Raw genomic sequence first — 144,179 nt, forward strand, 5'->3', positions numbered from 1 at the left:
ACTGATTAAAATTTATGGATGACCAAGAATGGTGAATAATAAAGATATAGCAGTTCTGGAACGTGACTGAGGTTACTTAGTAAGTTGAGCACATTTAAATATTTCAGAGCATAAAATTGCAAATTACACTTAAGAGTAAGAAATATAAACCACTCTGGAACAGTCTGGCAAGCAGTAGTGCTAGACATATTGAGAGATCCCAATAGACAGGTAACTTGACAATATTTTCCAGCATAATGCTGCAGAACAGCTAATTTTGTCTTTGAATGTTGACAGAAGACACTATTTAAAGAGGAAGGATGTGATTATACCAAAGTGGTATTAGAGAGAATAGTGTAGACGCACAGCTCTGGTATCTACAGCTCAATCAAGCCATTGAAAATTCAGAGACAAGGCACGGAAGTGATCTGAGAAATAGAGCATATGCCTTACTGCAGAGGGCATGATATAATCCAGTGTTTATTACCTTCGCATATAGAAAATTACAGCAAGAACCAATGATGATAGGTTGCCTTCTCCCTGGACCTGACAGTTACACATTCCAATGGCTGAGATTTACCAGGAGGCTTCAGCTGACAGAGAGGGGGCCATCAGAAATGGGATGAAGATTTGAAGGCAGTGAACCAGACACTGTAGTTAACAATAACTGCCTGTAGCTATAATGTAGGTTTCAGTAATATAATATTTCAATAAAAATGAATGCTAAAAATTTAGAAATATATTACTTTTCTTTAAAAATATCTTTAAATACTCAGCAGCCATTTATTATAAACTCACTGAGAAAAACAAATGGAGTCTCTTAATCTACCAATATAATTATAGTATCAATCATTATTAATATTTTCTGGCAAGCTATGCTGTAGTGCAATGTAAACCTCCTTGTTTAGTAGGTCATAGCAGCAGCCAAAACCAGATGATTACTTTGCAATCCTAAGAATTTATTATACTTTTCAAGTTTCCATGCGTTTTTGACACAAGGCCCAAGAAATTAATTCATTGCTTCCATAGGACTTAATTATTGCCACATCCTAAGGTACAGTACAAGCTGTTATTTCCAACAGACGACCCTTACTTAAATTAAACTGGACTTTCAAGAAGATTAAGTTGTGGAAAGTGTTGCTCCCCCACTTATTCTCCTGTCTTACCACTTTCAAGAGTTAAATCTGTCTCCTTGCTAAAAAGGATAAAGGAGAAGAGATTCTGTAAGGTTCTGTTGTGCCTTGTAAAGAGCCAAAACCTATTATCCAGATCTTGCTTTCATTTTTTTCCATTGCACAAAACCCTCTTAGTTTTCAGAACTACACATATTCTATAGTCACTTTCACTAAGTATGGAAAAAAAACCCCTAGTCATTTAATAAAGGCCTAAACCCTCAAAAATATAATTGCCTAACTCAGTTCCTGATATGCATAAAAGATGCCTATTAATGAGACAGGTCATTTACTAGCCAGCATCATCTTCAATACTGAATGCAAGGTTCTGCATTTGAAAAGGTGGTAATAAAATAAGGGTCTACTTGAGTCCTGCAGCAAAACAAGCTGGTAGTTTTCTAGTGTGAGTTCCCATGTTAAGAGTGGCCCAATTGACACAGCTTTTCAGGAAATAATAAATCTATAAATCACAGCTTGCATTAATTCTCCAGGGATTTGTAAAAGAGGATCAAAAGCACATTGTACACTTCAAGACGTACATAAAATAACAAAAAAAAAAAAAAGAATTAGCAATGGGTATTAGAAAAAAACCAAGCACATCACCTGAAAAGATGGCCTAAGGAATATGTTAAAATTACATTTTCAAAACCTCTTGAAGGTTGCAACTTTGTAAGTAGTCTGTCAAGCTTTTAGTGCTCTGATGAAGCTCTCCAATAGCTGAGGACACATGAAGCTTTTACAAATTCCTTTACTAGAGCATTTAAGCAATCGGCTGACAGTTGTACACAATTTTGCAATTGTGCACAGGCATCAGACAGGAGGCTGAGAAATAGTGAATAGGATCATGTACACAGGGAAGATCTGAAGCACTGAAAGCTCCTTGTGTTTTTAGGCTACGGGTTCAGTAAAATAAAGCTAAGGATAGCTGCAGCTGCAGGATGAGTGGAAGTTGGCAAAGCAAAAGAGTATAATGGCCATCTTTGAAATCTGCTTAGAGGTCACTTCCACCATGGAGAGTTCAGGCTGGTTGTGCATATGGACTCACAAGTCTTAAGTACCAGACTCTACTGAAAACTGAACACCACAGGGATTTCAGCTTCCATTCACCTGCCACGGTCAAGTGTTTTTACTTCTTTTTAGAGGGAAGGGGAACTGGAAGAACACCAGATTTCAACAGGGATACAGACAGAGAAGTAAAATCTTCTACAAAACACATGCAGAAGAGGAATCTGATCCACTCCCACATCTCAAGTAACATTTGAATCACTCTGAATGTCATTAACACCTTGGGGTTTTGTTAGAAGCAGGCTCTCATCTGCACTTTCACAGGAAGCCCTGTTTTGGGTATTACACTAGACTACACATGAAGCAGCATGAAGATTCAGGTGGTCTTAAACTCTGTAAGCATCTCTAAAGGACTTAAAGGGTAGATGAAGTGGTATTTTAAGTCTGAAAAGCAGCTGACATTGAAATACAAAGTGCAAGACCTTTATAAGGGTTTAAGCCCTTCTTAAATACTTCCAATTATTTCCTGTGCAACAGACAAATATTTAGAGTAGACTCAACAGTATTAGTCTCTATTACTAGTACAACTCAAGTAGCGTATTTTGAGACTCTAGTTTGAAAAAGCTGCAGCTTAACTTGAAAATGCACCCGGCCCAGAAGTTGCCACTACACCAAGTAGCTATGTATCCCAAGTCCTTCGATACACAAACCAGCAGAATTTACAAGATGTGCTCCATTTCTTACTGCTGTCTCTGTAAGTAGTTCAACAGATGGAACTGTTTTAAGACTATACTAACAGAAAAAATGCTTCTTCATTGAAGAGATGAACAGAGTAAGACGCTGTATCCTACATGGCTTTTATCACAACATTGTATTAAAAAAGCATATGAAAGGTATAATACACTCATCAAACCAAACCACATTTATTTCATCAGTCACAAGTGCAAATATAGCAACAAGTCAGTTCAGCAAATTACAACACATAGAGAAGAATGTAATGTAAATGCTAAGTACACTGACAGACCAACTTCAGAAGAGCAGCAGAAAACCAGTTTCTTCAAACAAAAACTTCTATTCTTTTTACTTAGAATCTAAAATAACATAGTAAATCTAGATCAGGAATGTCTCTGCTAATTCATGTTTAGCCATATATTCTGTTATTAACAGGTTGCATTATCCAGTGTGCAAAAGGCCTGTCCAAGCTTCCTATTAACAGACATTTTGGTTTTAAGCAACTTTTACCCAATATATAAATAATACAATGCTGATACTAGTTAATATGTTTTGCTATTTGATATTACAAATTTAAGAATATATATTTAAAAAACTAAGTCCAATTTCAGTGTTCCTATACAATTCTACTTGATCCAAAGTGGGCAACATTAAAGATAAAATTGAAATTTTATTTTTTTAAAAAAAAAAATAAAAATAAAAAAAAAAAAAAAAAAAAAAAAAGGATAGACACAAGTCTTCTCAGATTTTTGCATCATCTTTAAATCTGTAGTTAAAATATATGCAGTACTTACGTATAAAATAGAAAGCATTCCCATTAGGAAGATACTGCAGTGTAACTAGCTGTTTTTCCCTACCACTTAGTATCCAAGGAACAAGATTTATGCTTAACACCCAATCACTATTTTGCTTTACAGAAAAGCAAAAGTTGACTACCAGTATTAGCATCAGAATTTTTACACTGGAAATTTAGTTAACCTTCTTCTTTGTTATGAGTTGTTGCTTCTTCTCTTTTTCTTTATAGGCAATGAACTGAGAGTCTGTACCAAAGATTCTGTCCCACCACGTGAAGGTTGAAGCGTAATTGCCGATGAAGTTCATGTGATGGAAGTCATGAAAACGGGCCCCAGCATAGAAAGGTATCAAATGAAGAGGGTTCAGTGGAACATCGTAGCCACTACAGTGGAGAAAAAAGCAAATGTAGTAAGGATCTTTTCCAGACATAAACCACAAAATATAGACACTAACTTGTAATTTTTATGAAATAAAAAAACCTCTGGTATTGTAAGGCCTTGAGGTATTCACTGAAATACTGCCTTAATATGAAACCAAAATCCCTCCTATCCTAGCCAAATGCTTCTGTCAACTATCCCAAAGTGGTTTTGGCACTTGTTGACCTTTTCAGCTCAGTTTACTAGGCAGTACAAAAAGCAAGTCACCTAAAATAAGCAACTAACTAAAAATCACAGCTTTAACTGACTCAGTTGAGTGATGTCAGGGATGAGGAACAAGAAATTACACAATCTTTTAGTAACAAGCTATGAACATCAGCTCAGGTGCTCATGAAACAGTATCTCAAACCAACTACAGTTGTAGTATTTCTACTCTTATTTTCAGCTTACTGCAAGTTCTTCAAATGTTTAACATTCAAAATATGTGATTAAAATAATATTAAAATCAGAACAGTTTGCTTTAAAGGGATTTCAGCTCTTTAGCTTAATAGTACTGGAAAGCATCTTACCACCACCTAGTGGGAAAAGCACAAAGCAGTTTGTTATAAATATCTCGTGGACCACAAACTAAAATAGTAATTATCAAAGGAGATTCATATTTTGCATCAATTACTTTATGATATGTCACAACATATACTTCTCAGTCTGCAAGCAACATGTAACTAAGCCAGCAATGATTTGTACAATGATTTTGTTCCACTAGAACACTTAGCAGTCAGCTTACAATAAGACACTATATGCTTATAATACATAAATTTACAGATACAAGGTCAAGTATAATACTAGCATTTCAAAAATTAACTCTTATAGTCTTCATCCTCTTGAGCGTAGGAAGGAAAATCTCATTCATTTGCAGGTGAACTCAACTGAGCCTACTGAGATTTGCACTAGCATTTTGGATCCAAATTTGAAGGAAGTCAGTTTTACAACAGAAGAGTCTTGCCCTTTGTATCTTCAATAAAAGCAATTTATATATTTATTTTAGGCACAGTCAGTGGTTGTACAGTCTGAGCTCTCTTCTCTGGGAAAAATGTCTGACAAAGCATTAAACGGAAAGAACTCTTGACTGGAATATCACTTTTTGCAATTGATTTTCAGTGTTCTAATACATGCAAGATCACTTGTACACCAAATATCAAGAGCCAGACATCCTAAAGCACCTAGCTTCTGAAACCTTCCTTGAAGTGCTCTAGCTGATAGTCTACACTTTCTTAATTAGCAAGACTTATTACTAATACTACCTCAAAACATAAACCAGTGGTAACTGTGCAGTTTATGTCATTCTCTGTAAGATGCATAAAAGCACTTCAGTGCGAAATAAATAGCAAGTGTCAGTGAAACAGATAGGTAAGTTTGAGACAGACTCAGGGAGAGAGAAAAAGCAATTATTGGCAAGAAATGAGGATTTCACCTGTGTACGTCAATGGTTTCCATCAAGCGACAGATTACCCATGCCCACAGAAGAATCACATGGTTACAGAAAACAACAATTCCAATAAAAAAGCCAGCTCCAAGGATAAGTGTTTCTAGAGGATGTGCGTATTCTGCTTGCATTCCAAATGGAGACTAGAAAGAGATAACAGACAGGGAAACAGTCACCATTTTCAATCTTATATACCTCCAAATCAGAATTACCATTCTGTGGTACTCTCCCCTTCCCATTACCCCACGAGACTACAATAGAACAAACGGAATGATGTTATGGGCAAAGGAAATGGTATGGATTGAGCAAGGGCCCTAACACAGGTGTTAAGCTCTCTGTTGGGAAAACAGAAAACAGTATTCCAAGGTCATGAGATTTATCATTCCATTAGCAATTCCAAACACTTCACTACTAATTGAAAAGTTTAAAATTTTTATTTACTCTTACCACTACCCCAGGCCAAAGCATTATTTCAGGAATATGAAAGTGTTTGGCAAGCTCCTATCAGCCTTGCTATGCATCCCGTCTCAGAAGTAGAAGAAGGAAGCCAAAACACTCTCAGAATCAGGATTCACTTGGAAATTTATTTTAAAAATAAAAACTCAAAAAAAACTCATCTTTGATGATATTTTAAAATACTGTTCAAATGCTATTTTGAGATTGAAATAACATATTCTTTCCTACACACACACCAGTCATTCCTACATTTAGTTTACCAAAAATGACATTCCATAGAGAGTTTTCAAAAGTAGTATAAAAAGAACAGCTTAAAAAAATTTAACCTAATGCTAAAGATTCTAAGTTTGATTATTAGGAAATTATTTCTGTTATATAGAAAAAATATTTGGCATAAGGGTAATTTTAAAATCATCACTTTTTACTACCAGGTAAAGTCTTTAGTGAAACAGCCATTAGACTAGAGATCACTTATGTGTGAACTGCTAAGCACTCTCAAGAATAATGGATAGAAGCTGTTCCTGCTGGAGACCTGTCTGGCTGCCAAAAGCAAGAGGAAAACAGCAGCTGCTGCTGCAGGTGTACACAGATCTGCATGCATTAGTCAATACCAAGCTTCTCTATTATTTGCTGCCCATATAAATCACCCCCGACCCAGTAGCTTGCAGTTCTCCTTAGGCACACTATAGGTTATACACTGAAACACAGCAGTGCACATAGTAGCAATGACTTCTGTTACCCAGAGACAGTGCCATCTAAACACAGCTATACCAACTGTAAGTAAGTAAGTAAGCTATACCAATCGCGAGGTGTAAGCACTGCTGCACCCTGCCTGGCTCAGAACAGTGCCATCACCAGCCAAGCATGGCTTATTATCTTGCGCTCAATGCAGAACTACCCCAAGTCTCTCTGTACTGCACTGTGCTCTCAATGCATAACGACGCAATTGGCTGTACTGCTTACAGAAGCCCACATCCAAAGCTATAATCCTTCCCTGAATCAAGTATGCTGCATATATGATGCACACAGAGGCCACGCAGGAGCCGCCTGGCTGGGTTGTGTTCTGGGGATTAGTATGCTCTGGATAACATAATAGGTGGTGGAAAACTGACAAACAATTGAAACCAGAAACCTACCACTTCCCCTCCCCCAGGAATGAGACATATAAATACACTTTTAAAAGCCTGGCCCAACAGACAGGAACAAACTTTAGCAAGAACGCAATCTTTCCCATTAAATGAAATATAATCACAAGAGGTGTTTCAGAAACAGGGTGATCAGGCACTGGAACAGGCTTCCCAACAAAGTGGTGGAATCACCATCCCTGAAGTGTTCAGAAATCGTGCATACAAGGCCCAGTGACATGGTTTTGTGGTGGACTTGGCAGTCCTGGGGGAAACTTGATGATCTTAAAGGCCTTATCCAACCTAGATGATTCCATGATTCTATGAAAAAAGACTTTCAAATAAGTTGTATGAAACTGCATATACTAAAAACTATTTAAAAAAAACTAAAATCAAGGAATACATACAACAAACTCATGGTGAACCTTATGGATATACTTGTATATTCTCTTGTGATGCAGCAATCTATGCAGGAAATAGTGCCAGGCATCCTCAATCACCGCACATCCAAAACACTGGCCAACCAGGACATACCTTTAAAAAGAAGAAAAGCTATTAGTTATAGAATACACTAGCAAATGCATAATCTTGAAAGAGAAAATAATTTATATGCTAGTAAGGGTGGGAAATGTTTATGGCTATTACTGACTGACATTGACATTACCTTTTTAACATACTGAAAGAATTAATTACTATATACAAGAGCTTTTGTGCTTATCAGCTCATCTGTTTATATGCAAAGTGAGTTAGCATGCAGTACAACAAGCTGTCATTCCAACGTTACACAGACGATCTATAGAGAACACCCACAGAATGTAAGACCTAAATATAAAAATATAGAGCTGCATCAGCTATCAAACCAGATAGAAAATAGCTTTCCAAGAAAGATGACCTTCTGCTGTAAAGAACTGCTATTGTCAGAACACTGACATACTTTAAAACAAAGCTGAATTAGTTCTAAGTGCACCTCCTCCCCCTCTAAGTCAGTTTAGTACAAAAAGTAGAAGAATGTGAACAAGGTAGTACCTTCTCTCTTTCGACAAACACCTTGCTGCTATGGTATAAAATAAGGCGGAAGGAAGAAACAGGAAAAATAAAAAGCCTCTGGATAACACCCCCCGCAATGTCCAATATATAACCCATGCCATCATGAATCTTGTGTCGCTCCCATAAATTCCTTCTAATATCCCTTCTTCAGAGTATCAGAACAATTTGGGCTATTAAAAAGATAGGTCTAGAAAACTCTAATAGCAGTTAAGCATCAACAGAAGCAAGATCAACAAATGTAGTTTACATCATCAAATATCATTGTGTATTAGATTTGATGACACTACCTGTTAAATATTCTGCCCCCAACTGCATGCAACTCAGTATCAACACATGAGAAAAATGTACCTACCATCTAGGCATCTCTTCCCACCCATATGGAATGTTAAAATACTCTGTGAAGTAATAGGTGCCACAAATCAGAGGAAGTTGAATGAAAAAGTGATTGAAGAGGAGTGTTTTGAAGCACTTCCACTGTTTTTCCCATGTTTCTGGTTTATCCTAAGAAGCAGCAGAAAGAAACAGTTATGTTACATATTTCTATGGCAGGTAACTGAAGTGCTGCAAAAATTACTTTAGAAGCAGTTTCATTTCTCCTTGGACGACAGACAGCAGCTCCTTCAATAATACAAATCAACTCAGGCAATACAAATTACACAGTATTAGATTCAGTTTCATCAAAACCTCATTTTTCTAAGCTAGCTTTCCATAAAACTTAAAGCCTCTCTTAACAGAGATTGGCTGTCTTTGCCTGCTGCCCCAAATTATTCTTGCTATTCCACCGTTTGCAATTAGCAGGAACATTTCACGTTCAACAGTTTAACACAAATCAAAGTTTTTGTTCTTCACACCACAGAATGTATTTCCCATAGCTAAAATAACAAGCTGAAGACAGAAGCTTGTGAAGAAATAAGTTGTCTTGAAAACACCCAGTTTTTGCAGAGAGACATTTTATCAATCTCTCTAATAATACCAGCTTCTGAAATTACTAGTTTCCAATTCATATTACAATGAACTGGGGAAAAACCAATCATCTTTAGATACTGGATGTGCCTACAGGTACTTTGAAAGAAACACTTGCTAGTAAGTAAGCACACCATGTTCTTCTTTTATAATACTAAAACAGACCTCTACCACCAGATGCTATGATTTTATTACACCTTCCTGTAAAAACCTTTGCTGTAAGACTGACATACCCTTTTCTTCATATACCACCATGATGGTAAGAATATACTCCCTCAAAAAAACCCCACAAACCTCGTTTCCTTCCCCAAAATCCACTTCTCTTTCTCCTCATACATATAGCAGTTCTTCTCTGCCACTTCCAGGATGTCCGTGTGACAGAGAATATGGGGTCATATAAACTGGAAACTATGAAACTGCAGTTATATTTTCTACTTTACACGTTCAAAAAAAGATATCAGGAAATGTGTATTTCACAACTTTCTCTTACCTGCTGAATTTTGTACTTTTGCATATATGGTATGAACTGAAAGACAAACCCAGGTACACAGAGCAAGAAGTATGAAACTTCATGAACTAGCAGCGATCCCCAAGTTGCAATCTGGAACTTTGTGTAGTTATCCAGCATGTAATTCCAGGCATTTTTAAATGGCTGCTGCAGGGGATTGTCAGGCAAGAAAGAGTCTATATATTCCACTGCCAGATAAGCAGAGTTCAAAATGTTAACGCTGTCGTTCATTGCCATCGTTCAAACATCAAGCATCACAATTACAGTTCTTCTGCAGTTGTCTGTAAGTAACCTGAAAATTTTAAGAAAAAATTGAATAAGCATCAGTTAATTTTCAGTAAAACAAAACAGAACATTACCTACCTTAGTTGTTACCTAGTTTTAAAGTAAAAACAGGAAAGGGAAAGGAAGGGAACCAGCTCCCAAGTTTTGGCATTACATCAAGGGAGCAAAAGGATAAACAAATGTTAATTATTAACCAATTTTATTCCAAGTTTTCTGCAGGAAAATTCTATTCTTCACAAAAGGGTTCAAAACAGATTTAGACATTAAATTAACTGTGGTGTCTTGATTACTCAGCCTAATTCTTCTTGTAGCTGTGAGCCAGAACCCATGGAAAATACATCAACCCAGCGGACTACCTTTAAACAGCAGTAGGATTGAGATAATCTGCCTTTTGTAACTAATGGGAGATTTCATCACAGCTCCCAAAAGCATAGAGGCAGCACTCCTGAAGGTGCTCTGAACTTTTGCCACTTCCTCAGAGTAGGCTTCTTCTTGGTCTGGGTTGAAAGGGAGCTTTAAGGACGATCTAGTTCGAACCCTATGCCATGGGACATCTCCCTCTAGATCAGGTTGCTCCAAGCCCTGTACAACCTAGCCTTGAACACTGTGGCAGTCACAGCTTCTCTGGACACCATGTTCCAGTGCCTCACCACCCAACACAGTGAAGAATTTCTTCGTAAGAACTAATCTAGATCTACCCTTTTCTAGTTCAAAACAACTACCCCTTGTCTTGTCATTACAGGCCTTAGCAAAAAGTCTTTCTCCACCTTTCTTACAAGTCCTTTATATACTGAGCCTTCTTTTCTTCGTCCCAACCCTCTCTGCCTCTCTCTGTGGGCAATGTGCCCTCTGCTCATTTTCATGGGCCTCCTTTGCACCCCCCTAACACACCCATCTTCCAGTCTAGAACATGTGTGTAATTCATAGGCCAGAGGATGCCAATTAGCCCTCAGTTGATATGTTCAGACTAGGTCCAACATGAAGAGTGCACCAAGCTTGGTATTCAACAACAGTAGTTACCATTTTTCTTTCTTAGCAACAGCATGAAGATGCTACTGTTTCCTAAAAGTAGATCACAGAATAGTTTGGGTTGGAAAGGGCCTTAAGATAATCTAGTTCCAACCCTCATACCATGGGCAGGGACACCTTCCACCAGATCAGGTTGGTCAAAGCCCTGTCCAACCTGGCCTTGAACACTGCTAGGGATGGGGCAGCCACAGCTTCTCTGGGCAACCTGTGCCAGCCCCTCACCACCCTCACAGAAAATAATTTCTTCCTTATATCCACCCTAAATTTCATTATCACTTAACCTAATCTTAGGTATCATTTTATTAACTGTAAACGTATCATAGCAGATGCTAGGGAGGCTTACCACCAGAGCTCCCAACCCGATAGGCACGCCGGACTACTCACCCTCCCGAGAACTGGCTAGCTGAGATGCCAGAGGCCAGCCTGTGCCTGGGTCGGGCTCCTCCACCCCGCCTAGCCAACAAGTGCCCCGCGAGGAAGCGGAGACCGTGGTACACGCACGCCGCCGGCGGGCAGTTGGCACAAACCGCTCACCGCGGGACGGCGACTGGGGGCAATGCCCAGGGGAGGCGGCCAGCCGCGGCACCCGCGCACTGCCGGCCCTTCACCCAGCGCGGCCCTGCGCAACGCAGTTACCAGGATGTGCCCGACCGACCAAACGGGGGCCTGCTCCCCGGCACCCCGGTCAGATCGGGCCGGGTCTCTCCCGCCCTCCCCCTCGTCGAGGCCCGCACGTCCCCTCACCTCAGTTGGGCAGCAGCGGCAGCGTCCGTCGCAGGAATAACAACAGCCGGAGCCGCCGGCTCTTCAAGTAAGCCCTCCTATTGGCCGCGCAGGCACGCCCGGCGCGGCGCCCATTGGCTGGCTGGAAGCAGTGGCGGAGAGTCAGGCGTGAGGAAGGCCGGACGAGGCTGCGGCTCCCGCGTTCCGATTGGCTGAAGGGGTGGAGTGAGGATAGTGAGACCTCGGCGAGTAGCCAATGATGCGGGAGGGAGGCCGGGTGACGTAAAAGACGTGACGAGGAGGAGAGCTGTGTCTCAGGTGGGCAGAGGTGGGCGGGGAGGGCGCGGTCCGACCCTTGACCCTGGGTCTGGTACCGCTCTGTGCACGTCCGAGCCGGGCGTGGCCGGCTGCGGGAGCTGCCTAGAAACACAGTGGCAGGAGAAGGGGAGTCGGGGCTTAGACGACGGGGCGGAGGCGGCCGGGGCGTTGGAAGCGTCGGTTCCCGAGGGGAGACCGCGCAGCTCGTTACCTGCACCCGCGCTGCCGTTAGAGCGGTGCCTGCGGGGACGGGCGGCGGCCTGATGCCTATACACGAGCTGGCCTGATGGAAGTCGGTAAAAGGGCTGAAATACAAGGGTACAGCGTGAGAGCAATGAACCATAACTCCATTCATTGAGTGTGCTATGATGCAGGTAAAATAACACAAGTACAAATGTGCAATGCTTTGCAGTGCTTTATAGTGCAACCCAGTACCTCGACCCACAATACGTCATACAATATCCCCAGCAAAACATAAGCATCCATTTAATTCAAGTGTCTGCCCCCCTCCCCCCAAAATGTTATTCTCAGCTATCACACAAATGTCACAGCTCTTAAGTTCCAGTGAAACTATCTGAGGTGGACGTTACCTTAAACTAATTGAAAACCAAAGATTTCAGAAAGACCTGCAGCAAAACAGTGATAATTACATAACCAGTTCCTAAACCTTAATAGCTCTTTTCAATTGGCTGACATTGGTTCCTTAGAACATCAGCTTGCCCCTCTCTCTCTCTCCCCCCTTCCTCCCCACCCCCCCCCCCAAAGCATAAATCTCCCTTCACTTCTATCAAGATTTTTTGGTTTGAGACTTGTATTGAGAAACACAAGTTTTAAGCAACCTGTTGGCATTAGGAAACCAATATACAAACTTTTATTTGAAGAAAATCTCAAATATGACAATAACTTTGGTCATGTTAAAAGGAGGCCATCCAAGAACGAATAAAAATGAGCTGCTTTATAAGCATGGCCACATACAGTATATTGAGATATTAGCTAATAGAAGCTAAGGTTACACGCATAAATAGGCCTTAGTACCATGCAAGTTCGACGCAATTTCATACATTCATTATAAATTTTCAGTTATTTTCATGCCAAATCACCTTTTGGATAAAAAGGTACGAAAGAAGTAACACCTAAATGTGACCAAAATTGAACAGAAAAAAAGAAATCAAAAGTACAGACAACATTTTTATTAAAAAGATCTCAAAATTACACCTGTTCAATGTTAATACCATCTCTGATCTCTTTCAGTGGGAATTAGTAGTAGTTAAGCATTGTTACATATCAAAAAATACAACTCTGTTTTACAACATAGTACCGACATATTCAAAGTACTGTGCCAAATTATAAATAGTAAAATCAGGTTTCGAAGAATTCCAATAGAAAGCAAGTTATGCTCACATAAACATATGCACATAGTATAGTTATGTAACAAAAGTCTTATAAAAGGAAACAAATTTACCCCATGCCAGCTTGAATTACTGAGGTGGGATCCAATACTTACTATGAAGACTGACAGTTCATTTCTTTAAATATATTTATTAGTCTCTGGAAAAAATAAGACAAAAATTTACTTTCACCAGAATACACACCATTCTTCACTGACAATCTGTTTCTCAGTCGTGACTGACGTAAGTCCGCCCTTATGAAAGTGGCCTTTTTTGTTTCTTTTTGAAGACCTTGCAGTAAAAAAAATTGTCCACCAGACTTCAAAAATTCAATCAGCTTCTGCACAACTGCAGAATGATCCAACACACTGCTTCTACCTAGAGTAATCTTCATCTGTCATCTGTAATGTAGATAGTCACATCTTCCTCTGTGACTCAAGGTGCAGCTACAAGTAGAGAAGTGCTTAGATACTCAGTCACTTCAAATACACTTGTTGAAGACTGCTTCTAGTGCATAATCAAGTTGAAAATCTCTTTACTGATCATAATGGTTTGTCAATAACTGTAACACCTGGAGTGAAGAGAAAAAAAAAAGGCAGAAATCTTTAGGTAGTATTTTACAAAAATTCAAGAATATGAAAAGAAAGTTTTAATATAATACCTTGCAAGTAGCATAAACTGCAGTAGCATCAATGTTGATATTTTCCCTAATTTCTCTGACAGAATGTTGTCTGAATCAGCGCAAAGTTCTGAAAGTTTTTGTGACTTGAAAAAAATTTGCCATTACTCAAATTTAATTTTATCTGTGAAATACATCATTTACATCCACTTAATTCATTTGAGAAACTGCAATTATTGAGGGAAAAGGTTCACAAATCAGTTCTTGTTTTCTAAATATCAAATCCCAAAGAACTTCAGAATTGGACCTTTGTAGATTGCAACACAAATATCTTGTTAAAAAAAGGACTGGTCATACCAGAATTGTCTTTCTGACTCAGCACTTATGTGCTAAATCCCTATTGAGTACAATTTAATACCATCTTTTAGCTTGTAGTGAATAATTGTTTGAAGTCATCATTCAAAACGTACCCATCAGTTTCTTCACATCTATTCTGGTATCTTAGGGTTTACCTTAGACAGGACTTGGTTTTGATGCTTTGTCAAATTTCTTATCCTAGCAGTTATACTGCAAGAAGTCAGTTAAAAATATATCTACACACATTACCTGCATAGCTCCTTCCTGTACTCATACAAGATGACACAACTGTCCATTTATCAGTTGTTGGATTATAATATTCCACTGTTGATAAATTACAGGAACCGTCATCTCCTCCAACCACATACAAGAGACCATTTACAGCACAAACACCTAAAAAAGACAGGAAACCAATCTGAAAATTAGAAATTGGCTTGTTCACCCCATAAAAGCATGATTTCTATTCTGCAACTTCACAAAAGCAGCAGAAATCCAGGAATGTGCCATTCACACCAAATGGTATTACTACCATTTTAAGGTACTTGTTGTGTATACCTGCATTCCTTCTGCACATGTTCATGTCTGCAACCTGCTTCCACGTACTGGCGACAGGGTCAAACACTTCAACACTTTTTCTTACCAAAGGACCATCATGACCACCTACCGCATACAATAAATTGTTTAACACACCAACACCTGTGAACATAGGAAAATACTCAAAATTAACCAGAGAACAGTTTGACTGATACAAAGCAAAACCAACAAATACTACATCTACTAACATAAATCTTTCATCTGGTCAATGTTAGGAACTAATTCAAAGAACATTTGGGTCAGGATGCACTAAAGCAGAGAGATGGTAGCTACAGCAGGAAGCTGATAAAATGTCTCGCATGCCCATCTACCGCAATGCAGCATACAAAGACCAGAGCTGTTCTGCAACAGAAGATTTAGAAAATCTGGGATGAAACATGATGTGCAGGAAAATGAGGACTGTTGAAATCTAGGACTAATTAGAAGTGACAGTAAATGAGACAGAGTGCTCAGCCAGCATAACAGAAATCTGACAAGACAACAAAGTGTAAGTAAATTTTTAGAAAGTAAAAACTGTTCGGTATGGAGGATAAAAGCTGATGGATAGACATTATACAACAGGGATGTTTCCACTAAAGTATTGGAATGCCGTGTAAACATATATATGAAACAAAACTAAACACCTTCCCTTCTCCAGGATTTGGAGGAGAATCATAGAATAGTTAGGGTTGGAAAGCACCTTAAGATCATCTGGTTCCAAACCCCCTGTCATGGGCAGGGACGCCTCACACTAAACCATGTCACCCAAGGCTCTGTCCAACCTGGCCTTGGACACCACCAAGGATGGAGCATTCACAACTTCCTTGGGCAACCCATTCCAGTGCCTTACCACCCTCACAGTAAAGAAGTTGTCCTTATATTGAACCTGAACTTCATGTTTAAGTTTAAACCCATTACCCCTTGTCCTATCACTACAGTCCCTAATGAAGAGTCCATCCCCAGCATCCTTGTAGGCCCCTTCAGATACTGGAAGGCTGCTATGAGGTCTCCACGCAGCCTTCTCTTCTCCAGGCTGAACAGTCCCAACTTTCTCAGCCTATCTTCATACGGGAGGTGCTCCAGTCCCCTGATCATCCTCGTGGCCCTCCTCTAGACTTGCTCCAGCAGCTCCATGTCCTTCTTATGTTGAGGACACCAGAACTGTACACAGTACTGCAAGTGGGGTCTCAAGAGAGAAGAGGGGCAGGATCACCTCCTTCGACCTGCTGGTCACGCTCCTTTTGATGCAGCCCAGGATACGGTTGGCTTTCTGGGCTGCGAGCGCACACGGAAGCCGGCTCATGTTCATTTTCTCATTGACCAACACCCCCAAGTCCTTCTCTGCAGGGCTGCTCTGAATCTCTTCTCTGCCCAACCTGTAGCTGTGCCTGGGATTGCCTGACCCAGGTGCAGGACCTTGCACTTTGCATTGCTGAACTTCATGAGGTTGGCATTGGCCACCTCTCAAATGTGTCAAGGTCCCTCTGGATGGCATCCCTTCCCTCCAGCATGTCAACTGAACCACATAACCAAACACCAAGCTTCAGTTATCAAAATATCCAGAAGGATATTATAGGGTTTCCTTTACTTTACAAAAAGTTTATCAATCTATAAGCTTTGGATGAAGGAATAAGTAAAGCTAGTCTATATCTAGTTGCTAATTGGGCTGCACATATTGAAAGGATGGTAATAAGGAAAGCAGAAAGGAAGGCCTGTTGTTCATTCTTCACTTTATAATGCAGTATTAGAACCCAACATACCAGATTTCAGAAACGTAGGTGCTTTTTGCATTAAAACTTGTGAGTGATGGACCATAAATACAACTGAAAAACACCTCTATGTAAGTACATTGGGAAATCTAGTATATGTCACATTTAAGATTATGAAACTCAAAGCTAAGATACAGATTTGTGTGTGAATATAGTCTTTAAATGACTCCATGGGAAGAGCACAGCTTACAATCGTTATTAAAGGGAAACAGCAAATATGAATGCAAAAGATTAGTTAAGTCCTTCAGAGTGAGAAAAACCCCAATCAAACTGAGTTAAAAAAGAGAACCCTGAGACCTTGACAGCCAGCTGAAATATCTTTGACAACATATCAGTTATTTGTATGTAAGAGCCATTCTTATAGAAGGTGAGAGACAACTCCTGCTGAAATAACTACACTGGCTTATTAAAAAGGCAGATTTTGATAATGAAAGGAAGAGGGGATGGAAACATGGAAGAGTTAATTGGTACTGCAGATCTGAAAAATAGCTTCTTAATAGGACACTGTTTTATAAATCATGCTATCTAATGCTTTATCAGTGATATTCACTACTAACATTTCCCCATATCCTTTCCAGTTAATTTAATTCCTCTTTTGTTACTATTAATTCTAGCTATCATATCACAGTATAGTGTGACAGCTTTTCTTTCTCCCACTCTGATCACACTTTATTAGACAGGATAATATAATATTCATCTTTTGTAGAATTAAACATTATAGAGCTAGAAGGAGGGCTAAGATTTTTAATTTAAAAATGTGATGTGATATTCATCCTCCACCCAGGTTTTCTGTATAGTTACCAACCTTCCTATTCAGTGCGTAGGTTTCCCCTCTGCCATATTGCCATTTTTTCTTTAGCTCTTTATTTTTAATACTATCCTCAGTTCCTCCTTGGTGCTTCCTTTTCCCTTAATCCCACACTCAGTTTCCAAGTCCTACCTTATTTTTTGCTCTTTCCATCTGTATCCTCTTGTTGCCATCTTCTGAGTTCTCCTTTCTTTGTTATTTTTGTTTCCTGCCCATTTTTCAGGACCCTGTCTTATATCTCTTATCCCCCCCAAATGGCATATATCGGGATCTGAAGTTCCTCATCCCAATATATTGCTGGAAACAGATCTGTCCCCGTATTGATCAACCAAGAAGCAATTGGTACTAAAGAAAAGTAACTGAGAGTAAACCTCTGAAGATGCTTTTGAATGAAGCTGATGCAGTAGGAACAGAAGAGAGGGGCTAAAGTTCTTTGGTATGACCAGAGATCCAAAGGTTTAATACAGGAACAAAATTCTGTTTAGTTAACATCCGTAACACCACTACCAGGACTGATGGCCAGTTGAAACAATTCTGGTGGTTTTGGACATTTGGCCAGTACAGCCAAGATCAATTAATAGTTGTGATTTCCACATTACCAGCCACTCCTCCCCCACTCACAAATATAATTTTCTATGTTTTTAACAGAATGGCACAGAAGAATGTTGATTATTTTACTCAATTATATGAATCTGAAATAACTGACTACATTTACTGTTTCTTTTTGTTGTTGTTGTTGTAGTCGGAGGACAAGGTAAAAGGCAGCAGAGAGCTCAGTAAACAAACACAAGTCCTGAACTCTGTGACAAGGGGAGGGAGAGGAAGGGCAGAAAGATCCCAGTAGTTAGCGTACCTAAAAGCACTAAATATCAAAGTTGCAGAAGTAATTCAACTTTCTTTAAGAATCTGAAAATACCTAGTGTATAAATAAGCTACAGGCACAAAGACTAAAAACAGACTACTAAAAAAATGCTGAGATAAAATGGATGTGGGGGCAGATTGCAAAATTAAGCTTTGTCACAACCCATCAACACTATTTGTCTTTATAATACTCGTAATATGCCCATTTTTATAAATATTTTTCTCAAAACTTGCCAATATTAGACGGGAGTATTTAACAGTACCCTTTCTGCAACTCTGGACAGTTTTTAATCCAGAGTTTACTTTAAAGATGCACAGGCTCAGTAACTAGAAGTTTCACAAGACAACCATGTTTTCTTGAGATACCATGTATCATGTTTCTTTCATGAGCATCAAAGTTTTAGTTTAGAAACACAATCAAAATGTTACTTTTAGCATTAAGAGACGTATCAACTTGCTGATTTTTCTAAGCGTATAATGAAAGTATCAGAAACTAAGTATCTTTATTGAAATAATTTGGACATAATTTAAACATCATTTAAACAGATTAAAAACTGTTCAGAGTTTGTAAGGAACAATGGAAGGCAAGATGAAAAGTTGGGATAACTATTAAGCATCTACTAAGCATACTAGAAGTCCATCCAGTTGTATTTGTAAGAACATCTCTTCTAGTTATGAAGCACATTAATGCGATTACCAGTAGATATTTCAAGGGTGTTGCTAAAAAGCACCATTGAGTACTTGGCAAAAAAGTGACTTAAACAACTAAAAAAATAAAAGTAGAAAACTAGTATAATGTAATTTTACTTGAAAAAGTCCATGGCAATGCATCTAGAGAAATAAAACAACTTCTGTGAGTTGAAAAAACCTGAAATACCAAAAGACAAATACAGGACAGCGAACAGTAAATGAAATTTCAGTCCATAATATAAATAGATAATGAAAATGCTAAAGTCAGTTTGAAGCTGTGGAAGTATTTCATTAAATAAAAGCCAAATATCACAGGCACTTTTGATATCTTTAAAGAGAAATATATATACTCAAAATCGCAAGAAGGAAAAAAAATCCATAGGGAAAATAAAGAACGGACTTTTAGGATTATAAATGGATGTACCTTGGCTAAATGATAAGGAAGGATAACATATAGTAGCTTATACATATGCAAAAGATGTAAACACCAGGCAATGAGAAGAATTAATGAAGATGACAAAGGGTACATAAATGGAAGATGGAAGTAACAGGACAAAACCAGTAATACAACTTAAGAATGAGCAAGGATAATATTTCCTGCAGTGAACCAGAATGCAGAACAAGTCCTTCCAAAGTGGAGGAAATCTAGTCACAGTTCACATGTGTAGGCAACCTGAAAATCAGCCGTAAACTGGTAAAGAGACATCTTTGAAGAAATGACATTTTTTCATCCTGACCATGTAGATTTTGATACTTCAGTATTTAGGTGACATTAAATTGATTGTCACTATCCATGCATATTAGTGTGTATGTTAAAAACATCAGAAGTTATGGGAAAAGGAGGAATACGAAAAGTATGAAAAAGGAAGGAAAGATATTTACTATTAACAGACTGAATCTTATGCTATAGGACAGTTTTGTGTTTATAACGTGCAATATATCAGCCATTCATGACTAACATGTTCCATTAAACTCAAACTTTACCTTACCTTAGATATTTTTAGATACATTTGAAAACCACAAATTTGTTTCATTTTTACAAGGATAGTTGACTCTTGTCCACTCACCTGCACCACTCCGTCTAGTGCTCATTTCTGCAACATAGGTCCACTCATTTGTATTAGCATCATAGCATTCTACTGAACTAAGGCACTGACGTGACGCCCCATCGTAGCCACCAACAGCATACAGTTTACCTAGAAGGGTAAACAACAGAAACACACTCCTGATCCACCCATACTGTGTTGGTACAGAGGCTGAAGGGAAGTCACCATTCTCAGAACTAGCTACTAATCAGTCCCTTTTGTCAATCAGTTATTGAGTTTCTATTTCTTATATAGTTCAAGATAGTACACTATAGTTCTTGTCACTTGTCCTGGTTTAGCAGTAGCAGTCAGTTTTTCTCCTTCTTAGTAGCTGGTGCAGCACTGTGGTTTTGACTTTCGGCCTGGGAATAATACTGATAAAGCCGATGTTTTCAGTTGCTGGTCAGAATGTTTACCCTGACCAAGGACTTTGTGAGTCTCATGCTCTGCCAGGGAGGAGGAGAAGCCGGGAGCAAGCAGGGACCTGACCCAAACTAGCCAAAGAGGTATTCCATACCACAGCACGTCATGCCCAGGATGTAGAACTGAGAGTCCCCTGGAAGGGCTGGATGACTGCGGGGTGGGGGCAAGGTACCGGTCGGTGCGCGGTTGTATCCTCTTCCCTTGTTATTTCCTTTATCACTATTATTGGTGGTAGCAGTAGTGGTTTGTGTTATACCTTAGTTATTAAACTGTTCTTATCTCAACCTGTGGGAGTTGCATTCTTTCGATTCTCCTCCCTGTCCCTCCAGGAGCAGAGGGAAGAAAGGGCGGGGGGGGGGAAGTAGACTGCATGGTTCTAATTTATGGCCTGGGCTTAAGCCACGACATCACTATAAGGATGTAAAAGGTATCTAACAGTATAAATCAGTATCTAACAAGAAAAATGTGGGTCAGTTTAAATTGCCTAGCTAAAATACAAAAGTACTTTACCCTGGGTTTAATAAAGAACTGTTCAAAAGCCAGCTAATTTAAGTATGTCCAATGCTGGAAGCTCACAAATAGACTTCCTAGAAATGTCAAAATTTCAGATGAAAATTACTTGTACAGCCTGTATTTTCAGATCAGAAACAGCAGTGGTTCCTATGCAGTTAAAACACACAACTAATACTGTTTTAAGACCCAGGAACTGGTCCACATCTGCATTGTGCAAGTGACATCCAAGCTATGCACCACCAAGCTGACTCAAAAGCCAGCAGTTTTTCTCGAGAGTCCTCGAGATCATTGCCAGCATGCAACCAGCAAGGTCAGCCATAGCTAACAGAGTTGTCAGTTGCAGTGCTACATCACTAGAGACCAATTTATAAGGTCATCCCTTCAGTAATCAGGCTCTCTAGCTTTGCTGACATGCGTAACTTAAGAGTATGCATGCTTAGCCAGCTTTTCTTCAGCTGGCCTCAGGCACAGCTAAAGCTCTGAAAACAATGTAAAACATCTACGCTAAAAGCCAGTCAAAACCAAGTAGAACAATTATGTATTGTTCATACCATTTGAATTACAACGTTCAGCAAAAACATAAATCGGAAGTATGTTTTCAAAAGTGAGTAAAGTCATTAGGGTAAGTTATTACATTCCCCTCCCCCCCTTTTTTTTTATATAATTTGTCAACTCACCTCCAACAACACCTACACCAACACTACTTCTTCTCGTGTTCATTGGAGCTACATGAAACCACTCATTAGTCTTTAAGTTGTAAACTTCAACTGATGATAAACCTATGAAGATAATATAACATTATTTTTTCTATAAATCTAGATGCAGACTGTCTAAGTTCCAGAGAATTCTTCATATCTGAAAATTCAGATTATTTCATTTTAAGGACTATTAGTGTGCAAAAAGCATAACCTTTAGATAACCAATTACAGTCAACCCATTCTTGGTGTCTGAAAATGAGCAAATTAATAAAAGCTTTTATGGAACTTGGAGAAATTCTTCCCAGGATTTTTTTTTGTTTGTTTGTTTCCTTTTTAATTAAGTCCCAATGTTCTGTCCTATATGTGCTTCTGTAATAGTTATTAAGGAACAGGATCATCTCTGCACAAATGCTTTAATGGATCTGTGAAGAGAATAAAAAGTGCATGTCCAAAGACTTCCCACAGGTCAGAAAAGGCTGTTTATAATCCTACTTACACTACCTGAAAATGCAGAAATAAACTTCATATGCAAAGAGCACAAAGGAGTTGTAATTTTTATGCTCACATCTTCCACGAGTTAAGGACTCTGACTATAAAAGGAATACTGAAAGGCAACTTGTCAAAGATTCACTAGTCATTAAGCCTAAAATCCTAGACGGGAGCAAACAGTCCACTGTTCAGGTAGAAAGATGTGACCACTAAAGCACATTCCACACTTCAAGATGCCAAGCTACCTTCATGCTTGGTTTCATCATCGCTACCAGAAAAGAGACGTTCAAATTTGATACAATTAATGTCAAAAGTAGTCAAAGCTAATCAACAGTGTATAAAGGCAAATATACCTGTACTCCCATCAAATCCTCCCACAGCATAAAGAAGGCCATTTAATACAGCTGCTCCCAGCGTGCTTCTCCTGTCTTGCATGTTAGCAACACTTGTCCACTGGTCCTTCACTGGATCATAGGAGTCTACTGTGCGAACTCTCAGAGAACCATTGAAACCACCAACAGCATAAACCATGCCTCCCATGTACACCATTCCTAGAGCAGGGAAACAGGGAGGAAAGATGAGCATTTTAGACTCTTTGTCAACTTATTTTATTGTGTAGTCTCCTAAGTATGCAGATACTTGATAAAATTTACAGTACTCGCTACAGTATCAGGCTTTTGACAGTGTCCTAGAGCCACACTTCGTTCAGATTAAACACCAGCAGTTCTTACACTTTTTGTTACTAGTAAACTCACACTTCTGAATATCATGCCTGCTGAATTTCTTCTTGCTCAGATATCTCAGCTGCTTTAAGATCACATTTTCACATTTTTAGTGGCTGTCACTTCTTCACGTTTTTAATCTCACTTAATCTTCATTTAATCTTCACATTCTTCATCTCAACATATTTTAATAGTAAAATTATTCATAATGTAATGCAATAAAATTTAAATTTCATTATCTTTTGTATTTATAGGAGATAATAAAGCAGTCTATTCTAGAGATTACAAACTGAAGCACAAATTAAGATCAAGTATCAAATTTATATTGTTTCAGATTAGCAAATAATTCAAAAGTTAAGAATGAACACTGAAGTCAAGGCTTAGGTCTTGTCAAATAAACATCTGAAGTACTGTTCCAAAGAACATACAATGCTTTATACAGACACCTACATTCCGCAGCATTTCCAACTGCAATGAAAAATTAGGCATCATTTACCTGCTCTGCATCTTCTGGAAGGCAATTCAGCCACCTGATGCCAGCGTTCTTCTTTAAAATCATAGCATTCAACACTGCGAATTGCCTTTGGTGCCTGTCCTCCAACTACCATCATCAACTAAAAGAGAGAGAATACTATTTTTTAGTTATTTGCATATATAAAAGCACCTGAAAGATCAAAAAATGTGAAAAAATAAAGCAAGCTTCTCTACAACAAGTAATTAAAGGGCTCCTAAATAAGAAATTGGTAGTCTTCCAAACCAGGCAAAACATGTGCAATACGCATGCAATTTGTAATTATTGTGTTCAGAATAAATACCTGAGGTAGAAAAGAAGGAAGCAATTAGAATCTAGGTAAAGTTCCCATGAATGAGTCAGATCCTGCTGTGTCTTCACATCCTACTCTGACGTCAGGTATGGGAATTCAGTGTGTGTGATATTCGATGGAATTGTGACTATCCATCACAGAACAGCCTTATCTGGTTCCCTTGGGAGAAATGTGCTAAATCTCCTGAACAGAATCTCCTATTCCATTGTTGCAGTTGCTATAATAGTACTATGAGAAAACTTCTTTACTCCATTGGAAACAAGATAATATCTAATGTTTGGTTTGTTTTCTTCTAAAATGAATGAAAGTCAATGTTTAGGTAAAAATTGAGTAAAATGTTGCAACTCGGAAGCTTTAGTCTTTGTTTTGTTGTGATGGTTTTTTTAAAAACAGACTTATTTCCCCACAACTGTATATTTCTCTGATGCTGGAACACATATTAAAAAATATATATTGGGAGGGAAGTTATTGGCGGTGCTGTGTGTAGGCGGGAGACTAAAATATCTGCATCATAAGAGCATAAAGCTAATCACTTGTTACATTTTTGTGATAAATATTTTTGTGATAAATGACTCTGGTATAAAATTTTTTACTGGAATACCCCAGGTGACAGTAATGCTCTCATCTGTTGAAATGGAGTTAGAAGAAACAAGTATATTAGAAAACTAAGGGTCTTACTTTTGGAAGGCTAGCGGGTGTTCTCAATTTTGTTCGAGTGCTTTTCATCAATGCTCGTTGCTCAGTTGGCAGCAAGTGATACTTCATAGCTTCAATGAGGTAATCTTTACAAGCACTGCTGTTCTTAACCAGTATTTCTTCTTCAACTCTCTATTAACAGAAGTTTAACAAGGTCTGAGCATGTTAAGGAAGTAAAACACAAATCACAATCTGAAGTGTAATAAAGCACTTGTTATATCACACAAATGCAGATTAATCCTATTTTTTAGATTATCATTCAACCAGTTAAACACAAATTTATGTGATGACAATATGCAGTCCCTAAAAAGAAAAAAAGAAATAGAAAGATGTTGATTCTCAATTAGTAAAGGGACGAAACCGTGTTAGGCAAGGTAAATCACTTCTCTTACAATCAGGCACATTTCTCGACTTTTCAAATACAGAGAGTACAGAACCCTTTAAGGGGGAGATCTTTGGAGACTAATTTAACAAACTAGTAAAGCCACCCCTCAACAATAAAAATAAATAAATAAATAAAATCAACCCCACACAACAAAACCCGAAACAGAAAAAAATGCCAAAAAAAACCCCACTAAGTAGAGGAAATTTGTATAATAAACCAGAATTTAAAAAATATATATCTACCAACCTATTACTACACCTACTATCCAATGTTAAGTGAACTCACATTTTCAACCTTAAATACTTAAATACACAAAAATATTCAAAATGAGCTTATAAAATTTCAAAAGATGTATTATATCTGAGCCAGGTAAAGGAATGTTTCCTTTGTCATTAGTTCCTAACCAAATTATACAGTAGATACAATTCAGAAATTGAAAATTCACTTACAGAAACAAATCTTGCGTCAAAGATCATATTACAAATGAAAGGTAACCTGATTTTAGTGAATGAAATAATTTGAATTACTAGTGTGGTATAATAAGTAGTCAACCAAACAGATAAATTACTTATATATGTCATCTTCTATGTGGCAATCCCTCATTTGGTTCTGTGTGTCTGTGTGCGCATGCATATGAGGTAGTGGTTGTTTTTTTTTTTTACTATCAGTAACATACTACATTCCATTATTTAAATTCCAAATTATCACTCTGGCATTAAAAAAAAAAAACTTCAAACAAACAAATTTTCACATGCAGAAGAATTAGTATTACTTTTTGCTTACCTGAACTAAATATTCCCGGGACAGCAAAGGCAGCCGAACATGCTCCATCAGGCGTGCCATTAGCTCCTGCCTTACATCTTTGTCATGGTTTACCCATGCTATCACTGCTTCAAATACCTTCCAGAAAACAAACAAATGCAAGTCCCTTGACTTACAAGTTCATAAGAATGAATATATCAGCATGCCTCCAAAAAGAGCTTTTGCGTATGCTAAAATTCCTAACGTAAGAAAAGATGACAGCAGTTACAGCTCCTATTATTTCCTTATTTATCCACTATAAAATTCTGAAGATGCATTAGCCAGTCTCTTTTTATATCATTCCTCTACTGGTGTTTCAAGGCTAGCTGTGCTACATTGACAAAATGCACACTGTAATTTCATTGATACTGAAAATCCAATCAAACTAGGTAAACAAACAACACAGCAGCAATGATACTACAATCCTCATACTTTTCTTCTTTTCTTGGAGAATTGACCTGCCACATGATCATTCAAATGACTTATCATCACTGGGTCCTACTAGGAGAAGCGATCCCAAGCCTAGTTTCTCCTCTGTTGCACAGCAGCTGATCATACATCTAGAGATTAAAACCTTAATTGTACTCCACAGAAGCAGCATCACATGTATCAAAGTGATAGATCCTGACCTTCAGGGTATTATGGGGACAGCAACGTGACTTTGCTAGTTGCAGTTTAAACAGATAGTTCCTAGATTCAAAGTTCCAAAAAGGTCTTAATACGAAACACTACCTAGCCATGAAAATCAGTATTCAAACATGATTTTGAATACAATTTAGCTTCATTTGAACAGAGGTGTTAGTATAACTATATACTCCTTGGGAAAAAAGAAAACCAAGATATTTTAAATTGATCACAACTGAATTCAAAAGGTCAAAAACCATCTACATCTACAATTTGAAAACCGTTAGAGATTCAAACACTGGGCTCACCGAGACCACAGAGTTTCAAAAATCGCTTTAAAAGAACAAGTTCTTGCTAAAGATAAGCCAACACATATTTAAACTGAAGTTTGGTTATACTATGCTACCTAGGCATCTCCTTTGCAACCCACATTTGTTCAGATAGGCTAAACAGCCCACATGTACATACAGAGTTTTAATACATTTGTGGGACTGCTGCTGTTAAACTTAGTAGATGGCATACACTTGCTCTTCAAACTACTAGTTTGGAGTTATTTATCCATTGGTAAACCAAACTGCTATGTATGCAATTCAGAGCATGTATTCTGTTTGTCTTGCTTAAAAAGGAGAAGATATAGCCATGTAATTTAGTTTCCATTTTTTCAAAGAACAAAATGTTAAGTAATTGAATACATTTTTAGGATTTTTAAGAGTTCAGATTAATTTTTAGCATCAGACTGACAAAATTTTGGGGGAAAATCCTTAACACTTTCAGGAAAAAATGCTTTAAACAAGAGCAGAATACATGCTTCATTTCACTGAGGAAACAAAGAACACATTCAAACAAGTGTACTAGAGCAGTAAGAACAAACTCACTCTCTCACTCAAAAGAATAAAACCAATACTGGGATACAGATGTTCTTACCTTCTCTTCTGAGGCAATTGTGAGTTTGTCACTGGATATAAGACTGCACACTTGCTCTACACCAAGATTGAGGTATTCTTCGCTAAGAACGACATCAGAAAAGTGCTGTTCTGTTTGGATAAACAGAAATACTCTAACATACAGTGCAAAGTGTATCCCACAACAAGCATTAAAGCAGCTGAAGAAAAACAGAGGAAAATGATTCAATATGCAAGCTATTTTGTCATATCTAGAAACAATACGTTAACTTAAAATATTTGATATAAAGACTGGTCTCACAAATTGCTTTTATATTTAAAAATTCTTGAAAATAGTGGAAATATTAAACCACATTATACTAAAAGTAACAATCAACAATTTAACATTTTCAATATTGCTTCATCTTAGTACTTGCCTTTGACAATTACTTAAATTTTGCTGCCTTTGTACACACAAATACAGAAAAAAAAGATTCCAGAAAAGAACATGCTCTGTATGTGGTTGACAAATGTTTTAAACGTGTAGTTCAACACGAACAATGGCTGATTCATTAGACCTAACCACCAGTGTCAAACAAACAAGTCCAGATACTGTTCGTGTCTCTCAGAGCTTCTCCAAGGTCAGAAAAACATTCCATATCACTATGTAGATTTTTTTAAAATGCCTCAACTTGAAATAAACTGATGAAATTTAATGTTTTAGTTGTAGAATCAGACATTTTATTTTAATATAGAGCATGTATCTTTATCAAGTTGTTCAGTTGTCCTCTCCCTTCCTAAAACTGCTTTTTAGGCTCTATCCAGTTGACTGTTATTTTTCCCCTCTTCAGCTATTCTTAACAGAAGTTAGCAGGGACAACTGTTACGTGGGAATTTAAGAATTCACTCAAAATTAGAACAAGTAGAAAAAGGTCACCAAACATATTCAAACTAAAGAACTTTTTAAAACCTTTTTTATCCCTCCACTAGTGCTACTATAGTTAAGACTCCATGCTTGACAAACTGTCTTAAGCTGCTAAAAAAGGCTAAAGAATGCTGAATGCTTCCAGCTCAAGAAGTCTGAATTTTTCAGGTCAACTTTTCAGGGTTAAACAGCTTTTTTGCACTGTACTGAAGACTAGAAAGCATAAAAAGTTGAATCTAACACAATATAATTCTGGTCCTTCATGTAGTTCAGCGTCCTGTTCCTTGAAACAGGCAGCATAAATTCCTCCAGACAAAAGTCCAAGACTTTATATGAAAAGTATGAGAATAAAACCTCCTCACAATAAAGGTCTCACTATAACCATGAAAGTTTAGAGATTGCTAGCCAGAAGAATAATATTTTACCATAGCCGCATTTTACTAAACAATGTTTAGTAAGATATAGTTCAGTCCCCTTGAATCCTGTTAAATTCTTGACTTTAATACCTTCCTATAGTAACAATCCCACAGGCTTATTGAACAAAAAGCTCCACATCTAAATTTAACACCCAGTTTACCATTAATCAGTTTTCAATTAGTATCCCCATGTTCTAACGCTGAATACGATGACAGGCAAAACTGTAACCTGTCTACTTAAAATCATTCATCATTCTATATTCCTTTTTAGCCTTCATCTCTAAGGACAGTCCTTGCCTTTTCAGTCCCTCATCCTACCAGCCTTTTTAGATCATGCAATCATCATCACTGAAGTTCCTCCAATTCCGCAGCATTCTCTTAGACGAGAGGGTTGTATTTTCTGCAGTATTTCAGGCAATAGGAGAGAAAGGATGAAGAAAAATAGCATTGATTTTTATAACACCACCATTACTTTTCTATTCTTTACAAATCTTTATGTTTGTTTGCTTTTCAGACTACAAATACAGAGTTTCTTAAGCTGAAGTAAAATTTTCTCAGGTGCATTTACTGAAAGAAGTATCTGATGAATTTTACTATTTGTATATGGCAAATAGATGTTGAGAAAAGTAATTTGCATATATTAGTTTTATGATAAACTCCAAATTTCAAGTGACAGCACCACAAAACAGCATGCCCGACTGTACTCAGAAGCCAAGTTAGGAAGCAAGCAGAAAGGGGATCTCAAACGCATCTGAGGTTCAGAAGCCTTGTTCATCTTCCCTGAGAAAACCTATGCAACAGTGGATCACATCCAACAGGATACTCTTCGTAAACTAGAAAACCCTGGTTGATTTTATAGATTCATATGTAAAGTCTTGCTTTTTAAGTTGATTTAGATTTATGACATGCTCTAAATAGGAAGAACACAGCCTCTAAGCCAGAAAAAAGTTGAGAATTTTCAAAGTAATACAACGAAAGTGAGGCTGTCTCCTGTTTTCATGCTATAAATAGAACTGTGAAAGGAAATAAAAATAAAATAGACAGTACTTTAACAAAGCATAAGACTTATTTCACTGGATGTCAGCCTCTGTGCTTAAAGTATAAAAAAAGGCACATGGCCAGCAGAAGAAAGAAGAGTGACAAAAAGGAGAAATTAAAACAAACTACTCAGTCAATAGCTACAGGCTCAGGTTCTCCAGCAATACCTGGAAAGAAATTCTCAGCTGAATGAATTACAATAAAAAGAGAAGTAGGAGAGTAGATTGATATATAAATTTTAGTCTCTGAAGAACCACGTCTCTTGTTGTCAAGGAGACCATCTTAACTGATTGATAGATAACCTTTTCACAGAAACCAATGGAAATTACCATTAAATGGATTATTCAAAATAATTAGAAACTGAAAAAGAACAAGGAAATGCAAAACCACCAATTAAATCTGCCGACAGCAATTTACCAAAAGCTGATCAAGTGCTGAAGGCAGAAGGCACTATTTTATTATATATTAAAATAATGCTTATGAAATTCAAACTTTTTGCCTCCTTATCTTTATCTTTGCCATTATCTTTAAAATAATATTACCCAGTACTGAGTGTTCCAAAAATCTCAGAGCCTCTCTTTCCAAATAATATTGAGGAGGGGTATGCGGTTTTTTGCTGTCTGGGTTAGTGTTTGTATTATCCCATATAATTGCTTACATCCTGAAAGCTTTGATAATCTGGAGATACTAACATCAAACATCACAAAACTTAGGACATGATTAAAGAAACTCATAACATGATTAAATATTTCATGCATCTGTCCCCTGCAAAATCTCACATTAGCTTGGTTTTCATTTGTTGCATTAGGTAACATACTTCTGTCTTCATGAACATCTCCAAACAGATAGAACTATCTGGATGGATTTTTTTCACAAGAGCATAAAGGGTTTTTTTTTCCTCCAAACCACTGAGTGTGCAACTTTGACAAATTTGTATTGGAATCCTGCCCCACTTCTTGCCACTTTACCCAGACATTGAAGCCAGCTGGCTCCAGATTCAAGCAGCCTGGAACGAGCCGGCTTCAGAGCTGCCGAGGCTTGGCTCACAAATTCCCACTTCCTAAGCAAGTAGAATCCTACTTCTTTATTATCAAAACCAAAATCTGCCTTAAAAAAAAAAATCCCTTCCATTTTAGGGCATTTCTAAAATATCTGTTCCAATTGCATATGTAAAACAGATTTTCACAACTGATAGAGACAGTTTCTATCTGGATAGCTAAAAGATCTGTCCTTGTCTGCCCTATACCAGTAGGACAGGACTTCAGCTTTAGCGACAAACTAAAAAGACAAAAAGGAAGTTCTTAACAACATGAAAGGAGCTAGTAACAAAATGATTGTAAGTACAATAAACAATGCCAAAAGACAGCACAGCACAACAATAGGAGTTGCAAAAGTACCACTTTTTTGGTATGTTTCATTATGAGTCTGGAGACCTGTATTATACAAACACAGTGGCATTAAGCACTTGACCTATCTCTTCTATCTAAAGGGCACATAGTCTTGCTGGCCAGAAGGATACTGACACTAATTTTTTCAATTACATATTAAGGAAAACTAATCTGAAGTCTCCACAGGACATTTTTGCTATAAACTTTTGTGGATGGATTCACAAACCCTATGCCTACAATCAGACCTGTTCTGGCCTAACTGTCTTTACTAAATGGAATAAACAAGTATATAAGCAAAGGTCTGCTGAAGTTCCCTCAGGCTGAAAATTTTTCAGAGAATCACAGTGGACAAAACTAAAAGCCTGTAACTCCTCTTTGTTTCAGGACAGTGGTGGCTGTTGTCTGTGTTGGCCTCTGTGTATGGCATTGTTGAAGACTGCCTAAATTTCTGTTCCATCACTAATTGGCTTTACTCATTTTTTAACATTTTCCTGAGGTGTTCCAGCAGCTCATGACGCTTAATACTAATTTCTAGAAATCTTTTTAACATTTTGTGCACTTTCAGAAATCTTCTCCTAATGATCCTACCAAAACCACAGTAACACGTATGAAAAACATGGCCAGAGCTTATCAGTGCCAGAGGCTGCAGCTGGAAAAAAGAAAAAACCCCTTCATATTCCCTAGATCTTCTAATTACAGTAATCCAGTGTATATTAGTGTGTGGGAAAAAAACATCACAATCAAATATATCAAGTCTCCTAAGTGTCTTTCATCTGGTTTAGGCCAACTATTTCTATTCCACAAAACAGACAATGATACTTTTTACAAAATGGAGTGAGTACCTGCATCTTTCTGATGTGACAATGGTACAAAACCAGCTGGAACCTTCCAGAAATGAAATGGTAACCTCTTGTTTTACAGCAATGCAGCGAATGGGAGCGTGGAGAGATCTAAGCTTTACGTTCACTTAAGCGAACAATGACAATTTCTCAAACAGAGGAAACAAATATATTAGCACCTTAGCAAAATTTAGTTTTTTAAACTATTCCTTCAATTCGCCATGTCAGACTGCGATTTTTTTCTTTTTTTTCTTTTTGCTTGGGACAAAAGGTCTTTGCTAGTGACCTAATATAAGGCATTGGTGAAGCAGGAACCCCAGCCTTACTATGGAGAGATAGACACAAGCTCTGCCAGTTGGAGAACCAGCAGAAGCTAAACACTGCAGAATCTTCTTTTTTTTTTCCCCCCTTTCTTTTTTAAATCTGATTTACTTGTCAATTTTATGCTTAAATAACTGCTTTTGAGAACACCATGAAATTCATAGCAGCCAAGGTAACAGCAGCATAGCAACAGACGTTGCTACTCAGAATAGAATCGTAAGAACAATTCTGCTAACTACATCCTTCCAATCTCACACATACAAATGTACACAAGAATAGCCTAAGACATGCATGCTTCCAAGTCTAGTTGGGGCTCAAAGTTTTAGAGCACCACAATCAAGAACGCTGTATCCCACAGTGAACTACAACGCAGCATGCTACGATTCCCTAACAAAACTTTCTTCAGCATCTCCTCAGCCTGATGCTAAAAGCCAAGAAGGTTTGCTGTGTAAAGCTGGTCCTCAAAAGACACTTCCACAGGTAATCCAATGTTTCCAAACCCCATATCTGCCTATGCTGTGAGTGGAAGTACACTATTATTCATTGGTTATAACTAAGAAACACGTCAGGGCCTAAGCACAGAGCAAAGCACCGAGCAAGCATCTCTCTGGTCCAAACGGCATACCCCTCTTCATTAAAAGGCATCTATCTTCAGGTTGCACATAACGTTACAACTATAAAATACACCACATTCTCAGGAAAAACTTATTTTGTGAGCATCCTCTAAGACTAAGTAAGACGCATATCAGACTAAAACTGAGGACAGACTAGCAGCACTCATGCCAGAATCTCTTTGCAGGAATCCTCACACAAGAAGGATGAGAGGCCTCAGCTGAATGCAGTCCCTGACTGTGCAAGTGCGACAAGTCCCAGAGCAGGACTGCTTTCTAGAACATCATGAGAACAAGTCACATCTCAAAGTTTAATTGCAACAGAAGCTCATTCCAAGTTATCTGTATCAACTGTCCACTAATTTCAGATGTCCCTACAGGCAACACAGATACATACAAATGTATTCCCTAAATTATAGAAATCTCACAGTCTGCTACAGGATAACCAACTCCACCATGGGACTATGAAGTTCTAATTTTAATGAAAGTTGGGGTTTTACTCCCACTAGAAGTTCCAGAGTTTCACTTTTCCAATAACTTCTGGTCTATACTGGCATCAATTTATTTTTATGCTGTCATTGTTTATTAGCAGAAGTATCTCCCTGACTCTTTTTCCTACATATTAAATAGCAAGTGTAATAAAATAAAGACTGGAAGAAGTTAAACATCCAAATGCCTTTCATTTTCTCTAGCAGGGAAAAATTTCCACTGCCTTTTCAACCTAATAATCCTCTTCTGTACTCACTCTAGTTTGTGTAGCCTTAATCCCGAAATGTCTGATCCTGGGAGTTCAGCTGTCTGTGATACAAGGCCTAATTCTGAAATAGCAAAGCCATGACTTTTGATAAAATGTTTTCAGTTGTAAGAAAGAGCCTTGACAAAGTACAAAGAGCCATTCGAGATAAGAAAGGGAGGTTGGGGGGAAAGAAGCTATGATGGCTCTGATACAGCAATAAGCAGCTTGAAAATTCAAGAGCAAAAGCATTGACCTGAATGGGTATGAAATAGTACAGAACAAAACCATGGAGTCTGACAGAAACCCAACAAGGCTGATGGTCAGCCTATTCCAAGGAGAAATGGAGGCCAATCTTTCCTCCCTGCTTTTACCAGAAGTACTGAGCATGCCAGTGCTCTGCTTAATAGGTTGCAAGTCCCAGCTAGGACCAACAAATAGCTTCCTGGCACAGCAAAGGATGCCTTATCAAAATGACCCAGAGAGGGAGGGGCTACAAGTTGGACACAGTTCTTGTGCTCTTAAACACATTTAATCAATATTGCACGTAAGGTCTTGACAGGGTCTTAGATCTTATATTTCTAGAAAGTAATCTATACACATATTAGCTTCAACTACTAAATAAAACAAAGGATGTTTAGAAATCACTGAAGTAGTTTAGAAGTAATTAAGGCACAGTCAGAACAGAAGGTGGAAAAAAATCCTAAAATTCAAAATTAAGCAACAGCTACATCAAAATGTGTTCCCTAAAACATTAAATATCTGAACATTAAGTCTAGTTAATAAATGTATGCCTTGCTTCCTACTGCATAAAAGGTCAAAAATATAACAGCTTTTTGGATTTGATATTATATTACACAAAGGCAAATTGATTTAATTAAAACTTTTTGCATAATAGTCTAAATGCAGTTATCACAAAGTCATTCAGTCACATACACATTAAAACATCTTGAGTAAGGTATGCATTACAAAAGCTAGTACTTTCAAAACAACCTGAATAGCTTTTGAAATTGTTTTTAGTTGATACATGATTTGAATACAATTTCACTGGACTAAAAACTTCGGAGTATGCCTGATTTGTATACTGTTTCACACTTAAGGCAGCAACCAAGGGTTCTGTTGACAGACATCTAATCATATAAGTTTACTGCACCTCTTTTTTTTCCTGAAACATTTAGTCTTGATAGAAAATACTATAATCTCCTGGAAGTGGGGTAAAAAACCCCAAAAACCTAAAAACTCTATACCGGAATAAAGATTTTCTAGGGACTTAGTCCACTTAAAGCATTCATCAAAACCCTGCTTTTAATGAGGTCTAAAATTACTCAAGGCAATAAAGAGCCTGTTACTTGGACCTAGACATATGAATTGGAGCACTTAGTGCTCCATTTCAGGAAAATGTTCAGTTTTAACTCTGTACTAATTGTTAATGATGTTAATGGGTCACTGTATATTTTAGAATCGTTATGAAAAGCAATACAATCACATGATTATTTTTTTTCAGCCTTTTCAGGATATTTATTTTTAAATTTTCCTCTCTGTATTGCTCTTGTATGACAGAGTGCTAAGGATTAAGGAAAGCAGCACAGAGTCTGCAATGCAATGAAGTAGCTCACACCCTGACTATGCACAGCATATTTATATCAAGAGTAAGAACAGAGTGTGCATTGCTTTAAAATTCAGCACACAGATATAGCAAAAACATAGTAGGAGTTGAGCTGGCGGCTTGTGGTACGGGCCATCAGGACTCCAATAATATGAAGACAGAAAGGGAAGCACAGATGAGGAAAAGTGCTTTCTGGAGGAATCTGACAAAATTGGAAAGTGGCTGATTACAGTGGAAAGAGAACATTACTTCCAAGCACAAAAGCAATAGAGAGATGTGAAAGAAAAAAGATTCAAGTAATTCTGCTGAACTGGAAAAGCCAAGGATGAGAGGCTAGAATTTGATCTAGGGGGAAAAGGAGTATCACAAAAGTAGTAAAACAACCTTAGCAAACAGAGAAGTTATAGCAGAGAGAGATTTACATTGCAGTAAAAGTGAAACATGATGTAGAGCAGATTTGGTAAGGAAGTTAAAAACAAAATAGAGGAACACGCAACTAAGCAGTAGAGAGAAAATGGCAGAGGAGAGTTAAAGTTGTCAAGTTTACAAACCTGAATGACTGGGAGAACACTGAAGTCACCAGGGACAGAGGAAGACAGGTAGAAGGGAAAGATGTTTAGATGGAAAGCACTTCAGTTTTGCTGAACCTGAAGTAGAAATGAAACATCCAAGAGACACTGAAAAGACAGGAAAAGATCTGTGACTGGGCAGCTAGTGCAAGCTGCATGTAAGAAGGCATACCTGAGAGTCACTCTCAACCTCTGACAACCCATGACTTCCGTATTTCCAAATGAATTCATCCTACTCTCTGACTATTCACTGCCAAAGCTCAATCGAAATATACTACTACAGTGGCGAGTAAGTAAATCTTGTAAAAGAGTGGTTTTGTTCATTACAAAAAGCTTCCATTCAAAAGTAATTCCTCAGTGTAACATCTTCAGTCTCGACTCAAACATCAAGACCCCAGGGCACTGTACACACAAAAGAGCAGTAAAATCACGGCTACTTGAACAAATGAAAGGCCTTAGTTTCGATTACAGTGTTATGTTACAAACCTACAAGCTTCTACAATGTTTTGTTTACATTTTAGTAAGCTATATTTTGCAACCTTTCATGGTATCAAGGGCAGTCAAATAAGGTTTTAATCCAGTGTGTTAAAAATTACCATTTTAGTAATACACTATCTGAAAACTACATGTATAAGAGTTTCCAACAGCAGAAAATGTATTAGGAATACAAAGAAGAAAAAGAAGAAGAAAAACCCAAATATTTTAACCTTCATAGAACTGTAGAAACATAAGCTAGAAAGAACTTCAAATCATCTAATTTTGCACACAAACATGATTTAGATCAACCTAAATGAGAAGTTACTCTAACTGGGTATTTTACAGCTGCCTAACAGTAGAGAGTCCGTAACTTCCACAGACAGCTTGCCTGATCTGTGCTACTTTTAGTTAGATTTTTTGCTTAATAACTGAAACGACTTTAAAAATACCTCACAAGCTTGCTCATTCTCAGTCATTTTTATGCACAGGAAGATTTGCATTCCCCCTCATCCTCCTTGACATTTAGTTCTTGACTGAAAAGACTATATTCTCTCACAGTCTTTGTCACAGGTCAGTCAGTTTTCTTAATATGTTCATGTTAAACTTCGCTGGATTCACTTTAGCCTGTGTACATTTATCTTAAAGTTCAGTTCATCATTTTTCCACCAGCATCAAGAAAAAGGGAATAATTGTTCTTCCTTGACCCCCCATACAACACTACTGTTACTTCACCACCAAATGAGAATTGCCTTTGATTCACAACAGCAAGCAAAATGAGAACGTTATTTTCAAAAATGTCAAGACTTGATATGAGACAGTCCTCTTACAGATATGAATAACACCTTCTAAGATGACCATGACAATGTACTTTTAGTAAGACAATTAAGAATTCCATGAACCTTTAGAAGCAAAGTAGAATTTTGTTGGTTGAGCTATACAGTTAGTTAGAAGATGCACCTCCATCTACTTAGTGTCAAGGCAGAAGAATGAGACTACAGGTGACCTTTATAGTAGTCTTGAGCAAGATGAGTAAGATTTTTCAGAAGACAAGTTGGTAACACAATATTCATGGTACGTTCCTCGCTTCTTAGCCAATGCAGTAGAGGGACTACAGAGAGCCCACCCTTCCATGCCCTTGTCTTCTTTCCTCCCCCATGTACTTCCTACAGACTTTGGCTTGTGGCAGCTGACAAAATTTTAATTCTTCTTTCCTGATACCTTCCCCTAAATCACAGTCAAATTTTAAACAGCAAACTAGCTTCTTTCTAGGTTACTAGTTGCTTGAACCGTGTATGGCCCTGATAGGCCATGAAGATGCTGCTTATTATAACTATGTTACAGCCAGAAGATTATTTCTTTTAGAGAAATGATATCTCTTCATCAGAAGATACATCTGCAATACCCTGCATAAAATTCAATTCCATCTGGGTGGGGTTAGACGGGCATGGAACCTCTGTGTGTGTGTGTGTACCTACACACACAAGGATACCAAGCTATATGCTATACTAATGATAACTTGCCTGCATACGTGTTGGCCTTGTTCAAGAGATCTGTGCACGCATGCATGTCAGCAAAAGCACGAATCCCCAAGCAGTTGATAGGGTGAAGCTGGGATTCCAAAAATTCACAGCAAGTCCTTTTCACATCCTGCAGTTGCAAGAGACCAGCTGCTGGGAGCAATACCTGTAAGAAGCAACAGGTGGTTACTATCCCCATTCAATTCTGAGATTATACAAGAGTATTCTCAATACTAATAAAGAAAACAAAATAACCCATTAAAAAACTAGGACTAAAACAGGGAGGAAAGTTGCAGCCCTATGTGACTGAAGAACTTAAAATTCAATATTAACATGATTTTGCAAATACCATTTAAGGTTTAAAATAAGGAGCAACTTCTTTACCACCATGTTCACTGTAAAATCATCCCATAGATTATAATTCTCACACTTCATGTTAACTTTTCCCAATATTCATTCACAAGTTCCCTTCTTACTGTTCCAAACAGTCCATAATTAATCTCATTTCCAAATCTTCAGTTTAGATATTTCTTAAAATCAAAGTTTTCTAGACCATGACAGAATATGTAAGTCTTATTTGCATGCAAGTACTGGATATTCCACAATTTTTCAGCATCAATAATAAGCATCTTTATGGGACCTTCTTGGATGAATGGCATTTAAAAGCCTGCACATATAAAACATTCTGTAACTCATTAAAAATCTGTATTAATAAGGAATTAGTGTAAATTACATATCTGTCCTTTAACTTCCACAAAGCAAGTAAAAACTAAAGAATAATTTAAAAAATCCTATAACATATACTTTATTTACCCACTAAAACTTTATGGGATTTAGGTGAACTATAATTGTGCCTTTGAGCAAAATCCCATGCCGCTATCCACAATTTCTTCTTCGTAATATTTTTATTTCTGTGCCTTTAACAGTTACTTTAATGAGACTTTTATTTTAGAACATTCAGGTGTGAAACTGATGTTAGACTGCATCTTTAGTGGATGACAACAGGCAAGATTTTAACATGGAAATCTTGCAACTGCTCACTTAAATATAGAAAAAACATATAGGGCTGCATCAATAATAAGCAAGAAATAAAAAACACACCAAAGACACCACCAAATGGGTGTATTACTCTTATTAATATTTGCTTTTCATTTAAGCAATTACTTGGCAAGAATTAAAGAGAGTCAAACAAGAAAACTGGAAGAATAACAAGGTCTGGAAGAGCGGAGTAAAACAATTTAGAAACCTATGTGACACTAAATGAAAGCAGCAGAATATACTTCTTTATTACTCTTTGGAAGAAGTTTTAGTAACTATGTAGAATCAAATATTTGCTATTGTCTTTGTAAGCATCTATCTACTCTGTATCTAAAGAGCTAATATTATTGTTTACTCTTTAGACTTTCTTCTTGAAATAAAACTAAAAATTATGACCCAAACTAAAACAAAAAGGACTTCAGGTGAAATAATACCTTGTAATGAACCCTTGTAAAGCTAATGTCTGCTTTACACTTCACTTTTGGTCCTGTTTCTATGACTTACGGCTGTTCTCCCTTGAGCTTGCCATATCTGTTCAACATATTAATCCCTAATTTGAAGCAATAATCCACTATAGTGTATATTTTACATATTTGGCTATCAATGTGGATAGCAAAAAGGAAAGATCATACATTTAACAAGAGTTTGCTTTGAGTATCAAATGCTAATGAAAGAGAAATGAAGGAAACACACAAATGTGATTGCACTGACATACAGACTGCTCCTAAGCAAAATAACTGAAAATTAGTTTAAATCTTAGATAATCCTTGAAAATATCAAATCAGTCTAACAAAATAAATGGAGAAGATTTGTAAGTCATAAGCATAAATGACACATAAAGACACACAATTCAAAACAAAATTAGTAAGCTTAAAGGTTGCTAATGACAAGGTTAAAACAGTACAGTGAAGTAATTTTATTCTAGCATATGTTTATGAAAATGTGAAGATAATATCGGTAAAACAATTTCTATTATTACAACTAAAGCATCAATAGTTATAACAGTGAGTAGTAGATAATTCCTTTTGTAGTGAATTCTAGGATAAGATAGGATCATAAATTACATACCAAAAATCAAGGCTAGAAATCTAACACAAGTATTTATTTATACAACCAGTTCCAGTTTGCTTACAAATCAGGTAACTAATTGAAGAACAGTCCTAGGTAATTTTAGGCATTTTATCAGTATAGTTTAGCAAATAATTCTGAGAACAATCCTTGACTGCTTAAATGGATTCAGTAATGTATCCGTTACAAAAATATGTAAAATCATGATCAAATCAGTAAGCAAAATGGAAAGGTGAAATATGAGAATGGTATGCAGAAGGATTTAAGATTTGTATGCACAGTCACACTGAGACACTTGCTCGCTCATACAAACAGTGAAGCAGTGTTACAAGGACTAGAAGACCACTCTTCATTATGGGAAACTTAAATCATTGTAACTGACTTTGTACAGCTTCAGATTTCAACACATTTTAATTATCACACAATAAGACATTTAAATCTAAATATATTCATGTGTATATCATTACTAAAAAAGAAAAGAGAGGCAAAGTGCATGAAATTTATCCCACTGAAATTATACATTGGGCTTTGGTTACTAGGCAACAAGAGCTAGAATAACATCGAGCTATCTTCATTTGTACCTATAGGACTGTTCGCCTGGAAGCTGCAACAACCTGCATTTAAAAATACAGTTTCATCACAGGCAGATTCACTCTACTGAAGCCAGAGGCTGAACTACATAGGAGAAAAAAAGACCAGAACAACCCAAACTCCTCTCAAACACATTATAAAAAGCTATATTAAAACTGCAGTGCAGATTAAGTTTAGCTGCTGCTGACTCTAAACTGGTAGGCTATAGCTCAGATTTATTTCTAGAAATAGCCAGTAGAGGGTATCCTAACTTTCCTTTTAGGATCAAAAAGACTAGTATCCATACCGCTTTGTACTGCAAGGAATGCAGGGGGGAGCAGTGCTGGTGGAAATAATCTCCAATTGCTTATTCTATGAAAATGGATCCTCATCACAGAGGTTGTTGTTTTTATAATCAAAGAAACTGAACAGATTATAATTACAGATGGCAAGTAAGAACTCTTGTGTATGGCAAAATTGTGATGATGAATTGTGGAATGACTGCTAGATTTCCTAGAACAGATCATTTAACCCTTACAAGTCTTTGAAGGCAATTCCCTGGTTATCTCCTCCTGGTTCTCCTTCCTGCAGTGATACTCCTATTCCCAAAGCTGTGTACACCTGCCATGCCAAATACACCTTTCCAACCCCACTGAAACAAAAAGGACTGTGACCAGGTACAATTATTTGTTTTAAAATCCACCTGCAGTGTCACCTGCATAGTCAGGAGGGATCCAGTTAAGGCCCCAACTGTGTCTGGTTTTTTTTTTCATTGGGTGTCTGTTTTCACTGGAGTAGATTCAAGCCCTTCAAAATGACTCAGCTAGATCATCGACCTGTATCTGAGGCTGCTGTCCTCTCTTGTGGGTCCTTCAGGTACATGCCAGGAGTATGTTGAGGGCTGAGGGTACTAATGTTGCCTGCAGCTTTTTTCCCCTCTTTTTATCCAGACAGCATCATGACCTTGTTTACTCTTGTGCAGCCGGACACATTTACTTTATGTGATCAAAGCATATATGCATTGAGCTCCAAGACAAGGAGCAGCCAGTACAGGCAGGCACCTCTCCTGTCAGTTCATAAAGAACAGATTCACAACAGTCTTGGGGAGATACGGCTTGTGTGATCAACAAACCCCTACAATGGAAGAAGGCTCAGAGGAGATGGGCAAAGGTGATGACCTCAGGGAAGAATGTAATGAATGAGCACCGAGTGGTGTAAAGAAAGCTCAACTTATCTCAATACAAGAGGACTGGAGGGTAATCTTTGTTTTAGATATATGGCTGTACCAGCGAGTCAATCAGGTTGTGTAAACAGCCTTCTCCAGGATCATCAGTACAGTGTAAAGTTTTCCCCAGCTAGCCAAACCAGTGAGAGGGAGAGGTATACATGCAGATCAGCCCAACATAAACTATTAAATCTGATCAACCAACAGAAGGAGCTCTGAAGAGAACAAGGGGCTTGAGCTGGCTTTAGCCCAGTGAATTGGGGATGCCCAACATCCTGACAGTGGTCAGACAGAGACCAGTAATGGGAATCACTTTTGCATGGCAATTCGAATGTATATTGCAATAGTTATATTGTGCTTGTGTTGTGATTTCAGTAAATTGCTCTATCTCTCTAAATCAAAGCATAACACTATGCAGCACCAGGTCTCTTCAAATCAGTAATTTTACATCAAACATTAAACCCTCCTTGTGGACTATCTAGAAGAAGCTGGTCAGAGAAGCTACCCTGGAGTGCCTCCACACCAGACAAGGAAGTTCCTCCTACCCAAAGGCTGCTAGTTGACCTAATGCGCATCCCCTGACAGTATATTTGCTTCACAAAGTTCATTGCTGCAGTTGTCTTCACACAACTCCCACAAATTGGTACCACACATAAGCTTTCAGTAACCATCTTGCTAGTTGAGAATGGAGGAACAAGTCCAGTGAAAATAGCCACCAAGATGATCAGAGGGCAGGAGCATGTGATATTACAAGGAGAGGCTAAAAAACCTGAATTTGTTCAGCCATAAAAGAAGACAAAGGGGACGTTTTACTACCATCCACAACTATCTAATAGGAGGGTAAAGAAGAGTGAGCTGGACTGTCCTTGAAGATGCAGTGGGACAAGACACAAGTAGGAAAACAGGAAAATCTGACAGGAAAAAAAGAAGGAAGGTTGTTTTTTGTTATCTTGTGTTGGTTTGACATTTTATTTTGTGTATTTTTTTTTTATACCATGAGGGTGGTTAAGCCCGGGAAGAGATTTCCCCAAGAATTTGCAGAATCTCCACACTTGGAGATACTCAAAATTCAGTGGACAGGCCCCTCAACTTGCTCTAACTGGACCTGATTTTGAAAAGTTCAAAGTAAAATTTAAACTGATTAAAGCTTTCTGTCTGCTGATTTAAGTCAATTTGTTTCAGTAATTTTATATCAATAATGCTATCATCTTTCCACTCCTCTTTGTAATGATCTATTCTCCTAATATAAATATATTGTGCTACCTGCACTATTTTTTAAATTCCCTGGATTCTTTAAGATTTCAGCCATGAATTCTTGTACAAAATTCAAATTGATACCCACCAAAAACACATTACTATCAGTATAATGCCCATTTGAAAATAATGAGGAATATATTGCAGGCTTTAGGAATAAAACATCCCACAGCATAAACAAACCCAAAATTTCTCAGAACATGAAAGTACTTGGCAAGCAAATAAGCCAATAAAAATCAAAGTGGTGTATGCCTAGAGAACTGAATAATGTGCTGTCTAAAAGCAAAAAATTTCATTATCACATGGAGGGAAAACTAATCTGTAACATTAGGAAAGAGACTAACCTAGGAAAATAGATGTATGCAAATCCTAACACAGAACAATGCAATGCAGAAGCACACAGGAAAGCAAGTTACATCCTTGCTAACTGCAAATATTCTGTATTTTCAGTTACAACATTAAAATGAAATAAATTTCAGAAAGCAGCAGTTATGTCAATGCCTATCATAAAACAGATCTTGAGGAAATATGGAGTTTAACCTCTATTTCTGAGGTTTAAATAACCATTTAATCAAACTGAACTTCTTCACTTGCTGTTTACACTACCATGGCGTAAGGAAGAAGGAAATTAAAATAATGGTCAAAGATAATCCAAATTTTCTTTTTTTTTTTTTTTTTGACTATCATCTGCATGCATCTGTGCTGTAATTAAAACTGTAGTTTGTAACTGAAGTGTAGTCTAAGTTCTAGTGAAATCATTCAGCACTGTATAGAAATTATGCTATTTGGGAGTATGCATACAAACCCACTAAAATAGATACAAATATTTTAACACTTGCATCTGTGGAATAAAATGTAGACATTCCAATTTTGGGAAATTCAGTCTTGTTAGCATTTCTATATGAACCACATTTGCAAGTTAATTGCCCTGCTCCAGTGTTAAAATACATAAGTAAGATACTGTGCTGAATTCAAAGATGTGCATGAGCTGCAAGCTTAGAACATGATACCATGTATCTCATAAAACATACCTTCTGGGTATCTTAACATCCTTGACTTTATATGCTATTGCACAGTGAAGATGTGAATATATAAATTTGTCCTTTAGCTTAAGGAGCCCCATCCAATTAAAAATCAGCTGCAGGTGGCAGTTTTATAGTATAAAAGGAAAGAATCTGACTGCTGAACACAACACAGTCCTATTCCTTCACATCCCCTTAGTACTAGACACAAATTGGTAGAGAATCGTTTCAGCTGGAAAGAATGAAATAATTGTGAAAATGCAATATTTTGAATGACTGACACATTCTGCAAAAAACTAAGTGGCTCCCAAATTGGAAAGCAGTGTGACATTAAAATGGAGTGTAAGGAAGAAGCAACTGGGTTACATACCTGCTTTTTAACCAGCATCATAATCTGTACTTAAGTGTCTATTTCAGTTAGTGAGATGCAATTTATGGGAAGTAACTGATTTGCTCAAAAATTGGCTTTGAAGAGACACCACTATATAAGATTATTGTGAATGAACCTCTAATTTTAATTAAAACGTTTGGGGTGGAGATGGGTTTTTGTTGTTGTTTTCTTGGGTTTTTTTGAAGGAGCTAGATGTGGAAGTTTTGAGAGGTTTCGGGATGCAGTTAGAGGTTCCTGAAGTGCAGAAATAAGATTAATGAAGCAAACAAAGTAACAGAAGGGTCACTTTAATCACATAATACACTACAATTAATGGTATCCATCTGTTCTACAAGAGAGAACCATGCTTGAACCACCCTTGTTTGGCTTGAAGATTCTCCTACATCTTCTCTACCAGAACAGTGTCTTAACCAGCATGTAACAGTGCATTTTGGCTTAAGCCTCCACACAAGAGAGACAGGTTGATTTTCTATTCTGATGGTTATTTTTTTTAACAGTCATGAGCTGAGCCTTCCATATCCTCTGCTGCGTTAAAAGATACTGAAAATAGAAATGAAACATTGTCTCATTTGGAGCGGAACGTTCTTGAACCTAAAATAATTTTCTTTAAAATTTTAGATTTTTCTTTCATTGAAAGAATGGCAGACAGTTTGATTTGTTAGAAACAGAGGTTTTGATATGAAGTGGTCACTGAATTTAAGTACATGCACAGTAAATCATCTAAAATAAAAGCTCAAAATCCTTCATCATACTGTAATTCAGTGCTTAAAAGATTATACAGCTGCATAAAAATACCTTATATTTTCTTAGGGCTGGAATAATTTAAACAAGACTAACTAGTTTGAACAAAGCCACTTGCTGCTGATACTCTGTCACTGAGAAACTGGACAATTTAGTCTTTAACTATGGGAGCTGAAGTGCTACCCAGTCAAATACTACACAAAGCTCCTCTGCAGAAGGATTAAAAGAAGCTGGAAACATTAAGTAGGCAGGATAACATAACTCACTCTATATGGTTTTCGATCGTTCTGTAAAGGCTGACCCACATAAAGAATTGCTGCATCAGCTGATGCTTTTATCTAATGTGCTTCAGCTATAAGACTTACCCATAACATCTCACACCTTCAGTACCAAGACCACCCTCGATCTCAAACCTCACTGACAGATACACTTTGGTTACACCAAAGATGACTGTGATAGAAATATTTTAAAAATAGTCCCTAAAAATAAAGAAGTAAAAGACCAACAAAGGATCAAAATGTTCATGTTCTATGTTTCCTAAAGTACAAAATACAACTCTGGGGGGGATTGAGGGGAAGGGCATTGAGGAACAAATTGTTTTCTGAGGTTTTTTTCTATATTACAAACTGCTTTGTAACAAACAAGCATTTTTCTCATAGTATAACTGCAAGTTTTCTGGCAATCTTAAAGAGAAGGATTTAAACACCATTTGCAAAGCCTTAAATCCTGTGCTGGAAATAGTGGCATAACTGGGATAGTAGATTATGAACCTCTGTTTTCTCTGTTATCCCGTTCTCTGCATCCATACTACTGAGTTTTATAGTAATACAAACCTGAGAACTGAGTGCAATAGAAAAAGTATGAAATAGAAATACTTTGTGTGCTTACCTTCAATACAAAAATTTTGTCAAGATTAACATCTAATGTGCAATAAATGGCCCTTCAGTAAACTCAGACATTCGATTACTCCAGGCATTTAGTGTTACAGTTATGTTTTTATATTTTATTGAGATAATGTCTGTGGAGACGTTCAAAACCTGCCTGGACACATTCCTGTGTAACCTCCTCTAGGTGGCCCTGCCTTGGCAGGGGAGGTTGGACTAGATGGTCTCCAGAAGTCCCTTCCAACCCTAATGATTCTGTAATCTTTTACTTACTCAGGTTGCTAGAGCAGACCATAATTATGTTCTCCTAGAAATGTCAGAGGAATACCTCCTCCTCAATAAAAAAAAAAAAAAAAAAAGGAGGGGGAGGGAAAAGGGGGCATTAGGCTTAATGACAGATTTCATAATCACTTTGATCTAGATACTGTGCTTATAAAATTCAGATACATAGGAACAGAATTCCCAACACAAATGCATCTCTAGCCTCCCATTTGATTATTTTTTCTTTCAGATGAAGGTTTAATACCTATGTTTCATGATTTAAAGCATGACCAATATCCAGAAAACACAAACATTTTCAAGAAAGCCTTTATTCAGCTTCCAGAAGTTTCATCTTATGTGGCAACATACTGCTGAAACTAGTTGCAAGTAAGAGACATCAAACAAAGAGTCTCTTCTTTAAGTGGCTTAATTTACTTACAATAAGCACCTTGAATTTTACAGGGAGGTAGGCAGGCACACACACTTTTATTTTAGTAAATGACCTCTGCACTTTAAGTTGGCAAGGGCTGTCTTTCAGGTTTTGCCACAGGTACCCTTTTAGTCATACACATAGATACATGGATGCCTATGGTAAAGGTCATAGCTGAGACAAAAGTAGCTGCTTTCATCTGACTTGACAGAGCAGAGTCTCTAACACAGCCTAGCAGCATGATGATTTTAAAGATCATAGACTCAGAAAAGTTGCACAAGCTGCTCAGTCTAAGAAGGCAGTTTACATACAAAAGTTCTTATTCATTAATGTCTAGTAAAGGGCAACCACATCCTTGCAAGGCAAGATGAAGGCACCAGGTTTTAGAATCAGAAAACTTGTGATCTTGGTCCTGATTACTTTTGACTCACCTGTTGGTCATCGTATCTCAGTTTCATTTTTTTCTTTCCTTTTTCTTTTAAATAGTCTGTTCAAGACTGTAAACTCTTTTGGGCCACACCATCCTTATAGCATGTTGCTGTAATACCTCTCACAATGGAGTCCCAATCCCAGGTGGCCCATAAAACAAAGGGTTAAAAATATTTTCCAGGCTAGCCTAGAACTTCACAGTTTTTCAGCTAAATATATATTCAAATAAATGGGTAAATTCCCTGTCTTCTAACAAGAGAAAACAATGCACGCCTTCCTAGTTAACAGCATGAAAGACAAACAATCTCCAAATTTCCTTCTACAGGCTTTTCCGTTTGCATGTTAAAACCAAACTTCACTTGAGAAAAATTGGCACTGTCCAGTGCTTTGGAGCTAAATAAACGTAAGGGCTGCAACAGGACAAGAGCCTGGTCTTTCAGATTTGAAAGGGAACAGTAAAAGATGGCGGTGGAGGTTACGGTTCTGGTTGGTAGGTCAGGGATGCAGGCTTCTTTTGGGAGTAGAAAGGTAGAAGATAGAAATGAAGAAATTGCAAAAGTTTTGCCCTTAGAACTATTTTGTTTAGCTCTGCTGCAACCAGCCAGGGATCCCTTCCATGCTCTCAGCCATGCTGGAAGCAAGTTTGGCATCCAGCTTGAGACAGAATCTGTTACATCATCCTCCCTTCCCCAGTATGTGGTCAAACCTAGTATTCACTGAAATAAAGCCTTGCAGCATGGCTATGCTTCTATCAGCACTGCTCCTTCCTCTGTCTTTCCTCCGTTCAAAAGAAAAGAGAAGGGGAAGAGGAAACCTAGGATGGAAGAAAGCAGAACAGATGAACCCAACCCAGACCTGGACCTCATATGCTCTCACTTAATTAGGGAGGTAAATCTTACAGGGTGAAAACACCTGCTTTGAAACACAGTCTACCTAATAGTAACCTAGGGTTCTCACGTAGTCATTTCCAAATTAACCAGCATGGCTGGAAAAAGCACACTGCTCACCTTCTGCATCCTATACAGCTCCTCTCACGCATTTTCCAGCAACGTACTCTATTCATTAGGCATACACTCTAAGCGTAATAACAACAATAATACATATGTACATGTATGGCTTTGTGCACTCCTCTCTAGGTATCTTAAAAAAAAACTTACTATCTTAGGCATAAGTACATAACTCTTTTACCCTTAAAAGGGTATGTGGAGTCTTTGTAACAAATAGATTTTGGAAGAAAAATAGACTCCTTGTTTAGTCATCTCAGAGTCAAGCCAAAAAAGGCCTTAATCTTCTTCCTCTTAAATGATAGCTTTTCCATGCCTTTAACAGCTTTAAGCCTTTCCTCAAAGTGTGCTATTCACGTCATATTTTAGATCATCCAGCAGAGTGTTACAGGTGAGAACACAGATTTCTACAATGACATACAGATGCTGCTGTGCCATTTTTCACACTCCTTTTTAAAGCCACTATTTCACAATGAGCAGAAGTTTTCCTAAGGTGACTACAGTATGTTATTCTATTCTAGGAAAAGCTGTTAATGTAAAACATAGCAATATGTAGGAGTAATTCAGATTTTTCTTTTCATGCATTGCTTTACACTTTCCAACATTAAATTTGGTCTGCTAGCCCGACATCTAGCTTAGCTAGAAAGCAGGAAGATTTTCTATTTTTATCTGGTATTGAAAAAAGTCCCTAAACCAGTTTATCACCTACATCTTTTGCTACCTACTTTTCAAAACTAAAGAAAATCTGTTCTTTGGAAGCCTGTGACAGATTACAACCATTCAGATACAGTGAAAGCCAACTATTTATTCCTATTTGTTTCTGTGTTCCCTAGGGATTTTTGATCTATTTATTGCTCATCATGTGACAATTTAGGAGGGACTATAACTAACTTGACTTTCAAAAGCCTTTGATATGGTTATTTCTGGAGCACTCAAAGAATTACAGGAGGTTTTTAGGAGCTATACACAATTCAAATAGAATTCTAAAACATATGGAAAGTTTGAGCTTCCCTTATGTTACCTGACACTAACAACAAAAAAAATCCTTTATAGTATCTCTGATGCTCAGGATCACCAAATAACATTGTACTGATTTACTAAAATATGGTTTGAAACTGCAGGGAATAGCCATCTAGAGAATTTAACCTTTTTTTACAGTCTCAGCCACCTCACTTTAAGTTTCTTCTCCATAGGTATGCAAGAATTATTTTTAGATATATGTCTATAAAATCCTATTTCCCTAGTGATGAATTATTCGTATTCATTTGCTTCAGTGCCTCATCTTTGGACCCTTTCTCTAATCGTATCTTTGATCTGTAAGAAGATGTACTTTGGACAGTCTATCGGCATAACTGCGACTTTCTACCTTACTTAGTTTTTGGCACCTTGCTCATGCATGGCTTTGGCAGCCTACACGCTCTCCTAAATCACTCATTAAAGAAACAATATGCAGGAAACTAACAGCTGTTATATTTAGAGCTGCAGTGCTGAGTAAAAGTGTTTTATTCTTTTTATCATTTAAATTAAACGTGCCTGTTTAAATCCCTCAGTGACTTCCCATTCACCTCCCACAGCAATCAGAATCACATGCTTCTGAAGTGCAGGATTACAGATCAGTATCTCTTCTATAATGTACTCCTGTCTCAACCTCACTTCTGTCTCACCCCATCACCTCCTCCATGAGCTTCTGATTCATTCCTTGGCTCCTGCTTAAACCATGCTGACACAGCCAAGCTACAAGACTCTTTACTGCCTTTGCCCAGAAGTGTCTCTTCTAAATATACAGAATTGAGTGGGTTTTACACCCCTTCAAAATATCTTCTTAAGGAACAAAGATTCTGAAATAGGGTAAATCTGTGATTCAGTCCATAAGACCTCAGCCTCCCTCCAGAAGAGATTCAAGACTCTCTACCTCCCACACACACTGGTGTTTGATAGTCCAAGACAGTCTTTTACAGCCTCACCACAATTTTCATTCATTCCTCATACCTTTCGATCCACATTTTAGACATACTTTATCTCTTGTGCTCATTCTCAGTTTTGAAGAGAACTTCAGCACCTAGAAGCCAGTGTACAACAGCTCAAATTTTCATTCAGGTATCTTTTTATTTTTACAAGGCTTAGAGCCTTCTGCCTACCCAATTTTCTCTAGGAACAAAGTTCTGGGATTGCCCATTCAGAAAGACCATAGCAAAAGAAAAAAACAAAAAGATGTTATAACAAGACTCATTGCCTGGAGAACTGGAAAATGCCAGCAAAATGCAAATAAAGCATCACTTGGAAGATGGAGAGAAAGCAGCAAGGTATCTTTGGGGAAGAGGAAAAGGAAGAAAAAAGGCAGGAATCTAAAAATGTGAATACCTCAGGAAGGAATAGTTGCCTTATCTGTGCAATCTGTGCTTTTCCTCATTCTGATGGTCCTACCACCATTTTTGCATTTAAAAACTGACAGAGAGGAAAATATTAGTTTCCCCATAACGTTTTTTGCTTAGTATTTTGGTCAGCAGCTCTTGTATGTGAAGCTTACTCATTTAAAGTGCAAATTAATGAAGCTTGCATTGGTAATAAAATACACCTGTAGAAAGATCACACTCTTCTATTCCCTTTCCTCCTATACTCGCTCTCATGACAGGCAGGCATGCATAAGCAAATGAAGATTGCATAGTAGGGTTATTTCACTGGAAAAATTAAATCATTTACTGTTGCCTGACGTGTCTTACAATGCATATTAGTTCAAGAAGTGTGCCACTGTCTCTCCTCCAGCTAAGCCATATTAGTTTTGCCTTCACATTATTAAAATCCTCAAAGCTGTTGTCACAAATACGAAAAAACGGGTCAAAAGAGGTAACCAGATGGTTGCTTGAGGCCTAATGTATAAAATACATACAATAGCTAAACAATGGTACTTCACTGGTACTCTTTCAGCACACAATCAAACGAATTGAACTAAATAGGCTGTTTAGTCCACCATTAAATTCTTGACTAGTAAACCTTAAACATGTTTTTATGAATAGGGTTTATAATAAAACTGATATCAGCCTGGATTTAAGTACCTCTCTGCAGTGTCAGCAAGCCCCTAATAGTATTAGAGCTGTGCTGGCATAGAAGAATAAGAGCGAAAGTTTGGTTTACCATATAGGAAGTGGTTTAAATGCACACCAAGATTAACTGATTTATTTTTTTTTTTAATTCGGTTTTAATCATTAAATCATTAGGAAGAGGCAGTTTTATAAAACATTTCAAGCTGAATGACTCTTAATACAATTTCAGAATTTGCAAACAGTTCCAGAATTTAGTAGCTATGCCACTACAGCCATGATGGAGTTGAGCAGAAAGACCAAAGGCCTGTTTATTTTTAAACCTGTATAAGACAATCCAGTAAAGAACTCCATTTCCTCCTACAGCCTTAATCTGTGTCAAGGAAATAAGATCACTGACCACCAATAGCGTCTGACACTCAACATCTGTATTACATAAAACATTTTGTAAAGGAAAATGCTTTCAAGAATTAGTGCAGTTACCTGAAACCTATTAGCAGAGAAAAAAAATGATAGGAGGTTTTAGGTCTCCATGAAGGCCATGTACAAAGTGATGGTAAAGGTGAAATATGATTGTGGAAACAGAGTGGTTTCCAAGATCAAGCTGAGTCCAGCAAAGACCCATCGGTGTAAGATGGAAGATGAGGGAACCGAAGATCACAACAAATATTTTAATTCCCTCAGAAACAAGCAGGCTTGTAACCTGTCACGTCAAGGTTCAATAATTAGCATCTTACTCATCATATATTAAAAGGGGGGGAAGGGCCTTGTTAAAAGGACACTGAAACCATCACATCAATTAGAAAGTTTAAAGCATCAGTTGAGATACCCTTTATGTCCTTAAAATCTCTACATATACACCTGTCTCTCTTCATAAAATGTTCTCACAAGGGCATAATCCATAAACCACAGTGAAGAGAATCACCAGCAAAGCTGCATGGCTCTGCATGCTGGGACACACCACGCAGTCTTCAAATGCCTCAATGCACTTAAGACAGAGCATTTTGCATTGGTGTTCCTGAATCTTAACTCTTATTCTAAATGCCTAGTCCAATATTTAAAGCAAGTTACAGACAACAGTGTTAATTACTTGGGTTTTGACAACTGGTATTTCATCTAAAAATTAATGCAGCTGACAATTTAGTTTGTCACTACGGAACTGCTTTTGCCTGATGAAAAATGATGTACCTGTAGCTCATTTGTAAAAGTCATATCTTGACAAATTATCCCCTACCTACAGAAGCTAAAAAAAAAGAGCGCAGGTATATGGTTTAACACTTGGTCCTTCAGCTAAAAAAAATCTGGAACACATGTACTAGCTGCAGCGGCAGGTATGACAAGTTGTTGTGGCATGCAAGATGATTATTAAGTCTTAACAGGTAAAAACATCAAAACAAGACTCCATGTGTAGCTATTTGAGGCATCAGAACACAGCAAAGAGACCATTTTTGGTTTTTTCAATAGTGCTGACAAATTATGCAGTACGACAATTCAACATTTCATGTTATTTAACATTATGTGAAAAGAAAAAACATTTTTGAGCAGCTGTATCAATTGCTGTCAGCCAAATCTGTCCAAAATGTTAAGCTTACAGGAGATTATTTGGGCATCAGAGTGAGTATCAGCTCAGAAAAAAAATACATGAACAGCTTGAAAGACAGCTATACAGTTTTAGTGAAGATTTGGCCTAACAATCTGTCTAAAAAAAGCTGTGTACTGCACCAGGATACTTTGCTGAGTTTCTGGCAAGTTAAATTTAAGTCACAGGAAATACAAATTCACAGATTTCAGCTCTAAAGATGCCATCAATGATATTTATAAACTTTAGCATAAAGTCAGAGCTATTTTAATTAAAACAAAACAAAACAAAACAAAAAACACCGCAGCTACTGACAGGGAAATCACTGCAATATTGCTCTTTTTACTTAGGGACAGTAAGAGAACTTAAACTCATTCAACCTCATTCACTCCAAAAAATGATCTCTAGGAGTGCTGTTGTCTGACCTAACTTCATTCTTCTTTAGGAATATGCAGAGTTTAACAAGAAACCAGCCTGGAAGGTACTCATATGGCTTAATGCTCGGTCTCCAGCCCCAAACATGCAAGCAGCCATGTGTTGCAGGAAAGATTTTGGAAGTGGCTGTGCAGGTACCATGGAGACGCAAGATGACTGATGTAAAAAGGACTGGGGGGGAAAACCCCACTGGCTTAAAACATACACCTAGAAATTCAAAATTTTATTCCATTAGTAACTAATATAGTGAAGACTTGGGTGGAAACATAGGTATTCTCTGAAGAATGTTTTTTAATTGCTGTCATCAGGCAATTGTGGTCAGTAAATAAAGACAAATACAAGTGAATAAAAGGCCTTTATCAACAAGCCTGGAAACTTAAGGGATGTCAAATTTAACTCGCGGTATACAGCAGTAATAGTTTCATTAAGTTACCTGCATCTAGCTAGAAGATTGTGACTGCTTCCACCCAGAAAAATTGCTATCATTACCTATATTATCGTCACCAAACTGCACTGTCTATGTATAATACTCTGTTTGAAAGACATTCAGTAACCACAGTTAATTCAGGGTAAACTCGTCTTAAGGAGCCCCACATTTCTATAGAGTGCACAACTGGGGAGGTACTGGACTTCTCTTAATTATCTGTTGGTCTCCAAGTGATATGCAAGGTGTTAATCATGACCAGTAGGGCTATCATTGCCTAGATCCAGCCTTCCCAGCACACCCTCTTCTCAAGATTCGCTTTCACTTAAGCTGTTTCATTTTCCCTGATTATCAAAAAGTCCTTAAAGAAGAGGTGCCCAGAGAGGTACATCTGTAAATGCATCAAGATCAAACTTGTTCCCTTCCTGCCCTTATTAGGTTCCTAAATCAAGTGCAGCATTTTTTTTCCAGACATGTCTTTCATAGGCTCTCCTAAGGAGAACAGCCAAGTTCCCATGGAAGCAATTTCAGCATTACTTTGTCTCAGAGCATTTTTTATATATATATATATATATAATATACATACAATGTTATATTTAAAACAGGACCTACTGTATCACAGGATTTAGTGAAAGCTTCACAGCATTTAGTTCAGTTGAATAAATATTTCTTTTATCTCTCCCACCCACTTACACAGCAGCAGGCATACTTCCAGGACACAGAACGCACGTCTGTTCAAGTACTGAAATGAACTCTCTCCTCTTACGATGTCCAATCATACATCTGTAAAGGACAGTCAGTCTTCAGTTCTAAAAAGGAAAAGTCCTTTAAAACACCCCCTTGAAAACAGAAAATTTCCTATGTTCATAAAGAAAACTGAATATAACCTTTGAAAGGTGAGGGACATCTTTTCATCCAATAAGGGAAAAAAGAGACACTCTTTAGTTTTCAAAGGAATAATTGACTGGTAGGCTTAGAAACTCTTGAAACACATTCTAAGGTATCTAAAATGAAACCAGTTTTTTAAAAAAACATGCTTTATGCTCTTTGCACATCACAATATTTGTTGCTAACTCATATAAAGACTTTTAGTTTAGTCACCAGTTCATATACACAGTATATTTCTTTTGAGGATAAAGCTTGGCAAGCATCAAAATTTTGACTCTCAGCTCAGATACAAAGACAGTATGGCTCTGAAGATTACTGGAATTTAAGCTATAGTAATTTGATCGTATAAGTGCTTAAAGACTGTAGCAAATACTAAGTGATGAGTCTTACAAACTGATTTATACCAAGTCATTTTACATTTTCTTCAAGCTAAAAGCCCACACAAACAGCTGCTGTTGTTCAGGTGATGCACAACAATAAGTTGGTAAACTGGGAATTCCATCGTGATCCTGAACTCACTTTTTAATTAAGCTCCTGTACACTGGTGTACTTAGTAGAAGAGGTACTGAAGAAGGGAACAGACATGAGTTTAAAGAGGAAAAAAAAATACCAACAACCCACTGTTCTCAGACTAAAGTTGAAAACACAGCACTGCACCAGCTACTAAGAAAAACAACTGTTACAGCTGAACCCAGGACACAAACAAACAAAAAACCAACACAGCTTTGTTACCAAATCTGATATTCCAGTATTACAAGTTTCATACAAAGCTGGTGGCACCTAAATAGCGGTCATTTCACATATCGCACCCCTATAAAACTGCTTATGATGCATCTTAAGCAGACCACTTCTAAATATAACAATTTATTCTGAATATTTTGATCTAAGTTTATCCTAGTGTTCAGCAGAGGAACAAATAAGGAATGTTGCATGTTGTGAAGAATTTTATTTTTGCCTTTAAATTTGTACCCAATAAAGATTAGGCATGGTAAACTCTGACCTTAGGTTTACATGGGCTTCATGGTACTGATAGCACATATTTTTACTATGCTTTACTGGAACTAATATCTACCCCTTGGTGGTTTGTTGGTTTTTTTCTGTCCTCCTCAACAGAAACAAGCCTGGATTATTCATTATTCTGCATTCTATTCTGTGTAATAGTCTCCTCAAAAGATACTCCAAGCATTTTTAAAATTACTTCCACATGTCTTTCTTCTCCTTCCCTCCTCTCCCACTTCCAAAACAGATGTAAGTTTACAGGAGTTTCAGTAGGCCATTCTTTTCTGGTTTTGTCAAGTTTTAAAAGGTAATTGAACATTTCTCCAAAATTAAAGTAGTTAATTTCTTTCACTTTTTATTGAAACCAGTTTTAATATGTGGCTGTACTCTGAAAACAGACTTGCAAATTGGCACCTTCTCCTAACAGACAGTTCCTGGTGTAAAAACGAAGTCTCACCCTCTAAACTTATTAAAAGACACTACTACTATAAACCAGATAACGACTTTTGCTGGCTCCAATTTTAGTTTATTAAAAGTATTATGCTAAGAAGGATAGGTATTTACAACACTCAAATTGGCATTTACCAAAATTAAGAGGTACCACAAATTCCTTCTCCCAGTGCATGACGATCATATTCACATTCTCATTCTTTCTCTCTCTACCAGCATAAAGACAGAGTGAAGCTAGAAACAATGTCATGTTATTGGAAAAGAGAGCCCACTCAATGATATGAAGAAACAACCTCTATAATTTACTCACAGGAAAATAATTTCACTCTAGTCTGCATTAACAAGGCCTCAGTGGATTACTGGGTCCAATTTTATATGTTAAGCATTATATGTTATTTTATATTATATTATATTATTTACATTATATTATAGGTCCATTATATGTTAAGCATGTAGACAATAGGTGAAATGGAAAGAGTCTAGAAAAGCAAGAGGAATGCTAAAAGATTTAGAAAGCATTACCTCCAAAAAACAAATCTATGATGTTCAGTCTAAAGAGAAAAATTAAATTATATGAATGTCTTTCAATATTTAAGACTGTTACAGCAAAAGTAGCAACCAATTGCTTTACAAGACATCAGAAGGTCTAGTAGAGACCAAGGAAACTAGGGAAGCTACTAAAGCAACTGGAACAAACTACATGAGGATTGTTACAAAGTTTTCACTGTTAGATTAAATATGCTCTGCCAAGACTAGATACATTCAGTCACTGTTTCACTTTACAGAGTTCAATAGCAATTATCTTTTATGGTATTCCCTACAACCTCCCACTCTTCCTTCTTTTTGCTCCCTTAACATACCCTCAATCCTGTTGGTCCAACTCTTTGTGGGTCATGCCACAAACAAAATTCAGAAGCTGGACAACTTGAAAAGCACCCATCTGTTTCCATAAGCTTTAGGATTTCTTTGGGGTTTGGTGTGAGGTGCCTGTTCATTTTCAAGCTAGAGGACTTTTCAGGATTCAACAACCATGCAAAGTTTTTGAGCCAGAAGAGATTCACCACAAATAGTCAAAGCCCATGTTACCAAATACTAGGTAAGTAGTAAGTAGTAAGGCAGTAGAATGACTGCCTCAGTAAAAAGTTTGGACAACATAAGCATCCTCTTTTTTGCAGATGTCTTAGAGAAATCAGCTGCTTTTTCAGATCTTGTTTTGTCAGCACCTCAAATCAAATGTTCTGTGAACTCTTAAGCCCTCACCCCATGACAGCATGCAAATAAAAGCATGTCTGTTATACTTCAGATGGCAATCTGCATGAACAGCATGAGTTACAAAGGAAAGATGCATATTGTGCACTTGTGTGTTTATAATATGCTTTGTCCTACACACATTGTTCTTAAATAATTTCAGAAAATGAACACAAAAAGTTATATATATTATAAAGGATCCTGTTCAGGATTTTGGACTTTGTGTTGGCTGTACCTAACACAGTTCTTTAAAGGGAAAAATATGTCAGGACAGAGCTTTGCAAAACTACCATTATTTGTGATTTTTATCTTCTGCTTGTTCAAAAGCAAGACACCATGTTTATCAATAAGTCCAAACTGAAGCTATGTGTAATGTCTTCCCGAAGCAACAAGGACATGTTGGCTCCTGACACTTCAATACACTAACCCAAAGTACTGTGTGAACGTAACAACCAGCAGCAGGACGTTACAAACCAGATCCTTGAAGTGATCCCATTAATAACTCAAAGACAAAAAAAAAAAATGCTGGGGGGCAGGGAGGAATGTTTTGCTGTTGGTTTTATTTTTACATACGTTCAGTGACCTGGTTTATAAAGCAGTACAGCAAACACTTGTATCAGCACAACTACAGGAACAGAGGACTGTAGCAGGGAGTCAGAAAGGAACACAACCATCTTTATCTGGTGTTTACCGCAGTCATCTCTCTTCCCTCTATCAGGCTGACCTCTAAAGCCCATAACAAAACCACAGTCCACAAACAACTGCAGGAATTTTTTCTCCAATGTATTTGTGCTCGGTAGAGGTCTAGGTATACTGCTGACTAAATACGTGCTGAACTGCACAAGCATAGTGTGGGTGAGTTACTCACGCATGAGCTTCTTATAGTAACTAACTCTCCCACATTGTGTACTGCATGTAGTTAATACCTATATGGAAATTGAAAAAATTTGATGTGCAATCAAGTTGCTTTGCCTTCTGAAAACATTAACTTTGATGTTCCTTTCTTAAAACATGAAAAATGTGATACTCCATTAAGTCTGACATTTCATTTCATTTCTGGGAAAAAAAAAAAAAAAAAAAAAAAAAAAACCCAACCAAAAAAAGAGAGAAAGGAAGAGCAGAGAGTTGAGAACACAGGAGAATGTGACATAACGCGAATACAACAGAAACACTGGTATAGCATTACGCGAAGTGAGTGCCATTAGAGATGAATGATAAAATAACTCATTCTAAATGAGGGAAAATACCAGAAGAAATCCAAGAATGTACACATTCATATACCAGCTGCCTTACTCTTGGGGGCTCTTGGGGAATGTAGTGAACCAAGAACTGAAGAAAAGAACAAATATTCTTTTGCATTTAACTAATGTAATGATAACAAATAGTTTACGCACTAATGTGTTTTTCTTCTCAGTCATTGATTATACCTGACTTGTCTACTCCTCCTCACCACTCAATTCCCCCCCCCCAAAAAAAAAGAACAAGAAACAAAACATAAGTGAGATCACAACAGTGGGGAGCAGAAATTAACAGCTGTTACTCGGAAGCTGCAAAGGTACGGTAAAGAAGCAATCTCCTGTCCACATCTAGATCAAGTAAGATACAAATGAAAGAATCTCATAGTCAACTTTCCCCTTGAGAAAGACCAGTAAGCTTGGCTATACCACGAAGTATTCACTTGTAAATAGCTTTCATAAATATACAATGTGGCTATTTTAATACCAAAGAGTACTTAGCAATTCTACATTACTTAAACATGAAATGTGCACACACTTTTCAAATATTGCATCACATGTTAAAAACGAATTTATTTAATAAATTTAACTTTATACTTATTTTTACAATGTAGAACCTGAACAGGCAGAATAATGCACTCAAAATCCCATCCAGATTATCAGAATGAGAATCATAACAAGCTACCTAGAAACTGAAGCTCCACTTTATCACATTAGCCCAAATATAAAAACAAAAAAAGTTGAGAGAGACAATATTACACAGAATCTTAGGATTTCATGGCTCTGTATTCCTACAAGATCAAAATTTAACCATTACCAAAATTCCACAATACCTTCTAGCAATATTTAATCCTGTCATATAGACAGGAAATTGAGAGTTCAAATTAATCTCAAGAGCATGCAACATGTTTATGCAGAGAAAACATTTTAACTAAGGCCTGACAGTCTGTGCTAGGTTTTTAAGTTTCCAGAAATTCACAATTACAATTTTCCCACCTTGGCTTTCAAACTTAAGGAAAAGTACCTGCATCAGTGTATTCATTTTTATCTATAGCATTCAGTTCTGCTGTAACGCAAATAAACATTACATATACACTGGTAGTAATGCAAAAAGGATTAAAGTGACAAAGTAAGAATAGCTTTATGCTTACATTCATTACCAGTCATATTAAAATTATATTCATTATTAACATTAAAATGCAAGTATATTGCAATAAATCAAAATCTACTTAAAAGCTTGACTGTCTTCTCAGTACTCAAGTAACCGCAAACTTGTAATATCACTCACCAAGCCACATTATTTATATCACAATCCCCAACATCATTAGACATATCTTCAGACAGATAATCTGACACTGTGAAAATGAAAGCCCTAACAGCCTCAGGAGCTTTAAATCTGGATATTTTTGACCTTTAATGAGTCCTTATGAGGAAGAAACATAACACTGACTTTTCTTCCACATAAATATAGAAGAATCATTAATAACAATGGGCTAAAATGCATCTTCTTAGGCAGCACCTACAGTCAAAACACAGTATGCTGCCTGTTGAGTCCACTCTGATATTATGGATCAAAAGTACAAGATTAAGGTCATTAAGGTATGTCAGCCAGACAGAATATTCTGCTTTAAGGATGGGAAAAAAAGCATTATCAAGCAAGAAGAGATCTGTTAGGGAACCTTTGACACCTCTGGGATTTTGCCCAAGGTCTTTCACAGGGATACACAGATCTGTGTAACCACCAAATTGGCAAGATACAACATAACAGTTTTTTCCACTATGTACACCCATCATCAGACCAGAAATAAACAATTCCTTATGAAGAAAATATTGCAGAACTAAAAGACTTATGCTATTATCTAAGATACGAAAGGTTTAGTAGTAGGATATTTTGTTTCAAGTTGGCAATATTTCTCATTCTAGGTCTTCAATCAAGCATAGCTAAAACTAGCAGTGATCCCACTGGATTCAACAGCCAACAAAAAGCTATTAATTTCAGCCTAATGCTCAATAAAACAGACGTTTTCAATGCCAAACAACAGCACATGGTTTTATCCCCTGCAAAAGCAGCAGAATAACTGCTAGTAATCTGGCATTGAGAGAAAGCAGAAACAAGGGGAAACGGAGCAAGAAGAAAAACATGAGAATTAAATATATCACGTTATGCAACTAGCTTTAAACTTACCAAATATCTATACCAAATCTTAAAAGATAGCAAAAGCAGACTCTACTCTGTCCATGTCTAGGACCTGTGGTTAGAAAACATTAAGGGCAGGAATCTACATTTTCTAAGCCTGTGTTTGTTTTATTCTAATTGAAGTTTCATCTTAAGGTACAGCTGACTACAAATAATGATTAGCTCTGTGTGGAATGGACAAAACCTTCACACTAGATACTGGCTGATTTAAGAAAAACCAGCAGTAGCTAAAATCTTCTGCACAACTAGCCACCAGCAAGGTACAGAGGCTGAGCAGAAGAAAGTACTTTATTCTAAAGGCAAGCAGAAAAAAAATACATTAAAACAAACAGAACAGCTCTATTAGAGAACATGGTTTCACACTTAGGAGCAAATCTACCTTGTTTATGTAAATTGCAATGAAGTACCAGAGAAGGGGTGGTAAGGAGGTGGCCGACAGCATTAATTTTAGGCAGAGTAGGAAATCTATTTTATCGTATTACATAAGGTTTGGTAAAAGCCCATTAAAAGCCAACTGACTCTTCATTTACTTCACTAGTCTTTGAATTTGACCCAGAGTTAAAAAGCATGACTACTTGCTTTGTAAGCAAAAGGTCTGAAAAAATTCCAGTTTGCAGATGAGATTTCCCATGCTGAAGTTGAACCACAACAACAAAATAAATGACTCTGCACATTACATTTCTTTCATTGCAGAAAATACTCTCACTTACCTGCACATTTTCTTCTGTAACTTGAATTTCAGCAGTGTAAATATAATCAATAAGCATCCTTAGAGTCCAGCCATCAACTTCCTTTATGCGAACTCTCTTAGCTCTGCTTTCACTCATCTCACCTAGAAATACAGTTTATTAGTCAAGTAAATTACATAAAAAACTAGAAGTTAAATAACAGCAAACTCTGTGTATGATCAGTTGTGATAGTAAAACAACTTCAATAATAATTCAATTTCCTTCCTTTCTCCCTCCCATGAGAAAGGAAGACTGTGTTGTTTCCATTATGCAATTGCTACTTGAGTTAATACTTTTACTGCAGGCAACCTATTTTCTCCAATGTACAATATTAGGAAAATATTGTTATCAGACATAAATAAGACTCTTCAAATGCATACAAAAACATTTTGCTGGAAAAGCGAGCTACTAAAATACTCTGTTAACTTCTTAATCGAATGAGCACACCAAATGCAGTCTGGAGTAATTTTATTTAAATAAGAAAAAATATATTCCCACAGAAGAATTAACATACATATTTCTTTGCCTGCCTACTTATTATTCCCTTAGCAATTTCACCTCTGTTACAGATCTGATTTCACAGTTAAAACTCAAGCTAAGATAAAATGGTAAGCAAGGGAAAACTTGTTGGATCTCATTTTGTGGAGGCTGACATATTGGCCATATGCCACAACTGATCTTCACAGAAAAGACTGCAAAATAGCTTCTGCCTTCTAAAATGTGATGTTTCTCAAACTGAAACATTTTGTTTAAATCTGAAATAATTGCTCAAAGATACATTTTGAAGTAATGGTTATAACCTTCTCCATGATTACCAACCACACATCTGCTCATCTCAGATCTTTAACCCTTTGTGCACTGACTTGCACTGGGAAGTGAAACACAAACTACACTGGTTATGTTGTTAGAGATACAAACTTTGACTTTGGAAGAATACATCCCAGTCTCTGGATACATCAATTTCACATTCTTCTATATCAGATGTATTCTTATTTCTTTACCCTAGGCATCCAGAGATAAAGGTATTGCTAAGGTAGCAAATTTAATGTATACAACAACAGAAGCAGGCAGGATGGGAAAGTGAGCAAGAAGATGCTGATCACTGCTGATATTTCTTTATGAAGTACATATGCATTTTCATTGTTTGTTACCCTGTGGTCTCTAGGATTGGTGCCAAATGTTACCATTTTACCCAATTTTACTCAAATGTTACCATTTCACCCAACACTTTTGGCAAAGAGATCATCACTGAGAAATTTGTTGTCACTATTTATGACTTTTTTAGAGCTGAAAAGTAAGGAATGGCATTTTAAATCGAATTTTAAGTGGTAGGAATTGCAGAAGACCATCTACAGCCATATACTACTTAATGGCAGCAGAGGCTGCTAGCATTCTAGAAAACACTGATGAATGACCACATCAAAACAGCAAAATCCGGCCCCTGCAGAATTTTCTCTTTTCACCTGCTGTTCTGAAACATTCCCCCACACCTCTGAAGGATGATTGCTGCATGTCCTCTGCAGGGCCCAAGTTTCTACTTCTAGTTTGGAACAGATTAAACCTATTGATCTTCAGAGCATGTATGCTGCAAGTTATTTATTATGCAAGCTTCTGTGGAGGTGGTCCTTTGGGAAAATTGTGTGTGTGGGAGAGCAGAGTTTGATATTCTGCAAGCACATTAGGTTTGTTTCCAGATTTATGTCAAGGCTTCTACAGCCATGGAGAGGCACCTTCTCTATTTAACAACAGTACCCAAAATATATATTAAAAAATAAAATAAATAATAGAAAAATAAAAATAAAACCCCCCTTGTTTCTACCTTCCATGCTAAACAGAAATGCCATCTTACTATAACTCTAGATGAATCCTCTTGTGATCCAGACTTGTTTGACGGATCAAATAAAGGAAACCATAGATTCACTTGCGACACTGTCTCAGTCTAGAGACAACCTGCTGAAAAACTCAGTTCATGACTGGGAATTTGCGCCACCTTATCTCCACAGAGTTGTTCATGACAGGAAACCATATAATGAACAGAATGGAGAGCATATAATGAGCAGAAAGGAAAGCACTGCGCTGATCCAACCTCCCAAGCAGGAGCACTAGTTGAGTTGAAGTTCCTGAAAGGCTATCTAAAAGGCTTATATGGTTCCTCACACAAAGTAATGTAAGGAGGCTTCTTATTTTTTTTTATTTTTTTTTTTAAACAGAATTTTACAAATGGAGAATGGAAGCAAAGAAAACAGGCAATTCTCTAAGGATAACTGCCTTCACGTAAGAGAAAATTAAACTCAGGTGCTGTTTCTACCTCTGTGCCACTTAAATAAATTACCTTATTGGGCTTAAAGCCTGAGACTCTTCTACAGGATACCTAGGGTGGAGAAATTTATTTAACAAGGTCACCCTTGTCCCAAGCCAGGCCCTACAGCCAGAGAAGTGTCCCTTCAGTGATGTTTTATAATCCTTTCCTCTAAACATTTAAGGGTATTTAACTCAGATCACAATACATATTTCTCAAGAATTCTACTGTATACAGAAGGAAGAATTATTCCTAGTAACACAGTCCCAGAAGTTTCATCTTCCCAGGACAATTTTTACTAACTTAATAAATTTTGTGACTTTAAAAGCAGTAACTTTCTGGATATTTAATAAGGCCACTTCTACCATTACAAGTGCAAACAGGGAAAAAAACCCCAGGCAGACGTTTTGATCTCAGTTAATGCTGTATCCCAGCCTGCACAGCAGTCAGTACCTAATGACTCAGAGAAAGAAGGAAGTAACCTCCAAACATGTGTCTAAATATACGCTTCTAATTTCTAGTTAAGAAGTAACCCTGAAGCATAAAACTGCAGTGTTTTTTACTGTCTTTTCAGTCACTATTTTATTCTGGATGGAGAAAGATACTTTTCCATTTGGTTGTAGATGGTTAAGAGATCAAACTTGCTTATTTGAACTTGCAGATTACTGGATGAGAATACAAATCCACCTAAGAAGTGTGAACTGAAGGTTCACGGAGATAACAATTATGATGAACGTCAGGATTTTCTTCAGTGAGGAATAGCTGAAATACACCAACACCACAGTTGGGCCTTGCTGAAAGCAACCTGTGAGAGCAGTGTAAGATCCGTTGATAAATCTTGAAGCCACAGCTGATTTCTATTTAAAACTCCCACCAGTTTGGTTCACCAATTACCCAAACATCGCCACAGATGGATGGATTAAACACTTTGAACCTTCCCACCTCCCACATCGCTGGGGGTCAAAGATGACCTACATTTAAAAACATAAAACAAGCAAAAAAAATTTAAAGGGACTGGATAGGAAAGAACCAAGATTTCAGCAATTTCATCTGGAGAGTAGCCACAGACACTGCTGCACTGGCACTCCTAATGGGTAACAAACTTCTCCACAGAAAGAGCAGTCAGGGCAAGCAGAAATGTCTTAATCACAGAAAGCACAATATAAAGCTATACTGTGAGTAAAGAATATTTTCAATATGTCAGTAAACAACAGCTAATCTTTAATACACAGCTAATGAAAGAGACTTGTGTGTCTCAGTTACTAAGGTGATGAAAAGGAACTGTAGAAGCAGCTGTTTTCATTCTAACTTTAAGGACAGCAGTAAAAATTAAGGAAATGTATCAGTCACCTGCAATGTTTGTCTCAAACACAAACTTGAAGTACTAGAGGAATAGATATTTAATTTTACACACAACTTTAAAGCATTGTTGCTGCTGGTAGTGACTCCACTTCTAGCTTTGGTTGAGTCAAAATATTTACATGTAAAATCAAGAATAATCAGCTGCTTCCCCAGGACACAGCAGTATTTCAAATTTCATCAATTTTCCAGTTGCATACAGTGGAAGTTATTCAAACTCCAATTTGTTTGTATACTGGAAGGCTAAGAGTCACATTTCTGCCTCCACCTGAGCTGGTGGTCAGAAGAAATATGTTGCAGAGAATTCTTTCAATTTCAGACAGATAACATTAACTTGCAAATTGGCACAACATTTGAAAAGGAGCAGACAAAACTTGAGAAGTTAATTTTAACATGCATTTAGTAGCATTCTCACTTTGATACCAAATTCCACATGATTTCAATATGATTTATAACTGTTATGGAACTAAACCCACAGCACAGGAATTTAGCTGGAGGCTTCTATGAACCTGAACTTATCTCAGACTTGCAAGCCCTCAGCATTCCTGTTGTAGCAGCAAAGCAGTAATTTGGCCAGCATGCACCAAGCAGAGGCAGAATCAAGCCTGCACAGAAAAGCTGTGGCAATGATGCAGAGTACATCTGTCAGGGAGAATTGCCCTAAAAATACCAAAACATGCACTCCAGCTATGGGCTGCCAAAGCCACAGAAAGCTTTTTTATCTAACAGCCTAGAGTACTCAGGCTCTGAAGAACATAGCAGCAGTAGTTGTTAAAGGACATAATTTATACAACACACAAAAGTTATTTTAACCTTCATTTGGACACATGAGATTACTAGAGCCCTAAAGGATATAAACCCCCTACTTTTCCTGGCTTAAGAGATCAACTTGTTTAAATCAAGAAGACTTTTTAAAGCATTCATCATGCTAACAACAAATAGGTTGCCAGTATGTCCTTAGACTGAAATAAAAAAAACATTAAGAAACCCAAATATTCCTATTGGCTTATCTAAAAATTAAATGAAATCCTAAAAAGCAAAAGTCATTTGATTTTTGTGCTTTATACAGTTGGATTGGATTAGAACATAATAAGCATTGAAACATTTGGTACCTGTAAACATGGCATGGAAGTAGGGGCTGCAGGCGGCTAACACAACTCTATGTGCTGCAATTTCCATGTCTTCAGCTACTATCGTCACATCACACAGCAAGTTTTGACTATTTAGAAATATCAGAGAAAGCAATTTCACATAAGTGAACTACAACAGAAAAGTATATAATATCACACACAATTTCTTTCCCCATGCCCTAAAAGAGGCAGGCAGACAATGTTGATGAAGCATTGTTTTTAAATGCTGTTACACAACCACATGGCTATTACTCAGATTACAGATGGTGCTGGGGTACACAGAACTTTCTCAACATCAAACAACTGAATTGTGATTTCTTGCACAGAAGTTCTCTGCATTGAATAATCAAAATTTGTTATCAGTGCAATTTATAAACCTTTCTCACTGGACGTCTAGGCTTCTTTGAATAACTAGAATAGAAAACAGAATTTTCTATATACAAACACTAAAAAATTGAGATAAAAAATAAGATTTCACAGATAACAAAGAAGCCAAAATTAAAGCGTGCCTGTATCACATTACACTTCAAGCTCATGCCTACTTAATTGTTCAAAATCATTACTTGATCAACCCTGTGTTTACTCTTTTCCAAGCATTTTTCACACACAAGCCATGCACACAACAGCAATTATTTTTTCCACTCCGACCAGTTTAGAATTTATTATGGTTAACTTCGTATCTTGCCTGGCTTTTTATCTTCACTGCATCTTTTTGCATTCTTGTTCTTTGTGACTGTAATACATTTTTCCTGCCTATTTTGTTGCAATAAAGTAATATCTCATTTATAATCATTCATAATGCAGGTGTTTCCAGTGCAGTTTACATCCACTGGATATACCTCTTCCACTTAAATCCACCATACCATGTACTGTCTAAGATCCAATTTATGGGGTGGGCATGGGACAGAAAGCAGACAGACCACAACACAACACCAGAAGGCTGCGACTCGCCAGCATCGAAACAGTCATAGTCACAGTTGTCTTTTATTTCCTTCTCATGCTAGCAGTGTCTCTGTAGAAGTAGTATACATATCGCAAAACTCACAGCCAGGACAGAAAGTGAAAAGGGGAAAGTATGATTTAACAGAACATACTCCTTAAGGATGGAGTCACAGCTGTACATCAATACAGTAATTTTTACTCTCAGTAATTCTGAAAAGATACGTTTTTACTTTTCCTGAGTATCTTTTGCAGTTGGAGTGCAACTACTGATAGTTTGCAACTACTACACAGAGTTGTAGCAGAGACTGGGATGAGCAGCTGCATTTTGTTCTGACAGACCTAGATAAAACTGCTCAGATACTCACCTCAGTCCAAAGAAAACTCTGTGATCTCTCAGCCTCTGCAATCACCCAATTTCTTTGATTACAGTCGCAAGTAAGCTCGCCTTGCGGAGGTCACACCCCAACAATTTTGGTGGCCACAAGTAACCTTTGGGGCTGTATTGCAATTCTGGCATTAGAATGTTTTCACTCTTTCAGTTCTTAATCCCTACAGCAACTATCTACATTTAGCCTGTGATATGGTTATAAAAAAAGATGTATATTATAAAGGCAATGACCATACCCAAATGAAACACACAATTCAGAGGAGCTTAGAAACAACCATTACATTTATTATACAGAAATTGAAACAGAAAGCTGCACATTAGAGGTCATCAGATACCCAGCTTTTTCAGACACCTGCACTTATCCTGACAGCAGGAACAAAAGGTTCTATACTTAGCTGCACAGAAATACCAAAGATAACAATGAAGCCAGAAGCAAAAGAACTACATCGATGAAACACTCCAGCTATTTAATTACACTGTGCAGATACAGACATAGTAACTTAGATGCAGTCTGGATACATCTCTAGTCTGGAACTGTATTAGGTGAATGAATATGCTCTGTTACTACAAAGCTGGCAAGCTAAATGAACTACTAAAGAAACAAGCTTATAAACTTCAACATGTGCTCTGCTCCAAGCATCTTGTAGCTTCCACAGCAACTCAGCACCTTCATTTCAAGAGGGCATACCTATTTATTTTAGAAAACCTTGAGTTCTGAAGTGATATTGTACTAATTTGTTTGTTTAGAGCAACTAAATGAACAGAGCCACAGGGGGTACACCATCTTGGTAAAGGAAATGAGAATACGGGAAGGAGAATAGAAAAAAGTATAGGTTTAAGAATAACTGTTTACCAGCTTTCAGGGTATTCTTCATTGGTTTATCTAGAGAAAGGTCATTATCTACATCTTCAGAAGATTTTGTTAAAGCGCTGTTTGTAAGAGTGAGGATTTTAACAAATACAGGTAAGGTCAAATTCATTGCGATAAAAGCAATTTAGAATGAAGAGCAAAGATAGGCATCAGAGGGCAATTTCATCATATGTCAAGAATTAATTAGCTATCCTAACGATCTCTCTGACTCAGTGTTGAGGTGATGGTGAGTAACAAAATGACAAAAACTACCCAGGACAAAATTACTCAAATTCGTCAAAATTTGAAGGCACAGAAAAACCCTCTTATGAGCTCACAGAACCGGGCAACTTGACAGCTGCCAAAAATGTAATATAAACTCACATATTTAAGCATTGCAAAACAAATGTATTTTAGATGCTTAAGCAGATGATTTCTTCACTAGTCAACTACTTTCTGGAGAGTATACCTCTGGCAAATACCTGCTTGTGCTACAGTAATGAAGAGAAATGAGAAACCACTTTAAAAATGTAGTCAATAAAATTGAAAATATAATTTACTTTATTAGTATTAGGTCTTCATTTAGAGTAATGAAGCATAAAATATTTCAGTTTATTTCCAATAGATAAAAGCAAATATTTAATGTTTATAACACTATCTAATTAGCACTTACTATTTTAAAAGCTGTACTCAAACAGTAAACACTTCTGCATTAACTACCTTGCTAAGAACTAGAGTTAAGGTTTGCACGGCATTGCTCCTGTTACAACTTTAACTACTTATAAATGTAAGACAAAATTGCTTAAATTGCTTCTACAGCAATTCGAATTTAAGTAACCATGGAAACTAAAATATATTCTGAAAATAATCCACAGCCTTCAACAATACACTCTGTTGTAAGACCGTAAATCTCTTATACTCACAATACAACAAAATGTGGGTTAAGGTTTCTGACTTCCAAAACCTGTAAGATTCATTCTGGCAAACTGTTTCTTCATTTAAAATCTTGCCTACCCTTTGGAAGTCATGGCTATTGGTTCTAGCCAGGCTCTGCTGCACTCCTGAGACACTGATTCTGGTTACTGGGACCCTTGAAAAAGCCAAGGGCGTAAGTAAGATTAAGCAACAAGTATCAGTCCTTTCAACACAAGGTAACTAGGCTGATAACATACTAGACAAAAAGACTCTGCTCTTGTCCCATTAGCCTCAGACTATGGAAGTCTTTGAGCTGGATTTCAGTCATTTATATTCAGCGAATAATTTTCTTCAATCTTCCAGTACAATATAAACTTTCAGCCAGATAAACACATTGATCTGATCACAGTATCTAAAGATTTACCCGTATGGAACAGCGAAGATCAAAGGCAGAGGCATACTTTAACAGAGTATCAGTTACTGTCTTTTTTTCAGGTGAAGCCTCTCCCGTTTTCAATCTTACATGGGAAATAACAAAGGACTCCGGGATTTTCACAGCCTCTAGTACCGTCTATGCTGAAGAAGTATTTTATTTATTTAATTTCTCAATTGTTGCTGTTAGTTATAAAGCCGAATTACTGTCAGTAATAGTTGTGAGTCCTAATTACCAGAGCTCACAACTGAGCTCTAATTACCAGCTGTCACAGTTTTCAACACCATCTCACCTACTCATATGTAGAAAATAAATCAATATGGGCGCTAAGAGAACAGCATCAGCACCAGTTTCCCAGTTTTGCTGAAACTGATGGTAGTATCAGTCAAGGTCTTATAAAACTTTATTGAGAAAAATTGCTTCCAATATTTGATTTGGGAATTCGTTAATTTCTCTCTAGGGGCAAGCAAAGGATAACTAAGAAAGCTGAAAGAGGGCAGATTTAGGTTAGATATTAGGGGAAAATTCTTCACTATGAGGGTGGTGAGACATTGGAACAGGTTGCCCTATCCTTGGAAGTGTTCAAGGTCAGGTTGGATGGGGCTTTGAGCAATCTGGTCTAGTGGAAGATGTCCCTGCCCATGACAGGGGGGTTGCAACCAGATGATATTTAAGGTCCCTTCTAACCAAAACCATTCTATGATTCTATGAAAATGTGCTGTTGGCTGTTTTACATTTGTTAGACTCTGACTTATGTCTCCAGACTACAAAATTTTTACATTTTCCAGTTAGCAGCCTACCACAAAAATCAGCAACAGGCACACAAAGAGCCTTAGGCTCAACTACAGAATCACTTTTCATTTGTCCACGATCAACTACAAGGCATGATCAGTAGCTGTAACTCCTTGAATACAACCTCAAAGTATTTTTCAAGTCTCACAAACGAGGTTTTGATTAACTTATGAGGGGCAAAAACATACTGCATGCATTAACGCTATCATCACATGATTATCATTCAGCTATCACTTCATTGTATATGCAAGACATCTCATCACCTACACTTCTGGATTTGAATGTTCTTAATAAACAAACTATTATTATTAATAAATGCAAATGAAAGTAAAAATGTGTTATGGACTCCAGGTAGATGAACGCAGTGAAGTAATACCTTCTTAATTCATTCATAACTTTAAAAGCTTTCTTCATGTGCCATGGATTTACTGTAACAGGACAGTGGATTTCAGTGTTATCATCTTTCAGATCCAAGGGCTTCTGATGGCAAAGTTTGGTACATCTGGGAAAAAATCAGAGGGGAAAAAAAAAAAAAAAAAAAAAGGAGTAAGTTAATGCTTCTGCTAATCTCCAGTTCTGTCACTCATTTTCTCCAGCTTCATCCTGGGGAGGAGGAAAAGATTTACACTTCAACTTATTCTTTACTCCAAGCAATCTTGGTTTCCTTATTACCAACAGTATAAGTTGGAAAATATGCAAGTGAGGTTGACAGAGGCACTCAGGGCTAACAGTAACCTTCAGTAAGGAAAACATGAAGATGATGCCCTAGAATATGTCCAATAAGCCATTACGTGAGAGGAGAAGCGGAGGTTAGGGAAATTTTAGCCTGGTGCCCACACAGATAGATGGCAGAACACAGTATCCATCACCCCAGCCTCTCAATGCTTTCACCACCTGCAAGAAAAAAAGCTGCTCTCTACCCTTCCACCAGGACCTTCCTTACCAGTTCAGGCAGCTCCTAGCTCATTTCTGACAGGAAGACCACATGATGACTACTATAATTGTCCAGGCTTTCCCTAGTAGCAGCATAAGAGTATGAGAAAAACTGGGTAGTTTTGCAGATCCACTTGGTGTTTTGAAAGGCAAGTGACCAACCTCTTAATTTTTCTTAATCTCTAAAACCCACTCAAAATACCAAGACAAAAAATTAGCAGTGTGAAAAATCATGAGCTCTACCTACAGGTATCACTTTCTGTAAGAAATACCCAAGTTCTACAGACACTAATTCCTGTAGAAAAATGATTATGTGCACCCCTCCATGTCCAGGACTGTCCAAACAGCAAGAGGGTTTTTCACGCCAAGCCAGTGAGTTCTGTGTTTCCAATCACAATGTTATTCTTACAAGGCAAATTGCAATTGTAGTACTTAGAAGTAAACATCAGTGATGTTTTCACTTACAGTATTGTAACTCTATTCCTGAACTTGTGAACTGGAAATAATCAAAGTCGCTGAAGTCACCTGGTGACTTGGCAACTGACTCTTAGTATATCAGAGATCTGATTCCAAATGAAAACTCAACCTTACTTGCTTTAGATAACACTAGTCAAATTGAACATATGCATTGGCTCCCATAATTCCAGTCTCTCTTCTACCATACCTAAAACGCTTTATTTGGGAATGCTTAAAGAAGCTTACAAGAAAAAGTCAACAATACATTAAGATTTTAACATAGAACCATCTGCAAAGTTGTTGGTTCTACTTTTCATGATTCCAAAACTATCTACAAAGTTCTGGAGCAAAACAACATGAAACTGCATCAAGCAACAAAGGAATAGAAAAAAAGTCTCTGTAAAACACCAGCTAACAAAGCAAGGTCCAACTACAGAACTCAAAGTACCACCAACTTACAATATTGCACTATCAAACTTCTATGAAGTAAAGTTTCATGCTCAATTTTGAAAATTATACAACTCATTACTGAAAGGGGGCAAGTAACAGACAGCAATTTTGCATCAATTGGGGAAAAAAAAAATAAGTTACATGTTATAGAGTGCATACACATGCTACTATAGAGGTCAAAAAAACCCCAAACCCACGACCTATCTAGCAAACACCTTTAGACTGAATATTACTGTTCTAATTATGTGACATATCTAGCGACTGGCATTCAAAAAAATTATATATTGAAATTAATAACTTCAGGAAACATTCAAAACTAAGATCAACTGTGAGCAAGAGATCCAGCTTTTACTTATAGCACGGACTTTTCAATTCACATCTTCTGTGGCACCTTTTTACATCCCAGAGCAATGCACCAGATACTGATGTATACTATCTGCATATGCGTACAGACTATATACACACCACATGCAGATATGCAAGCAAAAAAAGTGGTCGGAGTTGCCTGTAAAGAGCTGTCAAGCAAACTATAGCTGGAGAAGTTCCTATGAAGCATAAATTCATTTGCTGAAGTTTTATTAGTCAGTCACAAAGAATGACTTTGTTTTAAGGTAATGAAGCCTACCAGACCATCAGTCATATGCCTTCTGTTTCAAGAACTGCTAGTCTGCTTTAAGTTATTGCAATCTTTCTTACCGTTTCCCCAGCTGGGTCAAAGCTGTCTGCAGCTGGTTTGTTCTCAAGAACCTCAACCCACAGCATACCTGAAAACTGCCTCCCAAAGGCGCAGGATGAAGCTACGCTGAACTGTAGCATATAAAACACTGGATGGACCCAACTGAAATGCAGCTATAAATACGTGGCTTGCATAGCTCACTGCTACTAAAAAAGATGCTTAACCAGATAATCAGAAAACCGAGAGCGCGATGTACATGACTGCTGAGTCAAACAGGGAGTAATTCGGGACCACATATGGAGGAAGCAGAAGGAGTGAGGGGGAGGAGAGAAAAAAATAAGCAGCGCGTCCCCGCACGCTGGAAGCTGCCCGGGAAAGCGGCTGGGCAAAGGGGGACCCGCAGCCCTGCCTGCCGCCCGCGGAGGCAACAGTGGCCGCGGCCGCGGCCCAGCCCGAGCGATTGCCGCCCCGCACACACCGCCCGGGCACCGCAGCCGCACGACGGGACACCGCAAACCACCCGGCGGCCGTGCCGGCCCTGGGGAGCCCTGTCCCGCCGGCACGAGACACCGGCTCCGCCACGGGGCCGTGACACGACACGACACGACACTCCCGCCAGAGCTGCCGCCGCGGCCGGGTCTGAGCGTGGGTCCCTCCCGCCCGCTGGCATCGCTCCCCGCCCAGTACCGAGGGGCCCGAGCGGGCCGGCCACGCCACAGTGCTCGCTGCTAGGCGGCTGGGCCCGGCCCCGAGACCCCATCCAACGGCACTGCACAGCGTAGTGCTCAGCACCGCTGTCCCGGCGGTCTCCGGGAGCCCTGCAGCCTGCCCGCCCGCCCCGTCGCAGCACTCACACGGGCGGCAGCAACATCTCCATCGCGGCTCCGCTCAGACTTCTTGCGTGCAATGCGGGCGCGGCGCGCTGCCACCAGCACCATGCCAGCTGCCGCTGCCCCGCCGCGGGGTGCCGGCTGCGCCCGACCGGCGGACCCCCGCTACCCGCCGGGAGCCGCCAGCGCTGCCCACTTCCGGGTTCCCGCCCGCGGGAGGGCGGTGGCGGGGACGGGCCGCGGCGCGCAGGCGCGGCTGTGGGGGACAGTGGGGGTGCCCGGCCAGCGTGAGGTGAGGAGGGTGATTGTTCCTCAAGTGGTGCTGGTGGCCCCGGTCCCGGTCCCAAATGGGCAGGCTGACCAGCGCCGAAGCCTCCCGCCCGGGGGCTGCGTTGGGTGTCCTAGGGGCTGTGGCTTGCTGCCACTCGGTGGGCGCAACCCCGTCCCCGGGGCTTTAGGAAGAGGAGGATGAGGTGCTGCTGCCCTTTGTTGGGAGAAGCATGGCTTTCAAGTGGCAGGAGCCTGGGAGTGATGCCCTTCTCGACCATAAGACAGACGAGCGCGCATCTCCCACCGCCCAGGAGAGCAGAGGCTCGGGCCGGGCCGGGCCGGGCCGGGCGCGTCCCACTGTCTTGCACGGGGCCACGGCCCACAGGGTGCCCAGGCCAGGGGGACCTCCGCCCAGTGTGGATGACTTGGGGCACTCGCGTGGGGGTGCAGGGGTGCTTAAGTCCCTGGAACCACGGCTCGTGCATTTCTATAAACGACACAGGCCTCTGTGACAAGACCCATCCCCAGGTGCACACTTGTGGAGGACTGTCTTGAGCTTCGTCCCAGGCCAGCCGTGGAGCTGGCCTGACACCGGATCATGCGGGTGGCTGCAGCTTCAGCAGAGACCAAAGCAAAGCCTGAACGTGCATTGGGGTGAAGAAAGATGCTGCAGTTGAACGGCTGCAGCGCTGGTGCTCTGCTTTGCAGTGACCTGTTAGATCTCATCCGTTTTTATTCGATCCTGTCCAGCAGAACAGCAGCTGTGCCGCTTAGAACAGCAGCCCTTCTGTCTATATTCATACTATCACAAACGTTGCTGACGTTGAGCATCAAGTACTTGAGTTGTGTTTTAATGTTTAATTCAGTAGCTTCTGTGATGCAGAAGGGCAAAAAGAAACACGAACAGGACAGTGATCTATTTCAAATATGCACCTTTATAAGCAACACTAATTCAAGCAGTAATAAAAAATACTACTTAAGCAACTTCTGACTTGCAGCATTCAAGAAGAATTTAATGTAGTTAAACCTCTGTAAGTTACTTTCTAAATCTTACAGGGTTGTGTAGTGGAAGATGTGTTTAGCAAGCTGAATGCAATTCAGGCATTTAAATCTGATAGCGTCTGTGAAAATAAAATGTGTCTTCACTGGAATAAGAGATTTTATGTTGACAAAGTAGCTCTGAAACTAATAAATCTGTCACTAACAGACCAACGCTATTTTTCTGAGAGTGAGAGGAGTTTGAGAACAGCAAATTTAAGTAGAGGGCAAAACAGAAAATGGTGGGTGTGTTTCAGGTGAGGAATATTACAGATGCATATGTAAAGCCTTCCCCAGTGTTTCTAATAAAGTCACAGGTTATTAAAACTAAATGTATTTTAATTTGTCATTTTCATGTTTGCCAATGTAATGATATTCCTTCCTTGAAAAATGTCATTTTATTTTTCTCAGTTTAGCAATCTTCTTTCAATACACTGTGATGTTTGATCTGGGAACACTTCAGAATTATGTCAATGGGTTTCCACTGGAGGTTTTTGTAAATTAAATAATTGTTAATTGTCACTGCCTGTTTTTACAAAGTCTGTGCTTCGTAACTGCTAAATTTGTCTCTTCTCAAGAGACCATTAGATTTATCTCTAGGTTGTATTGGAGAAGACAGGGTACTTGTTAAAGATTTGAAAGATGCAACTGCTTGCAGGGCAGTCTCCTCCAAAGGGGCCAGCTAACAATAATGCACTCCAAAATTGAGGTTTAAAATTCAGCTGGTTCCATGTGGCATCATGTCAGTGAGTTCTGAGTTCCTAAGCAGGTCAAAGAGATGCTGATGACTGTCACATCACAATTTCAGGTTTCTGTGCCCTACAGTAAATGCCTGTTACTTTGTAAGACAAAGATCCTAGCTTTTACTGATCCATAAGACCCAAGTGAATCCTACTAGTAACAGTGTTTAAGGGTTCGCATTAGATTATGAAGCCATCTTAAACTTGCCTGGAACCTGTTGAGGGAATTTTTGTTCACTACTCACATATAGCTCCTGCAAGCATATAGGCAGGTGCAGATTCTAGCCCTTGTTAACATAGTAGAACTGTTTACTAACATTCATTAAGCATTTTCAACCTGAGTCTTCTTTTGTTTTCTTGCAGTGTTGTTTTGGCTTTTGAGCCAAATGTTTAATGTCAGTTGAAGCAACTTCTATGATGGAGAAAATCAAAATAGGGCAGGGTTCTATTTTATTTTTTTTTTTCTAATATTATGTCTTTGTACTTCAATAACACTGAAAAGAATCATGAACAGCTCAAACAAAAAAAAGACTGAAGCCAAACTGTGTTATGTATTTATGGCAAAAAACTTCTATACCTACCCATGGAAAAACATATCCTTTAAATACAATGTTTGGATTTTTATGGGATTCTGACTGATCCAACACCTTTTCTTAGAAAAGAACTTTCAAAGAAAAATTACATTTACATATGTGTGTGGGTGTGTATCTATGTAGTTTTGAAAGGAAATAGGCTACATTTCTTAACTATGATGAAACACCTGCCATTTTTGTTTATGCTGCAGCAACTCAGATTGCTCCATTTACTGAGGAAATTCCTTGTCATGTTTAGGAGTGCCACTGTAACAACTGTTGGTACTTTCTCACTTGTTTAGAGAGCTCCAAAGGAATGCTGCCAACACTTATTTATGATTGCATGGTTCTTTGGATATATTGACATTAGAAATACTTTACTGTTGAAATCCTGATGCTACAGGTCAATGAAGTACATCTACTGAAAATGAAGCTATGCCAGCAAAGCTCTGCTTTTCAGCAAGACAGTTCCACAAGTTACGCAGTCCTACAAAAGGAATAAACAATCCTGATAAAAATGAATGTAACTGCATGTATACACAGTGGTTCATAAGCATCTTTAAGGGATCAAGCACCTTTCTGACGTGGTCATGTTAAAAGAAATCTGAATTAGATTTAGCCACACAGAGCACTGGCATAAGTTCTTACTAGTATTTCTGACAATTGCAGTTTAGAAAGACTACTCCAAAAAGGACAAAAATACATTTGTAAGAGCATTTACTCTTTTTTAAGATACTAAGAAGTCATACCTTCTTAATGATGTGGGCAGAATGCTTATGAGAAGATGCTGCTAAGGCTGCAATTCTTCTCATGCAAGAGGAAGAAGACAAGAAGGGGCCAGAATTGAAGGCGTATGTACCTCTCTGTACTCCTGTTGCTTCAAACAGAAAAACAAGGTTCTTTGTCACTTTATTAGCTGTTATGTTATCCATTATATTTGCATCTTACTGAATTTAGTTGTGGGTTATTTATAAAATGTATTTAAAAATAAGTACGTACTTATCCAAAATATTTCAGGGCACACATCCATTTTTCCCTGTGCGTTTCACCCCCAGTAACATTACATCCAGCAACAGACTTGCAAATAGCTAAGGCCCCTGCATCTAAATTAATCCACAAGGACCTATGTGGAATTCATGATGGGACTTGAGGTCAACACAGGCATTAGGTATTACTGCATTTTTTTATCTAAGACACCAGTAAGAATATCAGCATTAACCCAGCATTAACTAATCCTGAAAGACCTCACTCTAGGGGAAAAGATTTCTGCTTCCCCAGGAGAGTGGATTGTTTTCAAATTTCAGAGGATCGCTAAGCTAAGGACATGAATCCAGTTGAGAAGAATTACACTGAAAAGTAATGTGAAAAGGAAAAGCAAGAAAATGCATGCAGCAGATTGAGATAGGGACCAGACTGCAGAGGGATTGCAGAGGAATACGTACTGGAGAGTAGGCAGTGAGAGAAAAAATAAGACGTGTAAATTGGGAATGTGAAGTAAGGAATAGCAAAGCAGCTGCTATCAAAAATAAACTGTACAGTGACCAAAACCAGTTAAATACAATTAAGTATGGATAAAAATATTTAGCCTTTTGTAGCATTATTCTTCTGTGTTAGAAATTGCTGCAGCACTAAGAATGATACACACTTAATGACAATAGGTGAAGGGTAAAATTTACTCTGTGAAATTCATGGACCTTATAATGATGATGATGGAAATTAGTAGCTTAGAACTATTTTTTCAGTGTTCAAAAGCAGACATGGTGTAATTTCCAGAAAGACTTGATGTGTCACACAGTCTAGTAAACAGGCTTTAAACAGTTCTGGAAAAGAAGGGCCAAATGGTGTGACACTTCTGAGTCCTGCTTAATAGAGAAGTCAGGTGCTTGTCGTCAGTTCTGAACAGTGCAGAGCTCCTGGTAGATGACAAGTTCATTTTAGTGCCACGGAAAAAGGAAGTTCTAGCTCAAGTAAGCATTATGAATGGAAAAAAGTGTTGGTCATGGCTTTGATTCATATTAGTACTGCAAACTACTGAGATGCAAAGCAGAGATCTTGATGAGCAGATCCGAGGCCCAGTGATGTGAAGGTTTGGATTTCACATACGGTGTGTCTCCGAGATGACTATGAAAGAAGTGGACCAACTCCTACTCTGAAACCTGTAGAATTGTGTTGCTTCCTGTGCACTGGATAAGGCAATCATGTTTCTATACTGAGTGGGTTCCATTCACTGAACCAGCAGAAAGAAGCAGAAGGCCCATCAAAAATAGATTCACCTTGTAGCCATGTGATCATGATGCAAAGGTAGCAGAAACCTGCAGCAGGGATTTCTTGAAGAAAGCTGCACCATCCCAGTCAGCAGTAGGCAAAGCTGATGGTGGAGCTCCACCCTTCAACACAGATACCTTAATAAATACATTCTGCGCAGTCTTCGAGTACAGCCTACACACACTCACACAAAAAAAAAACAAAGGATTTACAACATTCAGTCTTTAACAAAACATACCATGCAGATAAGCAGGACCATTACAGTAGGCTCCTTGTTCACAGAGGTCATCTCAGTCATTGTTTTTTGGTTTGTTTTTTGTTGTTTTTTTTTTCTTGATCATTTTACTTTAAAAGAGTGTAGATTTTTATTTTGTTCATTCTTACTTCACTTGTTAAAACATTATTTTCTTGAAAAAATGAAGCAAAGGTAGTTTTCATCATAGATATGAACTGGAAGGTAGGATATCTCACAGCCCAGAAAGCCAACCGTATCCTGGGCTGCATCAAAAGGAGCATGACCAGCAGGTCAAAGGAGGTGATCCTGCCCCTCTACTCTGCTCTCATGAGACCTCACTTGGAGTATTGTGTGCAGTTCTGGTGTCCTCAACATATGAACGACATGGAGCAAGTCCAGAGGAGGGCCAATGAGGATGATAAGAGAGCTTAGTACCTCCCATATGAAGACAGGTTGAGAAAGTTGGGGCTGTTCAGCCTGGGGAAGAGAAATCTGTGTGGAGGCCTCATAGCAGCCTTCCAGTATCTGAAGGGGGCCTACAAGGATATCAGAGAGGGACTTTTCATTAGGGACTGTAGAGATAGGACAAGGGGTAATGGGTTTAAACTTGAACAGGGGAAGTTCAGGTTAGATACAAGGAAGAAGTTCTTTACTGTGAGGGTGGTGAGGCACTGGAACAGGTTGCCCAAAGAAGTGGTGAATGCTCTATCCCTGGCAGTGTTTAAGGCCAGGTTGGACAGAACTTTGGCCAACATGGTCTAGGGTGAGGTGTCCCTGCCCATGGCAGGCGGGTTGGAACTAGATAATCTTGAGGTCCTTTCCAACCCTAACTATTCTATGATTCTATATCAAATACAATGCCATCAACATCCATGTAAAATCATAGGGTCATAGAATAGTTTGGGTTGGAAGGGACCTTAAAGCTCATCTCGTTCCAGCCCCCTTGTCATGGGCAGGGACACCTTCCAGTAGACCAGATTTCTCAAAAGACCCATCCAATCTGGCTTTGAAGACTGCCAGGGATGCAGCATCCTCCATCACTTCTCCATCACATTCTCCACTCAAACAGCAGTACTGTAAAATAGTCCTAACCAAGTCAATCAACTAATACACAGCCTTTTGACAGGAAAAGAGATACATCTCATTCATTAAAATTACACTTAATTGATATGCTGCCATCTAGTGCTTACTGAATGCACAATCATACAGAGCAATTTACTGATTGCAGTAGTTCTTGGGGTCTATGATTGGCCTATAGCAAACCAACAGTTAAACTCACCAATTTGCATGTAGTCATGCATGTAGTGGAATATAGTTCATGCGTTGTACAAAATCTTTTGTTGCACCAAGAGGCAATGAAATCAAAGGCATCAAAATATTTAGGGAGTCACAGCAATAACGATCACATAGGTGTAGTTACTGCATATAATTTTGCACAGACAGGTTGTTCATCAAAAGTTAAAAGCATATCAAGCTGCTGTTCAAGAAATAGAATAAATCCTCATTTGGAATAGTGGTGTTTTGTTGTGTGTTTTTTGGGGGGTTTGTGTGTAAAGAAGACTAGACGGTATTGTGAATTCATTGTAAAGATTAAGGAAAGAGCGCAGGATCACTACACAGCTCTGAAGAATGTCAATTAAAATTGGACTTATTTAATTTCAAAAAAAATGAAGAGGAAATTTAAGTCAAAGACAAAAGCATGAAAAGGTTTAGTCCAATAATTCTGCTACAAGCAGATGCTCACAAAAAGAGTAGTTTGTTATGGTGTTCCTGGAATACAATTTTCATTGGTATCAGGAATAGCCAGTTTTAATATGCGAAAGAAGAATATTGTGATCCAGTCTAATATACTGGGAGAAAAAAAAATAGGTACCCTCAGAATCTAAAATATTGAAAAGACTACCTTGTCAGAGTGCTAATATTTAACCATACAGGCTAAAAAGTTAGCTTATGCCAACTAGTTCTCATCAAGTCCATTATATGTTTTTCAGACAAAATAGTAAATGAAAAAATGGAAAATGGCAGGGGAAAAAACTATTTTTCCCTTCAAATTTCATCCTCTGTCATTATTTTATCAGTAGTTTTCTTGAGCTATATTATCAAACATTCCTCCTTTTAATGAGAATTATCCTAGATAGTATATAACCTAAACCCAAACATTTTCTGAAACAGCTCTGCATTTCCCTTTATGTAAGTAAATGCTTGTCACAGTGTGATGACTTTATAATACAATCTAAACAGAAATGTGAATTTCAAAATTCAGAAGAAAGTGAAAAAAATCCATAGTTAAAAATTATTCTTCAGAGGGAATACTTTTCACCCTGCAAATTAGGTATTTGCTTAAGCCCTAAACCATTTAAAACTCTAGAACTCTTTAGCACAAAGTGAATAAGATATATCATGATGCTTAGTTCCAATGTTTGATTTATCCTTTTAGTGTATATTTATAAAAATAAAAATGAAATTGATGAATTTTATCCTTTCTTTAATGTAATTTTATTTGCTTTTGAATATAAGTAAGAGTGCCCGTTGGGTTGTTCACAATTCTTCCATTCAGTGTTATATTACATCCTTTGTCTCATCTGCATTAAGCAGCCAAAATTCAGCTGTACTAACACACATCTGTACTAACTTTTATCTATCTGTTTTCATCAGTCCTATCTCTGGACTTTGTTATGGACACATTAGACATTTTGCCAAATGATTTGTACTAATAGATTAGCTGAATTAACCAATGGCCACACTGTCTCCAGCATTCAAATTTGTATATTAATTGGTGAAAGACTTAAAGAGTTTTTTATACCAGTGTAATGCTCTTCTCTCTTCAATAGCTTGCACTTAAAGGCCACAGAATTTTTAATGGAAATTTTATTTAGAAAGCTGAAGTTCATAGCAAGCGGCAGGTTTTGATTACATGATTACCATGTACAAACAGCCCCATGCTGTTCACCACAAAAAGCTTACACTTGCATGATGTGAAAATCTGAAACCATATGTGGAGAGAAAGATTAAGGTTCCTTTATTTTAAACGTATTCAGCAGTGAACTGTTTTTTAATCTCCATAGGTTTTTAAAAACTTACAGAAGCTTGAAATCAAATAAGTACCTGTGAAGTGTCTGTCATTTGAGGCTAGACTATAGACTGCTCTTACTGCAGTATGACTGTCAGGACTCTTACAACCAATTAATGCAAATAAAGCTGTCTTTACTGTTATTTCTACTTTTTCACTTCCCAGTTGTATTTTTAGTCATGCAGGAATCTGTCACAACCCCATATTCTCAGAACAGAGAGTGTATTCTTTACATAGAGATGAATATAGCTTAAGTACTAATTGTACCTGCAATATGAATAAGAAACAGTAATAATAATTACACCTTAGGGTTGAATGTGAAAAAGATTGTGAGCCCAATCCTGTTTCCCTTCATGCCAAATTTTAAATAAAACTCAGAGGAAGAAAAGTAGGTATTAGGCCTCCTTGTGAGGGTACAGTTGTGAAAGTTAGTTTCCAAATATTTCAATTATTACTGATACAGAAAATGTTATTCCTAAGTATAAGATTTAATCCTGGGTATCTAATCTATGTTAGCTTTGTTTAAGGGCAGCTGGCAAGTAAGGGTAGTATAGCATGACATTACTGGGCCATACCGCATCTGTTTACCTTACCCTCATTGGATACCTTTACCATTACTGATGGAGTTGCAGAGGAAGTAATTTAAGAACAGGCCATATCTTAATCTGGTTTAGACTCCTCAGCACTGGATCAGCCCTCAGGAGCAGACTCAAGTCACAAGCACTAAAATGACAATGTCTGAAAAATTTGCCAGAGGATGGAACAGAAGAGAATCTTACTTCATTAAAACATTACTTACATCATTACCTCTCATTATAAAAATTACCTGTGAATCTAGTAATCAGAACAATACATCAAAACCAAACCAAAGATTGTGTAATCTAGTGAGAACAAAAGTAGACTACCACTATAAAGATTATACACATATTTTAAGTAGACTAATAGAAATTGACAGTCATGTATTTCTAAAAATGCCCAAACTGGCATTGTGTACAGTAAATATTTATGCACTTCAAATATTTAAACTTGTGATTTTCTCCAACTGTGCTGTTCAGTATACCTGTTGAGAAGACTTCATTCACCATTCAGTAGAAACAATACTTACAATTTTATATATATGTGTGTATGTATATAAAATTATACATATTCAAATGAGTGCTAACAAATTAAACTTCCTGGGGCCTTAAGATTCAAAAATTATACATACAAGAATTTATTTATGTGATTTTATCTCAAACGCCTGTCTGATAGCATGTATTATCCACACTGCATATAGCTATGCAAGCCATTGGAGAGAGGCGGTTTCTAAGTATACAGCAACCTGCAGTAATGGACCAAATTTTTTCATCTCTGCACAGAGAAATGGCAACTACTTAGTAGCAATTGTGTTCACTTTTTAAATAGTATGCTGCTGATACAATGTTGACCTGGCTGTATTGAATATCTGAAGAAACAGGCTAACACCAAGATTATAGTTAGCCTATTTCATGGAGACTGGCAACAGGAGGAGAAGTACTTCCACAACTTAAATTATGCTAATAAAAAGAGGTAGTTACTTGAGCTTGTGTACCCAAGTAATGAATCAAATCCTGATGTTAGGCTTCTTGGTTCCTAAGTCTTTGGCCAACTGTTCTAAATAACTACTTTTTCTTTCTTTTTTTTTTTTTTTTTTTCTTTAATTATCTCTCTTTCCTCCCTACTGTTTCCTGTCAGATATCATCCCTGCCAAATTCAGAATCTAAACCTTCCGGATTAAAGGCCAAAAACATGTGTACATTCCTAAGAATGCATGTAAGCAAGTAAACAGAATGAGGAGAAACAATATAAAGAAATGTGCAGTTAGGCATTTTATTTGGTCATGAATGAAATCAGTAACATGGGATGATATAAAACTATTTTTTGTAAGACTTTTTTATTGGTTTTGGGGTTTTTTGTGGTTTTTTGTTTCTTAAAAAAAGTTTAGTGTTATTTTAATTCTTTTTAGAAATAAACTGCAATAAAGTATTTTTAATCAATATAAGTGTATTTATAGGAAAAATATATTCTATCCATTGTCATTAACTGGCACTGCTATTAGCTTCTTGGCTGTGGGACCAGGTACAACACACTGCACACTAGCATTTCTGGTTATTCCAGAACATATGTGTTCATCAGAACACAGACATTGTTGCTGCTTGCAAAACAAACAAAAGGTAAAGACTTCATGCTTTTCAAGCTGAGCTAAAGCTTGGACAAAAGCACTACACAGGTAAATTATGTCATTATACAAAGAAATCAGAAGTTCTGGCAGTCACAGCACCCTCATAAAAATTGCACAATCAAGTTCCAGACAGATCTATTGAACTTCCCTTACCTGTGATGGTTATTAGACCTGTGTAAATGTAGACCACCCCTGCCAAGCTAACTACCTGGCAAGGCAGAACACCTTACAAAAGTAATACCAATAATCTGAACAGCAACCACAGAACTGTGGCCTCACCTCGCTGTCGGAGAAAACCTTTGTGCTCTGGCTGCTGATCAGTAGGATTTGTGTTCTCGGGAGGAAGGAAAAAAGAGGAAGCATGATAAGGAAGAAACAAAAAGAACATTTGGGCTGAGAAACTGGAACTGAGCAGGCTCTTACCACAGTAAGTGGATTTAAGCTTACTGAAACCAACAAGTTCAAAGCTTGTCTTTCATCTAAGGTAGTCACCCAGTTTGTTGAATATTTGTTATCTATGTAAAACAAGAACACATGAACAGAAGTGATGAATGTAAACGCTCTGGGTGTGTCCTGGGTTCAGCAGCAGCAGTCATTTTTTCTTCTTCTTAGTAGCTGCTGCAGCACTGTGTTTTTGACTTTCGGCCTGGGAACAGAGCTGATAACACCGATGTTTAGACTGACCAAGGACTTTGTGAGTCTCATGCTCTGCCAGGGAGGAGGAGGGGCTGGGAGGAAGCGGGGACAGGACACCTGACCCAAACTAGCCAAAGAGGTATTCCATACCACAGCACATCATGCCCAGGATGTAGAATTGAGAGGGCCCGGAAGGGCTGGATCACTGCAGGGTGGGGGTGAGGTACCGGTCAGTGAGCGGTTGTATTCTCTTCCTTGTTATTTCCTTTATCATTATTATTATTGGTGGTAGCAGTAGTGATTTGTGTTATACCTTAGTTATTAAACTGTTCTTATCTCAACCCATGGGAGTTGCATTCTTTCAATTCTCCTCCCCGTCCCTCCAGGAGCGGAGGGAAGAAAGGTGGGGGGGAAGTAGACTGCGTGGTTCTAATTTACGGCCTGGGCTTAAACCATGACAGGGTGGAAGGTTTCAGTTGTGTATTTTTCTACAAAAAGATACCCAAGAGAAGTCACAGAAACACGTGTGAAAAACTTGGACAGCCTGAAGAAGGCCATACCTCCAAAACAGCTTTCATCCCTTGCCACTTCTGCACTCTTTCAAAGAGGCAGAGCTATACCAGCTGTTCACAATGACAGTCCTGGCTTCTCTTAAATAGTACATGAAGAATAATTCCAGTCTGGAGATGATACAATCTTGCTGTCTTTCAAGCCCAGCTTTGGTCCTCTTCAGTGTCCTCACTAATATCCAGTCAAGTCTCAGGGATGGTCAAGTAGAACAAGCAGAAGGTTGAGAAACATTAGCAGATGAACAGAGCACAACAGGTAATAAATATGCTGCCTCATAAACTAAGGCACTGGAATGGGTTGCCCAGGGAGGTTGTGAATGCTCCATCCTTGGTGGTGTTCAAGACGAGGTTGGATGAGGCCTTGGGTGACATGGTTTAGTGTGGGGTGTCCCTGCCCATGGCAGGGGGGTTGGAACTAGATGATCTCAAGGTCCTTTCCAACCCTAACTATTCTATGATTCTATGATAATACTATGCGCATGCTTGAACACTATGTCATGATCCTTACAGTTTCAGAAAGGATACAGCTGAAAAAGATCAGAGAATCTAACAAACTTTACCAAAGAATAACTAAGTAGTACTCAGCATACAAAAGGGTGTCAAGGAGTAATAAGACAGACATCCATGAGCAGCCGTAGTCTTTGTCAGTGTGAGAACAAGTGATTATAAAATGAAATTAGCAGTGGGCAGGTTTTAAAGAAAATGTGTTTCTTCACAAAATATACAACTAGAATAGACCAGAAATATCTTTGAAAACTAATAAAGTGCCTTGTGCATGCTAATAAAACCTTCTACAATAACGTAACCTGCTCAGCTGATGCGAGGTGAGTGGTGGACATTATCTACCTGGATTTCTCCAGGCTTTTGCTATGGTTTCCCACAGCCTCCTCCTAGAGAAAATGATTCATTATGGTCTAGACAAGTGGTCTATGTGGTGGGTGGGGAACTGGCTGACAAGGTGAACCCTGAGGCTTGTGGTAAATAGCTCCTTTTCAAACTAGTGAATCATCAGTACTGGGGTCCCTCAGGGATCAATATTGGGCCTAACACTGTTTAGTGTCTTCATAAGTGATTCAGATGATGGGATCAAGTGTACCCTGATAAAGTTGCTGATGATACTAAACTGAATGGGAAAGTGGACACTTTGGAAGGGAGAGACTCTGCAGGAAGATCTTTATAGGCTGGAAAACTGTTATAACAAGAACCTGATGAAGTTCAACAAGGACTAAGGTCTTGCAACTGGGTAAACATAGTCCAAGAGTGCAGCACAGGCTGGGATCTACTTGTCTAGGGAACAGCTCTGTGGAAAGTGACCTGGGGATTCTGGGGGATAACAAGCTCAACATGAGTGAATAGTGTGCAGCTGTGGCAAAGAAAGCCAACACGATGCTGTTGGCATCAACATAAACAAGGGCATCACCCGCAGAGTGCTGCTCTGTGCTTGTCAGGCCATACTTGAAACACTGTGTTCAGTTTTGGTCCACACTATTCAAAAAAGATGTGGACAGGCTGGAAAGGGTGCAGAGAGAGCCATAAAAATGATAAAAGGACTAGGAAGCCTGTAGTATGAGGACAGGCTGAGACAGCCAAGTTTGTTCAGCCTTAAGAGAAGAAGCCTCAGGGGAGATCATGTTCCATTATTTAAACAGTGGCTACAAAGAAGATGGGGACTCCCTTTTTACAAGGAATCACAAGTAAAAGACGGGTAATGGGCACAAGTTACTCTGTGGGAGATTCCAACTGGACACAAGATGAAAAATTTTCACCATGAGAACAATCAGCCATTGGAATCATCTCTCCAGGGAAATGGTGGATTCCCCAACACTGGGCACTTTTAAGATTCAGCTGGGCAGAGGCCTGGGACATTTAGTCTAGGTCATGCTTTGCCTGAAAGGTTGGACCAGATTATCCTTGAGGGCTCCTTCGAACCTGGTATTCTATGAAAAGTTTCTGTTGTCTGAAGGGACAACCAGACACATTCATGCAAAAGACATCAACTGGAAATAAGTGCCTAGACTCCCTCCCTTCCTCCAGAAGTCCTTGCAAAACAGACTGTTGGAAATGGGAAAATACTGTGCACAGCAAGCAGAACGCAACACTACACCTTTATACCCACAGTTCTGCCCGGCATCTGCTGCTGTTCTGCTTTCCCCTCCCTGCGATGCACCTTGAGCCGCCTGCCCTGCAAGGACACCAGCCCTGGGACTGCGGTAACTAGTTCTCTTTTTAAATTCAGTCCCGGGCTGCCGAGTCAACCTGACCGAGCATCGCCAAGGGAGAGCGCGGCACCGGGAGCGGCCCTGGCAGCTGCCTTACAGAGCCCGAGCCCGGCCCCCTGCTCCGCAACGTGTCAAGCCCTCAATCCCAGAGCAAGAAACACCGCTCGAGACAGGCCGAGGCCAGGCCCCAGCGAGTGGGGACGGCACAAGGCTGCACCTCAGCCACTAGCCCCAGACAAGGTCCCACCCCCCTGCGGCCCCGCCCCGGGGCCGGCGCTGGGGAGGGGCTCGGGCCCAATAGCGGCTGGGGCGCTAATAGGGGGGCGGGGTAGTGCGGCCTGCGCTTGGCCAGCCGGTGGCTGGGCCTGGCTCGGGGTGCTGATTAAATACAGCCGGGGCGGCTGAGTAAGGGATCGACATGGCGCTGGCGGCGGGGAGGCAGCGGCAGGACTTGGAGAACGTGAGTGCGGACTTGCGTGGTAGGCGGGAGCGGGGCCAGGCGGTGGTTCCGCCTGAGTGACCGGCCAGGCTGCTGTTAGTGGTGGGCGCTGACAAGAGAGCTCCTCGCTTTACGCTTCGTCTCTTCCTTCACGTCTTTCCGCTGTTGTCTGTGTCAGGCTTTGTCGTCCTCTTCCGGCCGAGGCGTCTCGTAGATGGCTGATTCGGAAGTCGGGAGCCACCGGGGACGCTCCCTGGCCGGGCCGAGCTGCACCCACCCACCCATCCGAACCGCAATACCCCAGTAGCTTGGGTGTGTGGCTGCTCTTAATGGTGGTTATTAATTTAATCAAGGCCGTTCATGTGGATTTAGTTCTTCTGGGATACTTTTTTCAGCAGACAGTTTCTGTAAGCGTGATCTTTGGTTTATGTGCTGTGAGTTGGTGTGAGCACGGCGTGTCAGTGTTTGTCTGCGGCACCACCAATAAACTGACAAACGATGTTCATCTGTTGTCCCACCCCGTGCTGAGAGCTGGGGCGGGCAGGGTTTGCTGCTGCTGGCTCTGCCTGTGCCTGCTTCCTGCCCTTCTCCTCCTGGTGCTGGTGGGTGGTCACATGCTGGGAATGGGTCAGGGAGCCAAGAGACTGAAGCCTTAACCCATGCCTGCGGTGACATCAGTGCCTAATAGAAAGGCCTGTTCGATTTTGGGTTTTTTAGTTTAGGTTTTGTTGGTGAAGAGGGTTTTTTTGTTGTTGTGGTGGTTTTGGTGTTTGGTGGTTATTTTTTTGTGTGTGTATGTGTTTTTTGGTTTTTCTTAAGGCGTTTTGATGCATCTTAACAATGAAACCTATGTTTTTCCCGATTAGGACACTTACTAAATTTGTCTTAATGCCAGATTACCTGTGTGGAATCATTGTTTGCTTTAGTTCCCTTCCTTCCCACATTGCCTGTAATACCTACTTAGAGAAATTGTGTCATATGTTAGTGCTTCTGAATTCTGGCTGTATTTCAGGATGCAAAGACAAACTATAGCTGGTCTTGCAGTAAGTAACATCATCAAACATGTTCTAATAAAGCTCCATCTGTGAGGGAGTGTGCTGATCTGTCATAGTATTGCAGAAATGTTGAGCTCACCTGTTCCCAAGAGACAAAGGATACTGCCTTACTGCCACTGTCTTTGGGAGGTGTTAGCTGTTAACTCTGCAATTAATTCTGTGATAGGAAAGAATGAGGCAAGATGCCTTGGCTGCTGGAGTGCCTGTCCTGCACTCTTGCTTTTGGAGCTTAAAATTATACCTGACCCCTGAAAATGGGAGATGAGGAATAGAGGGCATCTGTGTACTCTTTATTTTGGATTTTATATTGGTGACATAAGAGGAGTGCCATTTGTAAACATTAGTCCTGCAGTAAGAGGTCCTCTTAGCATGCAGGTATTTCAGCAAGGGTTGTTTACACTTAAAAACCAGGCTAATTAAAAGGCATCAAATGGGTGAGAGAGGCCTGTTCACAATCCTCTATGATTGTGGCATTCACAGTACTAAAATAAAAATGGTTGCTGACTGAAATTAGCCTTGATGTTCCTTCACTGTAGCCAGCTGTCTGTAGGTGAAATAATACTGGGGAGCCAATCTACAATTGTCCCAGGTAATATGAAGTATAATCCTAGGTCTAATCCCAGAACTTCTTATTGTGCTAGTGCTTAGAATGACAAGCCTCATATGTCTTGAGGCTTATGCTGCTTTCTGCTATGGCAAGGACAAGTTCTCAGTTTAAAACCAGTAAATATCCCAGTGAATCTGGCATGTCTGTCTGAATATTAAGGACTCTGGAGTGGAATGGAGTCTGCCCTTATTTTTTTATTTCTTTCTGGGCTATGGTTGGGCATCACTTAGGAGAAGAGCAGTCAAAACTTGATTAGGAACCATAGAGTCATAGAATCTGGAATTTATCTTGAAGCATGCAAATGATAGCATTGACAAGATGTTAAGAGGGAAACTTGTTTCCCTCACTATGTCGCTGAACGTGGTTTGAGAATTCACAGTGACTGTGTATGTTCAGCTTAAGGTGGATTGAATGACTGTTTTCTGGACTGGAAGGAGCAGATGCATAGCAGTGAGGCAGGTTCCACCCCCCCAAAAAGCTTAATTTGCTAACAGGAAATTGCTAAAACTTTGTAGTTTTAGTGCTTACCTGTTACTACTACTCATTGCCTTTCCTTTATGTTCCAGGGTTCCCTGGAAATAACACAGAGTTTGGAAGATGATCCTCTACTGGATGCACCGCTTATTTCATCTCATACATTGCATTCCCAACTGAGGCCAAGATTTCATGCTATCCCAGCAGTTCTGCTTGCCAATTTTCTGTTGCTAATACATGTAAGTCTTAAGCACAATTTCCTTATGAAAACTTACTGTCACTATTCCAAATTCTTACCATTCATATAGACAGAGTTCTCCTGAGATTCGCATACACTGTTCTTCCAAACCAGTGAAGCCCTATTTGCCAATGAATTTTGTTATTGTATGTGTTTATATGCTACGTACTGTGTTCTTATTCTGTTCGTCATCACAAATATGCTATGATACATCTTGTTAGGAAAAAAAGACTTTTAAATAGCATGCTGTTGGAAATCTACTTGCAGAATTACTGCTGTAGAAGTGCTTATACTAGTTATAGAGGGCTAAGAATTTTGGTGCCATGCCTTCTTGAGGCTGAGCTTGATTCAGAGGGAGGGCATAAGGTATTTCTTATGGTAACTAAATTACTTATTACAGGGGTTTTGCAGAGTAGTGGATGGAGATACGAAGGAATCCAAATGTTACTTCCTGATCTGACTTCTGGGGATTAAGAGTAAAAAGCACAGATAAAGTAGAAATCTTGTACCTCACAGTAGGAAGGCCTTCTTGAAGGTGATGGACAGAAGTAGAGATTCTTGCTTAGTGTGTTTATCCTTCGTAAACTGAGAAGGCTTATTGCTGGGTTTTTTTGTATGGAAACCAAGCATGAAGGAAGGTTGAAGAGATCTGATTATAGGATCTAACTGAAATGGTACTTGCATGGCACTTACGGACATTGCTTAGTGGTGGACTTGGCAGTGTTAGGTAAACAGTTTGATTCTTATCTTAAGGGTGTTTTCCAACCTAAATGAGTCTGTAATGCTGCTAACACTGAAGATAGTATGTGTATAAAGCCAAAGTGCACAAGACATGTATATGTGTATTGCTACCTGTTTCAGAGATTCATTTGCTCTCAAGTAAAAAAAGCCATGCCCAGTGTGCTCTGCAAGACATACTCTGCCAGAGCTTTAAAAGCACATAGCAACCTCTGAGGTCTCTTTTTGACCAGCTGCATAAAACTCTTCAAACAATATGCCCTGGCCTTCTAATTTTTGAAGTAATGTTTAGTGGGCATCTTAGAGGATCTTAATATTACTATCTGTCAGGTAGGCTTAGGAAAGACTTCTGCTGTTCTGCTGAATGAACTCCCAAAATTCCCAGTGGAAACTCTGTATCCAATCTTACTGCCTTCCCATTCCTCTAGGAGGTGCCATTAGGATGGCACTTGGTCTGCATTAGGAAGGTAGACTCTGCTATGGTAGTAGGACATTTTTTCCACCTAGCCTTAGGTCCTTACTATGTACTACCATAATGGAGGTAGCCAAATGTCAGTCACTCAGATCCTAGGAAACTGCTGTTTCTTCTGTCCTCACCACTTCCTCTGTCCTCCAAATGGAGAGAAGTGAGGGGAGGTGAAGAGAGAGAAAATTGCTGAGGCCTCTGTCAACACATACTTCTTCAGGTAAAGTCTTGTTGCAGTTGCTGAACATGCTGCAGTGGCCAGTTGGTCCTTGAAGCAAAATGGAGAAGTAACATTTTCTGTTGGTGAAATATAGCATAATTGACACATAAAATAGTACCATTTCTTGATGGAAAGATGGATGGGGAAAAATAAGCTTATAGAATTTCTTACCCAGCTGCTTCTGCAAATGTCCACAAGCCTTGTGGAATGTGGAGGCACCAGGTTAGCTTCTGATTGACAGTATACCAAAGGGATGAGTATCATGGAGAAGTTAAACCATCATAGTATTATGTGGTCCAATTGTAACTAATCTCTAAAGTAACTTATGTATAAACTTGGAGCATTTCTTCTCCACCCTACTGTGCCAAGAAATGGAGTTAAGTGGCAATGTAGCTGCTTTGATGCAGCTGTCTGGTTACATACAATTCTGAAATATGTGTAGGATATGCTGGAGTGTGATAGGGTGGGGTTTTTGAGTGGCTTTTCTTTTGCCAGACCTTGCTTTTCTGCAGGCTTCTAACTCCTATCAGGAGAGTCTGGAGAGCAGTGTGAAGTGTATGGGTTAGAAAATGCCTTTGTATTAACCTTGCCTTTCCTTAATCCTCTCTGTGTATGCTCATACACAAAACTGAACTTAAATACTACTTTTTATCAATACCTTTTTTTATATTAAAATCCTTTATACTGGAGTGAAGGGCGTGCTGTTGGACTTTTCCAAAATGTAAGCAAAATCATTTAATAAATGCCACTCTTAATCCCAGCTACCTGTTTCCTCTGTACACATACACTGCTGTAGCAGATTAGCAGAGCTACAATGCTAGGCCATTCCTGCTTGCATTGACTTAATATAGCCATTTTCTGTCTTTAAATAGATTCCGAACACCTGGAGGAAGTAGAACTAAATGTGTTACTGTTCTAAAATGGCAAACCAAATAGTAAATGGACTAAAAATGTGGGTTAGCTGGATTATTTTTAGCTTTGTAGGAAAAGGAGGTGGTAAAATAATAGATTAAGTAAATGCTTTGATGAGAAACCACTCTTTTATTTGACTTAATCTAGCTACTTAACCAATCTCATTTTGGGTTTTAATTTGTATTTGAAGTAATGGTCTTATGGATAATATAGGACTTTTTTTTTTTTTTAATTCCCTTCATGCCTTCTGTGTCTGTCCTCTATAGTGCTTCTCTTAGGTATTGCTGATTGTGTGAGTTATTCTCCCTTCCATTCTCCCTTCCGAGTTACACAACTCTGTTCACAACCGCAGCAAGCTAAGGGCAGTTTGTATTGAGAGTCATTAAGGGTTCTGAAAGGTTAATTTATGTGAATAAAGTTGCTTGAGAAGTAACAAAAATATGAAAAATAAGTTCAAGAGTGTGGTGGGCTCTTTGTTTCTGTACTTAATTCTATGGATACATAAGATAGCAAATGAAAATTGGGTGTTTTCCTCCATCTTTACTCCTGATGTGCTGGTGTTTTTTTTAAGCTAAGTATATTAGAGGTATTAGACTTTTGCAGACTTAAGGCAAATTGATTTTGTTGTTGTATTTAGAAGTTCTTGATTTATAATAAATCCATGGGTCCAGATGGGATGCACCCGCGGGTGCTGAGGGAACTGGCGGAAGTCATTGCTAGACCACTCTCCATCATCTTTACCAAGTCTTGGGAAATGGGAGAGGTGCCTGAGGACTGGAGGAAAGCAAATGTCACTCCAGTCTTCAAAAAGGGCAAGAAGGAGGACCCGGGTAACTATAGACCGGTCAGCCTCACCTCCATCCCTGGGAAAGTGATGGAACACCTTATCCTTGGTGCCATCTCAAGGCATATCAAGGATAAGAGGGTTATGACGGGCAGTCAACATGGCTTTACCAAGGAGAAGTCATGCTTGACCAACCTCCTAGCCTTTTATGAGGAAATAACACAGTGGATGGATGATGGCAGAGCGGTGGACGTGGTCTACCTTGACTTCAGCAAAGCATTTGACACAGTCTCCCACAGCATCCTCATAGCTAAACTGAGGAAGTGTGGTCTGGATGATCAGGTAGTGAAGTGGACTGAGAACTGGCTGAAGGAGAGAAGCCAGAGAGTTGTAGTCTATGGGGCGGAGTCTAGTTGGAGGCCTGTATCTAGTGGAGTGCCTCAAGGGTCTGTACTGGGACCAGTATTATTTAATATATTCATCAATGATTTAGATGAGGGAATTGAGTGTACTGTCAGCAAGTTTGCTGATGACACTAAGCTGGGAGGAGTGGCTGACATGCCAGAAGGCTGTGCTGCCATCCAGCGGGACCTGGACAGGCTGGAGAGTTGGGCAAGGAATAACTTGATGAAATATAACAAGGGAAAGTGTAGAGTCCTGCATCTGGGCAGGAACAACCCCAGGTTCCAGTATAGGTTGGGGAACGACCTGTTAGAGAGTAGTGTAGGGGAGAGGGACCTGGGGGTCCTAGTGGATGTCAGGATGACCACGAACCAACACTCTGCCCTTGTGGCCAAGAAGGCCAATGGCATCCTGGAGTGTATTAGAAGGGGGGTGGTCAGTAGGTCGAGAGAGGTCCTCCTTCCCCTCTACTCTGCCCTGGTGAGACCGCATCTGGAATATTGTGTCCAGTTCTGGGCCCCTCAGTTCAAGAAGGACAGGGACCTGCTGGAGAGAGTCCAGCACAGGGCAACTAAGATGATTAAGGGAGTGGAGCATCTCCCTTATGAGGAAAGGCTGAGGGAGCTGGGTCTCTATAGTTTGGAGAAGAGGAGACTGAGGGGTGACCTTATTAGTGTATATAAATATATAAAGGGGGAGTGTCACGAGGATGGAGCCAGGCTCTTCTCAGTGGCAAACTATGATAGGACAAGGGGTAATGGGTATAAACTGGAACACAAGAGGTTCCACTTAAATCTGAGAAGAAACTTCTTCTCAGTGAGGGTGACGGAACACTGGAACAGGCTGCCCAGGGGGGTTGTGGAGTCTCCTTCTCTGGAGACATTCAAAACCCGCCTGGACACATTCCTGTGTAACCTCATCTAGGTGTTCCTGCTCTGGCAGGGGGATTGGACTAGATGATCTTTTGAGGTCCCTTCCAATCTCTAGAATACTGTGATACTTCTGTTTTAGTAAGAGTTGTTTTTGTTCTCAGTTCTGTTTTTAAAATATTCCGATTCTGTAGAATGAAGCAGGATGAGAAAGTATCATTATTTACTGAAATGAAAACAGTACTTTGTATGATAAAATTCTATAAAGATTAAACAAGCCCTGTGTTTATACATATATCCCAGATGATATGCACCCAAGACTCTGCCTTCTAGTTGGCCAAAAGATTGCTGATGCTGAAAATTTAGAGCAAAGTTTAGAAGACAGAACAAGTTACGGCATAATGACACTAGTCTGAAAGGATAAGTGTATATACACAATTTGACTATGGTCTTTCTAACAAGTTCCGAGCAAAACTGGGGGGGGGGAAGGTAGTTAATACACTGAAGAGATTGCCAACTGGCAAAGATGCCTACCCAGTGTTAATAATTAACTTTAAGTTGCTCTAATGTTGCACTTTTTTCTAATGTCATAATGTAGTGATTATCTTCAGTGGGTACAGTTAAGTGTTGACATTCACTTATGTCAATTTAAAGAAACCTAGACTAAACCAATAAAATGAGGCTGACTTGCAAAGAATAACAAGTGTAATTGAGTCTAAAAAGATGTGATTTTTTTTCTTTTTTTTTTTTTTTTTTTTTTTTTTTTTTGAGGAAGTGTTCCCATCAAAGTAAAACAACATGGAAAAAGAGGATCTAGAAATACAAGTTCACTGTGGATGGGAGACTTGAGGAACAGTGAAATTGGTTTAGAGGAAATTCTGGGAAGAGTGGTAATTCTCAGCTCTGTTCTGCTGGAAACTGGTTAGCCTCCTGGAAGGCAATCTTACCACCTGGCATTTTCAGTCACCAGTATGTTCCCAGAATGACTTGTAGTGGTTGTAGTAATTGTCTAATGTTTTGTATATTATTTCAACTCTAATAAAATTTATTTAGTAAGGTATAATGAATACATAAGCCTGTCTTTATATATGTATTTATATATATGTACATATAGTCAAATGTTGACTTTCAGTGGGTTTTTTTCTCTTCCAGGTTGCTTTTGTTGTTCTAGCGTTTTTAGCAGCCATGTTTTGTTCTTACCCCAATCCAAATCAGGATGAATGCCCTGAAAACTATACTCACCCACTTAAAGTGCAGACTGTCATCATCATTGCAAAGATAATTCTGTGGACTCTGCATGTTTTTTTCGAGCGATACATCCAGCACCATCACAGTAAAGTCAGAAGCAGAGGTTACTTCTCAATATACCGATCAACAAGATGCCTAAAAAGGCTTCCACTGCTGATACACTCCACAGGTAAAGCGAACTTGTTTTCCTGTTGTGTTTTGTTGGGTTTTTTTTTCTTCTAAGCTTTAAACTATGATGCAATAAAAGACCGAACAGTTTGCTTATAAATCCTCATAGGCAGGTTTTTAAAAGTTCGTAATATATAATATGCATTTATATAGGGTATTTTAATCAGATGGACATCTTGACTAGCCTTTCTGGCCTGTCAGATGCATGCTGTAAAGAACTCTTATAGTGGAAGAGTGAAGTTGAGTAAAACGTCTTGTCATTTGCATCTAGTCTTTAGCCATAAAATGTTCAGCCAGCCAGGTCTGTGTTTGTCTGCCAGTGATCTCAATTTGTGTACTCATTTACCTAGCTGGATATGTGGCAAGACTGCTAGTCCTTCCACTAAGTGTGTACTCTCTTCAAGCTCAGCAGTTCATGTAGAAACAGATGAATTGCTGTCTGAAATCAGCAAAATAAGCAATTTGCTGATCTTCAGTGGGGCTATGTGTAATATTCAGCTCTACTTCTGACTGCCTTTTTTTTTTTTTCTTCAACTTTTATGGAGAAAGGATGGTGTATGGGGTGGTTTAGCACTGCATATTTTAAGTTACAACACTTTCCAGTGAAGCCAAAATAAGCGGTGGTACAAGTAACTGATCGTAGCTTTTCTAACAAACTACCTCAGCAAATATAACTTGAAGGGATTTTTTTTTTTTCACGTATAAATAGCAATGGAAAAGGGAACAGTGGTGGCTTTTACGGCATTTTTGCCTCTTATAATCCCATCTCTCTCCTGTGGATTTTCTGAATAACTGGAGTAGAAATTTTCTCACCAGAACTGATAAGTTACCTAGTCTTGCTTTATATAAACCTTAGCTTGCTTTCTGCCCAGTCACTAAAAGAGCTAGTCAAATGTGCAAAACTTCAGGCTCTGGCCACTAGATAGAGCTCTGAAGATAAAGATGTGTTTGGAGTGCAGTAACGAAATCAGGCTACAGCTGGCTTAAACATGTTTCAAAAGAGAGTAAAAAGGGCTACTTCTGTCTAATGCAATTTAATCTGGAATACTTAGCCTTGTCTGCAGTCTTGGATGGAGCCCCCTTCTTCCCTACCAGACAAATTCTGGGCATGTGTCAACAGTTTAGGTGCAATCAGTTGAGTGCTGTAGACTTCTGATATAGATTGTCTGTAGTTCAGATAGGGCTTAACTCCATTACAGCAAATTTCCTGCCATGCTAATTGCAGCTGGTAACACTTCCATCCTGGCAGCTCAGTTATGTAATGCAGCATGAAACAGACCTGTGCAGTTCCCTAGCTAAGTCAGTGGTCTTAATACACTTGGTGCTTTATCCAGACACTTGTATTAACAGGAAAGAAGAGAACATGTCACACTTGGTATCAGAGAAGAGGTTGTGTAAAAAATTAAAAACATTTTAGGTACACTCAACACTTTGTGTTCCTTAACCAATTGTTCTCATTTCAGTTAAACTTTGAGTAACTTGTAAGTATTAAAATAATAGCTAGACAACTAGAAACCTATGTAAGTATCTCCCTGTGAAATGGAAGTGTTTGGGTTTTTGCTCTGCTAGCCTCACTTAAATACACTCAAGCCTCCCCCATCTGAAGGAAAACACCCTATCATTTTGAACTGACTGATCTAAGCTATAAGGAATTGAAAGAAACAAATAGTTTCTAAGCAGTTTTGGGAATGGGTAGCAGCAAGGTTAGAAACTCTTTAAGCCCATATGTGTGTATTATGTATTTTGAGTGTGTTTTTTCCACTTTTGTTTTTTAAGTTGGGAAAACCTATAGGAAAACTTGTAATTCTGTACCACTACAATCAAATGCTGAAACAAAACCTCATTTTGGTGACAGCAGTTGTAAGCTTGCATCACCTGTGTTAGGAAACTAGCCAAAGAGGCAGGTATGATATGAAATGAAAAGCATTACTGAAATGTTGCAGCCTAATGCAGACACTGGGGGTGAGAGAGTACTAAGTTATTTCAACAGCTAATGACATTGTTACAACTGTAAAATATTACATTTGTTTTCTAGGTAATACAGCCCTGCTTTTGATTCTGTCAATGCAGCATTCCTTTCCTGACCACAGTAAAGTGTACCTGTATCTTATCCTGGGAGTCCTGGGCCTGGAACTGATTAGCTCACTGACATGCTTAGTGATTTACACAGGTGAGAGAGGCAGTTTTTGCCTTCTTGAATGAGACTGTAGCTGCTACTCCACTGTTCTGTTTGCCCTCACAGTAGCTAACTTGAGGTACCCCATGGCATTTAACTGCAACTACAAATGCAGAATGATTCTGTGCTTGTAGAAGGAAAAGTAAGGTAAATCCAAAACAAATGGGAAGGTTTTCAGGCTTGATTCGATTTCCAAGTGCTACTAAGTAAAGGTTCCATGTTACCTCAAAGCTGTTCATCCAGTGAAGTGGCAAATGTATAATTGCTGCAAAAGTGTTCTGTAAACAGGCTTGTCTGTTTAGCAGTGTGTTCTCAAATGCATGCAGCACAAGCTCTGAAGCATTAAGAGCTAGCTGGCTTAATCAGAACTGTTTCTTGGATTTGCATGTGGGACTCGCATAGTTGATAATGTGACTGTGCTTTAGTCTCCAGTCTTTTCTTTCTTTGCTGATCCCACCCAATTCCTCTTTGTCACTAAAATGGAAGATTTCCTCTAGTGAATGTTTAAAAAAAAAAAAAAATGTGGCTTTTGGAATCTGTGCTAATACTGAAATAAGATACTGTTTCACGAAACTGGGGCATTGCTTTGTACTTTCACTGTTGGCTTGTAAGGTTATCTGTTCTTAGATTTGGTGTGAACTTGCCAGGAGTTGGTAAACCTCTTTCATTAAACTGTTGAAGAACTATCTGAAGTTGATTTTAATAAATGTTTGAACCAGATAGGATCAGAGGAAGCTATCTTAATGCAAGCCATAAACCCAAATAATTTTAAGCTCAAATGAAAATACCTAGGTTGGGAAAGAAAAGCTAAACACTGAAAAGGTACAAGACACTAAAAAAATTCAATTCTTTTGGTTACCTGAAGAAAACTAGAGATGTTTACTGTGCAGTCCATGTCTATTTAAGTTATATGCAGTTTCTGCTCTTGAGTTAGTTTATAATGCTGCTTCCTCATTTACAGGCACAAACAAGGAGATGACACCTTAGCTAAGTGGCCTTGGTAGCAGTGGTTTCTCTGAGGTAGGGTAGGGAGAGCAAAACTAATGGGCAAAACTTATAACTTGCTCCTGACTTTTAATCAAATAGGAGGATGGAGAGTGAAAATACCTCCTTCAGGACTGCATTAACTTAAAAAGTAAAAGCCATCTTTGTGATGGTCAGTATTTGTCTTAATCTGATTTTTGTGATTTCATAATTGGTAATCTAGGATGTAATTTTCTTTTGGAGAAGGAAACTTTGCTATCTTCTTATTAATGTAATGATGCACAAAGAAATACTTTGTTATGGTTATATAGGGAAAAAAAAAAATCTATTAACTCTCCTGCAACAGTAATTGAAATCAAAATGCAACAAGAAATAATGTCTGGGCTCTAAACTACATCTTCCTCTTACAACTGTGCAGAGGTCTGGATGCTGTGGGCTGATCAGGCTTTCCTCTGAATGGACCAGCATGGCTCAAGTAGACTGTCCTCTACAGGAATAAAGGCAATGATGAGGGGGCACAAGCATGGCAGTCCTAGAGAACTATGCCAAGAATGCTGGAGATCATCTCTTCTTTGCATAAGCATGCTTACTTTCTTGGGAAACTCAGGAAATAAGAGATAAACTGCAGAACTTTAATAGAACCTCAGGAATTCCAGTGAAATGCTTTTTTTTTTTTTTTTTTTTTTCCTTCACCTTTGAGAGCGTTTGGAGCTCCAAGAGCTACACTGTGTATGTCTTATGCTGGCAGGAAAGGAAAGGTTAAGGTTTGAGCCTTGAATTCCCTAAGAGCTCTCTAACTATCCTTCTGGTTACTTGTCACCAAAAGGGTCTTGTTTCCTAGCTTGTACCAGTTCCTGTGACCATCAGATTCATTAACCAGCTTATACTAGGAAGTGGTGCAATGTAATGTTTTTTTTTCCAGCTTGAGGCTTGAAGGGTCTGATGAGTCCTGGAGTTAAGGGGAAGAAGGGGTAGAGCTGCATTAATAGGAAGGAGTAAGGCAGTTCCTTTTGAAAACCTCAGCCTCAAAACAACTGTGTGAAGCTTCATTGTCTAAATTTTGTTGTGCAAAACTAGGGTGAACTTTTACCCTCAATATGAGGCCTTCCAATCATGCTAGGCTGCCTTTTCCAGTAGGTAATGTAACTTGTTTTCCATCCATTGCTTACCGTGCTGAGGTAAGCTCAGAGACTGCATTAGTGTGTCTTTTGTGTGCAATGGTAGGTTGTCTTAGTTTTTAAGTTTTTAAGCATCAAGCTAAAGCTATGCCGAAGAAAACATATTTATTTGGCCAGTTTTAAAAATAGCTGGAGAGTTGTAGTGGTGACACAGATACTCTTTTCTCTGAGCTGAGTATGTGACTGGATGGAAAAGCATGAAGCTTCTTTAGCAGGATAGTTTTCAGGGCAGTCCTCTGCCCAGGGTTGGAGTGCCTTTATCCAAGGCAAGCACTTAGATACCACTGTTAAGATAGTATCAGCTAATGTTGCTGAACAACAATGGGCAGAGTAAGGTCACTTTACACTAGGAATTCTTTCTTGTGTTAGTATGTTACTTCTCGGTTTTGGAGGGAAGGTAGCACCAGTTCATAGACTGATTTTTCCACAGTGGAATTATTAGTTAACTAACAGAATGAGGCGTAAATTCTTACCTGTAGAAAGTTGATGTATCTTATGAATTGTATGCTGCCTAATGTCCTGTGAAGTACTACTGCCTTTAAAAAAATATTTCCATTCAGCAGTGTGTGTATATATAGCTATAGGATGCAGAGACAGGGATTCAGAAATATATCAGGGAGTTGCTGTGATTGACTTTTAACAGGCTTGACATATATAAATTGTTCAAGTGAGGTAAATGTGCATGGAATGAAGTGTGATACAGACAGCTCTAAATGTCAGCTTACTATTCTAAGTTTGTTATTGATAGGACAGGGAGTTGAGCTTTAAAAGGTTTCCTAAATATATGTATTTAGTGACTTTCTTACATACTTCTAATATCACTTGAATAAAAGACTAACATTCCCACAAACAACTCATGTTGGGAATTCCACATCCATTCCTTCATGGCTTTATTTGTAGAGGAATACTATCATAGAAATAACTAACCTTTGAGCCTAACTTGTAGTTAACCTCTGGAGGGTCTTAGCATTGTTTTAGCAGGGTGGCCTGTAGTAAACCCCATCATATTATTGACTTGTAAGGACAGGCTTACTCTGCTGCAGTAGTGTGGATTTCTCATGGAGCTGGACTGTGATGGTTTTAGTGGCATTAGATGTATTGCTTCACAAGCAGCCCAAACTGTGGAGTCCTGAAATACATACTCCAAATCTCTCAGTACGTTCCCTGAATCAGGATCTTATGTTGGATGGTTTCAAATGTTTTCGGCTTCCTTCCAGAAATAATGCAAAGGGTACCTACAGCTTCTCTTACCCCCACCCATTCACATTCCACATCTATTTAAATTGAGTCTTAAACTTTGTTAGTGGGTGTTCAGGAATGACTTCTGGTTCTCATAGCCAGCACTGCAAGGTTCACAGTGTGAAGCTGATCTGAGCCACTCTGGCTTTCTGTAACAAGTCTGCCCTCATTTTAGCGCAGGAAGACAAGCTGTGCTTCATTGCAGGCAGTCTGGTTAAAATTGTATTTATCAAAGAGTTTAACTTAAATTCTGACCTAGGTATTAGTATCTATGGCAGGTTGCTTAATTTATGGCTTGAATTTGGAGACTCAAATCTCAGTACCCTCTCAAAGGCAACTGAGGTTTCACCCTCTTTTAGGTGATAGATTAAACTTTGCAGTACACTCAGGCTTCCCCATTCAGGTCTTTGCTGTGGTCATTTAAACACCAGGACTAAGGAGAAGGAGGGGGAAATAAAAAAGGGACAAACCAAAAAAAAACCCCAACTAAACAACCCTTCAGCCCTCAAAAAAAAAAAAAAAAAAAAAAAAAATCCCACCCTTAATGTGTATTCAAAGCCATTCCAGAAGTGAGTAGATACAGGTTCTGCTTTTTTTCTTTCCTTCCTCCCCACTCCCTTGATTCCCTTATTGTCTTTCCATCTCCTATCCTAAGGCAATCTTATAACCATCTCCTTTGGATTTTTTCTATTTAAGAATTTGGAGCCTGGTGGTAAAGCTTTCGTTGTTTGGGGTTCTTTTTGGTTGCTTTCCAACTAATTTATGAAACTTTGTTGCAGTGAAGATAAGCAACTTCAATCGTGCCAAGCCAAGACCTGACATAATTGAAGAAGAAAAGATGTACGCCTGTCCTAGTCACATTACCTCAGAAATTGGATTCAGGTAAGATTTTCTATGTTAATCTTGTGCTGTGTTCAGCCACAGCATATAGGTAATGCTGGCTACTGTAATTGCATTACTTCCTGTAGTCTTGTATAATCTTAAATGTGGCAACCAAAGCAGAGGTGGGAGTAATAGTTCTGAAGGAAATTATACACTTAGGACTGCTATTTTATGTGCATAGATGAGAAGCAGCACAACCCTGTACTTTCTACATAGTAATTGCAGTTTGTTATGATACAGATGTCTTCAAACATGAGGACAGAAGTTACTCTACCATTTATGGCTGGTTGCATGAATCTTTAATAGAAATAGTTGTGCTTAATCTGGTTAGCTGACTTTATATGGGAGTTTGAGGAAAGTTACTGGTCTCCTATACTGTTACTTAAAGTATGCCTACAGAAGCCTAGCTTCTGCAACCAGTTCTTTCAGGAAAGGAAATATATTATGGGCAGTTGATACATGAAGAAAGCTTTGCAGCTTTGTTTTTGCCAACAGTTGGACATCAGATTGTAGCAAGGAATTTAGAATATATTTCCAGTTTGGGAAGGAACTTTTAAGGTGGATAAGGTAGGAAGAGTTAAGGAAATCCAATGAGACAAACTATCCAACAGGAAGCTCTGAAGCACTGAGACTGATTGCTTGTTGGGCCTTTGTACCTTCTCACTGCTTGAACATCTTCCAGTTACTGACATGAGTCTAATATGACTTAAAAAAAAAAAATCATCAAAAACAAATATGGATTTCCATATAGGAATTTACTTAGGAATTTTCAATGCCAGCATGACTTGCTTTTTGCTGCCTTGGTAAAAAGTTTAAGTGCAGAGATGACTAATACTTGGCACTTCCCCTGGTGTGACAAATGCAGCACACACATGCTTTTATGGAACTTGGAAGTAGATATCCAGGATACAGGAAGGATTTACAGTTGTCTTGATTTTTTTGATACAATATCTGACTTCCATCTTGATATAAGCACCATGGTGAATGCATGGTGGACCTCATTCCTTTCTCATTCAGCTTCCCCCCTGAGAAATTCGTGAATGCCCAGGGAATGCGTCTGCAACAATGACCAACTGAGGAAAAGACTGATTATTTTTGATTAAAGAGTGCAAACTTCCTGTAAGAACTGATTGCAAAACAGTTACTTTAATTCAGCTCTATACAACTCTGTCTCTCCATCCCTTGAGAGTTAAAGTCTATTGAAAAGTGAATCCTGTCAGCCCTTCAGTTGACCCTGGTTATGGAATGTTTTGTTGGTTTTTTTTGTTGTTGGTTTTTTGTTTTTAATATTATGACCTCTACAACCTATGCTGCTGACCAGGACCTCTTCTGGTGCTTTAAGTTGATGGTGCAGATTACTGGTTACTGTTGCAAGGTTTTTGTCTAGAAAACATGTTTTCTTCAATTTTTCCAGTTTAACTGGAAGTAGGTTTTTAATTGGACCTAAGTTTTTTTCCATTCCAGCTGTCCTCCTCAGCGTTTTCTGAGAACTGATGCTGTTAGAGTATTGTGAAAGATATCACTGTGTGTAGTAGTATATCATGTATGCTGCTGCAGGTTAGTCAAGAAAGCTATCTTGCATGGCTTATGATCCCTGCTGCTGAATAAATATACTGTGCCTGCTTAAAATAAACTTCTTGATGTTTGTGTAAAAGGTGCCATGGGTTTCTTTTAGTACAATTCTAGCATGTCTTGCTCACTAATTTTAAGTTTGTTAAACAGTAAGAACCCTCATACTAGTTAAGCTTTTCTGTAGCTGTCTACCTGGAAATACATAACCTTATTGTGTATCTATGGCGTGAAGTTTAGCTAAACTTTTTCTTTCTGCCTTCTCATGCAAAATGGAAGTTAAACGTAAAGATGTAGATTTCCCTCCTCCCTCAAAAGTTGGTCGAGATCAACAAAAGTAAAACTGAAGAAAGTAACTTTGAGTATTAATTAGCTGACACTTCATATGTTGGAAAGTTGCTATTATTAAAATCTGTATTTTTATTTCAAGGGAAAATTCAAGTTTAGAAGAAATAGTTGAAAAGCAGGGAGACATAATAGAATATCTTCAGCGACACAACGCACTGCTCAGCAAGAGACTATTGGCACTAACATCTCAGCAAATTAAAACTTAACAGAATTTGAAAAACTGCTGCTGGAGCTCACAAGGGAACACGAGGTAATGTAATACCCAGATTTGTACAGATGACTCTGCTTCAACCATATTTCATATTTTGAAATAGAAATGGAAAGATGAGCTCTGCATACACTATAGACCTGTTACAACTGGACACTCTGGCTCTCCTCAAATCATCAGTGCTGAGAAAAAGTTCTGGAGCATCATGGAATTTTTTTATTCCTAACAGGTTAAAGTTGGACCTGAAGTAAGGGTTTGATGTTGCTCAATTGTTGCTATTATTTTGTACTGCTGTAAGCTTTAAGCTTCAAATTACCAAGTATTTTTATATTTCTAGAATACAGATTTGTTATCTAGGAAAATCTGATGTTGCAAAGGATGACTTTTCAGTTTCTAGTGCTGAAGCTGAGGCTAGATGTGTTCTGTCACTGAGTCTCATTACTTCTAGTGTTAGAGGTGGTGTACTTCAGTAATCCCATACAAGGTAGATACTTTCTTTCTAGATCAGTTTCCTTTTTTCTTTTTGTCAAGGAGAGGACTGAAACTGTTGCCTGTGCCAGTGGGGAAATTTGATGTCTGATTTAGGAATTAAAAAATAGTGGCAGGTGTTCTAGAATAGCAGATTTCACAAGTGTGTGGTACAAAATAATGCCATGATAAGCAATATGAGCAGTTGTGCAGAATTCTGACTTGAAAACCTGTAAGAGGGATCTTCAGGGATGATGACTTTCCCATTACTAGGAATCTGTGTTCAGCTAATGATCAACAAGATTCCTGCCAGCTGAACTAACTGAATACAAAAATACTTGAGTAAGATGTTTTGATGTTGTAACTAACTTGTGTTGAATGTATTTAAAGATCCTGTTAAAGATGCGTCAGGTACATCTTTGCTCTTTTTGACTCTTCAAAAAAGTATCAGCCTCTTGATTTAAAAGCTAAATGTATGTGGGGAGGTGAAAAGCAGCAGAAGACAGGTCTTTCAGAAGTTGAAGAAACAAGAATTTTTGGTTCTATTCGTAGGCTTACTGTGAATGCAGGTGAAAGGACAGTTCTGTTCTGGGTATAACCTTTGTCTACCAGTGTAGACCAAGAACTGTTTTAGAAGCCAATGCCTCTGTGGGGACAGGGTAATTGCTAGTCAAAACTGAGAAGGCAGCTTTCATGAGTGGTCTTGTGCTGCTTGAATGTAAGAAAAACAAAAGAAAATGAATCCATCCTACTGTGTCCTAGAGCACATCTTTAAAAATAACCAAATGTTTAATTTGCAACAAGCATGGGGATTGTCTCATTTAAAGGAATACAATAAATATTGGAGGGTTTGCTGCTATCCAACACTAGACTGTTCTCCTTAACTGTTTTTTCTAGAAAATGCAGCCAAGATTTTATAGTGTATCTGTAAGGAATACAAATGTGTTTTGTTTTTAGAACTCACATTTTGATGTAATTGTATGTATCAATTTGTATGATTTCTATGAAAAGCAGTAAAATGTGACTGTGAAGTTCACGCACAATAAATGCAACTAAGGAAGAGTGTGAATCCTGTCATTTCTAGGTTCACGTACAGCTGGTGAAGACTTCCAGACTCTGCATATTTTACTATGCTGAAGTTCTAGCAGCACAATTCTGATGCTTAAAGTAGCCAAAGCCTGTTATGACAAGGCTAGCTGAGCACTTGTTCTGAAGCTTTAGGTTTAGTTTTTTTCTTTTTCCTTGATATTGTTTTGCCATCACACTTCAGGCTTTCTCTGCTACTCTTCTTTTTCTCCGAGAAATTCCTGTTTTTCATAGAGGAATAGGCTTCATAGCGTAGCAGAACAACTTCACTATATTTTGAGGGCATTGCTGATACTCTCCTCTTCTCCTTCATGACTGCTTAAGGGGAAACTTGGATTAACCAGCAGTACTGCTTTCTATGGAATGTGCCAGCTGATAAGCAGAGTGCAGGTTGCTGTTATGTGAACATGCACATCTGTTGCTCTTTATAGTTCATAGCTCTTAAGTACACAAATTATCAACAACTTGCAACAACAAACCCCCATTTTTATATTTGTTATTACACTGCCACTGTGTCTTGTTTTGTTAGTATCTTTAAGCTTAAAAAAAAATAAAGGGGAGTTTCCCATCTGGGTAGGGCACTCTCCTACTCACCTTGAACACTTTCTACCAGTTGGTCATGGTAGGGCTATGAAGAGTTGAGTAGGGGCTACCAGAGCATGGCAAGGACAGCGCACACTGGGAAGTGTGTCAGCTCTCAGGCCCTTGCTGGCATCGTTGCACCAGATGGTGCAACAACAGCCCCTGCTGCACTCTGGAGGCAGGTTACTACCAGCAGCTCCTTGCCTGGGCACAGAGTGCATGATCATGCTACTTGCTTTGTATGATGTCAAGGCAAAGCAGTGTGGTGTGGCATGCTGGGTGTTGTAGACTTGCTCAGTGGTGGACACCTACCTCTTCCTGCCAGTGTGGTCTGGCCTGTGGCTGAGCTTATCAGTCTACAGTGGGGGGTGGTGGCAAAGCTGATAAGGGAAACTCAATATGCATGGTGGTGCTCAAAATGCAACATTTAAGGGACCAATATCTGCTGTCCTGTAGGTAAGAGAAAGCTCAGTTGCAGCCTTGCTGCATCTGATGTACCACAGCTCTGAAACTGGATGCAGAGTCCTAATTTTTCAGATTATGTTGCATCTTGCTTACTCTGCTGGTACAAGCTTAAGTGCTGAGTGTAGCAGGGGCCAGTGCTGCCTGACCAGCTCCAAAACAACCCATGGCCCATCATCAGTGTTGCACCTGGGGTGACTGTCCCTGCAGCATCAGTACCTGATCACAGATTGGATCTTACTCTCTAAAGTAAAATCCAGTGTGCTGCATGCTCAGAAAGCAGTAAAGCATTAGGTTCAAATTTCATGTGAGAGAAGGGGTAGGGGAAGGAAGTATCATCTTGTGAACTCTGTGTGTTCTGCTGGAAATCAGTGTTTTGCTAACTACCAATGCAGCCTCTCAGGCATGGCACACCTGCATGTATGAGAATATAAGTAAACAGCTGAAGAAATTGGTGATGCTGTTTATGTAACTATAGCTGCTGAAATGCCATAAATATTTGCAGGTCTGTGGTCTTGGTTGCAATCCACTAGACCATACCATGGTTGAAAACAAAATGAAGAAGGAATGTTTCCCAGTGTATGTTGCAACTGTATCTTAAAATATAAACCCTTTGGGTTTTTTTATTATTATTCAGTTTGTAGGAAAAACAATGTAGATGTTTTTCAGGTTAGAGAAAACTAGTATTTCACACCACCTAAGAAACAAAAGACTTGGGATTACCCCCTATATGTTCACATTAGGGCTTTTTTAATGATTTCTACATGAAATGCTGAAACAAAAGAAAAAAAATTGTTATAATCTTTTGTGAATGCTCATGATGTATAAGGGGGGGAAAATGTCAGTATTTGTGGGCTTTTATTCTGAATAACTCATAGGGGAAATTATTTATAAGCACTTTAGTGTTTCACCTTGAAGGAAATCATTAATTGTAAAAGACTTTAACAGGATTTTCATGCTTCAAGGTTCTGCAACAATATGCAGTTAAGCAGGCTTGCCCCGCTGAAGGTCATTCTTAATCTAAAAAGGAAAGTTGCATCAAGGACTAAAGGTATTTGGCAGACAACAGTCTAACCTTGAGTTAACTCCAGATGCTTAAAAAGCATCCTCAGCTGTTGGAATGAGTTGGGCTTTTAGGTGTTATTACTAACTGAAGATACAGGTTGTGCTGTTGGAGTGTTTCCCACTTTGCACAAATATTCTGCAGCTGATCACCAGCAAGAAAGATAAAGGTCATCATACTAATAAGAGATCAATATGCTAATTGTACTGTCTGATTGTAGTCAAACATTTGAAACTTATTTACCATACTAATGCTTTTTCTGAGTGATGTTGATATACATCTTATGTAACCCTTAGCAAAAATTGGCTTTGTGTGTACAGACACCAAGATATTTATAGCATACATATATGGCGTAAGGGAAATATTTCCAGTCTTTATTCTTCTATAATTTCCTTTTTTTCTATACTGGAAAGGGAAGAGGTGAATTGTTTATTATCCTTTGGGAACGCACTAATCTGCTGTTTCTCACCACAGCCTTACATTTGCTTCTCTTTCCTGTTGACCTGCTGTTACATCATTTTGTATTTCACTCTAAACCAGCTAATATAATTTAAAAAAGACTTAATGAAACTGACTTTCAAATAAATTTACACACACACACTTAAAAACTACAAGACAGAGTAATTCTAATTTTCAGAAACTCACATTTTGCCTTTTGGAGCTTGAGGTCTGAATCTACCTGAATCAAGTCTTGATTGTTTTGATTGCACCCATGCAAGCATCAATTCTGATTTTCAATATACAGCAATTTGTACAAACATTCTTTTAAATGTACACTCATGTGCACAGGAAAAGTTCAGTTGGTTCAGCTGTTGTAGCACTGTGTTCATATGCTTCATGTTTATGTAAGTAATCATACTGTTATCATGGAAAATTGCTTTTACCAGATGAATTAAATGAAAAGGGCTAGTTTGGCAACAAAGTCAAAAGCAAGTCCAGCTCAGCTGAAAACAAGGTTCTTTTAACTTAAGTGGGAGCAGGACTTCAATGCCAGTGTTGTGGTGTGCTGTAGTGGCAACTTAGCACTTAAATTTATTTACAGTGTCTAACAACCGAACTACTGCATGTTTTAGCTTCTGCTACCATTCAGACTACTATACAGTTTTTTTTTTTCCTCCTGTAATTCGTAAGAACATCCAGATTTCAAGATTTAACAGAGATAATTCAAAATCTTGCTTATTCAAGGCATGAAGACAAAATATAGTCTGGGTTCTGCTGTGATACTGTGGGGTCATGATACTGTTGGGTCATGATGCTGTGTTACAGCATGATGTGATTACACCAACCAGTAGTTTTAAACCAAGTTCTTTCTATATAGTTTTTACCAGAATTTCTTATTTTAGTAAGATAAAAAAGTCAGGAAAAAGTTTCCATGAAAACTGCTGTTTATTGGTGTCAGAAATTAAGAAAAATGCTTACACACCAATTCCATATAAATCTACAGGGAAACTAGACAAATCCTACATTTTTCTCTTGCTGCATTGACTTTGACAGCCAAAGAATATAAATTTTGAAAAGTATAAAAAGTTTGTTTAAAGTAGGATGTTATTTGAAGTGCATACCATCTTTTTACAAAATATGCAGTCAACCAGCTCGTTGATAAACTTATCTATCAAAAATGACAATCAATGCCTTTTTCAAAGATTTTATGATATCAGCATGTCTAAAAAGAACAGACATTTAAAATAATTTTGTAGACTGACAATGGGCTTCTTAGGGCGCTTTGGTACTTGTTTTTACATCTGTACAGGAATGTGCATATATAGCTCTTCACTAAGATACATTATGCTTTTCATATGATTTTATCAAAGTTAACTGAATTATGGTTAAATAAAATATCCAGTGCCACACTAAATCCATATACTCATTTATAGCTGTTAAAATAGTTATTCTGCCTTTCTCACTTTCTCGTACTCTTTACCTGTACTTCTAAACAGATAGCCATGGATACATATGAAAAGCCAAGTGAAATAATAAAAAAAAATTAAAATTAGTGGTAGTTGCCTCTGACTTTGGAAAACTGGTTTGTTGTTTGTTTTTTTTCCTCAAAACTCCGAAGGTTTATCTGCAGGACTGTCGGTATAGATAAGTTTGAGCATCTTTTCATGATTTCCTAGAACTCCAGAATAAGGTGTGATGTTTGGGGATTTTGTGTGGGGGTGGTTTTTTTGGGTTTGGTTTGTTTTTTTTTTTCTCTCTCTATACAGAAGCATTTGAAACTTCTGTTAAGCTCTGCCAGTCTGAATCTGATTCAGGTTTCAAGTTCTTAGAGACGAGGGGTTAGGTACAGGCACTGATCAGAAAGTTTCAGCTGTCTGCTTTTCTTGATTGCTGTTCTTATTAGAAACTATGTTGCAAGACAAAAATCTGATACTGGACTTAAACCATTGCACTGCTGATCTTCACTCATCTTTATACAACTTATAAAAAATGTGAACATTGCAATGCTAGTGTTATGACTTAAAAACCTGGGTATGACTTATTTCAGATTTGGTTTAGTTCCGCTAATGAAAGGGCTGCCGTGTTTTCCTTTATATGCAGGTTTGGAATTTCTGGTGATATAAAAACATGCAAAATGTATATTTTTGAAAACAAACCATAAAATAAAAGCTCAGTGTATTTTTGACCTCCAGTACTGAAAAGAACAGCCTGTTTTCTGTTTGAAGTTCTCATTCATTGTAGTGCTGTGTTCCAGATATCCCATTCATTTAAATTACAGGAATAGAGTACTACACAACACTGGGGTTCACCAAACAAAGGTTTCTTTTCAATGGTCTATTTTTATGCTCTATTTATAATACTGTTGTGGGTATTTTAGGAAAACTACTATTAAGCAAACAGTTCTGTAGTTCTAAATTTTCAAGTATGCTTCAGCTGTCTGGTTTGGCAGCCCAGTTTAAGAAAACAAACGATAGGCTTTGCAGTAACAGCTCATTAGACAGGAAGGTGGGCTTGACCTTAAGGCCTGAGTTGAGGGATACAAGTTATCAAAGTTTTGCATGACCCTTGGCTAATCTCTTATCTCCACATGCTTCAATTCTCTATCTATAGAATGCGGGATAATACTTTCTTCACTTTCTTACATTGTAAACTCCTACTATGCTTACTATACATGAAGCCAGTGGAACCAGTAGTGTAGTGATGACTTTGGTACTATTACAGTAATACATTCTACATTGTTATTAAGGCAATTCCATAAAGATGTAATGTTAGCTGTAAAAATATAGCTGTATATATTATTAATATATAAAAGTATAAACAAAAAAAACGGACTTTCGCAGTTCTGTGCTGGAGTCTGATGTTTCACTTTAAATGCTGTCCTATACACAGCCTGAATTAAGTAGTCAACAGCACATCCAGTTTCAGTCTGAACACTATAGACCATCAAGAGTCCCTTTTTACAGATCCTTCTTAAAGCCACTGAAGATCCACCTCAGGTACCTGATGTTTGATTTGGTCTTCAACTTTCAGTATTCCTTATCAGAGCCAAGGAATTTATATGGAATGTTTCAGCCAGGTAAGTTTCATGTACATCCTCCCATCACCACCCTCCATTTCTGCCCCCCCCACTTCCTAAGGTGTGAGCCAGGGCCTTCCAGGTCTTGCAGAAGGTGGCAGACAGGACTGCTGAAGACAGGACTGCAGTGGCTCTCTCAGGTCAGCTGTTGTTGATCTGGACTGCTGACTAACTTCTCCATCGATTTAACTGTTGCTCCTTTAAAATGCTGAAAGCCCATTATGCAATTGCTGGAGAAAAAATTGAAGGAAAGAAATAGCCATCAGTGAGAGATTTAGTAGTCTAATGTCTCATGCAAAATAGAAAATAATATTTGTGAAATACAGATGAAATTTGGGGTAATGTTTATTATTTGGGAATTTCAGCTGAAAATGTTACGAGAAAAGAAAAAAAAGCCAAAAGCAAGAAGGCTTCTAATGTAAGATTATCTTCTATTTCTTTCTTTGTCCCATGTTTTGCCTATGTAACTGATGAAAAATCAAGTTCGGTCCTCTCATTATTTAAAATGTTGTGAGAAAAAGAGCTATGCTCAACCCAGTTTCCAACCACCTGTTGAAATTCAGGCTTAAGGGCCCATCCTGTTTGCATCTGCAAATAGCTTTATCCATATGTACAACTCCATTGAGATCAATAAGATTACTCATGTGAGTCAAGTTACCCAGGCATGTAAATATTTGCTGAATTAGGACTAAAACTGGAAGGGAATGTAAACGTAGGTGGTAAATCTTACTTAAGATAAAGGAGCTGAGCACCCACAGTGACAACTGGAGTTAAGAGAGTTAGTTCAGGTGCCTGTCACCCCTTACTCTCCAGTCAAGCTTTATGGGTTTCTAAACAGCTTTATAAAGCAGAATTATCTTTAACTACATGTCCACAGCATGTTGTCCTGGGTTCAGCAGTAGCAGTCAGTAGACTGCGTGGTTCTAATTTACAGTCTGGGCTTAAACCACGACACATGAACTAGTAAGTACACTGTTTTGCCTTGTTTTGCCTTGCCATTGACTTTCTTTACAAGAATTTGGCTCCCTGTGGAAAAGGAGATAACACTGAAAATATCTTTTGTTTTGATACACTCTGGGAAAAATTATTCAAGTATAAGTGCACATGTACTATGCAGCTACTGCAGTCACAGGCCAAATGCATTATATGCGGTTGCAAAGCACACTAGAAAAAATGTAGATGCTTTCTTCAGCCAGTCTCCACATTACAGATGCTGAACCGGAGGAATGGGGGTTAAATTTACTTTTCTTAGGAACTGAAGCAAGCCATTCAGAATCAATTCAAGAAATCTCTGGGCCTAAATTCCACCGTCCCTGTCATTCAGTCTCTGCATGCTGAATAAATTGATCTGATTGCTTATCTTTTTAGGTTTATGCTTAAACTGATGAGGGAATCTCATTTAATCTGTCTCTTTCTGAATTGACTGCAGTGAGGAGACACGGCGTTCAGCAGTAAAGCATCCTTGTCATGTACCTCTTTCTACCTGCAGGTCCATTCTGCCACTCACTATGCAGCCCATCTGAGATTAAATTTAAGATATGGTAATCTTTTTTCAGCCTCACAAACTTGCCAGTTTACCATCCCGTATGCATATTCCACGTGTTTACTGGCCAGCACTCTGGGGCGGAATGGTACCTCTTTGAATGGCTCTTTTGGGAGTGGTGTGGGCTCTTTCCACCAAGGCAGTTTATGCATTGACAAGATTCTTGGTATAGGGTTGTTAAAAGCTTGACTTTAGTCTCCTTTTCACTATTAACTGCTTCATAAATCAAAACATCTGGGTCCACAGAGGGCAGGTTCTGGCGTCGTGTATTTACAATGCTGTCATGCCTGGGGCTACAACATTATTTTAATACATAATGAGTTTAGAAGATGCAAAACTACCAACTGCATGTTTTATTCATTCTCAAATTGCAAGAGCGCCTAGGTTTCCTTTTGATGCCTGCTCTATTTGCATATGCTACCTGTGTTCTTCTACAGCTACTTAGTATTTGAATGTATATGCCCTCATCAGCTATAAAGCATTAATGTTTTGCACTTGTATAGCCTTTCATCTACGGAGCTCAAAGTCTTGCTGACAATGAAGAAGAATTACAGCCCCCTTTGAAGTGGGTGAATGCTACTACCTTCATGTTACTGACGGGCAGAGTGAGGTGACTTCACCCTGCATCCAACACAAGAGCCGGAGCATCTTCTGTAGCTACTGCCTTGTGCAGCCTTTACGCTCACCACCAGCTTTGCTGGCTACCTTAAGCGCTTGTGGGGCAGTAATTCGTCCTATTTAGCGGATCGGGCTGTTTTGTACCAGAAAGGGGAGGCGTTAGCGCGGTGAGAGGTAGCCGGAGAGGGGAATAACGGGGCTCTGAGGGGAGCGACAGCCCTGCGCTCCACCGTGCGCCTGTCCCAAGCCCTGTGCTCAAAGCAAACGGAAGCCGAATGAAATCACGGCCCTGGCTCGGCTTGCTTCGCCAAGTGCCTCTTAAACCGTTCCGAAGCGCAGGTGTGAATTAGGACACGTGCTCGTTGCTGGGAGAGGAACGCTTCGCAGGACGCGAGGCCCCGACACGCGTGTGTTACCTGGGCCAGGCTCCGGCGGGGCTCAGGGGAAGGGCACCCTGGAGTGGAGCGGCACGCAGCGCCGGTGGGAGCAGCCGTGCCGGTGGAGCTTCCTGCGCAGGGCCAGGTTGGCTGCGGAGACAGGCAGGGAGGGGAGGAAGGAAAGCAAAGCGTGAGGGGGGGGGTCGCCGGCAACCTGTCCCGGTGATCGCGGTGCGGGGGGCAGCGGCCTTACCCTCGTCGGAACAGTGCCCGCCCCGCTTCTCCCGTGCCGACACTGTTTCGCGGCAGCAGGTTTGCAACAGTTGCCTGCCTTGAGTCCCAGTTTCTCTCAGCCCACCCCAAAGTTTCCAGACTCCCCAAGTCCTCAGATACATCTCTCCATCGCCTCACTGTGAATACAGAGATGCCGGGCACACAGACCGAGGCAGCAAAAAACGCGCGGCAGCGGAAGCCAGGCGGATACAAACTCGCTCCGAAGGGCAGGAACCTCGTGTTGGATGCGGTTAGAGACACGCCGGAGGTGCTCACGGCAGGCATGAACGCTACTGTGCCCTCCTCCGCCCAGCCCATGCGGCTCCGCTGGTGCTCCTTACCTGTCCTCTGTCCGTCGGCAGGCAGGAGGCTCGCCAGGAGGAAAAACACGATACACAAGAGCAGCCGGAGTCTCATGCCTGCGGAGACGCACTCGGAGGCTCTCTCTGTGTGTGTATGTATGTACAGGCGGAGAATCGTGAGAGGCAGAGGGGCAGCCCTTTCCTCGGCTTGACCACACAGGCTGTGGCGGGCTAGGAGCCGGGCGGCAGAGCCTCGTCCAGCGACGTTAATGGTCGGGCAAGAGCAAGGCTTCTGCGCTGCACCGCGGCTAGTGCCTCTCTCTCTGCCCTTCTTCCTTTCCTCTCTTTTCTTTGTCACTCCCCCTTATTTTCCATAAGCAAACAGCGCAGGAATGAACAGTCCGTGTAAACAGTAGCTGCTGTCAATGCACTGGGGGCACGGAGCCTCCTGAACAATGCACTGACTCCGCTTTAAATTCCACCCAAGCAAGGAGAATAAAACCCAAAACAACATGTAAAACAAGCCCCGGTGTTCCCTCCCCCATTTGCAACTGTTTAAACTCTGCATTGCCCATATTGGTCCCACATGCAGAAAGCAACGGCAGCGGCAGGAAGTCCCCGTATGCCCCCCCTCGGTGTGTCCCCCGGGGGGGTTGGCAGGCCCCCAAGCTCGGCACTCCCCGCAGCCCCAAGGCTCTCTCTCTTCTGTAAACTAGCTGCGAAGCGGTGGCTATTCAAAGTAAAACTGGTAGCAGTTAAGGCTAATGGGTGCCTTTGTACCGTCGAGCATTTTTGAAGGATCAGAATATTCCGGAATTAATTCGCGAGCTTGTTTTCTTTTTCCTTTTCTCTTCACCAAGTCAGGTGAAATACAAGTATTACACGATCTGTCACGGCAGCGCCATTCCGGGGAGAGCAGTTTTGGAGGAGACATTACGTTTTCATAACTCACCTGTACATTGCGTTATACTAGTACCAGCTCACGGCGAGAGCTGGCTTTAACAAACCGCGCTGAAAACAGCTGGGGTGGTAACAGTGCAGATGTGCAAGACTGAAGAGGAGACAGACAAGCCCCGCGGAATGTGTTAGCAGCAGGGATGGGTTTGAAATCCAGTGAGTTACCGGCATCAGCTAAACATCGACTGGTCCTTTTCTTATTTTCAACCTGCTGATTTCTTGGGATGGAATAGCACCCAGTGGTTTGGAAAGCAAAAATTTGTCCCTTTCTAAAAAAATTTGTGTTTTGAAATACACAGGAAAGAGGTCATTTCTATATAGATTAAATACTACTGTTATTAATAGAAAAATATCATCGAAAGCCATCTGAAGTTCGTTGCCAAATTCCTTAAAAAGTAGAATGTATGTGATTTTTTAAATTCAATAGCCTTTGTATTATTTTTTTGCCCTGTTGTGGGTTTTCCCATTTTCTTTAAAATCCTATTTAAGTCAAAAGTCACGCTAGTCCCTCCTCATAGAGTTATACGTCATTACTGGGTTACTTGGTTAGTCTAGGTAAAGTATGCCTGTATGAATTGAATGCATGATGTGGAAATCGTTATTAAATGTTACTTTAAAATGATGTCAAGACTGCTGAGGAAGATGTCCAGGCGAAATAGTAACAAAGGATTTACTCCACTGGTTGATCACATTGATCTGTCATAGGCAGCACACGCTTCCCAGTGCTCATCTTTACAGCATGGTGGTCATTGTGTTTTCTCTGTGTGATCTCTGGCCTTTGGACTAGACTTTAGTTTAATATTGATGCTACTAGCACAGCTGAAATCAGGGTCCCAAGGTGCCAGTGACAGAATTATCCCAAAGAGGGTATCATTTCAAATAGAAAAGTGATGAAGAAAAATGGTGTGGCCAGGTCCCACAGCGAGTTTGTGACAGAATCAGGGTTATGTTCTCAATATCCTAAATCTTCCTCCAGTTCCACTGGAACACCTTTAGGGATGTGTTTGATGTTGATCATGGATGAGAATGTGCTAGTGACCTTGTTCATATAGCCCTGAAAATGACGTTGACTTCCTTTCAGCAGTGAGCTATATTTGAATTCAGACTCATAATTTTAAGGTGAACAGTAGTATAGACTTCAAAGTGATAGGGACTCTGTAAATAACTAAAAGGGCAGAAAGAATGCCTAGGCTATTACTAGTCCCTCAGGCTATCTAGGGCTCTTTTGCATTGTATGTGGTGAAGTTTACAGGCATTCTGAGGAGACATTAAATTCTAAGGGAATTGAGCAAGATGCAGTACTTAAGTGTATTTTTTTTTTTCTTACTTTAGCTTCCTATGAGCTCTTCATTCCACAGTTACTCTGTGCAGAAGTTTACAAAGTTTTGGGCTTTTTACTAGTGAAATCCAAGTCACTGTAAAATGAGCATCACAGATTTCTTGTAATTTTCATGTATGCTACAGTAATGAGCTGATGCTTATTCACTGAGGAAATCTCTGAAATGTTTTACAGTCCCACTGAAATACATTCAGAATTTGAAGTTCTTCAGCAAGCAGCTTTCCTTCAGGTACTTGCTTTCATGTGGCATAACACTTACTTGAAATTAGGCAAAGAACAACTAGGCAGAATGCAGTGATGTAATGGTTCTGCCCTTTCCACAGTGTTTGCTGGTGGTTTCTGTATTGTTTTGGGTTGTGTTGTTTTGTTTTGTTTTGTTTTGTTTTTTAAATTAGCTTAAGAGGAAAGGGAATGTAAAGTACATAGGAAAGCTGGAGGTCTGCAGATAATGCTTTATGAGCTAGAAGAATTAGTTCTTTGAATCAAAGGCTTCCCTTCTCTTTTATAATCTGAAAGGAACACGATAAACGGATGACGATTTCAGCATTTACTACCTATATCACTCCTATTTTTCCAGCAGACACTCTGTTCCCTATGCCTCCCCTTGATAGGATCAGAATAGTCAAATTATCGTTTACTTCCAGAAAGTGAACAAAAAAAACCAAAAAAAAAATATTTAGCACATCACAGAAATCATACCAAAAGTTACAACAAGGAAAATTTAGGAATGCCCTTCCAAGATATCAAACGTTAACTGTAACACACATGGCACTATTGTTTGCTTGACACATTTGAGTAGGCAATATTCAGTGCTATATCACTTCACTGGATATGAATTATTCTGCATGACAGTTTCAGTACAGAGTGACTGTTACAGTCCATTTATTTTGTGGGGAAAAAGTATTTAGGTAATTTTGCCATTTCAAAGGATAAGATTGGGAGAAATAAGGAAAAAGTGATCAAGGGAATATAAAATTATTTTGTCACATATAAAAAAATGTAAAACCTTTTGATAAATGAGAGAGCAAGTGATTGGAAACACGAAAGATAAAATAATGGGTAGGAGCAGTAAAATTCATAGCAATAAGAAGTAGAATAAGCAGGGCTGGATGATAACAACAGGAGAGAGATAATTGGGCACTTTCTAGTAAGGAGTAAAGGATTAATTAGCATTCCCTATTGGGCTGCTAGTCAGAAATGGAATCCTACCTTTCCTTTGAAGGCAAACACATAACTATAAACTCCAGTGTTTATCATTAATCTTTGAGAAGAGCTTTCAAATGCTATCAGTATAAAATGTTAAGTGAAGTTTCTCAAGTACAAGAATTAATTGTTGCAATTAGCTATACTGATTTAAACCTCTCTATCTCAGATACCCCCTTGGCTAATATCTCCTCCCCTCCTAGAGATCTGTAAAAATGCATTGATCATGGTGGATCTCTGCTGCGCTATGAGAAGACATAGCAAATGCTCAGCAGAGTGATAGTAACAGTGAAAATTCTCATTTATTTTGACTTAGAAGTGTCAGATAAGGTATAACTCAGAGTTTCTAATCAGATTTTCTCACTTTGTGTTCCCCAAATTCATCCATCCTGCTGATCCAGAGGAATTATTTCACTAACCAGACAAGATTAGAGATAAAAATGTTTACTTCAAAAGAATTTGGTGAGGCAAATAATCAAGCCCAACAGTAAATGTCATTAGGAAAAGCTCTATGCTTTTCCTAGCTCTTTTCTATTACACTGCAAGATGATATGTGAGCTGTGCAACAAATGGAAGAAAAAAAGCAAAAAGATTATGAGTCACTGGTTAAGGGGCAAAAGTTGGCAAAAAAATGCTCAAAGGGATAAACTTTGAAATGTTATTTAGGCATCTGTGATGTACTTTTTTCACCACAAATCTCTCTGTGATTATTATCTCATGGTTTTATTTGGTCTCTGTGCCAGCCACAAATACAAAGGATGTTTTTTCTTCAGCCCTGGGTACAGTATAATAAGCCAAATACAATGTTTGCCTTCTTCATTGACTATAATTGTGAAGGCTACATTTTCTAGACAAAACTCACTAACTCAAAAATTATTATTTGAGGAGGAAATGATGGACTTTCTGCTCTAATTTTAATCTATGCTTGGGAATGAAAACCTACTTGGAAACTCAAACCTGTTCCTTGTCTTTTGCAGTTTATACTTTTTCTGGAGAGGAAAAAAAAAAAGGCTTTAAATACCACTTCCCTGCCTGTTTGTGCTCAGCTGCCTTTCCTGCCTGGGGGGTGACAGTGCTCCGGAAGAAAATGGTGGTCCTTAGGCAGAAGGAATGTGCACCAGTAACCTGACACTGGAGACAGATGTGCTCAAGGGAAGGAAATGGGGGTGGCTCAGGCTAGGCTAAACCTTGGATAATTTTGACTTCCCCCCGCCCCATTTGAGAGGTTTTCCATGTGCGTTGCAGAGACGCACAACCTAGAAAGTACATTTAATTCAATTTTAAACCTGTAAAAAAAGGTTGCTGTGTCCATGGCAGCATCTCCAGGGTCCTACTGCAGCACAAGTCATAATTATTTAAATAATAAAAAAGGAAAACCAATCTCTTGTAGACTTCAGTCTGTCTTACTTCTGTAACCCTACAATCTGTAGGTTTGATTTCATTTAATACAATGATATTACCAGCCACACACCTGAATCATAAAATCTTTCCTTGACAAACGATTACTTCAGTTACCTACAGAACCGTATTTATGGATTTTCCTTTTTACTTATGGAAAACACATTTACATGGGCTTGAAGGTGCACTTACTTTTCAGTTGTTTTCCATCCCTAACAAGTAAATTTGATTCTAAGATTCATCTAGAAAATATGCATTTTTATTAGTATTATTATTTTTGTAGGAAAATAAAGAGGCAAACTCCGGAGCAGCAGTGCCTGTGATCCCCACCAGCGTGACCACATGTTCCATTTCAGGCAACCCATTCAGGGTCAGATTCTTCTCTGGCACTGGTCATAATTTCAGAGCTTTTTTAATTTGAAGAGACATTTATGTTGTCTTGAATTGATGGTGTTCAAGAAAAACTGCAATGCTTGCAAAGCACAGGGTTCTATAATTAATTTTTATTTGCTGGTTAACTTTCAAATATGTAACCCCCTTACAAAGCTAGACCCTTCGTGCCCTTGTTTTCAGCAAGGAAAGTCTTGAAAAAGTGTATTTTTCATGTTATAATGAAAACTGTCAGAAGAGATCATGTGAATAAGGCGAACAAGGTTACCTTTCTGCTATAGCTTCTAACATAACACATTTAGGAAAGAAATGTGCTTACTGCTGTATTTAACGTACTGTTTATATTTGCAAGGGAAAGTTCAGTAAAGAAACACAGATGTATTTTTGTCCTAAACTCTAAGTTTTAGAGCTTCACATGCTGTTGGAAAAGTATATTTTTTTCTTTTTTTTTTTTTTTTTTTTTTTTTTTTTTTTAAATCTATCCATTTAGCTGTGCAAATTTTCGAATGGAAAGATTTAATTTCCTGGAGATCATTTTCTACATAACTGATCTTCTGTTTTGGATCTGGGCAGCCATTAGCCGCAGCAAAATTTAAATGCAGGAAGTGCTAGGATGTGCTTGGCAAATTTCTGTAGAGATTGGATGAGTGGTTTCTTGAAAGAGAATTTCAAATGACCCTCCAACTCTTTGCATATTTATAATTCTGACTTTGGTTAGTAAATACAGTTTGCAGTTTCAGTAGGTCTTTTTCTGTGTTGCTTGCAGTTTATCATTAAGAATATGATGTGGCATGAAGCAGCTCTGTAGGACAAGTGAGCTCAGGTTCCCATAAGGGTGTCTAGTGTGTTGTTTCAGCATTCCGAATAGTTGTCACCATTAACATTAACCCTCTGCAAGTCTGGTCACTAACTTGCAACAAGCTGAAATGTACATTTTATGTATGGGTTTTCCTATGAAGGTTTGGACCTTTCTAATACACTGTTTTGAACTTTACCTAAGGACTAAAGGATTTCAACTCTGCCTTGCTTTTCATCCATGGCTAGGCTGTGGTACTGCCTTTTCATATTTTTCCTATCTGAATAATTTCTTTATCTGCTGTGGTCAGTAAGGTCAGCCTTTCTGTTGCCGACACAGCTGGTGAGAGGTGCAAAAGCAGAGAAGGTATGTATGATTTCTTTTTTTCTCTTTTCTGACCTTCAAGCAAGCTGAAAAGCAGGAATTGAAAGCTTACATTCAAATAAAAGTTATCAACACGTGGAGAAGAATGCAAGCACGAAAGTCAAGCTTTTATTTAGGAAAATGGTGAATTTCTTAATTGAATTCCTACACTGTTTTTCCCTTGACTGCTGTGTGGGAAAGGCCAATGTTGCATATTATCTAGTTTTGTTTATTGAAAAGTTTTGCGGTGCTTGCTCTTAATTACTCTTGTTAGTCTTTAGAGCACTTACATGATAACTAGCCTCTGGTATTTTGTTTGCTGTTCTAGGTAGCGTATACTTCTAACTAACACCAGATTTTCCAAGGGACAAGATTTACATTGCAGGCATGTGAGACCTGTCTGTGCCAGTGTCTTTTTTTTATTACATACCCTGGATAATTCAGTTACTGTGTGGTGGTAACAAAGTCTGCCCCACTGAAAAGGTTGCTCTGAAGAAGCTGTCAATGCTTTAACTGCTGCATTTGCTAGACGACTGCTCTGATCAGTGCTTGCCATGGATCTCATATGCTAATGATCTTACCATTTCTACCACTGATAGGAAAGGTGGGAAATTTTGGGGAAAAGGCCTACTACGAGACAGAGCACTGTAACCTATCACCCCCTTCTAATCTCATAAAGTGATTACTGGCTGTACAACATCTACAGCAATACCAAATAAGGTCCAGACATTCTTATTTTTAATGTAAAAGCGTTATCTCTATCAATGGAAAGACCAAAGACTAAATTAGCAGGGATGATGTAGTGGAAATTTTGCCTAACATTAGGTACAGGGTACAGTGAAAGAATATCTTGTAGAAGCTGAAGTAACTATGCGGAAGTTCAGCAACATTTTGGGGTTTTATTTTGCTAGGTGATTTTTGAAAGGTGATGATGATTTGCACTGGTTTTGCTTCTTCAATATATGTGTATTAAATAATATTAGTCTCTAATGTTAATAAAAGGCACAAAACAAAAGCCAAAGTAAACTGAGTTGATCTCAGTGTTCACCACAAGGTTCCTTGTATTAAGCTCTCAAAGAAGGTCTTAAGACTCCATGCTCATCAAAGTTTTGTAATGGATACTGTACTCACTCAAAAATAGGAAACAAAAGAGAAGCCAAAAACACCAACCCTCAGACAAAATACATGCTTCATGGAAGAGAGGCTACATCAGGTTGCATGCATAACTTAACCTAATGTCAGGAAGTGCAGCTCATGAGGTATGTTGCATCACAGCTTTAGAAATGCTCATTTGAATTTGGCAGTGGTTTTATTTGCTTTTGAAGCTGGTAAATATTTTCAGCTTGCAAACTGCTACAAAATGGTAATAAAATCTCTGTTACCAGAGACCCCGAGGAATTTCTTTTAGATGTATGCTACTTTATAAACTCTGTTTTGCAAAAGGAGATGTGGTCCTTGCCCCTTTCAACTTATTCCTGATTACAGTGTTTGAATCCTTTAGAAAAACAAAGATAATGTTATTACTGAAGCAGAACTGAAGATGTTAATGTATCAGATATGCAAATTTGTATTCTTTTTGAAGAGTTTTTTGTTTAGGTAATAGTCGATTCTATGTGGTTGTGTCTCCCAGCCATAAACTGGCATAATTTTTTTATACTGGAAGCATACTTTCCCACAGGGTGAGAAAGCCTATTTTCTGTTTTATAACAACTTGGTTTTTATTAATGTGAGAAATTTCTGTGCAGTTACTTGGAATAATACAGTCTAATATAATTTATTCCAAAATCATAACCTAATCTTGCAAAAATTTACATACTGGCTGAAGTTTCATGCACCAAATTTAGAAGAAAACTTTCCAAAACTGAGACAAAAGAGTCCTCATTTTTTGGACCAGTGTTACTAATATGGATCCTCCAAACTTTAGTGATGGTATAGTTAGTACCACTTGCATTACATTTCAGATTGGATTTAATGAGATGTAAGAGTATAGTGGGATGAATATATCTTACAAATTATGTTAGTCAACCAATTTACTCTTTTATCCTTTATGCTGATGCAAATAAATGTGTACAGGGTCAAGGAGTAATTAGCAATTTTCTTGATTTTCTTAACTATGTAGTTTAAAAATCTTTTAGTTTAGCTTTTTGACTGGTGCTGTGCAGCTTAAATTCAAGCTCTGTTACTCATTTGTGATAGGGTGTGCAATACAATCATCTCGTTTGTCTTCTGTAATTATACACATAATGTTTTCTCACAGAAAAATAAACCTTAATTGAAATGCTGTTTCTAATGCTCATGGAAACAGCTATGTATTGTTTAAATGTTCTCAAGAAGAGCTGTATGTTGAAAACATGTTGAAATTGAAAAGAATTGTAGAAGTATATCCCAGTGTGGATTCACTTCTGATGTGCTTTTGAAAACCGGCCTTCACATTTGGATGCTGTTGTGCATGTGCATGCATACTAAAGCTAGTATGCCTAGTATGCTAGTATGCTATACCTTTTACTCTGTTTTTCCCTTTGATTCTAATGAACCACTAAGGTGAGCAGTGGATAGCTAGCAGTGCATTTATAGGATATACTTGGAGATGAAGTGATCAGAAAGCTTCCTTGGGCCAGTCTATAACCCTTCTGAGTGCAGTGCGTGTGAGGTAGCTGTGCAGTGTTCTGACTGCCGGAGCTGCCTGGGGATACTTTAGCCCCTGTGTTAACTTAGTTTTAGGTTTTACTGTCTTTAAAACTCTCCAGGGAGCTCTCGTGACAACAGGCAGGGATTAATGGGATGCAGGAGGCCGGGCTTGTTTCTGTCAAGGAGGCTGAGTAGGCAATGAAATGGCAAAGGCAGCTATCAGTAGTTCTGCCATTTCTGTGTTGTGCAAGTCTCCAGATATCTCACAGGAGCTTAGTAACCCTTTCCCTCTTCCCCTTCCCCCTTTGCACTGTCCCATTTATACAAGGGCACCAAAGCAAAGGTCCACTGAATATGAAGTCACACAATATCATCTTTGCAAAATCGTCTTTTCAAGAGCTTTGATTGTGGATTCAACATGGCTGCAATTATTTGCAGCATTTTTGTTTCCCCTTTATAGATTTTACAATGAACGAAAGAAACCTGAAGTGTTTACACATCTACCTCATGTTTTGGGTACAAATGGCACTTACAGACTTATTCCTTATCTACAGTAGATTTTGGTGATGTCCAATGTTGAAAACCTGGGGAGGTCTCAACAGTCCACTATCATGTGTTTGAGGAAAATATTCTGTGGCCTGCAGCTTGGATAACATGTGGATTTTATTCAACCAGAAATCCCAATTAGGAATGAATTTTAGAGTGAGCTTCAGAAGCATTCCTCACAAGACTGTTATCACTGCAGTGATTTACTCAAATCAGGTTTAGATGTGCTAGTTCAGGTAACCATAGTGGTGTAATAGTGAAATAGCCATGCTCCTGAGTATTTGCTCACATTCTCTGATGTGTTTACAACCCATTCTAAGGGCCATGCTGCCATGGTGACAAGGGTAGTCTTCCTGAGTTAAATGATTTAAGGTCATCATTGAATTGGTACTAATTAAATCCTGATTAATCAATATTAAATCATGCATATTTTGAGAGTTAAATAAATTATATGAGGGGTATCTGTAATAATGTGTTAATATAAATGCATTCTACTTGAAGGTCAGCAGCCACAGCTGTTACTGTCTTCATTTACTGTCCTCACTGGTATGCAGCAGAATAAATAGACCATGACCTATTGTATGATAATTCGTATGTTTCTCTATACCAACAGCAGGGCTTCATGACTTTGAATACTTACAATACTAGGCATATGAAACCATTTCAGAGTTCAAATAGAAATTAACTGCAGTCATCTCTGGAAGGCACCAACAAACTTTCTATTCCTTATTCTGTTTTTCAGAGGTTTAATGTGTATTTATTAGGACCTTTGTGCCCCAGCTGGCAACTAAGCCCCACTCAGCTGTGGGGAGAATTAGAAGGAGTGAGAGAGAATTAGAAGGGTAAAAGTGGAGAGAATTAGAAGGGTAAAAGTGAGAAAACTCATAGGCTGAGATAAAGACAGTTTGAAAGCAAAAACGATATACGCAAACAAAGCAACCAAAGAACTCATTCACCACTTCCCACTGGCAGGCAGGTGTTCAGTCATCTCCAGGTAAGCAGGGCTCCAACACGTGTAACAGCTACCTAGAAAGAGAAATGCTGTCACTCCAAACATCCCCTCTTTCTTCCTTCCTTCTTCTCCCAGCTTTATACACTTAGCGAGATGCCCTATGTTATGGAATATCTCTCTCTGGTCAATTGCAGTCAGTTGTCCTAGCTGTGTTTCCTCCCAGCTTCTTGTGCACCCCCAGCCTCCTCACTGGTGAGGTGGTGCGAGAAGCACAAAAGGCCTCGATTCTGTGTGAGCACTGCTCAGCAATAACTAAAACATCCCTGTGATATCAACTCTGTGTCCAGCACAAATCCAAAACATAGCCCATACTAATTACTATGAAGAAAATTAACTCTACCCCAGCCAAAACCAGCACAACCTTGTATTTGAATTTCAACAGCACAAACTCTGCTTATGGTTTTTTTGATAAAGAGAATACTGTATAATTTTCTCTGTGTATCAATAATAACTGAATTGTTAAAGGTAGGTTTTATACCGCAAACATGTTTGTTTCTTTTTGGTTTGTCTAAGAAGACTTGAGAAGAATCTGAATAGAAATTTGAGGTTTATTACACCTAAATTAAGCTTAAATGACTTATGATGTCATATTTATAGAACAGTGATTACATTTTTTATATAGAATTTTTATAGACATTGTAAATAGGACTCAGTGATTTACAGCTAGCTGGTTGAAATATATTATTTTCAGGGTTTGTTGCAGTTGTTAAACATTAACTAACAGTGTGCTAAGAGCTAAGTAAATGTTTGGCAACTGATCAGAAGCTCTAAATGAGGTCATAACTTACAGAGAGGTCCTGAGAACTTATAATTCCTGTGTGTCTCAACGATATTGTAGCTACTGCGCATCCTTTGCAGCTTGTAGGCTCTGCTCCAGTGGTGTGCTGGAGTGTATCCATGTATTTAAGCCAGTAAGTAGATCCATCAGCTTCATTAAGGTTGCTCATCTGCTTAAAATTATATACAGGAATGAATACTTTGCTGGGCCAAGGTGTTGTGGAATGTATAAGTATCTGTTGGGAAAGTTTCAGTGTGATGAGGTGAAAGATTTGAAAAACATCTTTGTCCAGCATGCTAAATTGCTGCTCATTAACGGATGTGAGCAGCAACTGATTTCCTCTATGAAAAGTGTTGTTTTCTACCTGATTTCAGCTCATGAAATCATAAATACATTTAATGTACTCTTGTTTTATCCTTACCTAGATATAAGCATTATAGCTGACATGATGCATGTAGAACTGTGAAAGTAATGTTTTTAGGCTAATAGGCATGTTTCTTATAATGTCAGGTTTAATTGAAAGCCAGCTCATTTCAGAGGCAATAGGTAATATTCCACTCACATCATCTCTCGTAGTTTTGATATTATTTGGACTGACAGATTGACTGCATTGCAGTGTCCACTAACTGAAATGGCATGGCAAGTAGAAAAGCATGAAAAAAATATGCCTTCTTTAATGAGATTATACACAGGAAAAATACCCTCCTCTGAAGTATTTCATTGTAAAAAGGGGAGAAGATCTCAAAGTCTTTGCAGTTTGCACTGGAAAACTTAACATTAATTATATTAATTCTTAATATAGAGCAGACATAACAGAAATGAAAATGTGAGTTATTTGGACAGTAGCATGAGGTGCCTCTACTAGTGTGTGGTAAAGACCATTAAGAAATACTGGTACAAAAGACAGAAGAGTATTTTCTTGATTTTTTTTTTTTTTTTTTTTTGGTATTACTATCAGTTTATCCAGTTCCACTATCTTTTCTGTTATCAAACAGGAAATCCTGTCTTTGCTTTACTGCCCCTGAAAGGTGGTCTTATCAACCAACCGTTCTTCACATTTGGCTCCCCAGTTTCTTCCACTTTTAGTATCTCTGAGTGATTAGCTCTGAAAGAAGCAGGTGGAGCCAGCCTGTGTTTAGCACTTGTACACACCATAGGATATTTTATTTGTGTGAAGACAGTAAAGATTAATCTTGACTCATTGAGGCTGATAAACAAAGTGGTCTGGTTTTCAGTTTGTTCAGGATTCTATTTACAGAATTTATAGCTGCTACTCAGAAAGGACCTTGCCTTCAATGTTGTTAGAACTATCAGTGTTGTTAGAACACTGAAATTGTTAGTGTTTAGCAATACTATCAGCTTTATCATAATGATACACTGATGGTATTATTGGGTATACAAAACCTAGTTAGCTGTAGTTAAGCATCTTGAAATAGGATGACTTTGAGGTTATGTTTAAATTGCATTAGATTATGTTGGTTTTAGAGGGGTTTTTTTGTTGGTTTGTTTTGGGTTTGGTTTGTATTGGGTTTTTTTGTGGTTTTTGTTGTTGTTGTTGTTGTTGTTTTATTTGTTTGCTTGTTTGGCTTAGTGTTGGATTTTTTTTTCTTCTTTTGTAAAGAAAAAAATAGTTGTCTTCAATGTAAGGTCCATTTTAATAGATTTTGTCAAAACTGAGATTTTGTCTTTTGATAAAGATCCAGACTGTGTTTTGGGTTTCTTTTTGTTTGTATGTTTGGTTTTAAACCAATTAAATACGAGATAGATCATATACATCATACACTCTTTGGCTGCAGCCAGACTGCCCTTTCTCGTGAAGGAATGTGTAGAAACATTTGTGATTTTTAACAATGAATGCATATTTTATTTTACACTCATACACTGAGAAGAATCTTACTTCTGTAAGATGATACAGCTGATTACCTGTTGAGTTGACATCTAAGATCCAGCTTGTTACAGATTGTACATTCTCACAGCTCTAATTCTTTTCTCGATATTTCCCCTCAGGCCCTAGTGTTCTCCTTGTCTAACCATTAGCCCAATGGACATATTCAGATACCGTAATAGCTTTTCTTCTGCTTTCAGTTTATTCTGTAGACATTTCCCAGTGATGAAAGACCTTTTGAAAATTGCATGCTCCTTTCTTTTTGTTAAAAGATGTAAAGCACACCCCACTGCTGACAGATACTGTCTTTGTCTCACTGACATGTAAACATAATGTATACAGCCTTATAAATCTTGGCTTTTTGGGACCATGTGTCTTATAAATGAGATGAAGAGTGACCCTTTCAGAATGGATTTGTTAATGCTGAGAGAAAGTGATATTCTCTTCCTACAATCTCTTGAACAGCTGTTGGTAAAATAGCATGATCTAGAGTTAATGGATTAATTGCATATACAGCAAACATCTTCATTTTCAAAGTCAGCGCAAGCTGACACTTCTATTGTCCTGTATTAAACAAAAGACAGTGCTTCAGAGAAAAGAAATGGGGAAGAAAAGCTTGGTAGGGTAACTTATGAAGAAAAGTCTGCTGTGTTTAACAGAGTAAACTTTCAAAGGCTTTGGCTCTTTTTATAGCTGGTAAAGTAGTTATAGACAATTATCAATATAATCGATATCAGGCAATTATATCCCTTCTAAAGCCATTTAAGAGCTTTTTATAAACATTTTAATTTCTTTGTGTATTTTTAGTTTTGCATGTGAAGGGTAGTTTCAATCCCCACCGCTTTGGAACTATTCTTCTCAACACTGACTATAGTCTCTGAATTTTGATTTTACTCAGATCAATTTAACCATAATCCTGTATAGAGACAAAGGCTATCCAAAGAAAAATGCATTTTTTTCCTCTCTTTTTGCGAAGAACTGAAAGAACTAGGGTGTCTACTTGGTTTTGCATTACGCAGTCAATTCTTTGTCTAGAGTTATCTTTTGCTGATTAAAGTAGGGGATCCCAGCATCGCATACTGAGGAGAGTATCCCAGTTGACCAAACAGGAGTATTTTCAATTAAAAATGTGTAATTTTATTTTTTTTATTTTGTAAATTTATTTGTTGTGTTTTTGAGATTTACCATTATGTATTAAATTGCCCTCTGAACATTTACTCACTAACAAATATATTAAAAGATCTTTCCAGTATTCTTCACTGTATCATCAAAAAGCTGCCAGAAGTGAGCTACCCTAGATAAAGTAAACTTAAGTGAATATTTGATACTCTTGCGTAAACGGAAATTTAGGAAGAAATTAAAGCATTAAACCGTATCTTCTAACAAACTATGTACAAGCAGCAAACCTATTATTATGAAAAGACTCAACCAAAAGAAATTAAGTCTTCAAATTCTAATTTTCACTGAGATTTATTGAAGAGACATTTGATTTCTTTTTCTGAATCACTTTTTTAAGAATATGTTTGCTACAGTACAACTTCAGTTTGTTTTTATTGCTCACGTACAACTGGAGAATGTGCTAATTTGCTGTGATCCTTGTTTATACACAGCAGTTGTGCTGACTTAATTGATTTAAATTCTGCTGTAAATTGGCAGTGCTCCTCCTTATAACAATAACGGATGATTTAATGTTTCCTCATAACATCTTAACACTAATTGGCTACTCATTTATGTAATTTTATGTATTTTACATTTCATTAGGCTTTGATTTTGTCATAGTTGTGATCCACAGCTATGCAAACTCAGAAATTTTCTTTTTTTTAGACAATGTAACAGATTTTGTAACAACTGTACCTCCTAACAGCATTGGTCTAGTCCTGCATTCATCAAAAGTTTCTTCTAGATATGAAAGACTAGCAAGAAGTAGGAGAGAACTAATCAGTCAGTATTAGTCGTATCAGCACCACAGCATCCAGGCAGCCTGGACATGGGTCACTGCTGGTTGCTCTAGGCAGTGCACAAAACCAAAGCTGAAGCTCCAAACCCCCACTGTAGCATCATAGCATTATTGTGGCCATGGATGATCTAAGGCAAAATTTATAGGGAAAAGGATCTCTTACAGATCAACCCATTCTCTGAGAAAAGCTGATTATTTCTCAGCACACAAACCCTAATTCAGGTCTGAGATAGAAACCAAAATGTTGTACATTAGGAACTCACTAAAGGTATTGTTTTCTAGCGCATTGTAGTTTCCCCTTATGTTTTACCTTCATCTAACAGTTTTGCATTTGTCTCTGTCCCACAAGGACTAAGGATCTTAAACTCTCTTCACTTACTAATAGCCTTTTTTGTATACCTATTTAACTTTTTTATTCCCTTGGACCATCTAATTTATTAACATAATAAATATAAGCTTGAAGAAAATTGTTCTCAACCTGTGGCTTTTATTTCAAACTCATCCTAAAGCTCATCTCTTTCTCACACTTAGAATTATCAGCCTGCGAAAATTTATCATCCTTTCTGAAATACTGATCCTTTTGTAAGTGTAAGAAACAGTAGAGGGAAGAGACAGACAATGAAATAATATCAGTAAGTTTAAAAGACAGTGACCATCAGGCTATTTATTCTGTTGATTTTCTACCTCCTCAATCAGTTTTGAACGAAAAAATGTATCAAAACTAGGTTTTTATGTTTTGCAAATGTTTCATGTTTTAAACATGAAACTGAGAGTTATAACTCCCAAAGTTCAAACAGTTTTTTTGGCATTTTCTAAAACAAACAGAAGCAAAAGGGTAGAAAGTGGTTATCATTAGTTTCATATATATTTAAAAAATATAGTGCCTGAATGCATTCAATAACCATCAGGGACATATTTGCTCTGGTGTCGTAATTGTGCAAGCCTTTGCAGAGAGAGGTGAGGAGATCTTTATACTACGATAAAACCTCATTCAGAATAAGAGCTCATGGGAAGGTCAAAATTCCTGATATTAGCAGCCTAGTACCTCTTCAGCATGATTTTTTATTACTGAGTATTGAAGCACTGCTTGTCTATAAGTAAATGAGATGACACAGGAAGCTGTGAGGACTAGTGTGGCTGGATGCAGACAAGGAACACATGCCTGGCTACCCAGGTCCATCCTTCATGAAGTTCATCAAGGACTACTTATGCCTTCAGCTACCAGTCTAGAAGTGCCCTCAGGAGAAAAGGTAAGAGAGTTCAAGCTTCCCTGGCTTCCAGACCATTGAATCATCTCTTGAATAGATAACATCTCCTTCTAATCTGCCCTCAGTATTTAATGTATTTTAATGTATTTTTTTGTTTGTTTGTTTGTTTTCACAAGGCGTTCTCTGCTGCCTCCATTTTACTCAGAAGTTGTCTTTTTTGCTAGCTCTTTCTAAGCAACTCCCTAACAGTGCTATTATAGCTAGTGTCAGCTCTGCTTTTTCCTTTGCATAATGAAGGGCAGCACGTTGTGGCCTGTGTCCAGAAAGCAGTATACCTTTTTGTTTTCAGGCTCTGCCTTAAAGCTTATAAAACCTGCCACTCAACTGTGTCAGTGTGACCTCAGTTCTTGTAGTTCAAGAAAGAGCTTGCTTGATCAGACCTGGGTTAATATTTCTGCATGGGGTTCCACAGTGCAGGACAAACCCCCTTTTAGCTGGAGAGATCGTATTCTATCTTTTAACCTTTTCTTAGCTGCTGTCACTTAGACATCTCTACTCCAGAACATCATATAAAGAGCATTGCTAACCTTCTAAAGTGGCTGCAGTTTTATCTTTTGTATCGACGTTGATGTTTGTTTGTTCTGTAGTTAAGATATTCTGATGAAAAGTTATATTGTCAATCAAAATAAAATACAGCATTAAAATTTAGGCATTGGTAAATTTTAGCAGTACCTGCTGAATAGTTTTCTACTTTCTAAGTACCTGAGCTATTCAAAATTATGGGAAAAATGACTACGTAAGGCAGCCGTGTAATCACTGCCCACGCCAATACGTGAACTGCTTTCTTCCAAACTATTTTTCAAGTGGGGTAGTAACTTGTGGCTGTATCATGAACTGGTCTATATGTGATTGGTTGGATATTTCAAATTTTAGATTTTAAGTCTAAGCATTTTTTTTGATGGTGGCTGGCAGATAAGAATGAACTCTCTTTACTGTTGTTTACTAAGTTTATTAGTTGTTTACTAAGTTGTCTGGACTTTAAGTTACCTGGATTAGAATACATATTGTTCTGCATTCTGTCTCTTCTGTATTTTACGTGACTGGAGATGTGTTTGAAATGTTCTGGATGCTTTTATTCCTACTCCACACAGCTAATATATATTGAAGAACACATTATATTAATATAAAGATATAATTTATATTAATATAAAGATATTAATATAGAGATATGAGAGTCTGTTGGTCAGTACAAAAATGGGATTGGGTTAGGGTTAAGTTGCCATCATAGAAATGGATGTAAAATCCTGATTTCTCAAATCAAATAGTTTAGAACTTTTTCATGCTGCTTGAGGAGTTGAAGAAGTGCTTGTCAGTGACACATGAAAGAAGAGCATTTAAAGTGTCAGTCTGAAATACATTATACATGAGTAAAATAATTGGAGTATTTTAAAGGAGGTGAAAAATGTTAAATCACACACCCTTAGGCTACTTCAGAGCTTCAGTGTGCTGCAAGCTAAGTGATGCTGCAATGTCTTCTGGAGTGTATTAGCATCTTCAAATGGTGTTTCAGAGCCCTCTTAATAGTTAGGTTAAGCCTAAGCTTTGGAATTTCCCTGAAGTGCAGAACAGAAGTAGAAGTGGCATTTCAGAAAAAGCTGTGGTGGTGTGTTGAGGAATAACCGGACATAAGAATTACACTTCAGTAGTGGTGGTCTTTAATACAGAAAGCTCATTTTTTTTTCAGCTTTCAGACAGAAAAAACCAAAAAATATGTTAGGAATGCTGAAAAAAAAAAAAGACAGAAACAGTAGATGAAGATCCATTGGAAGAGGAAGGACTTCAGTAGGACTTAGCTGTAAGGACTCAGTTATGCTGGAGACAACTGATGACAACTGTCTGTCTTGGTGGAGGTAAGGTGAGCAGAACCACAGTGGGCTATAGAAGGTATTGTAAAGGCTGGTTTACCACAGTCACTTACTGGTCTGCAGCCACGTAAAAAGAAAAAATTAAGTGAGCTGCAGAGGAGTATTACTAATGAGAAAATATAGTCACCTCAATCTGTGAAACTACAGTTTCAAGGCTATGCACACCAGAATAAGCTACAGAATCAAGGGCAGAATTCTAGTTTGTCACGGTTTTGTGTTACTGCTTGGTCAGGAGTTATTACATTCTTACCACTGAAGTCAGTGAAGACACTTGAGGGAAAACATTACATGCTAATTTTTTTCTGTTTGTTTTCTTTTTTTATGGAACACTGTGATTCTGTTTTAGATTCTTCATTATGTTGTTAAAAATTCCCATAAGCAAGGCATATATATACACTTTGTGAGAATATGTGTGCAGCCAATATTTTTATCCTGAAATTCTTGAACTGCTAAAATTAGTAGTTGCAGCTCAACACACTCAGATATTTGGTTTGATGTCTTAAAAGAAACCCTTAAAATCTCATTAGGTTCACAAATCAATGCCTATTTGAACAGAATGGTTAGAACTGGAGGTAATTTAAAACAACCTTCTGTTTTTAGCAAACGGAAGTCAGAACTTGGTTAGTTAATGTATTTCAAAAGGTATTTATCTCAGCATCACCCAGGCACTGAACATGTTTTGATACTTTTGGCAACCCACAAAACATCAGTGTCTGGTGACTTCCATTATATTACATTATTTTATATAATTGCATTTTCTTTATTTTGCATCTCACTAAATTATTCTTTTTTAATTTAATATCCAAGATAGGCAACCAATTCAGACAAAAGGACAGAAGCAGATGAAAGAAAAGGACACTTCAAAAAGAGTCTAAATATGGGAAAACAATTTAAAACAAAAAAGTTAACTACTTTAAATCTAAGACTCCTGGAAACCACCACGATTTCAATTACAGAGGTGCAACATTGTCACTGGGGAACTCTCCAGCTTGACTGGAGCCATGGTTGCTCTCAGGCCTCATTTCAACGAACCATCATTGCTCAATAAGGCTGTTAAGGCATATATTCAAGGGCTGTTTGCTGAAGAGATGTAATTTTGAGCACTTGCTTAACAGCTTTGCTATGTGAGGACTTTCAGTCTGACTCTGCAAATACTGATCTGTCTTCCTTTGCAAGGCTTTGACCAGTCCTAATTCCCTTCAGTGGCAAAGGTAAGGAGGCACTGTTTGAACTTGTCATATCATATCATATCATATCATATCATATCATATCGTGTACTTTCTCAGTTTCTTTTTCTTTTCATAGTGATTTTTTTTTCCTCTGCTAAAATTCTCTTCTTCCCTGTATTTTATTGTTGCTGAGTTTGTGTTCTTTGACTTGCTGAGCTTAGCATTACTCGTATGACAAAAAGAGAAGATATTTTGCTTGCCATGTGTGGTTCCTTCAGTGCTGCTGGTGGCAATAACAATGGCACTGCTATCAAGCTATACCTGAAACTTATGAAAAGCAAACAAAGGAAGCATAACATTTTCCTTCTGAATGTGTTTATGAGCAACTGTTTGGCCAAGGTTAGTACAAAAACTTCCATTGAAGATATTAAATAAAAGTCTGAGGACCTAGAGAGACAGACTAAGAGCCAAGTTGGAAGGAAAAAGAAGTCTTAAACATCTAAGAATCATTGAAGTGATGCAATGAAGAGAGGTAGTTCTTGAGTAATTCCTGATAAAAGAGATAGACAGTTAAGTAAAAAAAATTATGTCCAAAATCTGTTTCTTTTGCTTGATTGTCTTTTTTTTCCTTCATCGTTTTACCTTCTTTCCCTAATTCCTCTTCCCATAACTCATTCTGTATTTGTCATTTAGTTTATCTTCTTCTCTTTCCCTCATTTTATGTATCCAACCCTCATCTTCCTTCCAGACTGTACTCTTTTGGTCATGCCCTTGTTTTTTCACCATTTTTTGTAACTCAGTTTAAATATGCCAAGGCCACAGCAACTACAGTGATAACAGCCTATGCCATCCCCAGTAACTCAGCTTCAGGGTCTTGGAAGAACTTAAAACGAATCTCCAAGTTTGTGCCAGCTTTGGCATGTGGCTTTGCAGATATTTTTACTTCCTTTGGAATTCATTCTTTAAGCTCATGTTATCATTCAAAGATGAGCAGTGTTATTACTGTCAAGTAGGAGGGTGTTTAAACAATGTTCAGGAAGAGACAACTTTTGGAATTTTTGTTTTGAAGTTAGGTCAGCCCTTGACTTTTTGCTTTTAAATCTACAGCCAAAAAGTGTTCAAACGACAAAATGAGTTTAAATCAAATAAATGCTGGCTGAAAGCTAGTTACTTAAATTTCAACATTTTTTCTTCTAAACCATAAGTGACACATAACAATTTGAAACATCTTAATAAATACAGTGGTTATAGCACCTCCACAACTTATGATTTTTTCTCATCTAAAAATACATTAATTTACACTCTGCCACTATCAGTTTGGATTTTAAAAGGGAGAGACAATGTTACCCTATACTATCATTCAAGCTATACAACTAGTATAAACTCAAGGATGCAAAAGGATCTGAATGCTTTTATGAGGCAAGGGTAGCAAATGGAGAAAAAGATGCTGTTAAAATAGGGGAACATTTTCCTGAGCGTTTAGGCATCCTATGGAATTTATTTCTTCACAAAGTTAGTGATTCATAGATGCTGATAGGTGCTATGGCTGGGTTTGAGATAGTTAGCAGTTAAAACCATGGCTACAAATGTATCTGACTGCAGACTTCAGGTCTGAAAAGGAATTTCTGCACATGCATGTATAATGTTCATAGCAGCATTCTGAAACAAGCAGTGATTGGTAATTTTAAGGGGTGCTTGATGTTCCAGTGTGGTAAAAACACGTAGTATGAAAAAACATGTCAGTATACGCTGTAGAGAAAGCTTTGTTTCAAATTCCATGTTTAAGCAGCAAAAAGTGGAGGAGGAAGGGGAAGAGGAGGAAGGAAGTGAAAAAGAGGAGAAGGAAAAAGAAGATGGGAAGGAAGGAAGAGGAGGAAGAGGAAAAGGAGGAGAATTACTGGGTACCCAAGGGCATCTTTCCATATCATAGCCCTTTACTACCTTTTTAAATATGTTTTGCTCACCTTCATGTTCCTTGCTATAACTTGAAAACAGACACCAAAACACTCTGCTATTAGCACTGTACTTTCATCTTTTTAGGCCTGGAGCAATAACATCATAAAATTTATATCTATATTATTTTCTTTCAGTTCTGCTAATCTTCCTTAACAGGGCTGTAAATAACACCACTCAGATTCCCTTTAAAATAACAAACTAAATGAAAAAGAGAAAGGGAAAATCTGCAAGTAACTCCTCCCAAGGCCATGACCTCCTCCATCTATCACAACCAAAGCAGGTAGATAAGGAGGTTTCATCTAAAAGCAACCATTCTGAGTGGCCACGTTAAATCAGCTTGTAGATCAAGCTTTGACAGTGCTGATATGAAGGGCTGGCAGAGGCCACATGCGAACTATTTGCCACATATCCATTATTTTCAGGCTTCCCCAGGATATCTGGAGAAAGCAGAAAAGAGGAAAATGTTCCATCTCTATAAGTGGTTCTTCACTTCCCTCTCAATAACAAACAGATGTGCAGCTCTTCCAGAGCATTATAGTGTTCTCAAGCCATAAGATTTCAATTTCACTATCTTTTGCTTGAGCAAAAATACACTGAAGCATAGAGCCAACAGTTGAAGCACTATGCTTTCATCAATTATAATTTCAGTTATTACTTTGGGCTTGCATCCAAGTGTAAATTGCTAACCTTTTATGCAATATCCACAGTAAGGGATAGTTAAATGGTACATCCAAAGATAATTAAAATGGTGAGGACGCTTCTTTGACGTACAGTTCAAAACTTTCTACACTTTTTTTGTTGTGCTATATTAGAACAACATGACTTTTACTGGAGTCATCATCAACATTATAGAAATAAGCAAACATGGGTAGAAATAAAGACAATTTCTTACCATCAAACCCTTCCACCCTGAAAAATATACCAGGTTTCACATGCCTTTCTTTTCAAGTTCATCTGTTTCACCTAGTTGAAGAGGTCATACCTTTGAGTCTGACAAATTACTTCTTTATAGAAAACTCTTATGAAGAAGATAATAAGTAGATTTAAAAAAAATTAGAGAATATACCTCAAAGAATAATCTTAAAGTCTAAATCCACAGTAGCAACCCAAAAGGAATATGCAAACAAACTATTAAACTTTCAGCATGACTGTTTCCAGACCTAATTTGAGTTCAGCTCTTTAGAGTCAAAGTATGATAAACAGAGTGAAATGTCAAATTTTAGGGCTGAGTACTTTGTCTGAATTCTAAAAAAAACAGGTAAGCATATTAAACTTTGAGGTTTTGTGCAGCTATACTATGTACATTCATGACATCATACACTGTCCAGCTCCCTGTTGAACTTTGGGATATCCCCTCCTGATATAAATCTTGTCATTCCCATTTACTGTGCTTTACTTCGTGTCATGAAGCAGTATCAGAAACTGTAAACTGGATTCTTTCTGTACTACTTCTGAATTGAAGATGAGTACAACAGCTGATGTTCAATTGTTAATGGGCATCTGATCCGCAGAAGCTGGTATCTACTAGTCTGAGTAAACACACCTGAAGTGCATGCAGTGTGGATATTGCATCCTTGGCATCAACTTTGCTCTACAAGCCATGGGGCTGCACTGTTTGCTTATGCAGGTGTAACCTCAGTCTTCTGAGTTAGAAGTTTGTCTTTTTGCTGTCACTCTGATTCTAAGGATTTAAGGATAGAAGTGAGAATATTTCTTGTAATCCAGGTCATCTCAAGAGTGAGCCTCAGAGAAAATTAGAAAATAATAAGGAGCCTCAGTACATTATAGAAAGGAATAAGAAAAGCCCAGAAAGGGTGGATTTATTTATTGTGCTATTTTTAGCACTTTAATATGACCTTTCTTTAGAATATGTAAACATAGTCTCATGAATTTACATCTGTTAAATGCAATTTCATAAATACAAATTTACATGTATCATGTAAAACAAAGAAAAAGGCTAACTCCTCCAAATAACTCACTCAGACTAACACACAGAGTTTGGTTCTTAGCTGAATTAGAGATACTATTTATGTCTAACTTCTTTCTTTTTTTTCTTGGTGGATTTTTCTTCTGTGTTATATTGCAACATCATCTTTGAAGACGTTATTGCTGGAATTAAATACTTCTCCATATACCAGAGCACTGGCATCCTGAATTTGTTACATCAAAGGATATTGACTGAGAAGACAAATAATTAAATGACCCGTAACACAGGTAAATGATAGTCTTGGGATCAAAGAGATCCCCTATGAACAATGTGTGCTGCTCTGTTCTGCCAGTCATAGAAAGTGTTATTTGGTTGCTGCAGCTGTAGTGAGGTAGCTTTTGTCAGTCCTTCAAAGTGAGCGGTTTCCAAACAGGAACTTCCTGTTTGTTTTCCTTGTTTGCTAATTGTTCAGAAAATACTAAGATGAATGTAAGACTTGGTCAAATATCAATTCATATGACATGAATACATTAGTGCTTGAGGGCTAGATATATGAACCATTTTCAAGTGAAAGAGTAGACAGTCACCAGTAGTCTGTTTTGGAAATGGATGGAGATGGCTGACTAAGAATTTTCTGGTGCAAGAAAAAAGTATGCAGAAAATATTAACTTTAAATCTTATCTTGAACCAAGAGCATTGTTATTAGTCTGCTTTGAAAGTGAGTTAAGCTTAAGATGTAAAAATCATCCCTCTTCTAGTACAAGAATGCCCATGTACAAAGCTAGTGTAGAAAAGCTAGTGTAGCTGTGGCTCAGACTCTAAGAACTTGTTTGCATGCAAATGCTGTAATGTGCCTTCTTTAAGTATGTCTTCCTCAGAATCATGGATGTGTCCGTCATTGCCTCTCTCCTCCCTTCGTTTACTTATTCCTCACTTTTTTTGAATATAAATATTTTATTCAGCCACCAAGTTTAACATGTTACACATCATTAAGTTGGATACTTCACCGTGGTGCAATTAAATCAGGAAACTAAAAATCTACGTGAGAATTAGAAAGCAGAAATAATATCTGTGCTGTGAAGCAGGCATTCCTCATGTTATGGCTTCTTTGATTATGATGGATAAGAGTTGTTCTTCTGCAGCAAAATTATTTGGAATACATATATGTGTGTATGTGATGCAATATTTAGAAGAAGAATATTTTAAATTATTGTGTTTATCTAGAAATTGATGACTGGATCACCAGCTAGTACAAATTTACATACTGCTTATTGACAGTCAGAGATATTACTAAATGACAGTGCTAAGAATAAAAACTTGATTATGTTGCTTGATAATATAAACATATTTCCATTCAAAATGAAAGGTCTATAGCTGCAAGGATTCTTGGAAGATTTATTAAATACCGCCTGTTATAGTAAACATTTATTCAGTGTATGTGTAAATAATAATCTCATACAGCTTTCAACTGTTAGTTTACTATATAACAATTCTGTACTGCTGCAATGGTAATCTGGTATGATTAATTCTTATGTAATTTCATGTGTAATATTTGTTCACACATCTGTTTTCTTTCTTACCATTTTTTAGTACCTCATTAAAGTTCATAGCTTATATCCACATTTTTGGTGAAGTACTTTCCATCACTTCTTAAAATTAAGCTCTTCAACTAACGGTCCACTTTCATTTCTGCTTCTTACAGTTATTAACATACTAAAGCTTAATAAGGAGAGCAAGAGTCAGTGCAGAAATAATACCCTTTATAAGTGTAACTAGGGAGCAAGAGCCGCTAAATCTCAGAATAAGAAAATAATTACTTCACCTAGTCAGTATCCTGAACTGAATTCAACTGCAGAAATCTTCCTGACTTTGACAGGACCAGATTTACATTGTAGGAAAGACTTGTCTAATGCCAGGATCTTTACTTGGATTCTTTACAGCTGGAAAACTTTATTGTATGTGATAGAAGTGAGGATATTAGTATGACAGGAGAAGGAAGTTACTCAAGAAATGCAGAAATTACTTGCAGGAAGGTTTACAACCCTTCAGGGTAGAAGGTGATGTGTTGTCCTCTGACAGAACATAGTAACACATGAGTAGAACAATTAGGTAAAGTATAACTGCATGTCGAATGTCCCTAGTAAAAGGTCTCGTGCATGTATGGTTGCTTCCTGTCTCTTAATGATTAAGCAATGGTTATGTATGATACCTTTAATATTCCAGTGGCTTTTATAACTACAGATCATTAAAATTAGTTTTGTTGTGACAGGACAATAATGTAAGAAGTGATTTTACCTCTGTACAGTGGTATCTGCTAACACATCTGTGAAAGACTCTGTCTTTGCCTGTATTAGAAGGTTAAGTTGATTTTCTGTGAAACCTTTTTAAAGTAATACAACTCCTGTGTGGATATTCTTAAAGTACTTTCTTTACAGTTCAGCTTAAACTGATCTGCAATCAGATTCTTAACTCAGAAAGATCCAAAGGTTATAGTGATCTGTTCAGATGCTCTCTTTGTGTTGAAATTTCTCTGAAGTATTTAATGTTAGGTTTTGTGTTAAGAGAGCCTTCAAGATGAAGTTAAAATTCATCTATACCTAACGACAGCTTCTGTTTGCAGTAGGAACTTCATGAGAAGAACACAGGACTTTTTCACATTTATACCTCTTTTCATTGTAGGGCAACATTTTACTGTCTATATCAGAGTTACTTGGTATCCAGTCCTGGTATGTTCTCCCATTTAAAAGTGGGATGATAAATCTTCTAAAAGCTATGTCACACCCGTTATGCAAAGTGGGACATAGGCCACTGAAAACACGGATTGGGAATGTGCACACAGATTAGTTTTTGTTTTTGTTTTTGTTTTTTTTTCTATTTCTGTAATTTAATTAATACACATGACATTTTTAAATACACTTACTGCACTGGAAGGGTGGTTCCATGTATCTACTATTAGTTAAAAGATCAGAAAGTTCATTTCAGTTCTGTTTAGAATGTATGCAAAAACTTGGACTGTAACTCACAAGGATTGAACATGTATGCTTGATCTGGATTTTCCAAACCACAATTCTGAGCTCTCTTACCCTTATGTCAACAATGACATGTATCTCACCACAACCATGAGTTGCTTTGGATGAGAACACTGGATGAGAAACAGTGGTTTCTTTTTAATCAAATAACTGCTTTGCAGATTGAACGTCTTCATAACAATAAATAAGAAATTAAATTAATTAAAGACCAAAGAAAATAAATTTACAAACAAATTCAATTTATTTTAGCTTTTAAATCAAAACTGCTAGAACATGGATCCTTGTTAGGTTCATTCATTCTTGGATAAATGAATGACTTGGAAACTGCTTTTGAAACCATAAATGCTTAGGAGACTCAGGGGAGTCTTTTCTCTTAGAAAGATTTATTTACAGAGAGATCTTTCACTAAATATGTTTATATGACACCTGAAGGTAAAAACAATTATTTCTCTGTTATTTCCTTACTGAAGTACTGTTGGGTTGAAGGGAATTATTGAAATAGTGAGCCTTTAAAGCATCATTCACCTGGTCTGTGAGTGGTTTGTTTACTGCTATGTGTATTCCTCAAACACATATTTTAAAGAAATTAGTTTCATGTTTAAGCAAGGCAGAAGGTATTTGCAGCAAACACTATATTTTGATAATATTAAAATATTGCTAATTTTCAAACTTCTCTTTTTCGCTACTTTGACCATGTTTTGAATACCAGTAGCATTTAGTGAGCTTTTGGAAGGTTTAAACAAAACAAGATAAACCCAAACTTGTTTTAATGATAGTGTAGATACTGGAACAGACAGTTTACAGGCATTTTTATTGCCAAGCAATTTAAAAAATGTGAGACATTTTCTGTTGAGAACACTTGCTAGAATAAACTGAAGTGTTTTATTATTTAATTTGTTAATTAAGATATAGAAAGATTTTATAATGCAAAGCTCTACAAGCCACTTCCTTTAAGGGCCCAAAACTCCTGATGAATTTCTGCACATACTATAGACATTTGCATGTGCAAGACCAAACTGGACTCTTACTTCTGAATGATGTTTTTTTCCCAGTTCAGAGTTACAGAAGTACCAACTGCTGAGATGCCTTTGTCTTCCCTAGAAGCAGCATGTGACCAATCACTTCTTAACTTGGTGAGAAGAGGGAATTGGGATGCAGCTGGCCATCAGACCCTGTCTCCAAGCTCTTGCAAGCTTCCTGCTCTGCACAGAGTATCTTGCCTTTGCGGGTTCCTGAACCAGGCTGTGGGAACTCAGTGGGAAGACCTGCATGAGGGACCAGTTCCCACTGAGCTCCTGCAAGCAGAGCAGAATGTTGCCTAAAGTGTGGATTTTTTCTGTTTCTTATAAAAAGAGAAGAATAGCACATCTTTCTGTAGGAGGCTTTGTCAAGGCATAAACTGGAAATGTGTTCCTGGAATTGCTTACTATCAATAAAAAGCATTTGTAACTTAGATATAAGTTTTCATAATGAATTGATTTGTTTGGGAAAAACATTTTTGTGCTAGTACTGTATACACGTCAGACCTTTGGGCTGACAGATAATGTCAATAAAATATGATATTATCCTTCCAGCAAATGTCTCTAGCATTGATTGGGTCATGGATTGATATGCAGCTTAATTAATTTGTAAATTAATGACTAATATAAACTTGGGGGAGAGGGGTTAACAGTTTCATCTAAACGTATCTACTAGAAGAAGAGAGTGAATTTAATTTCTTAAAGATTAAATAGATTGGGATTCCTGGGGATCTGCTTTTTTGCCGATGCTATTTCATGACACCTGCTGTGGGGAGGGCAAGCGGGGGAGTCAGGAAACGTCAAGAAATGTAGCTAGGACAGAAATTGTGGCACTGGAAAAGATAGGCAAGTTAGCATGCAGTGAGTCTTGGATCTCAGTGAAGCAGGGAAAAATGTTGCAAACTGATGTAACTGGAAGAACATCTTAGGAGGAGGGTGGGGGAAGGTATGCCTGATATAGAAAATCAAGAATTATCTATCCCGTATCAATTCTCCATTATGTATAATAGCAGAAGACAAAATGCAGGCATTATGGTGACCTGGGGAAACTGTTGAGAGGCTCTGAAAACAACCTGCCTTGTCCCCTTTTTCTAGAGAGAAATAAACCAGGATTTTGGGTTAATGTTAGCTATCTTACAAAATAAGACATTCTACTTACTTTCCTGAAAAACAATGACAATCTGAAAACAATGGGTTGTAATTAGGCTGCTCAACAGCTACCACCTGAAGCTTTGTGATACAACAACGCCAATTTTTGGTATTTTTACTCATCACTGTTGTGAGGAACAAAAAGACTTCTTCTTCCCTCTATATGTTATACCTCATAGCCCAGTCCAGAGCCCTTCCAGACATCTAATATGCAAAAGGGAGTCTTTTAACCATTAACCTATGAGCTACTTTCATTTCCCCTTGCTTCTTTTCACTTGTGGACAGAAGAAACGGTGCAGTTGCAATACTGTTTTTTGACATCTAAGGAAACAGTAGGATCCAAAAAATGAAAACCGGCAGAAATGCTTTGCCCATGAGGCAAGGTGGATCTATTCCAGCCTCGGACTTAGATGTTCAGGAGATCTTCTGGGCTTTGGGGAGAAAGAGGTATTGCTTTATTAGCCACACCTGCTCTGTAAAGAAATGGAGGACTTCAAGTATCAAGACTGAGTGAGGCATATTTCAAAAGCAGCAAATTAACCAAATATTTAAAGAGCATACTATAAATTTCCCAAATATCTGAAATAAAGAAATACTTGAATA

The 144,179-nt window shown here is 38.3% G+C and overlaps 4 protein-coding genes across 6 annotated transcripts; 1 reads left to right on the plus strand and 3 right to left on the minus strand.

Annotated features, from left to right (window-relative positions):
* Nucleotides 1-3,065: 3,065 nt before the first annotated feature.
* Nucleotides 3,066-11,814, minus strand: MSMO1 (methylsterol monooxygenase 1). 2 transcript variants are annotated; one of them, XM_080629222.1, is made up of 6 exons: nt 11,700-11,814; nt 9,624-9,933; nt 8,523-8,671; nt 7,531-7,657; nt 5,532-5,686; nt 3,066-4,065 (listed from the first exon to the last, which is right to left on the minus strand). In XM_080629222.1, exons 2-6 carry the CDS (start codon nt 9,876-9,878, stop codon nt 3,858-3,860), a joined length of 894 nt encoding a protein of 297 aa, XP_080485348.1. In that variant the 5' UTR covers nt 9,879-9,933; nt 11,700-11,814; the 3' UTR covers nt 3,066-3,857. The 2 variants fall into 2 exon arrangements, with proteins under 2 accessions (XP_080485348.1, XP_080485349.1); XM_080629223.1 differs by lacking the exon at nt 11,700-11,814 and adding an exon at nt 11,340-11,657.
* A 1,308-nt stretch (nt 11,815-13,122) lies between these two features.
* KLHL2 (kelch like family member 2) lies at nt 13,123-73,816 on the minus strand. The gene is made up of 15 exons (XM_080630074.1): nt 73,658-73,816; nt 70,665-70,790; nt 65,951-66,057; nt 61,163-61,284; nt 37,646-37,808; nt 27,246-27,355; nt 25,680-25,796; nt 24,494-24,643; nt 23,488-23,605; nt 22,623-22,820; nt 21,760-21,861; nt 20,129-20,257; nt 14,916-15,056; nt 14,610-14,753; nt 13,123-13,955 (listed from the first exon to the last, which is right to left on the minus strand). The coding sequence occupies exons 1-15, from the start codon at nt 73,678-73,680 to the stop codon at nt 13,927-13,929; spliced, it is 1,779 nt and encodes a 592-aa protein (XP_080486200.1). The 5' UTR covers nt 73,681-73,816; the 3' UTR covers nt 13,123-13,926.
* A 13,962-nt stretch (nt 73,817-87,778) lies between these two features.
* On the plus strand, nt 87,779-106,757 carry TMEM192 (transmembrane protein 192). 2 transcript variants are annotated; one of them, XM_080617567.1, is made up of 6 exons: nt 87,779-87,907; nt 90,115-90,261; nt 95,804-96,068; nt 98,103-98,237; nt 102,424-102,526; nt 104,526-106,757. In XM_080617567.1, the coding sequence occupies exons 1-6, from the start codon at nt 87,866-87,868 to the stop codon at nt 104,647-104,649; spliced, it is 816 nt and encodes a 271-aa protein (XP_080473693.1). In that variant the 5' UTR covers nt 87,779-87,865; the 3' UTR covers nt 104,650-106,757. The 2 variants fall into 2 exon arrangements, with proteins under 2 accessions (XP_080473693.1, XP_080473694.1); XM_080617568.1 differs by lacking the exon at nt 98,103-98,237.
* A 7,671-nt stretch (nt 106,758-114,428) lies between these two features.
* Nucleotides 114,429-115,057, minus strand: APELA (apelin receptor early endogenous ligand; the record flags this gene model as incomplete). Its single annotated transcript, XM_080632744.1, has 2 exons — nt 114,429-114,517; nt 114,982-115,057. 2 exons carry the CDS (start codon nt 115,055-115,057, stop codon nt 114,429-114,431), a joined length of 165 nt encoding a protein of 54 aa, XP_080488870.1.
* Nucleotides 115,058-144,179: the final 29,122 nt, after the last annotated feature.

This window comes from Psittacula echo, assembly GCF_963264785.1.
Source record: "Psittacula echo genome assembly, chromosome: 1".
Lineage (NCBI taxonomy): Eukaryota > Metazoa > Chordata > Aves > Psittaciformes > Psittacidae > Psittacula > Psittacula echo.

Bases quoted from the DNA above. Each gene is read 5' to 3' on its own strand.
- TMEM192 (XM_080617567.1), top strand. From the start codon at position 87,866: ATGGCGCTGGCGGCGGGGAGGCAGCGGCAGGACTTGGAGAAC. The intron at 87,908-90,114 runs GTGAGTGCGGAC...TTTATGTTCCAG, and splicing joins AGCGGCAGGACTTGGAGAAC to GGTTCCCTGGAAATAACACA. The intron at 90,262-95,803 runs GTAAGTCTTAAG...TTTCTCTTCCAG, and splicing joins ATTTTCTGTTGCTAATACAT to GTTGCTTTTGTTGTTCTAGC.
- MSMO1 (XM_080629222.1), bottom strand. From the start codon at position 9,878: ATGGCAATGAACGACAGCGTTAACATTTTGAACTCTGCTTATCTGGCA. The intron at 7,658-8,522 runs GTAGGTACATTT...TTCTTTTTAAAG, and splicing joins TGGGAAGAGATGCCTAGATG to GTATGTCCTGGTTGGCCAGT. The intron at 5,687-7,530 runs GTATGTATTCCT...ATCTCTTTCTAG, and splicing joins AGGTTCACCATGAGTTTGTT to TCTCCATTTGGAATGCAAGC.
- KLHL2 (XM_080630074.1), bottom strand. From the start codon at position 73,680: ATGGAGATGTTGCTGCCGCCCGT. The intron at 66,058-70,664 runs GTATTACTTCAC...ATTTCTAAATAG, and splicing joins GTTATGAATGAATTAAGAAG to TCAAAACTTGCTGTGTGATG. The intron at 25,797-27,245 runs GTAAGAACATCT...GTTTTCTGGAAG, and splicing joins CAATTGCCTCAGAAGAGAAG to GTATTTGAAGCAGTGATAGC.